The sequence below is a fragment of the Sphaeramia orbicularis genome, chromosome 19, assembly GCF_902148855.1.
Source record: "Sphaeramia orbicularis chromosome 19, fSphaOr1.1, whole genome shotgun sequence".
NCBI classification, from domain to species: Eukaryota; Metazoa; Chordata; class Actinopteri; order Kurtiformes; family Apogonidae; genus Sphaeramia; species Sphaeramia orbicularis.
In genome coordinates, this window is record NC_043975.1 from 11,359,216 (window position 1) to 11,478,754 (window position 119,539).

The window sequence follows — 119,539 nt, forward strand, 5'->3', positions numbered from 1 at the left end:
CCCCTATATTTATTGACCAATTAAACACAAACCAAATATGATATATTGCAAATAATTACACATCCTTTTACATAAGTATAGAGTAATCAGATCAGCATTTATTAATGGTTATGATCCTTTTTTGTTGTTTTTGTCATAATAAAATCACAAAATAACATTTTTCATTCATTTTCACTTTCAAATACCACAGATAGACAAGGAGTACCAACCAAAAGAACTTATTTTCTGAAAGATCATCACATATGCTTACAAAATGGAAAATTTTATGATGATTCCAGGACTCACGAAAAAAAAAAAATTCATGATAGTTCTAGGACTCACGAAAAAAAAAAAAAAAATTCATGGTGGTTCTAGGACTCACAATGGTTCTAGGTTGGAGTCCTAGAACCATCATGAAATTTTACATTTACATACATACACACAACTATTTTTCGCTCTAAAACATGGAGAAAAATTTGGAGTTGACATTATTTACAGGGTGGGGAAGCAAAATTTACAATATTTTGAGGCAGGGATTGAAAGACAGTGTTTGACCAATTAGTTTATTGAAAGTCATGAGAATTTATTTGCCGCAAGAAAATTGACATAATAGAAAATGTTTTTATTCTATGTGTCCTCCTTCTTTCTCAATAACTGCCTTCACACGCTTCCTGAAACTTACGCAAGTGTTCCTCAAATATTCAGGTGACAACTTCTCCCATTCTTCTTTAATAGTATCTTTAAGAAAGTGGACATTGCTGTGTGATGTTCTATTGGTAGCATGTTCTAAAATGCCCCAAATAACAGAATCCAGAGGGTTTAGATCTGGGCTAGAAGGCGGCCATAAACATGATTCCCAAAAATTGCTAAAGTTGGATTTGTTGCTGTTGTCAAGAAGTGTTTTGGTGTTCTTGTGTAAGATTTTAACTTCAAATCATATTTTACTGCATTTCTAACGGTCTTGTTGTCTACCTCAAGTTCAATTGCCATTTTTCTCATGGATTTGGTTGGATCCTTTAGGATTTTGGATTTGAGAGCTTTAATAAAAGCTTTGGTACGTTTTTTGTTGCTTCCTCCACTTCCAGACTTTCTCGTAATAGTTTTGCTCATAGTCATTCTCTTCTTTCCATTATAAACAGTCTTTATGGACACTCCAACTATTTTTGAAATCTCCTTTGGTGTGACGAGTGCATTCAGCAAATCACACACTCTTTGACGTTTGCTTTCCTGATTACTCATATGGGCAAAAGTTTCTGAAAAGGTATGGATAATAGTGTTAGGTATGATTATGACATCATCAGTATATGTTTGGTTTCAAAACAATTGATGTAGTGCCTGCTGAGAAAAAACAACTAAATGTTCATTGTAAATTTTGCTTCCTCACCCTGTGTGTATATATATATATATATATATATATATATATATTTATATCTATCTATCTATCTATCTATATATATATATATATATTACAAACAAAAAGTTAAGGATATTTCTTTTTTTGTTTGTTTTTGGTCTTCTTTTTGGTCATTTTTGTCATTTGTAAATAAAACTGTGTCTGGTCATTTAAAAATGTGTTTGAATTCAGGCACAACAGTTGTTCTTTTTTTCTATTATTTGATTTTTTTATTTGTGTATTGTTTATTATTATTATTTTGTTCTTCCATATGTTTGGTATTATGTCTGTGTCTAAAATAAACTAAACTAAAATGTAAAAAAAAAAAAAAAAAAATGTAAAATTCACACACAAAAAAGTAAAAAGTATTGTGCAAGAACCCAACTGAAAAAAAAGCGCAAAAATTAAAAATATCCTTAACTTTTTCTTTGTAGTGTAAATCCAAAAATCTCATTTTACAACTTGAACACATGTACAGTTTCCATTTCCAACAGTAGATGGCGCTGCTTACGTTAACTCTCCTCCTTTACTCAACTCAGACATCTGAACTCTCTCTTCTTTTCTCCGTGCGCTTTTACACAACAGCACCTGGCGCGTCCCCGCTGCGCGCCCCGTACTTCCACGCGCTCTGACCACTTTAACGACCTGCTGGACCCTTTACGGTACAACAAGTGCTGGCAGCTGCCCTCGGGAGATCCCCGCTGCGGGTTTGGCACAGGTGATCCGGCCTCTGCTGGTCTCGGAGGATCTCGGAGCCGAGCCCTGATTGGCCGTCAGGAGTCAGACGCTGTGGTGCGCGTGGCGTGGGGTGGGGGGTTTTCGGGGAGTTGAACTGTAGTAACCTCGTATAGTCTGGGGTGATGTGATGTGATGTGATGTGTAACTTTACCGTACATCACACCAGGAGGAGCTCTGCGTCATGCGCACCGTGGAACGCTGAATCAGGTTTTAATAAAACTGGTATGTGCCGGAAATAAAAGTGGCACACCAGTGGAGATGACTGGACACGGAGAAGAAGACAAGTGGGAGAAGTACTCAGATGATTAGTCCAGTAAAAAGTACCAAATACACCATTAAAAGGCAAAGTAGTACCATTACGCATTAATATTTAGTTACCCAAAGGTGGAAAAACAGCTAGAACTTTTTGGGGAAATTTTGCGTCATTTGAATATTTACTCATATTCTGAATTAAAATAGTACAATAGTTTGCACTGGAAAAGTTTAGAAGTAAGTACTGATATGTGATGTAAAAAAAAAAAACAATATAAAAGATGTAAGAAGATAACAAAACTGAATAACAGAGTAGCAGAGGTGGAAGAAATACTCAGATCCAGATACTCAGATCAAGTAAAAGTACAAAAAGTCAAAGTATTGTTACTATGCATCAGTGTTTAGTCCAGTAAAAAGTACCAAATACACCATTAAAAGGCAAAGTAGTACTATTACGCATTCATGTTTACTTACCATAAGGTGGAAAAACAGCTAGAACTTTTTGGGGAAATTTTGCGTCATTTGAATATTTACTCATATTCTGACTTAAAATAGTACAATAGTTTGTTCTGGAAGAGTTTAGAAGTGAGTACCAATATGTGATGTAACAAGAAAACCAATATAAAAGATGTAAGAAAACAAAAAACTGAGTACAATGAGTAGCAGAGGTGGAAGAAATACTCAAATCCAGATACTAAGATCAAGTAAAAGTATAACATACACCATCAAAAGTCAAAGTATTATTATTACGAATCAATGTTTAGTTTTCCAAAGATGGAAAAACATAGCTCTGAGGCACAAATCTCTTGACTTTTTGGTGAAATGTTGCATCATTTTAATTTTTACTCATATTTTGGATTCAAATGGTACAATAGTTTACTCTGAAAGAGTTTAGAAGTGCTTACCGATATGTGATGTAACAAGAAAAAAACAATATAAAGTATGTAAGAAGACAAAAAACTAAGTACATAGAGTAGCAGAGGTGGAAGAAATACTCAGATTCAGATACTCAGATCAAGTAAAAGTACAAAAAGTCAAAGTATTGTTACTACGCATCAATGTTTAGTTCAGCTCTGATGCACAAATCTCTTGACTTTTTAGTGAAACTCAGATACTCAGATCAAGTAAAAATACAGAATAACCCATAAAAAGTCAAAGTATTATCAGTATGCATCAATGTTTAGTTACTCAAAGTTGGAAAAATAGCAATAATTCACAAATCTCTTGACTTATTGGTGAAACATCGTGTCATTTTAATATTTACTCATATTCTGGATTCTAATGGTACAATAGTTTGCTCTGGAAAAGTTTAGAAGTGAGTACAGATATGTGATGTAACAAGAAAAAACAATATAAAAGATGTAAGAAGACATAAAATATGTACATAGAGTAGCAAAGGTGGAAGAAATACTCAGATTCAGATACTAAGATCAAGTAAAAGTACAAAATAACCCATAAAAAGTCAAAATATTATTATTATTACACATCAGCTCCGATACACAAATTTCTTAACTTTTCAGTGAAACGTTGCATCATTTTAATTAAAGAAAACAAAATCGCTATTTACTGACTTTTCTCTGTTACTGACGCAGATATCCGGAATAAAAGCCTGATCTTGCACACAAATTAATTTTCTGGATTAAAATAGTTCAATAATGTCCTCAGGAAGAGCTCATACGTGCGTACTGATATGTGAAATGCAGAAGTAGGACACAGAAGAAGTACCAGATCCTTTTTTATTTATAAGGATTCACAACTGCACAAAAAACTGCACTTGAACTGTACAGAAGCTGAAACTGTGCCTTTATATGTATAGAGTTTATGTTTATACAGTTAGTTCTTGTCTTAGTTTGCTTTTCCTACAACTTTATTACACCCCCCCCACCCCCCACCCCCAGAGAGGCAAGGCAAGGGGTATTGTTTTTGGTTCGGTTTATATGTTTGTTGGTTAACACTCTAGCAGCAAAACTATTGGTTGAATTCATACCAAATTGGGTTCATAGATTGCCAGTGACCCAGAATAGATGTGATTACATTTTGGGAAAAGTAGGTTAAAGCTTCAATTTTTTATGAATTTTTAAAATCTTTTTTTTTTTTTCTCCCATTTACTTATAATGGGCGAAATTTCAAATGTCTGTAGTAGCAAAACTATTGGTTGAATTCATACTAAATTTGGTTTATATATTGCTAGAGAACCAAAATAGATGTGATTACATTTTGGGAAAAATAAGTCAAAGTTCAAATTTTTCATTAATTTTTAAAAATCTTTTTTTCCCCATTTACTTATAATGGGTGAAATTTCAAATGTCTGTAGCAGCAAAACTATTGGTTGAATTCATACTAAATTTGGTTTATATATTGCTAGAGCAGGGATTAAAGCAAAAATTTTTCATCTGACTGAAAATTTTCTTCTGGTCAAAATCATTGGCCACTATTAAAAACTAGAAGCACTCGGAGAGCGCAGACCTCCGCCAAGGCTGATCAGTGGCCCCACCCGTGGGCACCCCCACCCCCACCCCCGATCACCACCAAAATTTAATCATTTCTTCCTTATCCCATTTCCAACAAACCCTGAAAATTTCATCAAAATCTGTCCATAACTTTTTGAGTTATGTTGCACACTAACGGACAGACAAACAAACAAACAGACAAACAAACAAACAAACCCTGGCAAAAACATAACCTCCTTGGCGGAGGTAATGATGCAATACAATACTACTATAGCATACAAGTTTATATAGTTAAATTTGGCAATACTGTAAAACACACTGAATGGGAGAGTGTACAGGTGTAGAAGATTAGTAACATGGAGAGAAAAAATGTCATGAGTGGTATTGGTGGGGGGTCTGGGGGTCCTCCCCCAGAAAATTTTTAAAGCTTCAGGTCAATTTTGGTGCTCTGTGGTTAATTTTAAAGGGTATGAAAACCTTTGAAGCAAGTGAAAATAATAACTAGAAGAAAACCTTACTGCAAACTAGAAGCACTCGGAGAGCGCAGACCTCCGCCAAGGCTGATCAGTGGCCCCCCCCGTGGGCCCCCCCACCCCCGATCACCACCAAAATTTAATCATTTCTTCCTTATCCCATTTCCAACAAACCCTGAAAATTTCATCCAAATCTGTCCATAACTTTTTGAGTTATGTTGCACACTAATGGACAGACAAACAAACAAACAAACCCTGGCAAAAACATAACCTCCTTGGCGGAGGTAAAAATGAGTGAAAAACTTTTTATTTAACAATTTAGGAACTCCTAAAACTTAACTCCAACTCCAACAGCACATGAATTTTGGGGGAAATGTCTGTGTAAATGTAACCCTAACCAACTAATCTTCTATTTTTTCTGCTTTTTTGGTACTGAAACCAAAAGTTTCAAGCTTGGTCATCCCGGATGTACGCTTCTGTTTTTTTCCAGAGACACATGGCACATTGGTCGAACTTTTCACTTTTGTTGTTGTCACTGCGGTGCCGGGTAAACGCCATGTGTGCTGCAGAGACCTCACAGCAGCCTTATGTGAAGCTTCAAACTGATGGCGGATCAGGACTTTTTTACCATTGGAACCATACAGAATTTTCTTGTAGCAAACTCCGCACATGCGCGCACCAGGCTGCTTCATTTTTTTGCACCATGATCTAATTGCAGTTCCATCGTCTCCCTTCTCATCAAGCCACGCCCACCTCCATCTATTTTTCACGCATCTCTCAATAGTTCCCACTTCAGCACCTTCCTCTACAAACGTGTCCATGATGTCTTATATGCTAGCCCAAATAATCCGTACGTCGTCAAACCTTCATCCACGCCCCCCCCCCCCAATATCATGTTCTCTTCTGATTGGAAGAAATTACGTCAACTGAAACAGAAATTCTATTCCGTTCCAGATACTCTCTGAGGGTATTTAAAATACAGTGGCTTTGTAAATACCAAGGGTGTTCCTCATTCATTCAGTTTTCTCTTCGTACTGTACCACACAGATAGAAAGAAGATGCTAAACGGGTCCAAATAAAACACTGATGCAGTCGGGCGCGTAACCGCGTAAGGCCGCGGCGCGCACAGCCGCACGCACGGGAAGGGCACACACACACACACACACACACACACACACACACACACACACACACACTAGTCATATACCGGCAAGAGGAGAAAAGCTATGAACCCAAACATGAAGGTCCATGTAGATCAGTTGTCTTCTTCCCTTTTCGCTGTGGTTCTTTCAGAATGAAAGCTCCTTGTTCGCACTAAACTAAAGTTAGTCTGGAGGCTGAACTTCGGTAAAGCTGAACTGGTCCATGTGTTTCTGAGGCACAGAATGAGCAGCGTTTCCTTCCAAAGAGAAATAGTCATCAGTCTGTCCTCCCGACATAAAAATAAAGAAGTCATCTTATTATCACAGTTAAACCTGTCAGCCCCCTGTACCTGGGTTCAACACCTGCAGACCCGGGACCCCGGACCCGGGACCCGGGACTCTGCCAAACACGTGGGGAAGTGACTTCAATATGACTTTTCCCCCTCTATTTTTCCATTTGACGGAAATCCTTCGTGGTGACGGAGAACTTTCATCCCTGTGCTAGAGACCCAGAATAGATGTGATTACATTTTGGGAAAAATAAGTCAAAGTTCAAATTTTTCATGAATTTTTAAAATCTTTTTTCCCCATTTACTTATAATGGGTGAAATTTCAAATGTCTGTAGCGGCAAAACTAAAAGTTGAATTCATACCAAATTTGGTTAATAAATTGCCAGTGACCCAGAATACATCTCATAAAATTTTGGGAAAAGTAGGTCAAAGTTTAAATTTTTTATGAATTTTTGAATCTTTTTTTTTCTCCCATTTACTTATAATGGGCGAAATTTCACATGTCTATAAAAACATCCATTTTGTTTCAATTTACTTCAAACTTGGCACATATATAGACATAATTAAACTTCATCCTACCATGACAGTTTACATACAAAACTTACCAAGTGGGGTCTTTTATGACCCCAGTCTTATTTTGGATGCAATTCAGTATGAATTGAAAAAAATTGTCATGATATGTCACTTAGTCAAATAGTTAGTATGCAGCAATGTAACCAAAGTATAAAAATACATTTTGTACTGATGTTTATTGTAAAATGGTCAATGGAACAATCAACAAACAACTAATCTGACAAATGCTTGTGCAGCAGTATATCGAGCAGGTCTACCTCTCAAAGCCATATTTCACTGTAAAGGAAAAGAATATCATGTTACAGATAGATTATTACAGGTAAGTATGTTAGAAAACATATGTGTCATCAGACACATACTGCCAATTTGGGAAAAAAATGTTGGGGTCATCCATGACCCCGGACACTCAGTCCATCATAACAAGTTCAGTTGATGTGATGATCCAAAACTTTTTACAATACAAACACCAGATGACACCAAGGAACAAACTCCTGAAACCATGAATAAATGTTTCAGTTTAACACACAATGACACACATGAAACAACGTCTGGGGTCATAAATGACCCCGCTTGGTAGGACGAAGGTTAATATGGTGACATCAGCACATGCATAGACATGATGACATCAGCTGGATCGATGACAAAATAAGATATAACATGTGTGAGGGGCGGAGTTTGTTGTGCCTGGAACCACGTTATATCCTTTGTTTTTAGTTTTTTTTTAATCAATGTATTTTTATTCAGCTGTACAAACATACAAAAAGTAAGACAAATATTGAGACATATAACAGTGTCATAAGACGCAAAAAAAAAAAAATATATATATATATATATATATATATATATATATATATATATATATTTTTTTTTTTTTTTTTTTTTTTTTTTTTTTTTTTAAATTTGTCACCATTTATTGCTCTGCATTTTACATTTTTACTGATGATGGTGATGTTCATAAAAGTTTGGTGTAAAATGAACCCATATAGACCCAGTGCTACTTTTGTGGCAGTTTGCAAATGAATTTTTCTCTATTTCTACATTTCTTAACTGATTTATCATTAGCTTTTCTTACAATATTATCCTCTGTATTTCAAATTTTTTGGTGTAAATCATGCATATACTATATTTAATTCACAGATCATGGAGATGTTCATGGAAACTCAGAGTAAATTCAAAGTTAATTATATCAAAACAGAGATAAAATAAGAAAAAGTTACTTTTTCAGCAAAGCTATGGCTAACTGAATGTAAAAACATGCATTTCCATCCACTGTCATTGATCCAACTTCATGGGTTTTACTGGTGAATCAATGTTGTAGAAGATGACGGTGTTTCCACATTCTCTACGGAGTCTCTGAACGTCCAAATGACTCATATCTGATGACCATGAAAAGATGACAAGCTGTATTTGACTTGAATTATTTACATGTATTGACTGGATGAGTAAACCAGGGCCCGTATTCCTAAAGATTCTGACAATCCTCTCACAGAGCTCTAAACTTCACCTAAAAATTCCTAGCAAGGAGTCTTAGCTTAGGAGTGATTCCAGAACACTGTCAGAGAACTGTTGAGCAAGGACTGGACAGAAATTCTTATCTTAGTGAGGAGGTGTGGTTGACCACGTTGCTAGGTATGAGTCATCATTTCAAAAGCTGTGACTGGTTGATCATAAAAGCTGGAAAAAACTATACTTTTGGTGATAATGGGCAAGGGATGGACCTTCAAATCGATCAACTTAATCGTAGAATCTAATCTTATGAAGACTGTGTAATTGTAAATAATATTTCACATAAAAGAAAATATCTGTTCAATAAATAGTAAGCTATACTTTAAAATTATCCGACAAAATGTGTGTAAAAACTCAGGCCCACTGGCACAGTATTCACATAGTGATAGTTATATTTATTTGCTCATATTAATAAGCACAGTGTAAAAAAAAAAAATCTGTAATTTAAAAGAATTTTTGCTGCTTATTTTACAGATTTTTCCTGTATTTTTAAGATTCTGGAAAATATCTATGAAATGACAAAAATAGACTGTGATTTTACATGTCAAATGTAAAACAACAAAAAAAACTGTAACTGTGAATAACCATAAAATTTTCATTTTTTAAAAGATTTTTTTTTTTTCTCCACAGAAAAATACAGTTAAAATACATTTGCAAATGTATCATAATTTCACAAATATTTATTTTCTATTCATGAGATTAAACTGTTAATTTAAAGTTTAATACTGTAAAAAAAAAAATAATAAAATGAGATAAAATTACTGATAATTAAGCGTGAAAGAAGTATTTGTTCTGTAAGTTTAACAAGACTTGTTGTTAATTGACAAATATCTTGTGTAATTACGGGAGGTTTCACAACAAAAATGTTGAATAAATGTGTTTTTGTGAATGTATAACATGTATAAGCACTGATAAACTGTCCAAATACAGTTTTTATCAGTGGATTGTACAACTTAGTCTCATTGAAAATTATTTATATATATATATATATATATATATATATATATATATATATATATATATATATATATATATATATATATATATATATATATATATTTATAAGTAATTTGATTGTTTTAATACATGTAAATATTCTTTATTAAACATTAAAAAGTCAAAAAAATATGCAAAATCTCATGTAAAGTTAGGGCAAAAAACTGTATTTTAATTCTGGAAAATTACTGTATTTTTATGAGATGGTTATTTTCCGTTATTTAACAGTATTTTTTCGGCACCCCTGCTGCCAGAATAATAAAATTTTTTTACGTTTTTTGTTTTGTTTTGTTTTTTTACAGTGCAGTCTGTAGCGTTTAATTAATTCACTGTCATCCAGTGTTTGGAGAATATCCCTCCTGCCTCTTCCGTCGGCCATTTTGTCTTCTGCTTAAGGAACTCCTCTTCCCCTTAAGTCCTCTTCCCTGCTCTGAACAGATCTCACCTCACTCACTTAAGGGCTAAGATTCTTTAGGAATAGCTTTTATTTTTACAAGGATCTACTCTTCATTTTTAGGGGAAATTCTAAAAAAAAAAAACCATCAGGATTCTAAGAATTTTCTTAGAATTTGGCCACTAGGAGCAACTCTTTGCACTAAGAATCTTTAGGAATACGGGCCCAGAACTTATCACACATTTCAGCTCAGTAGATGCTGTTGCATGAATGTAGTCACGTTCCACTAAAGCAGCGCATGGACTCAGGATCTTTCCAAATACTGCTGGTCGGTGTCAGAAGGAGGAGTGACTGCAAATAGTTCAGGGCGGTGCAGTTACACAACCCTGAGGAGCTTTATGAGAGTAGTTCTACTTTATACAACTGTAAACTTCACTACAGTTCAGTCAGTGTTTCTGGGACCTGCACATGCATATATGTGGCTGAAAAAGTCACTTTTACTAATACTGTCTACATGTTACATTCATGCAACCTGTCGAATATGACATGAACATCTCACAATCAATTATTTATTTCGGTATTAACCCTTTCATGCACACTGGTCACTCCAGTGGTCAGCTATTCTACAGCTGTTCTCTTGTATATTCATGGATTTTGTTGTTCTTTTCATTGTTGTTTTTTTTACACATATCTTTATTAAAGTTTTAAGACACGACATATTTTTTTCTGGCATGAATTAGTAACATTATGTAGATCTGTCCTGAGCATAAAGCCCCAGAATCACAAGCCCTCCCCATAGTTTTCACACAGTTTATCAGTAAATACATATTTCTGTGTGTCAAAAATTAAACGTGTGGTGTCCAGCTGAGTGGACATTTATGCAACTTCATGAAAAATAGGTTCATAAGATTTTTTTTTTTTTTTCATTATTATTTTTTTAATGTATTTTTTAATTTATTTTTTTTAAATTATTATTGTTATTTTTTAAATTATTATTAATTATTTTTTTGAAGAAAATTTTTAATCGCATTGGTTTTTTTTTTCATGCCTAAAGAGGAATAAAAACACTCAGGAAAAAAAAAAAATTTGATTAAGGTTCTCATAATTCGTGCATGAAAGGGTTACAAAAAAAAAAAAAAAAAATTAAAGGGTTCCACTATGTAATGACCTAATCCAGTGTTTTTCAACCTTGGGGTCGGGACTCCACATGGGGTCACCTGGAATTCAAATGGGGTCGCCTGAAATTTCTAGTAATTGATGTAAAAAAAAAAAAAAAAAATTACTAATAAAAAATATGTTGTAATGATTCAATATTTATGTCATTATAATTAAAACGCTGCACACTTTTCCTTATAATTTTTTTAATATATATATATTATATTATATATATAATATTAATATAATATTATATTATATATATATATATATATATATATATATATATATATTATATACAATATATACATATATATCATATTATATATATAATATATATTTAAATATTTTTTTATGTATTTTTAATTTTTTAAAAATTATTATTGATATGTATATATATATATATATATATATATATATATATTTTTTTTTTTTTTTTTTTTTTTTAATTTACTTTTCAGAAGAAAATTTTTAATCGTGTTGTTTTTTTCATGCCTAAAGAGGAATAAAAACACTCAGGAAAAAATTTTGATTAAGGTTCTCATAACTTGTGCATGAAAGGGTTAAACCCAAAAACAATAGTAATCTGTCCTAAAGTTAGTTAGTTACTATAGTTCCTATAGTTAGTTAGTTCCATAGCTATTAGAACAGCCATAAGAGGTCATGATGGTCATTACGTCATGGACATTAAACTTATATACACATTTATTTTGCAATTGAATCCGTCGCAACCTGTCGCTGAACATCATGTCCTCAAACTAAAAAAAAAGAAGAAGCCTGATGACCAACACACAGGTCCTACATTCCACCGTGTGCTGTGTAAACTCTGTAACACACGTTCATTCATCTGCAGGAGGAGCTCCAACCTGCAGGAAAGTGGTGCCGTCACACTCTGCAGGATTATGCAAAAACTGCTGCAAGTATTTTTATGAAACAAGGTGGAAAAGGAACAGCTGCAACTGATCCACGTAGAAGAAGCGATCAGACAAAATGAAACATAAAAGTAGAAATGTTAATTTAGCTGCAGTAAAAGAGGAAGAAGTCCAAGCTGTGAAATTCACTCAAACAATACACTGTAAAAAAAAAAAAAAAATTTGTAATTTAACAGAATTTTCACTGTTTATTTTACAGATGTTTCCTGTATTTTTAAGATACAGGAAAACATCTATGAAATGACAAAAATAGACAGATTTTACATGTCAAATGCAAAATAACATGAAAAAACTGAAACTGTGATAATCCAAAAAATTTCAATTTTTTAAAAGAAATTTTTTCTTTTTTCACAGAAAAATACAGTTAAAATACATTTGCAAATGTATCGTAATTTCACAAATATTTATTTTCTATTTATGAGATTAAACTATTACGGTAATTTAAAATTTAATACTGTAAAAAAAATCAATAAATGAAATGAGATAAAATTACTGACAATTAACCATAAAAGAAGTATTTGTTCTGTAAGTTTAACAAGACTTGTTTGTTAATTGACAAAAATCTTGTGTAATTACGGGAGGTTTCACAACAAAAATGTTGAATACATGTATTTTTGTGAATGTATAATAAGTATAAGCACTGATAAACCGTCCAAATACAGTTTTTATCAGTGGATTGTACAACTGAGTCTATTTGAAAATTATTGATATATATATTTATAGGGAATTTGATTGTTTTAATACATGCAAATATTCTCTATTAAACATTAAAAAGTTAAAAAAAAAAAAAAAAAAAAAAAAAAGCAAAATCTCATGTAAAGTCAGGGCAAAAAAAATGTATTTTACTTATGAAAGATTACCGTATTTTTATGAGATGGTTATTTTCCGTTATTTAACAGTATTATTTTGGCACCCCAGCTGTTGGAATATTATCATTTTTTCACGGGATTTTTTTTACAGTGTACAGAAAGTATAATCATTTCCATACGATTAAAGTATTCTAACCACAAGTAAAATAAAACCTGAAAATAAAGGATCTTTGCTACAAAATGCAAATCAGTCGTCCATGTCACAAACGTTCAGCCTGAAGAATATGTTAGTGAGTAAAATGTTATTAAAAACAGAATATAATCATGCTTAATATAAAGTTAGAACAAAATTAGGTAGTAGTAGTAATTTATTTGTCCATTTAACAGAACACGATATGTACTGTATATACATACAGTTTGGATTTCTATATTAAACATGGACGAAAAGGCGTAGGCAGAAGCAGCAGCCTATTTATGCCGACCCTATTTATAAAAAGGAAAGAAACAAACAAGATAAGAAGATGGCACAGTTTTAAACAATAATATAAATAAAAGAAATAATATAATCAAAGCAAAATTTGAGACTTATACTGATAATTGGCTTACTTTATCCTAATATTTTTATATTTATTGAATACCTTAGTTTTAAACATCCTTTTAAATGTAGTGACTGATGTGCATGTTTTTAATTCTTTATCAAGGTTATTCCATAGTTTTACTCTAATTACAGATATACACCCTGAATAACTCTGTCAGCAAATTTAACAAAATATGGGAGCTTCTTTTACACTATGTCACAGGTATCAAACATGCGGCCCGGGGGTCAAATCTGGCCCACCAAAGGGTCCAATCTGGCCCACAGGATGAAATTGTGAAATGCAAAAAATTACACTGAAGGAATTATCAATCAATGGTGTAAAAATCATTTTATTTCAAGTTCCACGTACAGACTAATAAGATGTCAGTTGGGTCAGACCGGTAAAATATTATCACAATAATTTATAAATAATGACAACTGCAGATTTTATCTATGTTTTAATGTAAAAAATATGTGTGCTATTATTTTATGTAGGTATTTTAAAGTTTAATTTTAGACGTATATTTTACTGATTTTAAATTAGCCTTAGTTTTAGTCGTTTTTAATGTATTCATTTATTTATTAGTTATTTATTTTATTCATATGGCAAATACGGGTCCTCAGAAACCAGTTTCGTTCTTTTCTTTGTGATGGAATGACAAATAAAACTCCTTTGAATCCTTTGAAAAAGTAAAATTACATGAAAATGTTTAGATTAACAAACTATCCTTTTTCAAAAAAAAAAAAAAAGTGAATAACCTGAATATGAACATCCTGAAATATCTTGAGTGAAGTAAATGCAATTTTACCAAGATTCCTGTTACTAAATGTTTTGTGTATTTGTAATTCTCATGTAAGTTGTAATGCACATGTGTAAATTATTAATTGATAAACCGAGGCAGAATATTAATCAAATTGCACTTGTTCTTCTTAAGACATTTCAAGTTGTCCATGTTATTCAGACTTTTAAGGAAACGTTGTAGATGTAAACATTATCATAATGTAATTTTACTTTTTTCATTGTTCTTATTTTACTGTTCCGGCCCACTAAATGAGTCTGACACCCCTGCACAATGTGAATATGTTACCTGGCCTGGAACTGTAAATATATTTTAGTTGTTTTCATTGTTACTGACCTGCTTTATTTACTTATTTTCTTTCCTTAACCCTTAATAGGTAACCATGGTGCCCCCCACAGCTACAGGTAACCTGGGGTCCAGCTAGACCCCAGGTTACCTACGGTGATAAAAACATCTAAAAATGTTATTTTTTAGTCAGTTACAATACTTTATTGCTTATAGTATGAAAGGATAGCAACGAAACGAAAAAAATATAACAAAATTGTGCTTTATTTTCCAAATAAATTCTCCTTTACTGCGTGAAGTATTTCCTTCACTAAAGTTAACAGAAAATTTCAAAAAAGTTTCACATGTTACAAATAAACACATTACATTGCTATAACACATTTGCAATACAGTTTCAATAAAGTTTCTCTAAAAACTAAACTATAACAAAAAACTAAACTAACTACACAATTGGGTAGTATGAATAGGTGCTCACAAACAGTCTTCACAGAAGGAAAGCTGACGTCATAAACACTATCAATCGATAAATGGTCATCATCTGATTCAGATTCTACTTCTAAATCTGCAAGCTCTATCCTAATATCTTCATCACTTAGAGTTTTCCTCTTAGCCATGGCCTCACACGATGTTAAAATTACTCAAAAAAGATTAAAGCACTGAAGGTTAGCGTTATTAGAAATTTATAATATCAATTATTGATCATATTCTGAAATACCTGAAATGGAAAAATAATAAATCAATATACATTAAAGGTAACCTGGGGTCACGGGCGACCCCAAAATGTCTGTATTGCCTATGTTATTCTACAAGTTAATTTTTTGGTTCCATTTTACTTTTCAGATCCCTATACTAGGAGGGTAAATGAAGTAACACGCACGAGCTTCAAATAAAAACATAGAAAACATAAAAAATTAAAAACGTGGGGTCTGCTGAGACCCCAGGTTACCTATTAAGGGTTAAATGTACCAGAATGCACTGTCTTGACTGTCTTGTTATGCGTGTTTTCTTTGTATTGCCTTTTTTTTCTCTCTCTCTAGGGTTATGTTCGTTTATCATGTCTGATGTCAATCTTTGTATTATTAGCACATTACTTGAAATTCTAAATGTCGTATTTGTTGAATGTTGAAAAGTTCTATAAATGTTGACAAGTAAAAAAAAAAAAAAAACCTGAATATGAGCTGTGATTTTTTTTAATTTTTTTTTTTTATAAACCACACTGTAATCACAAGAGAAGAAAAGATTCCCCACTCCACCAAAATCTACCAATATTTAACCCATAAAGACCCGGTGCTATTTTGTGGCAGTTCCCAAATTCATTTTTCTCTAGATTAAACCTTTTTTTAAGCAATTTATCACCATTTGTCATGATATTACCCTCTGTATTTTGCGTATTTTTCAGTGAAAATCATGCATTTTCCTATATTTAATTTACTGATAATGTAGATGTTCATTAAAGCTCAGATTAAAGTTGAGGGTTATTATATTAAAAACAGAGCATGTGCAGTGACGTCTATTATGTTGTAAAGGTACATCTGAAATAAAATGAGCAGTCAAGTTCTGTAACTATATGGAATGTTTTTGTTTTTTCCTTTTGGACATTTAATGTGGTCTGATAATACAATCACGGCAAGTGACGTGTTTTTTTTTTTCCAGGTAATTACACAACAAACAGCTATTATCTGGAAAATTGCAGCTGAGCAGTTCTGAGGTTGAAAGCATGCGTCATAGTAGCTTTCATCTATATTATTTTGACTGTAGGAAGAACTGAGTCACAGATATTTACAGTAAATATCCATTTTACCTGTAATGTTTCTAAATATAATATAAATATTTCTAAGATTAGCACAGTCGACACTATGTTGAAGTTCATTTTCTAACAGAAATACTGCTGTGGAAGTCTCATAACCTATCTACTAGTAAAAATACACTTTGATAAGGAAAGATACTTTTATGGATGTTGAAAATGCCATAATTATGGAAGAGGATTAGGGCCACTGGAAAAAAAACTTAAGGTCCACTACATTTTTTAAAAATTATTCTGAGAAGAAAGTCAGAATGCTGTCTTTAATCTCAGAATTCTGACTTTTTTCTCAGAATTCCGACTGTTTAAAAAATAAAAATAATTGTTCTGAGATTAAAGTCAGAATGTCAGAATTCTAAATTTTTTTTTCTCAGAATTCTGACTTTAATCTCGGAATTCTGACTTTAATCTCAGAATTCAGATTTTTTTTTTCTTCTCAGAATTCTGACTGTAATCTCAGAATTCTGAATTTAATCTCAGAATTCAGATTTTTTTTCTTCTCAGAATTCTGACTGTAATCTCAGAATTCTGAATTTAATCTCAGAATTCAGATTTTTTTTTCTCAGAATTCTGATTTTAATCTCAAAATTCTGATTTTTTCTTAGAATTCTGATTTTTTTTTCTCAGAATTGACTTTTTTCTCAGAATTTTGACTTTATTTTCTCAGATTTCCGACTTTAATCTCAGAAGTCCGACTTTTTTCTCAGAATTCTGACTTTAATCTCAGAACATTAATTTAAAAATATAAATATTTAAAACATTCAAAATTCTGAGAAAAAGTCAGAATTCTGCGATTAAAGTCAGAATTCTGACTTTTTTCTCAGAATAATAATAAAAAAATATATTGGACCTTAATTTTTTTTTTTTTCCAGTGGCCCTAATCGTCTTCCATAGTTAAGGCATTTTCAACATCCATAAAAGTATCTCCCATCAAAAGTCACTTCAATCTCATTTTTTCTCAGAATAATAATTTAAAAACATATAACGAACCTTAATTTTTTTTTTTTCCAGTGGCCCTAATCCACTTCCATACTTCACAGATGATAAAGTGCTTTGATTAAATGATTTTGTATCTGACTCACACTCTGTAATAAACTGAATGATCCTAAAAAAAAAAAAAAAAAAGATGTGTCTTCAGAACAAAATCCAACGGAATAAAGTTGCACAACAGTGAATGGAATTACCAGTGTATTGAAAATATTGGGAACTTTATTTTGTAATAGAATACAGTTCAGATTTGACATACAAGTAATCATTCAGACTGACAACCTTTTGATCCACCTCGTCTTTGTGAAATGCAGATTTTGGCGCTCTGATCTGAACAGCTGCAGTTATTTGCATGGCTTGTGATGTTGTTGCGTTGGGTACAGTAGGTGCTCGGACCATGTTCTAACATTCTTTACAACAGCTAGAAGCACCTCTGTTGGACGTTTTCATACCGAGATGCCGCGAAACAGCTTTGAAATAATTGGCGCATCCGTCCGGACAGGCCCAGAGGTTGCTAGTTAAAATCTCTCTGGATAAAACATTGGACGTAAATCTCTAGTACAGTACTCTGATGTTGTCTTGCTACCGTTTGCTTGCCTTGTACGGATAAAAACACCTGCCGCTTCAGCCTGTAAGCATCACATTTGAGTTGTGGTACCTTTTTTTTTTTTTTGTCTGACAGGATGTGAAGAAGATCAGAAATGGATGCAGGTCATAAGGCATTAGGTAGTATCCTGACTTCTGGGAAATAATAAACAGGTGCTTGATTTCAATACATTTTGAGACCTGCCAAATCTGAGATCTGCAGAAAACTTGTTCTGGCTTGAGCAAATTTTTTTTTTTTTTTTTTTTTTTCAGCAAAAAAGAAAAACAAGACATAAATAATAGAATATAGGCATTCCACACACCAGAATTGATGTACATAATAAACACCAATGCACCTGAAGGTTTTTTTTCTTCGTAGGAGGGCAAAGGGAAACCAGACTCCATCTCAAAAATCACCACGGCAGCAGTTGCGTTGATCAAAAGCTGCCTCGCACACAGTACATTTTTACAAAAATAGATGCAGTTCTGCCATCGGACAAACATCTCACTACAACACCTACAGTACATCATCATGCATGGATGACATGTTGCTGCGTTAAAAACCACAACTGTCACACGACTGGCTGCTACATCCACCTGTTCTCTGGCGCAAAAGGTTTTCGGGATGGAAGGAGATGGAATGTGAAGCAAAGCACTATGTTTAAAAAAAAAAAAAAAAATAGAAACAATCATGAAAAGGTAAAACTGACTGGCTGTGCTGCAGTCTGTAAAGATGGTTCAAAGGTGACATCTTGGCACGATGATGCAAATATTAAAGCACAGCAAAGTCAGGTTTTTTGTCATTTTTCTATTGTCTGCTGTTAACTTTCAGTGGCAGTATTGTCTTAAATATGCTGTCCTGAGAAGGCCTTATGCAGGATTTACCCGGGCCAAGTATCAACCCTGGTACTGAATCATCAATAGTCAATAAATATTCAATAAATAGTCAGAAAAGATGGTAAACTATGACTACGACTAACTAATGTTTTCAATTTATCTCCCAATCATTATGTTGATTGATAATTTCTGCTGCGATTAAGAAAGAATCTTTTATATATATATATATATATACTTTTTTTTTATTTGACCGACAACAATGATTTTGACACATATAAATATAAATAAATATATAGAGCATCATTATTGTAATGATACTTGATTCCCGGGTGAATATTTTCGCAACAAGCTAAAACTATTTTAGTGTTTCCTGTTTAACTACTTACTGATTCAGCTTTTTTCCCTTAAAAGAGGCAGTTTATTTTGCAATTAAAATAATATTTTCTTGCCACTGTTAGCCTTTAATATTTAGTCGACAGCTTTTTTTTTTTTTTTTAGAAATGCCGCGCCTTTTATAAAACAATAAACCTCGAAGTGATGAAATGTAACCCAAGTATTTTCATGAAACTAGCGTCTATATTTTTTCCAACCGTGATTATTACACAGACTAGATAAACGATGCGTCCATTTCGTACAGTCGATCTAAATCATACACACCGAAACACACTTAAACCAGGTTTCTGTGCATTTTTGGCTCACTGGTCGTCTGGACAGTCATGGGAAGAAGGTCTGGGGTTAGCCTTTTCTTTTACATCATGTGCCATATTTCTTAAAAGCCAGCATGAAAATGACTGATATCGCTCACCCCTTTTCTATTAAATCTAAAAAACACTCCAAATGTATTTTTACCAGAACTATATAAGAATTCACCGTAAACTGTGACAATGTCAAAGGCAACAGTCTCCAATCGGTCACTCTAAATCGCAGTTCCTCGCTCTGTGACATATTTGATTAATAATTGAGTAATACTTACAGAAAAATGGTTGGCTACACGACTGACTTTGCATGAAAAATGCACACCAAAATAGCAAAACAGCGGAAAATGAAATCGACTTTTAAATTAATCTACTTCAAATCTAAAACATCTTGTATCATTGCAAGACCTTGGCCTGGTCTGAGTAATCGGAAACAAAGGCCAAGGGCTTAGCAACACGTCAATTTTTTATTTTTTTTTTAATCCATCTTGAACAATTTCTTTAGTTACAGCTACAAAAACCACAAAAACAAGCAAAATGTGGTCAAGGCCCTAGTGAAGTTGACTCTTATCCATAGGGCATGAGAAATGTATCGCTGTCAAAGGACTGTGAGGCTTCTTCTTTTGTCTTGGAGTCCGACAGTCTCAGCCACTTCGGTGGCTGCCGTCTCCCGTGCGTTGTTTCCGGGCCAGGACCTGCTCTCGGGACACTCTTTTGCAGTCCTTGGCCAGGCCCAAGAAACACATGAAGTCGATGAACGCGGTGGTGAGGTTCAACTTGCAGCCAAACTCGCTGGTTGCATAGTCGTACGGGAAAGTGTGGTGGTAGTTGTGAAATCCTTCACCTGTGAGGCAGAGAAAACACTGATCAGACATTTTTGAACTGTACTGCAGTTTTTCCACTGATGCACTTCGAAGTTAAAGGGGTCATATTTTGCTAAACCCACTTTTATTAGTCTTTGGTTCATTTATTTGTGTATTTGGACCCTTATAGTTCATAAAGTTTGAATTTGAACCCTCCAGGTGCTGCAAAGCTATCTTTATATTCATTTTGACAAAAATTGAGTGGATTTCTACAACAGTGATGAAAGTGAGGAAAGAAAAAAAAAAACTGAACTTTTCTGAATGACTTCAGTGAGTAACAAACCTGGTTTACTTGTCTTCCAGACGTACTGCGACAGAAAATTGCCATTTCTATCAGTTTCCTTGAGCCAGGACCACTTGAACTTATTTTTAATTCCTGCCTCACACTTCAGTTGGTCCCCACGCTGAAGGACAGGGGTGTCAAACTCAGATCCTCAAGGGCCGGTATCCTGCATGTTTTAGATGTTTCCCTCTTCCAACACACCTGATTCAAATGATAAGCCTATCATCCAACTCTGCAGAAGCCTGATAACGACCGTCAGGTGTGCTGGAAAGGGGAAACATCTAAAACATGCAGGATACCGGCCCTCAAGGACCGGAGTTTGACACCTGTGCTGAAGGACAATGAATTCCAACATGATTTCACAGAATATTTAGACAAAATACATTGGTGGTAAAATACTCAAAGAGAATCCGCCATCTTATCTCCAGAGATGCGAAACAGACCACATGCCTTCAACAGACCAATCAGAGCCGTCGATACAAGTTCTGCGTTGTAAACGAGCATCTCATTGGTTGAGACGAATGGAGAAGAAAGCAATATGGCCGCGCCCATGAGACAGACCCAAATAAACATAATTTACACTTTCCGGAGCAATTTATGCGTAATTTTCTGGCTGAAATGTTGCCAAACCAGACAGAAATGATCCAGACACATTTAATTTACCGGAACATATGCTAAGTTTTCGGAAAAAAACAGATGTCTGGCAAAAACCGGAACACTTTCATCACTGTACAACCTGTTTCAATTCCTGCTTTATTTGTTATGATTTATAACTAGTTATGTCACGACATTTGCACATATAAGGTCAAGACTTCCGATGAACATTTCTCTGAGTACGCCACAACAGTTGATCAGCAGCAGCGGTTGTAGTAAAAACTGAAAATATGTCCAAACTTTGAGCTGATTACAGAAAATCTTCAGTTGTTGGTTGTATTAACAAACATAAGTGGTTGAACAGGACAGAAAGCACAGTTGACAACCTGGAGGGGATGTGGCATGAATTGGCTCATGTGCATTTAAAGGGCCAGTGCTCAAAACAACCTTTCTGGTGTCATTACTCAGAAACAGGGTTGAAGATGAACCTGTCGAGTTGAATTAATGAAGAATTCAGACCCAAGCATAGCATTTACAGTTTATGTAGACCACAAGGAAATGTCTGAAAATGCATAATTCTATTTAAAAAAGCAAAATATCACTCCTTTAAGTTTGTGCTTATTGTTGAGGTTAACTCGCTTTATTATCCCTGTAGGGAAATTCAGTCTCTGCATGTTAGCCATCTGAATACACACAAACAAAGCCTGCCATTAGCATTAGTAATTAGCATTAGCACATAGCATATTAGGAGTAATGAGCTGCCACTGAAGAACCTAAGAGACCAACTCCAGATCTTCCAGTACCACAATCAAGGACAAAAACAGGGGAATTAACCAACAAATGCCTGTTTTTAATGGAGAGGGAACTATAGGAAATCTCAACAAATTGCTATTACATTGACATCAACCTGTTTTCTTTTTTCTCACATTCCCATAAAGACCTGTACAGTAATATAATGACACACTCTATTGTGGCTCTTTATCCGGTGGAAAGACCAGAAACACCAGTTTTTAAAAGGCCCGCAAGTTGCAAAAAACTCTGAATCAGCACTAGCAGTGAAAATAAGGGAAAATAAATGCAGGATTGCTGGTAGAAATGCTGAACCTCCAACAAAACAGTGCAGCATCATCTTGGATACACTGCACTGGCTGAGCAAATGCATTTCCTCCTTATCCTTCCTTCTGAATTACTTTGAAAAAGCTGTTGTACTGAGTGCAGATCTGTCGTTTTTGAGTATTTCTGACACCAAAATTCTTCAAATATATTGTCTTCAAAACCTGTTAACATCCATAAAGGTACTAGTGACCCATTTTGGCTTCAGTTTAGGTTATATTCCATTTCATATAAAGTCTGACATCATCTTTGTGTTCTAAAACTAATCCTAATCCTACTTTCTTGAATTTTCATTTAGGATTACAGTTCCATGAAAAGGGTGGATGTTAAAAAGGTTAAAGATTAAACTAAGATGTAAGAATACAGATTTACTTGACACACTTTCAACTCTGTTTTGTTAATTCAAAGCTATACTATTATGTAACTGGACAGGTTAAGACTCATCATGTTCCTTTGTATAAAAAAGTCAGTTCTTGCAGAACTGCAGAATGTGACTTCATTTAACCTGGGCCATTTGTTTCTAGTAGGAATCATTTCAAAGTAACACAAAACAATGGATTAGCTGATAGAAGTTTCTGTCATATAAAAGCAAGTTGTGATCAGAAAACAGCAAAGGTGAGAACAAAATTCATAATCATCACAACATAAGGCAACCTTTGTTTTTTACTGTTTTTTGGTTTGTTCAGTGAGTTTTAGTGGAAGAGAAATTATACTTCTGCTGGATCTGCTTAGTTTTAGCTTAGCACTGCAAAGTTTGTTGAATTGGTCTGTTTTATTAAATTATTCATGACATACGCTAATCTCAGACTGTTAGCTGTAGCTTAGCAAACTGTAGCTTGTATTAGATATTTGCACATTTAACCCTTTCATGCACAGTGGTCACCACAGTGGACAGCTGTTCAAAGGTGTTCTCTTATGGATTTTGTTGTTTTAGTTCCATATCAGCCAACACATTGGATGCTTATGCATCATCCCATACACTGTAATTCATAGCATCACTGTAACTTTAATGTTCTAGATAAACCTGATCTGCAGTTACATGTTTGAGTGTAAAAAATTAGTAATTCTTATTAGATTGTAAAAGTTTTATTTATTTATTTATTTATTTATTTATTTTGCATATTATTTCTATGCAGGTATGTTAAAATGTGAGAAGACATCAGATTAGCAGCATTAAACATGTTTTTATTTCATAGTTTTTGTGCAGTATATCAGTAAATACATGTTTCTTTGCTTATAAAATTAAAGGCATTGTATCCAGCCTAGTGGACATTTTTGTAACTTCATGAAAAATAGGTTCATACAAATATTTTCTTTTTTTTTTCATGCCTAAAAAGGGATAAAAATACTCAGGAAAAAAAAATCTTATTAAGGTTCTCATAATTCATGCATGAAAGGGTTAAGTGTTTGTAGTTTGAATTGTGTTTTGTTTTCTGAAGACGGTTTTTGTTGAGCTTTTAGCTAACGTTCTTCTGGAAATGTTGATGTATAGCATGTGTATATAGTTACAAGCATCGTGTAGCATTACCATGGCAACACAGACAGAACAGCTTAAGAGGCTTCAGCAGTAATGATCTGTCACAGAAGGTGTTGTGCTCACTGTGATTATGATTTTGATGTTTTATTTATAGTTTGTTTTAATTAGAGACGTCTTTTCTTACCTATTGCACTGAACGTGACGAACCTATTCTCTCTGGGGCTGATGTTCTTGTCATAGGGTCTGTTCCCCCACATGTGAGCGGCGCTGTTGACCAGCCAGGTAGCGTTAAGCACCAAGGTGTACCTCAGCACAGCCGGGATGAAGTAGCCCACCCACAGGGATTCCCCCCACAGGTACCAAGGCACAGACATGGGTATGAAGAAGCACATGAGCAGCACAGATAGCTTATAATACCTGTGACAGAGAGGGAAGGAATGTTTTCTCAGTTTGAGAGATATAAAAAGCTCAAAAGGCAGGGGTGTGTTCTCAGTTTCTAGCACATGACACAGTTCTCACAGAACCACCAGTCTGTGTTAACATAAGGTAGGGCCTGGCCAAGTGAAAGTGAACATCAGGATCAATTTCTTTTTTCTCTAAATCAATATTTTTGATTGCTCAGCATTAAAGACTTATATCTCTAGTTTCTAAAAATGTGTTTATTTAATTTGTACCTGAATTACAACCCGATATATACACGAAAATATATGAGAATAGAGTGTAAATTAAGAACAGTGAAGGTTGTAAATTAATGTATACAGCATAAATTCAGAATGTAAATAGCAATGTGTAAATAAATATGTTCAAAATATATGCATGTGTCTAGTATTATATTTCATAATAATAAAATACTGTAATGATTTTGTATGTTATTTATTATTAAAAAAAAAAAAACAGCAGAAAGATGTGCAATAAATATAGTAAGGGAACCTAAGACCAAAGACTGATCATTTTATCAGTATCTTAATAAAATCTTCAATTATCATTATGGTGCATCTCACTGAACAAATCCCTCACTCCATTACTTTTTTGGATTCTCACTCTGTTTCCATGAATTAATGTCTTTTAAAATTAAAATAACAAAGATATCAGTTTCATTTTTGGATATAATGTACTCTCATATATTAAGAAAAGTGTGGTATACTAAATATTTTCACTTTCCTTGACTTTTTGGCAATTTTTCCAAACTTTGAATAACTGCTGTATATTTTTCCTCACTCCGTTATTTTGTCAATGATGATAAATTGATGTTTTTAGTAAATATTTTGTTATTATTCCTTAAGGGCATGTTCACGTACTTGCTTAGACCTACAATTTGAGCTATTATGGTTGCTGCTCAATAAATTTTTAAAAACATATATGGAATGATTAGTATTGCTGCACAGTGCTTTCCCACTCCGTTACTTGCTTGGCCAAGCCCAGTACATGCATGACACCTTTGCAGAACCAGACCGACAAATCCAGCCTTCATACAGTGCAGGTTTTGCAGCAAAGGTGGATTATCCTATTTTTTTTTTTTTTTTTTTGATCAGTTATCCTAAATTCTTGCACGTAAGCAAAACCTTCTTTAAGCATTAAAAATTCCCTGGCTATTATTAATCTGTGTCATGTGCAGATTAACTGAAGCTACTTACTTCCTTTGAAACATCACAACTTTGTCAGCCATCAGGTCTTTCAGCTCCAGCTTCCGTCCTTTTGTGATGACATCAGGGTGTTTGCGCACCAGGAGCCACCCGATGTGAGCAAAAAAGAACCCCCGCACGGCGTTGTGAGGGTCAGCGTCTGTCTCTGAATATTTGTGGTGAACCCTGTGATCTCTAGCCCATTCAAAGATATCATTCTGCGGGATTAAGTAAACACTGAGATTACACACAGCGCGCGCCTAACGTGATACTTAACGCAGGAATGAAAACTATTATCATGCACCCAGCTGTAAGTCTGTTAGGTACCTGGAATGCCATGGAGTTAGCGATACAGAGAAAGATCCTCAGAGGTAACGAAGCCTTGTAGGATCTGTGACTCCACAGACGATGAGCTCCTGCAGTGATTCCTAAAGCACTTAGCACAAAACAAAATAGAGCTGTGGGGAGAGAAATGCATCAGCAAATTAGTATGAGCACATCCACTGTATATATCAGTCACAAACACTTTATTGCTCTAATTCTGGAGTCTACAAAATCCAATGAGTGTAGTAATGTCCTGTCCTCAGTGACTATAGGTTCCTACAGACTGAGAAGTTTATTGCAGGACACACTGACAATGAAAGCCAAATGACAACAGTGCAAGTTGTTTATCTGTGCCGCTGCAGTTGTAAACAATAACGCTAAGCTAACAATCACACCGTCACACAACAAAAGTATGTTTATGGAAGTAATTTAAGTTGGACCTGGAGGAGGACTTACAGACAGAACATAGTACTTTTAAGTTCAATCTCAAGTTTATTTGTATTCCTTCTATTTATACCTGTGAGTACATATACAGCAGAGAGAAATAGCATTTTCTAAAGAGTAAAACTGCGCCCCTCGCATGTATCGTAGCTTATTTTTGCATCGATCCAGCTGATGTCATCATGTCTGTGCGTGTGCTGATGTCAGCATATCAGTTGCCCCTATATATGTGTCAAGTTTGAAGTAAACTGATGTTTTCATAGACATGTGAAATCTCGGCCATTATAAGTAAATGGAAGAAGAAAAAATATGTAAAAAAATTCATTAAAAATTTGAACTTTGACCTACTTTTCCCAAAATGTAATGGGATCTATTGTGGGTCACTGACAAACTATCAACCAAATTTGGGATGAATTCAACCAATAGTTTTCCTGCTACAGACATTTGAAATTTCACCCATTATAAGTAAAAGGGGGGAGGGGGTATTTGAAAAATTCATAAAAAATTTTAACTTTGACCTACTGTTCCCAAAATGTAATGAGATCTATTCTGGGTCACTGGCAATATATAAACCAAATTTGATATGAATTCAACCAATAGTTTTGCTGCTAGAGAGTTAACAAACAAACAAACAAACAAACAAACAAAACAAAACAAAAATCAATACCCCTTGCCTCCCCTTTGGGGAGCAGGGTAATAAAAATTAAGATTTGATAAAAATAACTGAATACTGATAATAAAATCACAGTTTTATGGGACTGACAAATCAAACATAGGCAACAAAATGGGCAAAATAATTTATGTTTTGTCGCACTGATAAATGTCTAATTCCATGCTTATGCTCTAGTGGTTGTTTAGTGGGTGTAGGTTTTAGCAGCAGTCACATTGTGAAATGATCATCCTACATTTCTAACACTGTCAGAAATTTGTCAAACAACCTCCATAGTGCCATCTAAGACCAAAACTATTGCTACATTTTCTCATTTGTTGTCTGTAGCAGCCAAAAATCTAGAGGTGATGTGAAAAAACTGCATCTCAGCTCTTTTTTTCTCTACTGTTAAACCTACGCTCCTCATCTAGTCTAGTCTAGTCACTGTGAGCCATCTTTGAGTCTAAACCAACAAATTAAAGGTTTTGCTAGTTATCTCCCACCATATAAACTGTTTAGTCTGATCCTGTTTCCACCATCTGAGAAGCATTGCTCATTTCAGGACCATGTGTCTATTAATGACTCATGAATCACACTTCATTGTTATTGCAACATGGACTGAACAGCAATGCAATGATAAAAACTAATCAATTTGTCTATACATGCCAAAAAAATGTACACATCTGACCAATCAGATGAAGCCCTGTCAGGTACATTTAGAATAATCGGTGTCACTTTGGTGGATACAAGGTAAGACAGCAAACCTAATGTGGCTGATGAAGCTTTTGTGGTGATAAATAACAACAGACTGAGACACATTCATCCTCATATAAGACTCACTCACACAAAATTAGCTCATAAATACCAGTGACTGAGGAGAACTTGTCGGATTTATTTTCATTTGTTGGAGGCATGAAAATCAACAATAGGCTCAGACTTGTAGGAAACATGTATAACTAGTTGGCTATGTTTTTCACCAGATGACTATATAACATCACCCTACATATCTGACAGCCTTTAAGGTGTGACACAGGAAGTGGCATTTTTCATGTTAATGTAGGTCATGTACACAATTTATGAAGTTATGAGTGTTGAATGTGGCTTGACAGCCCATCACACCTTGAGTGAAGCCCAGTATTACAGTACTATGTAAACCTCCAGAGAAAACCCATCTAACAATACCTTTAACATAACGACACAACGCAAACAACTCTGAACCAGCCAAACCACAAATGCCAAGTACGTTCAAACATCGGCACATACAGTATGTTAGTAGACATTTTAAAGAAGAGAATTGCAAGTTACGATATTATTTAACAATGTTATCCTAAATTCTTAATGTGTGCTGAAAGGAGATTGTTATACATATCCCATACTGCCTGTATATATCCTTATATGTTGTATATATTACTTTTATCTGCAGTATACAGTTGGCTTTTTGAATATTTTAGTATTTATTGGTAATTTTTTGTATATTGTCAATACTTTTCAGTATATATTTTCAGGATAATTTTGTGTGATATTTTCATACAGTCTCTTTGCACTTTAAGTATTCATAAGGCTATGTTCAGACAGCAGGTCTTAATGCACAATTTGGATTTTTTGTGAAATGTGATTTTTTTTTTTTGTGTGCTCATTCATAATACACATTAAATGCAACTTCAATCAGTTTTGAGTATGAACTGAATGCGATCCTGAAGTGACCCACATGCTCAAAAGAGGTCCTGATGTAATACGTAACCACGCAAGGACACACTGTGTTTACGGAAGTAACACACTTGGGATGCAGAATTGTGACGTTTGTCGCATTTCAATAACGTAAAGGTCGGATTAATGCGACCTGGCCATTCAGACTGAAGTTGCATTGCAAAATATCAGATACGTATCAGATTTAGGACCACATATGAAAGTGGCCTGGGTCTTTTGTAAAAAAATTGGATTTGTGCTGTTCAAACTGTTTTTAACAGATCACATACAGGTCAGATATGGACAAAAAAATTGGATTAGGGCCACATTTGCCTGCAGTCTGAATGCAGCCTAAGACACAGAGCTGCTCAACTGATTTTCATTGTTCCAATAACAGTACCAATAATGATCTATTCTATTCTATTATATTATAAAAGTGGCCCAAAATGTTACCTAGCTTCTGATTAAGTTCTCCAAAAGGTTTTGTATGACAATAACCTCGGAGTGTTTTGCAGGATCAGACTCCTTCCTAGGTTAAAGAGAAACCTGAGGACTTCTAATGAGGGTTTGTCAGGTCTGCGCTTCAGAATTAAGACAAAATGACACTGTGCTTTTGAGATTGTGGCTCATAAACACCCTCGATCATTTACCAAGAAGCTTTAGGGTCATGTGTTTAGTTTCATCTGCAGTCTGTACTTACTGTCTTTTATTTACTTTTTTATTTTATCTGTGACCTTTGCTTGAGAATGGTGCCTCATAAATAAACTCAATCATTCATGTATTATGGACCAGTCATGTGTTATGCACCATGATTCCTTTTAACTAAAAGGTACAACCAAAGCATTTATTCACTCTGGTACAATACCGACACTGTTTTCAATTTTATTACATTTGTTACGCAGCGTTGTTTACAATTCAAGTAAATACATTTTCCTGTCTTTTCCACACATTATTGCCAAAGGCACGGACCTGAACATGATGACGAGTTTCCTTTGACTGATCGTGTTTTGCACTAGCCTACTTGTCTTGCAGTATGAGAAATTACATTACCACAGAAGAAACAGGGCACGCTGCTTTGAACTGTGACACCGACTGGATAATGAAATTACGTCACAGTTGATGATGATTGGATGGGAAAAACAATTTGATGATTGCTTGTATGTCAGGAGGCACAGGAACATAAAATTCTATTAAGAACTGCTATTTTTGTTGCTGCGTGAAGCACTTGGACCGTTGAAAAGATTATGTATTTGATTAGTCTACTGACAAAAAATGGATGACAACAGAACCTCTGAACTGCAGTTTTAATATCTTTTATATTTCACTATAACGCCACTTTTCCACTACACAGCAGTGGAATACAATCTTTATATCTGCCTCTTCTCTTTTTCTATCAATTCTGCAACAACTTACACTAAAAAACCTGTATAACTCTGGATATAGGATATATCACATTCACACTCGTGCACATACTTTGAAACATCCATGTTTTTTAAGATATGTCTATATTTTGTGCAGCCTCTGTATATGTTTACATCTACGTCGAGTGAATGTGCTTAAGTATGTGTATTATTTATCTGTTTTTGCTGACTGAAACGCTGCTAAATAAATTGTTGCTGCTCACCACTTCGGTGTTTCCTCACACATATACTTGGGTGGGCTGACCAGGTACATTAACAGCCACTAAAAGGATATTTACAGAGCAATTTTACATGTTTAAGTTGGAATAGTGACAGGTGTGGAGTATAACTGAGGTGTTTAGAGGCTACCTCTCAAACTGTGGCATCCTTAGATGAGCTCATAATGGATAAATCAGTCTTGTGACGCCAAATGACACCGGAGCATCGCAGTCTGTGCATCTCAATTATTTAATTTTTCATTAACTGATAGCACTGTGTGTGACATTCACTTTTAAGTACTGAAAAATGTCTTCCTGTCTCTGTTATTGTTAGTTAAATGTCATTGTGGTTGAAATCATGACTGGAAAACAAGTCCATGGATTTATTCGTCAAAACAATTAAGACAAAGAGGTAGGAAGAGTTGAAGTCAAATTTTCATAATTTGCTGATAGTGTGACTCCCTTGAGACAAAGGCTTAGCCTAGCACCCAGAGGGAAAATCTAATTCCATGGGAAACACTAACAATAAAGACGTATTCTGTCCTCTTATTCAATTTTCTTAATAGAGTTGCTGAGATGTGAGGTTGTTTTTTTGCTGCTTTTTTTCTTCCACAATCTGATTATCTCTTTGTTTGTGACAGAAAGATACTAAAAGGGTAGTTAAAACTGCAGAGGGAGAAAATTAGGTGAAAAAAATACATCTCTGCATATGAAGATAGATGGTATGACGTGGTTTCATGGTGCTGTAGATGTTATCACCATTACAGCAACCGCCATGTTGTTTTGGGTTTTTTTTCTAGTTATCTTAAATCACAAAAACAAAAATGAAAATTGACAATAATAACATAATTCACTAAATATCTTCTCTATTGCTGAATGAGAAGTGAAACTCTTTAAATGAACTCGCCTGCTAGTTTGACTTATCGGAGTCCATACATAACATACGGTCCTGATATTATAATGCAGTGAATGCAATACAAATGCCTTGTATTCACCTTCGTAGGTGTATTTTTTCCTTATCAGTCACACAGATAAAGTGATGATCAAGTTGAAGAACTGCCACATTATGACATCATGAATCTGAGCAAAGGGTCATGAGTCGATGACTGACTAGCACCCCTGACAGATTAATGGAAAAAACATCACATTAAATTTAAAGATAGAACTGATCTCAGTATTTGAGCTGCACTGTTAAATTAGTTGTCCCATATTCAATAAATCTGCAAAATTCTCTTGATCCAGTTGATGAAATGTGAATATTTTCTTTTTTCTTCATTCCTCTATTGCACTGGTCTACAATTTTTTAGAAATGATTTGCTTCAGAGATTAAATGTGCTAAATGTTATGCATTTTAAGATTAATTGGAAAATAAATGACAAAAGTGCTGGTTTGCTGATGTTTTCAAGGTATATGATTAAGTGTTATTACACATACATATTGGTTTATGTACATTTATATAACAGTTTTATAAATCTTCCACTAAATAGAACCTGCAAAGTGAATGTATTCTAATGCGCAGACAGTGTTTTGAAGTAGATCTTGTAGCTCTGAAATATTCCTAATATTCAATACTCAAATATTCCTTTTGAGTCAAACCCATTTTCTCGTTAATTCTTGAATTTCACATTTTGACCCAAGGCTGTATCTTGGAAAGTTCAGCCAACCAGCATTTTTGACTTGATTTTTCTTTATCAGTGACTCTCATGTGGTAAAGTTTCATTACTTTTATTCTGGAAGCATTTTCCTTGTAGACCAGTGTTAGTGAGTATCACTGCAGATGTTTAAGTATGTCATTTTAGGCTTATATTTCCTCCTTTTCTGACATTTTGTAACCAAACAACTACTCTATTACAAAATAAATCCACACATATTAGTCACAAGTCTTCATTTTTTGCTTTTCTGCTAGTCTCAGTGCTTCTTTCCTATTGTCATAGAGCAAAACGTGCAGTATTTCCCTGCCACACATGAGCTTTGTGACATTAAATCTCTGTACATATAGACCTATTCCCTAATCTATAAATCCCCATTCATGTTAACTACTGGAAGGGATCAAGTTCCAGTTGTGGGATCAGCTGTCTGATATACCAGCTGTGATTTGGGTGAAATATCTATTTTAATAACACATAAGACTAGCTGAGGGGCAAAGAACAGGTTGCCATGATAATATTGTTTTACTTACACCAAAGCAAGGTCAAAGGAGATGCTGTGGGGATGAGGAAGATGCCGTACGCTGCACCTATATGCAACAGAAGCATCAGGAAGACGTTTCTCCATACGATGATCCTGGGAGGTTTAGGGCCTTCTTTCTCTTTGTATGAGGAATCAAACGCATCTTCTCTGGTGGCCTCTGGAGGAACATTGCTGCCGTTGCTGGACTTGTGCTCCTTCTCCACCGTCTCCGCCTCCGTCATGGTGACTGGCTGCTGTTTGGTGATGCTCTAAGCGGCAAAACAGGACATAAATCCCCGTCTTTTTAACACCAAATACCAAATTATGACACCTTCAGAATACGTAGATGTCTTTTTTTATGCAATAGCTAGCTTACAATGCTAGCTAATGAGGAAAAGGTAACAGATGATGCTGACTTCTGGCTGACATAACACGTCTACGTTGCGTAACATGTAACACGTTACATGCTACGGTGAAAATAATGAAAACATAACTCACCTAATTGAGCAGAAATTGAAAGGATTGGGGTTAAACAGCGACGAAGCACGAAAAAAAACTACAGGCGCAAACGCAAAAAGGCAGAGTGATAGTCCGCTCCGACTGCAGCGAACGCATCAATGAGAGCAGGAGCTCGAGGCGCTTCGGTGGTATCCGACCAATCAGCGTGCAGGAGTCGGCTGTACTCGGCCTCTGATTGGCTGCCTGCTCATCTGCTGTTCACCTTTTATTCATTCTCCTGCCAGATGTATATTTTTATTTACCTCCCCCGGAGAGACGCTGCAGCCGTCTAGACACGTATAGATCGGGTTAAAAGACAAGACGTCCTAAAATGGGGTTAAATTAAACAATAAATCTAAAAATTAGTTATACTGTTTTCAAAATCCAACGGCAGGTTAAGAAATACCCCGCCCACACTAGAATAAAAAGCACAACCTGCTACATAACATCTGCATTTCTTTAAAATTCTCTGTGTATTTAGAAACTGAACAGTTATTGGAGCAAATAAAAATGTATATAAGTTTCATCTTTCATTCACTTCCACACAAATTGTGTCATAAGCAATAGAATTATAGGTAAAGCAAGTTTATTTGTATTGCATAATTCATAGACATGGTAATTCAAAGATAAGATTATAGATACATAGAGAAGAATAAAGATTAAAAACTTGAACATTCTCTAGCAATCAAAAACATCTATTGATCTAAAATGATGAAACCTGCTATATAACATCTGCATTTCTTTAAAGTTCTCTATACATTTAGTCAATGAACAGCTATTGGAGCAAATGAAAATGTATATAAGTTTCATCTTTCATTCACTTCCACACAAATTGTGTCATAAGCAATAGAATTATAGGTAAAGCAAGTTTATTTGTATTGCATAATTCATAGACATGGTAATTCAAAGATAAGATTATAGATACATAGAGAAGAATAAAGATTAAAAACTTAAACATTGTCTAGCAATCAATAAAATCTATTGATCTAAAATGATGAAACCTGCTGTAAAACATCTGCATTTCTTTAAATTCTCTATGCATTTAGACACTGAACAGCTATTGGAGTAAATAAAATGTATATAAGTTTCATCTTTCATTCACTTCTACACAAATTGTGTCATAAGCAATAGAATTATAGACAAAGAAAGTTTATTTGTATAGTACAATTCATACACATGGTAATTCAAAGATAAGATTATAGATACATAGAGAAGAATAATGATTAAAAACTTAAACATTCTCTAGCAATCAATAACATCTATTGATCTAAAATGATGAAACCTGCTATAAAACATCTGCATTTCTTTAAATTCACTATGCATGTAGACACTGAACAGTTATTGGAGTAAATAAAATGTATATAAGTTTCATCTTTCATTCACTTCTACACAAACTGTGTCATAAGCAATAGAATTATTGGTAAAGCAAGTTTATTTGTATTGCATAAATCATAGACATGGTAATTCAAAGATAAGATTATAGATACATAGAGAAGAATAAAGATTAAAAACTTGAACATTCTCTAGCAATCAAAAACATCTATTGATCTAAAATGATGAAACCTGCTGTAAAACATCTGCATTTCTTTAAAGTTCTCTATGCATTTAGTCAATGAACAGCTATTGGAGCAAATGAAAATGTATATAAGTTTCATCTTTCATTCACTTCTACACAAACTGTGTCATAACCAGCAGAATTTTAGACAAAGCAAGTTTATTTGTATAGCACAATACATACACATGTAAATTCAAAGATAAGATTATGGATACATACTGTAGAAAAGAATAAAGATTAAAACTTAAACATTCTCCAGCAATCAAAAACATCTATTGATCTAAAATGATGATACCTGCTATAAAACATCTGCATTTCTTTAAATTCACTATGCATGTAGACACTGAACAGTTATTGGAGTAAATAAAATGTATATAAGTTTCATCTTTCATTCACTTCTACACAAATTGTGTCATAAGCAATAGAATTATAGGTAAAGAAAGTTTATTTGTATTGCATAATTCATACACATGTAATTCAAAGATAAGATTATGGATACATAGAAAAGAATAAAGATTAAAAACTTAGCCCTTTCATGCATAGTGGTCACTCCAGTGGACAGCTATTCTCCAGCTGTTTTCTTGTATATTCCTGGGTTTTGTTGTTCTAGTTCCATATCAGCCGACACAGCACCATCCCATACACTGCAGTTGATACCATTATTGTAACTTTGCTGTTCTTGATAAACCTGATCTGCAGTAACATGTTTAAGTGTAAATCAATTGCTAATTGTTTTTAGACTGTAATTAACAGTTTTCTTTAAAAAAAAAAGTTGTTTTTTTTTTTTTTTTTTTTTTTTGCATATGATCTCCATGAACTGAGTGATAACTAGTATTAGAGTATGATAAAAGATGAGAAAACATCAGATTAGTGGCATTAAAAATGTTTTTATTCCATAGTTTTCACACAGTATGTCACTTTCGGATATTACAATTTAAATACGTTTCTGTGCTTCAACAATTAAACGCATGGTGTCCAAATGAGTGGACATATTTGTAACTCCACAAAAAATAGGTCTATTAAAAGATATTCAATCACATTCTTTTTTTCATGCCTAAAGAGGAATAAAAACACTCAGGAAAAAAAATCTTGACTAAGGTTCTTATAATTCATGCATGCAAGGGTTAAACATCCCCCAGCAATCAAAAATATCTATTGATCTGTAATTATAAATAATTGTTGAACCACTAATCCTATTAATACATTTGACTTATTCAGGTAAACTTCAATTTTCCCATTTTTTCCTGTTAAAACCCATATAGTGTGACAAATATCAGTGGTTGTACATGCCTGTTATTAGGCCCCCTATGAATATCTACATGATCAATAAATTAAATATAGGAACATTCCCTGAAAAATGTAACATGCTGAATAACGTTGTAATGAGTGTTGATGAAAAGTTAAGGTTAGATGTAGAGAAAATTCATGTGGAAGTCACCACAAAAATAGCTCTAGGTCTATATGGGAGCACCACTGTGATCAAAAAGTGCATTTGTAAATGTCTCAAGAGGAAGGAAGTTTTACAAATAGTTCCCAAAGTTTACAGAAAACTTTTCAAGACTAATTTTATAGAGCTGACCAAGGAGAAAACACTAACAATGATTCCTCCATAAGTAAAATATTATCTTCTAGGACTCCACAAGAAACGTCTCCTTGCGGTTCAGTTAACTTTTAACCTTCTGCACAGTCAAGGAGCATTCCCTAAAGGCTCCTTACCGGTTTTTCAAAAATAATCCTCTGGGAAACAATACAAACTGCTCCTTAAAGGTACCGTGCAGGTTTTGCAGCAGCACCTTCATTTCAGTGAGTTTATTCGCAAATAAGTCAAACGTAGTGATGTAAGATAAAAAAGAAGATTTGTAAATGGAACAACCTCAAAAGTCATCTATAGAGCATGAAACTAGGGGCTCAGATGACAAATAAATAACATTATAATATGTAGATACGAACATATTTGAATAATAATGGCATTTTCAACCCGCAAGGCATCCAAGGCAAAGCAACCATCTTAAAATTAAAGGTAAACACTATTCTAAATTAAACTTAAAACCTTAAATTACTAAGTAATCCTGAAACATTTGATTCATTTGTCAAACCACCAGGAAAGACACAGCAGACCCATATGATAAATAGGGGAATATTAATACCTATGAAACTTCTATGATAGCTAATTGAAGGTTTCATAAAAATAACTGTCTGCTAACACTTCTCCTTTTTTATGATTTTTTTTGTGTGTGTGTGTGTGTGTGTCTAAAGAATGTAAGAGACATCTAAAAATGTAGATTTACGGGGAACAGTAAACATTAAATATTAGCTTAATGGGTGAAATGTAAAGATCTGGCATCATATTGGCAGTTTTGTTAAATGATCAAATACAAAAGTGTACAAAGAAAGTCTTCAATTGACAACAAATAAGCCTGACTTAAAGGTTCAGACTGTAGTGTAGTGACATCTAGTGGTGAAGTTTCATATTGCAACTCTTATTATTAGTTTGGTGTCATTTAAGCCAAAGATGAGTCACAATCAGGGGGGAAACAAAATAATTGGAAAATATAATGCATAAAATAAAATAAAATAAACAGAAATATAAATCGACCTGATGCCACTTCAAGAGACAGAAGCTTCTGTGGTGCATCAGTGATCAGCTGTCAATCACATAGTTAACCTGCTGAAACATCTTTCACCTGTGATTAAAACTTCCCCTCAACTCAGCTCAAAACAGAGTCTAAAGAAGGGTGTAAAAATAACCAAAAAACCTCTGTATTTACTTGCTGTAGATTTGGGGACGGGGTCTCACTAAATAGTAACTTCAGTTTTTGTTGTGTGTGTCTAAGGCTGTGCACATTATTTACTGAATTTTTGTTGTGTTTTGCAGTCTCCTCTTTTTGTGTGTTTTTTTTTTTGGTAAATTTTCCATGAATATTTGATGATGTACAGAAGCTGATAAAGGTTTCCTGAAGGGAAAGAAAGATGATGATAGGAAAACAAAACTGTGCTGTGAATGAGTGTACTTTTTGTTGGTAAGGCAAGGCAAGGCAGGTTTATTTTTATAGCACATTTCATGTACAAGACAATTCAAAGTGCTTTACATAAAACATTAAAAGCATTACCGCAGAAGCAATAAAAAATATAGGCATAAGAAAAACAAACAAGCAAATCAAAACAAAATTAGGTAAATAGATAAAACAGATAAAACAGATAAAAACTTTAAGCTTAAAAGATTACAAACTCTACTCAAAAGCAGCTGAGAACAGGTGGGTCTTTAACCTGGATTTAAACAAAACCTTAAGAGATTGAATGATTGTTGACTGCCTTTAAAGGGCATTTTAGAGGTAAACCATTAATTATTAAAACAACAACAATAATACATACATACATACACACATATATATATATATATACATATACACACACATACACATATATGCATATATACATACATACATACATACACACACACATACACAGATATACACACATACATACATACACACACACACACGCATACATACACACACACACACACACACACACACACACACATACATACATACATACATACATACATACATACATACATACATACATACATACATACATACATACATGTATGTTACCACACCAGTAAAAGTGTTAAATCAGATTTTCCAAGTCTCTTAAAACACAGGATTTGTCTCCATCTAGTGTTCGGATCAGATAGCGCAGATCTCATCCCTTATCCATTTGAGCAGTGTGAGCAGGCCTTCACACTGCTTCTGACAGCTCCCCACACACCAAAATCTGTTTTCACACCCTGATACATCCTGTCATCACCTGACATCTGTCACTCATGTCGTTTGCAGCATTCCTGTGACGTCATCACCCTGCGCCTGTATTTACTTCAGGTCCAGTTATCCGCCGCTGCAGCTGCAGTAATGGAAGTAAACAGGGACGAAGCGGAGCGCTGCATTGACATTGCGACCGAGGCGTTGACCAACGACCAGCCCGAGAAGGCGCAGAGGTTCCTGGATAAGGCGCAGAGACTTTTCCCGACAGAAAAAGCGAAAGGTAAGAGGAGATAACCGAGAGGCGTAGCATCACCTGCAGCAGCATCACCTGCATCTGGATGAGGTCTGCAGGACGGGGCCTCTGGTAGCACAGCAGATACCCGGCCCAGATGAACTTCACATGGACTAGGACCATGATCTGTCTGCTCAATATCAAATATTATTATAAAACATGTTAAATGTCTGCTATAGTATGTTTCTGTGTAATTTCACTGGCTATATTAGTCCCTGTTATGTAACTGCAGTCAACACTGTGGAACTATATTTACAACATCTCATGCTCCATCTGAGTATTTTTTATACTTTATTACAATGCAACTGATTTTATCTATCTATCTATCTATCTATCTATCTATCTATCTATCTATCTATCTATCTATCTATCTATCTATCTATTTCATGTTGTTCATATTTGTTCAGGTTATTCACATGTTTTGTCAAAGGTTTATTTATTTATTTTATTTGCACAAAATAAAAACAGCAATAGAAAAAACAACAACATTTAAACAAGTAACAAAATTGTGCAGGAGAGGTTAGAAGCCAAAAAGAAGGCTTATATGAATACCTCCCCCAAAAAGAACAATACACACACAAAAAAAAAAGAATTAAAAAATACAATATAACTGAAATAATAAACTACAGTAAAAACAATAAAAAATGTAATCCACATTACAAATCATCAAATACAAATCAAGTAATACACAGCCTTACATTTTTTCATGAATTACAGTCCTTTTCAGATGCTTTTTAAACAATGATAAAGTAGATGTTGACTGAAGTTCAGGTTGTAGATTATTCCACAGATTTGGTCCACGATATTTCAGAGAATACTGACAGACTGAAGTTCGGCAGTACGTAAGATAAAATTTGCTTGAAAATCGTGTCGGAAAGTTGTGAATAACAGAAGACAACATAAAGAAATTGTGAAAAACTTTAGGAAGAATATGAGTTAAGTGAACATATTTGTACATGGAGACACAGGTCTGGTAAACGTTCACATCCAAAACTGAGAGAAGATTGAATTTTTTGAAAAGAGGAGCAGATGAGTCGAGTCTCTTAGAAAAACTGATCATTCTTAAAAATTTCTTTTGAATTAAGAGAATCTTATTGAGATATGTGGGACAGGTTGCCGCCCAAACAGTATTGCAATAAATAATGTAAGGACTCATATACATATTAGGTTATTTTATACATATAAATATTTTCATAATGAAATCTTATTTATCTGCAATAGTTTGGGATCAATAAAGTCTATCTGTTAGGGATGTCTGATAATATCGGCCAACCAATATTATCGGCTCGATATTGGCATAAAAATGTAATATCGGTGAATATCGTTATCGGTTTTTTTGCCTATCATTAAAACTGATAAAATAATGCCTTGATTTCACCAGCATTAACCGACACGTAAATGAAGCATTGTTTGTAGCTGAAAGAAATGTGCAGTTTTCAAAATTGTACAGTAGAGTTGCCACACTGTAATAGACTCATGGAGGGAGGAGAGGAAATAAATAAATATGACATTTTTTCCACAACTTAAGTTGAAGTATGTATTCTTTGTACAGACAGTGTTTACATTTTGAAAGCCTTGTTGCATTTGAGAATGCATCCAGTGGGCCATCACAATAAAATTAGGCATGATGTGTTAATTCAGGAGATATGTGATGTTACCTAAAATTAGTTTAATATCCCACATATATCGGCAGCAGTATTGGTAGATATCGAAATCGGAAATTAAGCGTTGCGCAATATCGGCATATCGGTTTTTGGCCAAAAAAAAGCCAATATCGGACATCCCTACTGTCTATCTGTCTGTCTGTCTGTCTGTCTGTCTGTGTCTGTCTAGTCCAATTCTACACCTGTTTTGCAGAATCAAACTATGAATTTTCACACTATATTTGTACAAATCTGAGGTTCTTGTACTTTATCAAAAATATTACTATTTAAAGCATCTTTACACTTCTAATGCACTGTATATCAAAAGGGAAATATAGTACACATTACTCCATTACATTTGTCTGTCATATTTAGTTAGTGTCCAGATTAGAGGTTTTATTCCTCTACCTCTTCATCCAAAACCAAGAATCTTTAAATACAAAAATAAAAAAATACAAAAATAAAAAATATAAATAAAAAAAACTGCAAATGCATTTTTGTTTTTAATACTATTAACATATTTTTGCTGTATATTCCAGTTATACATATATTACTGCAAAGACTGAGGAATACATACAAGCATTTCAGAAAAAATCTAAATATTGTAGGAGCTACAGTTGCAGAAAAAATTATTAGACCACCCTTGTGTTCTTCAGTTTCTTGTTAATTTTAATGCATGGTACAACTAAAGGTACATTTGTTTGGACAAATATCATGATAACAACAAAAATAGCTCATAGAAGTTTAATTTCAGAGCTGATATCTATCCATTTTCCATGGTTTTCTTGATAATAACCAAAATCACTTCAGTTCTTACATCAATATCTATGGCATTGTACTGACAAAAACAGTGCTTTTAGGCATTCCATGTTTTCTTTTCTGTCTGTTTTAGTCACATGATACACACAGGAGTTAGTACTTGAATGCATAACCATTGTTTTTGATGACTTTTGATGGTCTAATAATTTTTTTCACAACTGTATGTTGATTTTGACTGTTGGTCATAAACTGAAGGATGAAATGTTCTGTTATTGGTTGGCTCGACTCTTCAAAGATGGGAGAGGACACTACAATCAATCATCTTATAGATTATGATTCATTGCTGTAGATGAAACTATCAAAACTATACACCAGACTGACGCAACCATGAATGTGTACAATGGTAAAATTCAACATACACATGAATGCAGCAATGATATATATGGAAGTTTTGCTCTTAGTTTCTAAGAAAAGCATCTGAATGCTTCCTCTAACACCATCTAAATACTGCTTCAAAACCTGTTTTTCATTGTCACTAATGAATTACAAATGGATAGATAGTAATACTCTGAGAATAGTAGCTAATGGATGAATATTTTTTGCAGTCTACAGTCGTGGAAAAAGGATTAGAGCAGGGGTATCAAACATGCGGCCCACGGGCCAAATGCGACCCGCCAAAGGGTCTAGTTCGGCCCCTGGGATGTTTTTGCCAAGTGCAAAAATTCCACAGTCTTGAATTGAATTAAGCAAAAAATTTAGCTTGAATTAAGGAAAAAATCTTGAATTAAGCAAAAAAAAAAATCTTCAATTAAGTAAATAAAATCTTCAATTAAACCAAAAAAAATTTTCAGTTAAGTAAAAAATCTTCAATTAAGCCAAAAAAAATCTCAAATTTAGCAAAAAATCTTCAATTAAGCCAAAAAAAATCTTCAATTAAGTAAAAAATCTTGAATTAAGCCAAAAAAAATCTTCAATTAGTAAAAAAATCTTGAATTAAGCAAAAAAAATCTTCAATTAAGCCAAAAAAATCTCAAATTTAGCAAAAAAATCTTGAATTAACCAAAAAAAAAAAATCTTCAATTAAGTAAAAAAATCATGAATTAAGCCAAAAAAATCTAGAATTAACAACTTAATTTTTTCTTTGTTTTAGTGTAAAAAATAACATTAAATTATGAAAATATTTACATTTACAAACTATCCTGTAACACTAAAATGTGAATAACCTTAATAAATATGAAGAACCTAAAATGTCTAAGAAAATTCAGCCCAATTTTAACAGTTTTTCTGCCTGTTCCTCAGTGTTTAGTGTCTTTGTAGATCTGATCCATAATGCACATGTAGAAATGATAAGTTGAGGAATAATATTGTTAAAATTGCACAAAATTTTCTTATGTTTTTTTTAATTAAATTTCAGTTTTTTCAGGGTTTTTTTTGGACAGTTTATAAAAGTAAGTATTTTCATAATTTAATGGGGGTTTTTTTACACTAAAACAAAGACAAAAATTTGGAGTTGTCATTATTTACAGGTTATTATATTATTTTTCTGGTCCGGCCCACTTCAGATCAAATTTAGCTGAATATGGCCCCTGAACTAAAATGAGTTTGACACCCCTGGATTAGCGCATCAAAAGTCATCAAAAACAATGGTTATACAATCAAGTACTAACTCCTGTGTGTATCATGTGACTAAAACAGACAGAAAAGAAAACATGGAATGCCTAAAGGCGCTGTTTTTGGCAGTACAATGCCATCGCTATTTATGTAAGAACTTAAGTGTTTCCACATGACTGCATTGTGATGTCGAATTGACAAAAAGCCACTTATGAGCTATTTTATACATGCTATTGAAAATACACAGTACAGTGCAAATAGGTTTGTTGCTTTTGCAGGATTGAAATGAAAAAAATTTATTTATTTCTCATTCTTTTTTCCTCAGATACATAAAAAATACAGGAATTACAGTCGCGGAAAAAATGATTAGACCATCAAAAGTCATCAACATCAACAACATCAACAATGGTTATGCAATCCAGTACTAACCTCTGTGTGTATCATGTGACTAAAACAGACAGAAAAGAAAACATGGAATGCTTAAAAGCACTGTTTTTGTCAGTACAATGCCATAGATATTAAAGTAAGAACTGAGGTGATTTTGGTTATTATCAAGAAAACTGTGGAAAATGGATAGATATCAGCTCTGAAATTGAACTTATATGGGCTATTTTTGTTGTTATCATGATATTTGTCCAAACAAATGTACCTTTAGTTTTACCAGGCATTAAAATGAACAAGAAATTGAAGAAAACAAGGGTGGTCTAATCATATTTTCTGCGACTATATGTGGAAGTTTTCACAGTATGCTCTTTATTTTTAAGAAAAGCATCTGAATATTTCCTCTAACACTGTCTAAATACTGCTTCAAAACTTACTTTTCATTGTCACTAATGAATTACAAATGTATAAATAGTGATATTCTGAGATTAGTATCTAATGGAAGAATATTTTTTCATTGTATTAGTTAATCACTTAGTCTTAGGCTTGTCAGAAAATACAAAAACAGCTCTCACAAGTGCTGAACCACAACAGAACCACTGTTGTTGTCTCTGGAATGGTTTAAGTCTACTTATTAAATATTTAGTTGTGATGCACAGCTAAGTAGAGGCCCGTGATTGTAAGTCAAGGTTAATGTAGTTGTGATTGTTTGTCGGACACTGCATTCACAACAGTGTTATTTTTCTTTTCATAGCGCTGCAGGATCTGATAGCAAGAAATGGCTTCAAACCCAGACATGGCGGCCACTCACATTTCAACGGGACACCGGGGCCGAGGCAGCGGCAGACCACCTGTCAAGAAACCAGACATGAAGAAAAGCCATCAGAAAACCTCAAACCCTACACTGCAGATCAACTGGAGGCTGTGCAGAGGTGGGTTAGACTGATGGATGCCGTGGTAAGGAAGTAAGCCTACTTAATAGAGGGTTTGTAGATTTTTTCCCTTTCAGAATTGCATACTTTCTCAGACTTCACAGTACATTTTTCAGTCAGACATAGAACAAATGAAGACCCTGTTGCTAAAAGTTCTGAAGTCAATTCAAACTGAACATATAAACATGTTGTATATATACATGTTGTTTAGATAAGTCCATCCTATACATATTTTTAACAGAAGTTTTGTGACCTCAGTACTTTTAGCACCAGGGTCTTCAAATAGTCAGATATCTATTACACTGGGTTACAAAAAAATGTTTTTTGCAAGTTGTCTAGGTTTTTTCAACTGAATTAGGACCATTTTGCACCGCTAAATCCAAAAATGACATCTGTTTTTCTCAGGTCAGATTTTTTTTTGCTAGTTTGATTTTGAAAAACTTGATCTTCTCACAAAATTGATTACATTTTTGTGACTTTATCAGTTGATTTTTTATATAGTTCTCACCCAAAATAGGTTTTAAGAGAAAAAAAATCATTTTCTAACAGGATTCCTGTTAGGTACAATGGTGTATTCACCGCAGATGTAGCAGAATACGTCAGGCTTATTTTTGCAAGATCTTCTAGTCGAAGCCATTTCATTCACCTGTAATATTAAAAAAACATTAATCATAAATTGGCAAAAGTAAAACCTTCAGAACTCATTTATTGCAAGAAATATGAAATAATTTTGTGTCATATGATGTGAAAATGCCCATAAATGTAAGCAAAAATGTTAAAAAGCCAATATGTATTATAGTTGAGAAAGTTGACCTGATTGAGCAAAATTAATGTGATTTTTGGATTCAGCACACCAAAATTATCCTAAATCAGCTCAAAAAACTAAAGCAATAAATTTGTTGTTGACCAGTGTTATTAAAGTGAATTCTTATAAATCAGACATTTCTGATCATTTAATGAGTCTTATTGGATGAAACACATGTTGACTTTGGATGCAGAGGACAGTTTGACAAGTGCACATGTTAGAGGTGTTAAAATTTAGCTTTTACTTCTTATTTGGAATCTTTAGTGGATTCAACACCATTAACACTTTTATTATGCACTTTATTCTGCTCAGCTGCTATGGAATGTCTTTTAAATGATCAATGGTAAATGCACTGCACTTACATAGCGCATTTTATACACCTTCATGGTTTACAAGGCCTCACATTCACCCATTCACACTCACCCATAGGCCATGCAAGGCGCTGCCAAGGACACTGACATATGGACAGTCGGAGACAGGATTCGAATCGCCGACCCTTTGGTCATTGGGCTCTACCAACTGAGCCACAGTTTAGCCTGATGTTTTATGGGCTTGTGTTATTGTCTGTTTCCCTGTTTTTATCCTGGTGTATGTATTAGGGCTGAACGATATGGACAAAATTTCAAATCTCGATAGTCATGCCAGATATCTCGATATCAATACGATATGATATGACTACGGGTTCGGTGAAAACCAAGCATTTTTCAGAAAAATACAAACATGATAATACAAAAGAATCTGGAAAGTGCAGTTTTATTTAGAAGAACTCACTGCCAGTCATCAACATTAACATAAAGTATGAATAAATGAAATTTGTTGTGACTTCCAGAGCTGTACATGCAGGGCAAGCGCGGCGGAAATCTATATCGTTCATATCGTTGCTTTTTCGATATTAATATCTTGAATGTTCATATCTAGATATCGATATGATAACGATATATCTTTCAGCCCTAGTATGTATGACATTTTATTACCTCCGCCAAGGAGGTTATGTTTTCATCGGGGTTTGTCTGTTCATCGGTTTGTTTTTTCTTTGTTTGTCTGTTAACAAGATAACTCAAAAAGTTATTGACGGATTTTGATGAAATTTTCAGGAAATGTTGATACTGACACAAGGAACAAATGATTAAATTTTGGTGGTGATCGGGGGGGGGGTAGATCTGCCTTGGCGGTGGTCTGCGCTCTCCGAGTGCTTTTCTAGTTTATTTTATTTTAACCTTTTATTAACATTTTATTCTAAACTGTAAATCACTTTGGGATTTTATCTGTGAAAAGTGCTATATAAAGAAAATTTACTTACTTACTAAATTGGGGCGGCAATAATAGATAGTGATTAATTCCTTTCAGTCAGGAAAATTCATGTGGAAGATACCACATAAATAACTGTAGGTCTTTAAGGGGTCATTTTCTTCCTGCTGTAAAAATTAAGTATCATAAAAATGTATTTAAGGTTATTGTTTGCACATGTTTTGCATCATACTTTAATACTGAGTCTGGTGTCGATTTAAGCTGAAAAATTGCACTAGTAATACCCATTTATTTCCACAAATAACAGTTGTAGATGTTAAAATAATGATATATTTAGCTTCAGTTTTCTCTGTTTTGATGAAATTACCTTTGAATTAACAAATGACTTTTATGAATATCTACATAAAGAGTAAATTCAATATAAGAAAATACTTGATTTCCACTGAAAAAAGCGAAATGCAGAGGATAATAGTAAGTCACTAAAGAAATGTTATTGCAGAGGGAAAATTCATACAGGAGTCACCACAGAAATAGTTCTAGGTCTTTAAGGGTTAAAACCAACATACCTGTCCATTCTGTAAATCACACTAGTTCATACTTTCTACACTATGTAGGAACTCTAACAATAGCAGCTAATATTAAGATGATGCTTTGTTTGTGCAGGATAAAACAGTGTAAAGACTTCTATGAAATCCTCGGGGTCCAGAAAGACGCCCCTGAAGATGAGCTTAAAAGATCATACAGAAAACTCGCTTTGAAGTTCCATCCAGACAAGAATCACGCTCCAGGTGCAACAGAAGCTTTCAAAGGTAAATTTACCAGCACTTCACTAATGTGTTGTGTTTAAATGAATGTGTATCTTTAAAGTTTATGATGTGTATTTCATGATCTGTGTGTGTTTTGTGCAGCCATTGGAAATGCATATGCTGTCCTGAGTAACGCCAACAAAAGAAGACAATACGATCAGTGTGGCGAGGAGAGGAGACATCCTTCGAGACAAGGCCAGGACGATGGAAACTTCGAGGCTGACATCTCACCTGAAGACCTTTTTAATATGTTCTTTGGAGGCGGATATCCAGCAAGTTAGCATCCAGATTTTTGGATTTTTATATCAGGATTCATGTCGCTTTTCTATTTCATTCATTGTGGTTCTGATGTGTGTGTTAATCTAGGTAATGGTCATGCATACACCAATGGGAGGATGCGATACCAAAGAGCAGAAAGAAGAGAGCAACAGCGAGACGTAAGCTTGACAACACATGGTTATTATTAGAGCTACTGCACATTATAGGTCTACCTGCAGGGGGAGACATTTAGTCATTTTTAATCCCATTTATGAGGGGATGTTGAGGGGTTTATACACAACTCATTTTGTCTGGTGGAGGAATACGGCTTTTGTTACTCTATATCGATGCCAAAAAAACAGAAAATGACCAAAATTAACAATGTACAGTACTGTGCAAGAGTTTAGGTAGGCGTTATCTTTGTTGTTTTTTCAGGATTATGATGGGTACATGTCCTTATTTCTAAAAAAAAAAGTGCAAATGCATTTTTGTTTTTAATATTATTAACATATTTGCTGTATATTCCACTTGTACATATATTACTGCAAAGACTGAGAAATGCATATGTGTCATCAAGCATTTCAGAAAAAAATCTAAATATTGTAGGAACTACAGTCACAGAAAAAAATATTAGACCACCCTTGTTTTCTTCAATTTCTTGTTCTTTTTAATGCCTGGTACAACTAAAGGTACATTTGTTTGGACAAATATAATGATAACAATAAAAATAGCTCACAATAGTTTAATTTCCGAGCTGATATCTATCCATTTTCCATGGTTTTCTTGATAATAACCAAAATCAATTTATCTGTGTTCACATGACCAAAGCAGCTGCGGGCTTTTCATTATAACATTTAAGATGCGTTACAAACGTCATAGCTCGGCGAATGAAAACCAGTTTGTTTTTGACGGCTGATGAAACTGTTGTAACATGTTGGCTTCTGTTTGGTCTCCATCGCTTTGATGAAAAACTCTGACATGAACTCCTCGTGTGGATTCAGTTCGGTTGCACGGTGTTGTGCGAGGTTTTCTCCTCCACCTTTTCAAAATGACTAATTGTGGATTATTTTGATTATTTTTGTTAATAATTAGGATCAGCAGCTTTTAATATCTAAAGCCAGAAAAACAAAATATCTGTGTGGAGCTACAAGATATTATACTTTAGCCCTTTAAATGCAGCAACTATATAACATAGGCCTACAGTTGCAGAAAAAATTACGAGATCACCTTTGTTTTCTTAAGTTTCTTGTTCATTTTAATGCCTGGTACAACTAAAGGTACATTTGTTTGGACAAATATAATGATAACAACAGAAATAGCTCATAACAGTTTAATTTTAGAGCTGATATCTATCCATTTTCCATGGTTTTCTTGATAATCAACATCACTTCAGTTCTTACATCAATATCTACGGCATTGTACTGACAAAAACAGTGCTTTTAGGCATTCCATGTTTTCTTTTCTGTCTGTTTTAGTCACATGATACACACAGGAGTTAGTACTTGATTGCATAACTATTGTTTTTGATAACTTGTGATGGTCTAATAATTTTTTCCGTGGCTGTATATGGGATCATATGAACAGAGAAGAGGATAAAAGACCATGAAAGCCTTTAGGTCATTCTGAATGTGTGTAATGTAACACAAGATTACACTGGTCTACAAGTAAAATGTTTCCAGAATAAAAACAGTTAGATTTTTAGCTATTTTTAGTCACTAATAAAGAAAAATTAAGTCAAAAGTACCAGTTGGTTGTAGTTTCTAAGGTAGTCTTGGGTGAAAAAGTGAAATTCTGAGAATTAACCCTTTCATGCATTGTGGACACTAGAGTGGACAGTTATTCTCCAGCTGTTCTCTTGTATATTCATAGGTTTTGTTGTTTTAATTCCATATGAGCCAACACAGTGGACACTTATGCAGCATCCCATAATACACTGTAATTCCTACCATTACTATAACTTTGCTGTTCTTGATAAACCTGATCTGCAGTAACATGTTTAAGTGTAAATCAGTTGTTATTTGTTAGACAAAAAGAGTTGTTTTTTGCATATTATATGAGGTAATAACTAGCATTAGAGTATGGTAAAATGTGAGAAAACATCAAATCAGCAGCCTTAAAAATGTTTTTATTTCATTGTTTTCATTTTACTTTCTGATATTAGGTTTTAAATACATATTTCTTTACTTAACAAATTAAATGCATGGACATTTTTGTAACTCCGTGAAAAAAAAAAAACTCGATCGCAACTTCTTTTTTTTTATGCCTAAGGAGGTATAAAAACACTCCAGAAAAAAAAATCTTGACTAAGGTTCTCATAATTCATGCATGAAAGGGTTAATAAAAGAATGGGTTTTATTCCAAAAGAATATTTGTCTCAGAACAAGATCTACTTCAAAACAGTGTCTGCACATTAAAATACATTCACTGTTTCCATATTCACTACAGAGCCTCTGAATATCCAAATGGGTCATATCTGATGATCATGAAAAGATGACAAACTGTATTTTAAACCAAATATTTAAATGTACTGATAGAATTAATGGATCAACAGGTATTAAACATTTACTGGTAGATTTTTGGGTCTTTATGGGTTAAGTAAAATAAAACACACATGAATACAATGCTGCAAATAGTGAAAACCCTAGAAATTATACGATTAAAAAACTATTAAACAATACACCGTCTTTAACTTACAACAGACGGACAAATTTTAAAACCCTTAGATGCAGAGGAAACTCGTTCCAGTGTTTGTTGGCCATACGAGTGTATAAAAACGTGATCGTGCCCGTGCTTTAACCTTAGCTCTCAGAACAAACAGTCAGTTGACCAGACGGATCTCAATGAAATGAGTGGGTTTAAAAGGTCACAGAGATAGGCTGGAGGGTGTCCATGGAATGATTTATAGGCAAACGATAAAGTCATCACATGAATCCTGAAACGTGTAGGGAGCCAGTGGAGGGAGGTCAGTGTCTGCGAAACAGGCTCTTGCTTGTATTTTGCCGTTAAAAGACGAGTTTCAGATGTCTGGACCAACGTCAAAAGGGCAGTAGTCAGTCAGGTGGGGATAAAAGTCTGGAAAAATCAGCAAAATGACAAGAAAGACTTGACCTTAGATAAAAAGTCAGCTGAAAAAAGCCTGATTTGATCACTTAGTTTATGTTTGACTCTTATTAATAATAATAATAATAATAATAATTTTATTTATATAGCATCTTTAAAAACTGATTTTACAAAGTGCTTTGATAAAGCAGGATGTCCAGGAGTCAAAATAACAACGGACAGCCAAAAAGGAGGACAGAATGAAATAAAACAAGACACAAGCAAAGACTAAAACACAACACAGTAAAAGTGGTAAGAACAGCAAACTAGAAAAACATGACACTCTGAATAAATTGAAATATATTAGATTAAGTAGAGAGGGCAGAGATTACAGAGACATAACATGATGCTGTCGAATCAGTATAAAAATGAAGGCGTGGAATAAGACAACATCATGTATGTCAATATAAGTGAATATCCAAAAAAGGGTCAAATTAAATATTAAATATTCAGACATTAAGAAGAGACAATATCACATAAAGGCAAGTCTATAAAAACGTATTTTAAGAAGTGAGTTAAAAGATGTCACTGATTCTGCAAGCCTTGTGTCCTCTTATATCAAAATACAGTGAGTTTTAACTGCTTTAGTCCCTCTATCTAATTATGAATAGAATAGAATAGAATAGAATAGAATAGAATAGAATAGAATAGAATAGAATAGAATAGAATAGAATAGAACAGCTTTTATTGTCATTTTGTGTACGATGAAATGAGTGCTACTCCACTCAGTGCAACAATATAAATAAAAAATCAAAAAATAAGAGTAGAGTGAATAGAAATTACACAATCTAAAAATAAGATAAGAAAATAGAATTTTAAAAAATTACGAAAGTACAATAAGAATAGAGCTAAAGTAGAATAAAAATAAAAAATAGACAAAATATGAATAGACACAATATCTATGAAAACGGCATGTATATCTATGAACGCAAGTCTATATAATAATAGTGCATTTATTTTTTTGAGAAAATATTGAATAAATATTGCCTTGTTGCACGAACAGATGATTATTGCACGACTTATTGCACATAATTCACATTGTACAGGGTTATTGCATATTATTGATAAGATAAGATAATATCCGATAAAATATACTTTATTGTCCCTGGGGGGAAATTCCTCGTGGGCAATAGTGCAAGGGGGCTGCAACACCACACAGAAAACACAGTATAAACAAGAAGACATCTCAGCGCACACACATAACTATAAATAACACTGGAGACACATGACAGCAGTAAATAACACCAACCATATACTATGACATGGCATATTGATGCATGGGACAGTAAACAGCACCAGTAGATAAATAAATAAATAAAACTATTGCACAACCCTAAATCCATACCAAAATATATAACTACATCACAAGAATTAAAAGCCAATGTGATTAAAAATATTATCCATAAAAGATGAGACACCACTGTCAATAAATAGGGATAAAATGGAGGTACAACCAAGGTTTTTATCGTTAACGAAAACTAACGAAATGACGAAAACTAGAATTGTAAAAACATTTTCGGTAACTGAAATAAATAAAAACTACAATTAAAAGAAAAAAATGATAATTAACTGAAACTGTATTGTGTGTTTACAAAACTAACTAAAACGTATAAAAATTCTGGATAAAATTCCCTTTGTTTTCGTCTTTGTCAACGTCGGACTGATATAAAATTTATTTCCCTCAAGCAATATTTGCTGCTGGCACCATATGATATTTAACGGTCCATCACTTCTTGTCACTTGTGGTTTCCAGTCATCTTCTGGTCCCCACTCTACCATGAAACATGTAGATTAAAGTTGGGAGAAAGCAGCAGAGTCTTGTATGGGATTTATTTGAATTTGACAGTGAAGAAGATAAAAAAATATAAAGAAACTAAAACTAAGCATTTAGAAAATAGCGAAAACTAATAAAAACTAGCAAACCTGCTCTAAAAACTAATTAAAACTAACAGAATTAGAGAAAAAAAAGTCAAAACTAAATAAAACTAAACTATAATGAAAAATCCAAAACCATTATAACCTTGGGTATAACACATAAGAAAATAAGAAAAACTGAAAAAGAAACCAAATCCTGTTGTTCCAGTGTTGTCTTTGCTCTTTTTCAGGGAGGCCTGGCCCTCTTCGTACAGGTCATGCCCATCCTCATCCTGGTCATCGTGTCGGCGCTCAGTCAGATCATGGTGAATAGCCCCGCCTACAGCCTCAGCTTCAGGCCGTGAGTGTGATTCCTAACGTTAAATAACACCAAAAACCTGCACTTCTGCCAGTGTGTGGGAAGCAGCAACAAAAGGATTACCTTCACATTACATAAGTAGCAGTATAATCCAGCCCCGTGTTGATTCAACAATCAGTGCATTGTTACATTTCATAGCCATGTTGTTGCATGCTTCATAGATTTTCATTACTGTTAATTATTTACTAAGTTAAGAGGGTTGGATCACAGTCTGTTTCCCTCTGGCCCCTGTACCTGTCCAGACTCCAGCGGAATTGTGTAATGTGGTGAAATTCAGTCTGAAAATCTTAGGATTTAGCTTTTGGGAAAAACAAGTTAGTACCATAATGTTTAATACCACAAACAGATAGGGATGTAACAATATGAAAATTTCATATCATGGTTATTGTGACCAAAATTATTGTATTATTACAGTTATCAATATTATCGCGGTATTGTTGAAATTATGCTCAAAATGTTCAAAAAGTACTAATACAAAAAAAATTACAAATCAAACAGGAGAAGGATTACAATTTGATTCCTATAGTTCAGGATGCATATATAAAAAAAAAGACAATAAAAAGTTGGTCTCAAGGATATATGGAAGTATACAGGGTGGGGAAGCAAAATTTACAATGAACATTTAGTTGTTTTTTCTCAGCAGGCACTACGTCAATTGTTTTGAAACCAAACATATATTGATGTCATAATCATACCTAACACTATTATCCATACCTTGTCAGAAACTTTTGCCCATATGAGTAATCAGGAAAGCAAACGTCAAAGAGTGTGTGATTTGCTGAATGCACTCGTCACACCAAAGGAGATTTCAAAAATAGTTGGAGTGTCCATAAAGACTGTTTATAATGTTGATATATACAGCATATACAGATTCACTGCCTCTTGTTGACAATCAGGGCTTCTACAGGCAGGTTCTGTTGATCAGGTGTGAGTGGATCCACCTGTGTTCCCACCACAGCTGAGGGTTATTGTCCTGAGTGGAATTGGATATAAGGAGGCTCAAACTCAGTGTTCTGTTTGGTTGTGACCTCTGAGGAGTCAACAGTTCTACTGTGATCTCCTCATATTGCCCTTAAAAGGAAAGCTCAGCATTGCATTTTGGATTCACCCCCCCCTCCCCCCATTCATTTGATTTCCACTTAAGTTAGTTGTTGGTTTTGTGGGTGTAAGGACTTTTTTTTTTTTTTGTCTGTCATTTTGATAGATTTAGTGGGTGGGGAGGGTCTCTACACAAACTACCTTTTAGAACCCTTTTTGGCCCATATTTGAATAGTGTTTTTGTTTCCTGTAGTTCTACCCCAAGCCTTCACTTAAGCTACATTCAGACTCCAGGCAAATGTGGCCCAAATCTGATTTTTTTTTTTTTTTGCCCATATGTGACCTGTATCTGATCTGTTAAAGACAGTTTGAACAGCACTAATCTATTTTTTTTTTCAAATCCAACTCAGGCCACTTTCATATGTAGTCCTAAATCCGACACATATCTGTTATTTTGCAATGCGCTTTCAGTCTGAACAGCCAGGTCGCATTTATCTGACCTTTACGTCAGTGAAATGCGACAAAAGTCACAATTCTGCATCCCAGGAGGAGGCAAAACAGCAGGAAAAACATACTTCCGTAAACACAGTGCGCGTCTGCATGGTCACGTATTATGTCAGGACCTCTTTTGCACATGCGGGTCACTTCAGGGTCGCATTCAGTTCATACTCAAATCTGTCTCTGTCTGTTTGTGCACTTTTTAAATTTTTTTTTTACAAATTTTTTAAAAATGTTTCAAAATATTGAAAGTTAATACTCAAACCTAATCTCTTGGTACTCAATGTATCAGTGAGCAGGAGGAGCTAAGTGTGATGCGACTGGGTGGGAGTATTAGTAAGCTCCGCCTACTTTTTCATTTGTTTTTCAGATTTTTGTCGACAGTCAGGGTCGCATTCAGTTCATACTGAAATCTGTCTGTCTCTTTTTGCACTTTTTTAAATTTTTTACAAATTTTTCAAAAGTTTTTCAAAATATTGAAAGTTGATGCTCAAACCTAATCTCTAGGTAGACAATGTATCAGTGAGCAGGAGGAGCTAAGTGTAATGCGACTGGGTGGGGGTATTAGTAAGCTCCGCCTACTTTTTCATTTGTTTTTCAGATTTTTGTCAACAGTGGTATTTTAAGTAGTTCAGTCTGTACCTGAGTTTCATGTTGACAAATGTAGTAATAATTTTCCTGTTTCTCTGTTCCTCCAAAATATTTTTCCCCTGATGTTTGATTAATCAGTAAGAAAAATAATATTTCCATTGCAGCCCTAGTATTTTCGGGCATGCTGTTCAGTAGATTGGACTCACTCTGTCGACTCTGTGGTTTATTGTTGGATTAAAAACCATTTTCTGCCTCTGTACTCGGTTCCAGATAATCACAGAGCTCTGTGCTGGCTCCATGTGTCTGGCCTCTCTCCACGTTTGAGACTCACTTCAGTAGTTACTGGTTTGACTCGCAGCCATATCTAGTCCTGAGTCATGTTAACAGTGCCAGACCCGTCATCCGTGAGTCGGGTTCGTCCATGTGACATCTCTCCCACGCTTTGTCCTATCTCCGTGCAGGTCAGCGGGTTATACTCAGAAGAGGCTGACGGAGAACCTGAAGGTGCCATATTATGTGGGGGAGCAGTTCTCCAGGGAATTCACCGGAGTCAATCTGAAGAATCTGGAGAGGACTGTGGAGGACGACTACATTTCCAACCTTCGCAACAACTGCTGGAAGGAGAAACAGCAAAGTATGTGCCAGTAGAAAAGAAAACAAATTAACAAACTATGCTTTTACCGTTGCCATCAAATGACAAGCAGTTCCCACATTTTGCTTTCTTTCCAAAAGTCAGATGGAAAAAAGAAACCATCTATTCTGACTAACATTTAATAGGACGAAACAATGAATTGATGGCATTTTTTATCCAAAATGTCAGAGTTCAACTCCTGCGACAGCATAATGTCCTGCAGAATCATTTCACTGCCCATTACTCAACACCATAACGCAGGAACAGAAGGGAGACTGTGACCATACGCAGCATTTGTTCAGATACACAATTCGTGACTAATCATGGGTGCCCACCTTTAAACTGAGCTGACGGAATAGATCTGATTCAAAGTGTGTGAAGCATCTGTGTTTTATACCTGAAATATTGTGTTTTGAGTATTTTGTCTCGTCATTTTTTGTCCTAAAACGCCAAATGGGTGTCTCTAAAGTACATCCTGTCACACCTGGAATTACAATCCATCTCCAAATGTGTCTCACTTCCCCACTATACATGTAAACAATCAAGATCATCTAAAGCCTTAATCCTGTAACACCAAACGTATCATATTTGATACATGAGTTTTGAAGCCCTCTACATGATCAGTGTGATATTTTTTTTCTTGAAAAACCTGATGTATACAATTAGATATTTATTATTTTTTATTTAATCTTTTATTTAACCTGGAAAAAGATCCCATTGAGATTAAGAACCTCTTTTCCAAGGGAGTCCTGGCCAAGAGACAGCATGAAACACAACACATAATTACAACATACAGTTACATGATATAGTTACAACATACAATAATTTACAGGACAAGTCAACTTATGAAAAATACATGCAAGTCATTGAGTTATTCTCTAGCACTTTGACTTTGGATTTAAAAGCATTCAGGGAAATCAGTTGTCAGTTTCCAGATACATGCAATACACAGATAATCTACCAGGGGGGAGGAATTTGTTCACCAGAGGCCTTTCCAGTGACACTACAAGATTATTAATGAGGAAGGAGGGAGAACTTTGCCAATTTTGAAAAGGAATTGCCAATTTGTTAGGCATGTTTGTGTTATATTATGATTTTGTTTGTTCAAAAATAATAATAATTGAGCATTGAGACCTGACGTATCAAATACAATACAAATTGAAACTCATACATGGAGATTGGTATTTGAAAAAAAAAAAAAAAAAAAATTCAGAGGGACCAATAAAGGCTCCAGTTTCAAAGAACTGGAATTTTCTGTCAATGATTTAATGGTTCAGGCTTTACAGGGTTAAGACACAAGCTTCATTTAATGTTTAAATGTGTTCTATGTAGTACAAATATTCCAAACTCTCACCAGTAGGAGGAAATCGTGTACCAGAACTTACTCATGACTACCAAAACCACCAACAAATCAACACTACGTATCCACAGACTATCACTCACTGAATAAAGTATAAACCTCATTGTTTATTATGGTATCATCAAGTTTTCTTCTTCAAACTAAAAGTCATAGTCACTTATTTTAACAGTCACTTATTTTGATGTGCTGCATCAGCTGATAGTTTACATTATAGCTCTGTTAGCTTAGCTGTGTTTTTAGATAGAAAACATGGTTATGATTTGTGTTGTCAATAGCCGAACTAAAGATCTGTTTGGAATCGACAGCTTGGCAAAGATAATAACATCCCACAATAACTTTATACCTTCATAAGCCTCATAATCAAACTCAGCTGTGTACAAGAAATGCTGCCATTTCTGTATCAAACTCCATTCTTTTCATTTAGAGCTGTTTCCAGTGGTGAAAACAACAACAGCAGTTCTGGCTTTTATTATTTAAAAGTTGTTTCTTAGGTTTTTTTCCATCCCATCTGGTCACTTTCTGATGCTTTGGTCAAAGACCCCATGGCGCAGGTGTCAAACATGCAGCCCGGGGGCCAAATCTGGCCCGCCAAAGGTTCTATTCTGGTCCACGGGATGAAAGAGTAAAAATTAACCTGAACAGTCCAGGTTGTCCAAATCATTTTGGTTCAGGTTCCAAATACAGACCAGTGTGATCTACAGTAAAAATAACAACATAATAACCCATAAATAATGACAACTACAAATTTTCTTTGTGGAAAATTAAGTGGGAAAAATTGAAGTGAAAAAAATAACATTACACTTTGAAAATATTAACATTTACAAAACTATTCTTTCACAATAAAATGCAAATAAATATATAAATAAAAACAAAGATGAACAACCCGAAATGTGCAATTTGAACAATATTCTGCCTGTTACTAAATGTTTTGTGCATTTATGGATCCACTGTGATCTGTAGTTGTGTTAATAATAAGAGATGTAATATTGTAGAAATTGTTCAAATTTCAGTTCCAAACTCCAAAATTTTAACAATATTCTGCCTGTTACCAAATGTTTATGTAACATTGTGTGTAATGTAAGTGTATAAATAATAAGTTGAGGCATAATATTGTTAAAATTGCAGTAATTTTTCAAATGAAATTTCAGTTTTTTCAGGTTATTCACATCTTTTTTGTAAAATGTAAATATTTTCATAATTTAATTGGGGTTTTTTGTACTAAAACAAAATTAAAAACTTGGATTTGTCATTATTTACAGGTTATTAAGTCATTATTTTACTGGACTGGCCCACTTGAGATCAAATTGGGCTAAATATGGCCCTTGAACCAAAATGAGTTTGACACCCCTGCCCCATGGTGTTAGTTTTCCTCACCATGGGAGACCTGCAGAGTGACTCACTACTCCCTCTAGTGGTCACGTAAATCCCTCGACCCATCACTGTAAATAACTCAGTTCATATCTCTATAATACAATACACTGACATCTTTGACAAAACTCTTTATTCAAAACACTCTAATGATACTATTAGGTCATTTTTGGATATTTTAGAGTAGAACTACTACAGCTCCTTTAGCCATTGTAGAATAAACACATGTCGAAATGCAAGGAAGGAAATGAAAGATTGTCATCTCAAAAGAAGGAAGTGAAAGTACAATATTTGCTTAAAGATGTAGTGTAAGTAGCACCTTATCTATGTGGCACATTTCCAAGCAAAATTGCAAAGTGCTTAAAAAAATTTTCAAAAACCCACAATACACCACATAATAATTAATTCATGCCTAATCACATTGTGAAATGAACAGCAAGGGTTTGATTTTATAAAGTTAGAAATGCATGAAACATAGTCAAACCATTTTTAAAACCTGCACAAAATGGGAATACTATAGTACAGTGTCTGATTAGAAAGGAATTTACCTAAAAAGTGAAGGCCCTTCTTAAACTTATATAGATTTAGTGTAAATAGCACCTTATCTATATGGCACAATTCCAAGCAAAATTGCGAAATGCTTAAAAAAAAAACCACAATACACCACATTAGAAGTATAATTAATTCATACATAATTATATCATGAAATGAACAGCAAGAGTTAGATTTTATAAAGTTAGAAATTCAAGAAATGCATGAATACAAAATTCAATTCCATTACATGAAACAGTTAAACCATTCTTAAAAACCTGCATAAAATGGAACTACTACAGTGCAGTATTTGACCAAAAAAAGAGACTATGTTTTTTGGACAGATACCTCAGAAATGGCTGAAAAGAGATAAACATTTAATGAATATTTTGCTGATGGCCTGTAAAAAGACTATCAACAGGAAATGCCTATTGCAGGAGAGCCCAACTTTAAATGGATGGATGGAAATCACAGTGGACATTAGTAAAAAGGAAAAGATAACGGGATTTGTTAATCACAAATTGGAGAACTGAGTCAACTATGTCACACCCTATAGCACAGGTGTCAAACATGCGGCCCAGGGGCCAAGTCTGGCCCACCAGAGGGTCCAGTCTGGCCCTTGGGAGGAATTTATGAAATGCAAAAATTACACTAAGAAATTAACAATCCTTTTAGTTCAGGTTCCACATTCAGACCAATTAAGTCTTAAGTGGGCAGGATTCAGTAAAATACTACCATAATACCATAAAAATAATGACAATTCCAAATTTTTGTCTTTGTAAATGTTTTCAGGTATTTACACTAAAACAAAGCATAATTTTGCAAAAAAAATGCGAGTAACCTGAACAAATATGAACAACCTGAAATGTCTTGAGAAGTAAGTGTGATTTTAACAATATTCTGCCTGTTATTAAATGTTTTGTGTGTTATAATGCGCATGTGTAAATGATAAACTGTAAAAATTACACTTATTTTTTCAGTTTGTTCATGTTATTCACATCTTTTGAAAGGATAGTTTGTAGATGTAAACCTTTTTATAATGTAAATTTGCTTTTTTTGCTCTAAAATAGAGAGAAGTTTGGAGTTGGCAGTATTTATATATTATTATGTAATTATTTTACTGGTTCGGCCCACTGCAGATCAAATTTAGCTGAATCGGCCCCTGAAGTAAAATGAGTTTGACACCCCTGCCGTATAGGCCTGATTGTGTTTTCACAAATCAGTGATTGTGTTGTATGGAAAAGATCGCTCCCTACTTGTACATAGTTTTTTCTCTTTTTCCTCCTTTATTTGGTTATCTGACATAAAACAAAAATATTATTCTGGTGTTTGGAGCAGACGACAGATGTATGATATATACATACGATGTACCAAATACAAATGTCTGATACTGAATGTCAGTAAAAAAAAATAAATCTAAAAAAAAGTGAATTTCCCCAAAAAGTGAAGGCCCTTCTTAAATTCTGTTTCCTGTTTCCTGCAGAAGAAGGCATGTTATACAGAGCTCGCTATTTTGGAGACACTGACCTGTACCAACGTGCTCAAAGGGCTCGAACACCAAGCTGCGCCAAACTCTCCGAGATTACAGCTTCTGCACACGGCTGAGGCTGCTGCCATATTAAGAAGTAAGCCCCTAAACTCACCATACTCCTGCTATTCAGAAATATTTGTGGCTGCATGTTCCTTACATATTTTTTTTTAAATTTTCCCCCATTTTAGATTTCCAGGATCCACACGAACAAATACTGGCTGTAAATAAATGAGCTTTAACAATGAAGACGACCCGACAGGCAACACAAACAAACCAGCACCAATGAAAATCTGGGAAAGCAAGACTCAAATCAACCACATGAAGCCCCTCCCCTTGTGGAATATTAGTATGTTGAATTAATATATTGTGTTAATATCACGTTTTCAGATTGGAAAAAGCCACTTAAAATAGCTCCCGCCAAGACATGTGTTGGATTTACTTCCCATTTTGGCTCTAATGAACGGCAGAGTTCACTTTTTTTTTCTTTTTTTTTTTTTTGCAAGAACGCAGTATGAAACCAGAACGTAGCATACTTAGATACAATCATACAGATGTAGTTTATGTAGCAGCTGATTAGACACCACTCCGAATGCTTCCTCTTTGTTTTTATGCAGTCAACAAAAAAAAAAAAAAAAAAAAATCAGAGGAGGAAGTGAGTTTGGCCATGACTCCTGATGCACATTTTTAACTTCTGAAACTATGCAGAAATAATGTGAAACCTCTGAATACCCACTCATGTTTGTCAGACACCATTAGCATCTGAGATTAGTCTTTGTTGCTCTGTATGTGTGTGAAATAAGTAAGAAACTTCCTTAAACTTTTGCCTCCTTGAATTGTATTATTATACACTAGCTTCACAATAAAAGCCAATGGAATAAGAGACGTGCCTACCCACACTGTGGGACATTAACAAGTTGTAGTTGTGAGTGTAATGTCTCTATTAACATCATCTGTCAAAGCAATCTACCATGTCACATCCTGTATATTATAGTATGCTATTTATTGTTAAATTATTTCTATTTATTTATTTAAAAAAAAACTCGACTATGACACTGGAGAAACAATAAAGATCTCGCTCACTTTTTTCCACCACGTTTTTACTCCTGGAAGAAAATAAAAACGAATGCTCAAACTGCTGTTGTGTGTGACTCATCACTCAGTGCAGAAAAAATCTCATCAGCACATTCAGTGTGTAAAAATGTTGGCGACCAGCTGACTGAGGTTGGAAACATGGCTCTGCGCACGTTCACAGCGAAGGGGACGTGCAGAATGTGAAGTGCAGACTCACATTATTTCAGGATGACTTTACTCAGCTGTTTTTGGGGAATAGTGACACTGTTCTTTCAGGTTTCAATCTGCCACACAGACCATGTTTTACTTTTGGGATTTCTGTCTTTGTCTTTTATACTTCTGAGAACTAAAATGTGCATTGAAGTCGTGAAATCTGAGTCTGGAAAAGTGTAAAAACCCTGAGAATAATGAGCATCTCTACTGAAAATCGACTAATGATTTAACTTTTGACTTTGAAATGTGCTGGTTTTTTACATTTTCTGCTTTTTCTTCTCTCTTTTTTTATCTTTAAAAGAGTCAATGCTCTCAATCTGCCTCATGGACTTAATTTGTATTATACTTTTCAGAGCAAAAATCTGCAAAAAAGCTAGACATTTAAGTCTGGGAGAGTGGTAAAAATGTCTAACCCTGAGAATAAGCATCTCTACTGAAAATCAACTAATTTAACTTTTGACTTTGAAATGGGCTGGTTTTTTAAATTTTCTGCTTTTTCTTTTCTTTTTTTATCTTTTAGAAAGTCAATGCTCTCAATCTGCCACATAGACTTCATCTGTTTTATACTTTTCAGAGCAAAAATCAGCAAAAAGGCTAGACATTTGAGTCTGGAAAATTATTGAAAATGTCTAACCCTGAGAATAATAAGCATATCTTCTGAAAATCGCCGAATGATTTAACTTCTGAATTTGTAATGTGCCACTTTGTTAAATTTCCCACTTTTTTTTTTTTTAATCTCCTAGAGTGAGTGCTCTCAATCTGCCATATAGACAACTATTTACTTTGGGGACTTCTTTATTACTTCATCTGTTTTATACTTTTCACAGCAAAAATGTTACCAAAAAGGCTAGATATTTGAGTCTGGAAAAATGCTGAAAATGTCTGAGAACCCTGAGAATAATAAGGATTTCTTCTAAAAAATTAATGACTTGAGTTTGTTTTTCACATGTGCAAGTTTGTTGAACTTTACACCTTTTTTTAATATCTGAATCTGTCTCATAGACGACATTTTACTTTTGGGATTTCTGTCTTTGTCTTTTATACGTCTGAGAACAAAAATGCATATTGAAGACTTGAAATCTGAGTCTGGAAAAGTCTAAAAATGTGTAGAAACCCTGAGAATAATCAGCATCTCCTCTGAAAATTAATGATTTAACTTTTGTCTTTCTAATGTGCTAGTTTTTTAAACTTGCCACCTTTTTTTTTTTTTTTTAATCTCCTGGACACAGTGCTCTCAATCTGCCATATAGACAACTATTTACTTTGGGGATTTTCTTTATTACTTCATCTGTTTTAAACTTATCAGAGCAAAAATGTACAAAAAAAAAGCCTAGACATTTGAGTCTGGAAAAGTGTTGAAAATGTCTAAGAACCCTGAGAATAATAAGGATGTCTCCTAAAAATATATTAAAAACTTGAGTTTGTTTTCCCTACTGCATCCTTGCAGACTAGAACTACATCTGCAAATGGACGTCCAGCAGTCCTGGTGCATCTCTAGCCTGTCCGTCCATGGGAGTGGATCTCTCCTTCACTGTGGTTCTCCCCGAGGTTTCTCCCTTTTCCCACTGGGTTTTGAGTTTTTCCTTGCCGAGAAGGAGGGTCTAAGGACAGGGGATGCCCAGGACGCTACTCATCTTCTTGCTATTTATTTGACTGTTGTTTACATCCAACTGACTCTGTAAAGCCCTTTGAGATAACCTTGTTGTGATATTGGGCTACACAAATAAAATTGAATTGAAAATTGAATTTCACATGTGCAAGTTTGTCAAACTTTACACCTTTTTTTAATACCTGAATCTGCCACATAGACAATCTTTTTTTTTTTTTTTTTTTTTTTTTTGATGCTCTATTTTTTTAGACTTTCAAAAACAAAAATGTATCTTGAAGTCTGGAAATTAGAGTCTGGGAAAATGTGTAGGAATCCTGAAAATAACTAAGATTTCTTCTAAAATTTGATTAATTGTTTGAGTTTGAGTTTCTTATGAGCCAGTTTGTCAAAATTTTTCACCCTTTTTTGTCTTTTAGTGAGTCAGTTCTTTCAATCTGCCACAGATATTTTACTTTTGGAAAAGTTATGCCTGCAGAACAGTTTACTTCTTCAAAATAATCAGCATTTCTTCTAAAAATCAGTTAATTGTTTGAGTTTGCTTTATAAATTCAAGTGTGCCTCATTTGCTACCATTTTATTTATCTTCCAGAGAGTAATTGCAACTGTCCACTTATGTAAATTTTGTATTATTTCTTGCTCTTTTTTCTTTTAAACTTTACCTCCCTCACTTTCAATTTATCTTTAAGAAAGACCAACACTTTTAAGGATTAAAATAGCCTGTCTCCTTTATTACTTGTGTTTACCTCTAGATAATACAATTTTAATATTTTTATTAATGTTTTTGCTGAAACAAATGTTGTTTTCACTAGTATTGCTGCTTCAGTTATTTTAGATTTTTTTCCCCACATTTCTGAAGTACATTGAAGAACAGTTATAAGCATTTTATAAGGTTCAGACAATTTTAGTGGGAAATGAATCAACTTGTGTCACTGCCAAAACCTTCAAGCGCAAATGAACACTACTTTTTGCAGTGAAATACTGTCAAAATAATGATTTAACTAGTCTTTTGATGCCATTTTTATGCAAATGCAGGATTTAATCAATAAAACTTGGAACTGTAGGAGCAGATGTTTATCACTTGTGGACATTTTGGCTTGTCTCAGCAGGAAAAACACAGGTAATCCTTCTATCATTAATAATGTAACCGTTTCATGTCAGCGTCCTGGAAAGTCAAACCAGTTCGACAGTATACACAAGCCAAAATCCTGTAACTGACACGACCGCAGCCACTTGGAGTTAAACTAATTGTGCTTGTGAATGTTCTGCCGTAAGGAAATGAAATGATGTGATAGCTTCATTTCCTTCCATCACTGCAGCAAAACTGAGTTACAACATTAGTTGTTCCGCTTTTTTTTTTTTTGTAACTCTCACATTCTTGGTAACTTAAACTTTTTTTAACCTCTGGCAGTTTACCTTTGTTCCATTCCAGGTCACTCACTGGCTTAAACTGCTTAAATTTCAACAAAACTGGCAAAATAGGAGTGTCATATGTCTTTTGGCCAGTAGTACTGTGGAGAAAGCGTCTTAAAATCTTTAAAATATGGTGAATTTGGGAACTTTTGGACTGATAAAGTTGTCATATCATGTCCCATTATGTATTTATACTGCTTAATATGCACCTTATTCTTCATTTGTTACTATTACATTATATATAATTTACTATCATAAGGTTCAGCCTGCAGAAATAGGCCTCAACACATTATTTGTCACTGGTTTAATTTGTAATACTGTATTTTCACACCTTTTTTTCTATGGAGGTGTATCTGTCCCCCACCAAAGTTTTAACCACATGCTCTTTACGTGACTAAGATGACAAACAGAAGTAGTATATATATATATATATATATATATAACTGCGTGGTAACTGCATACAAGTTCCTGTTGTGTTTTTTAGATACTGAATGACCTATACTTCCTATTTTGTGATTGATTTATGTGTAGCAGATTTGTACAGAAGCCGTAGACTTCATTATAAAGTAAAGAACGATCATTTAGTTCTGTTTCACTGATAGGGAAAAAAAAAAAACACACATTAGAGGTTCAACTGATTAAAAAAATAATTTATTTGCAATCATGAAAGTACAAAAAGTGCAATGTTATGAGTATTTGAATATCAAATAAATAAATACAGGACAGATCTACACAGATACAGAATAAAGTTACGTTTGACTTGAAGCCTGCAGCTTGCACAAACACTGGATGATGCAAGCAGCGGTCGGCATTTGCTCTTAATTTCAAGCCGTCACTAAGGTCCCTAATGGTTCAACGGGTGTACAATTCAATTAATTGCTTGAGTAAAAGAAAATGATTTGTAATGACTGTTACAATATAGCTAGCTGCCATTGTATGGTTTCCATAGAAACTGAGGTACGTACTTTTCTTTCCAAATGCCTATTTAACAAACATACCATCCTCGTACCTTAAACTGCTCCATTACACCTGGAACAAACAGGATATATCATGTCTAAGTCTATCCTTACACTTCAGAAGGCATCATACGTACACATATGATAAAAAAAAACAATAATGGTAATATCATAAGGCCCTTTTGTGAGCTTAATTGGACACTTTAAAACAGATAATAAGTATTATTGGTCCATTAATGCAAGTGCGTTTGCATATCTTAACATTCTTCAATGAGCAAATCTTCAGAACAGTACAGTTTTTTCTTGATAACACGAAAGCCAGTGCTCAGTTTAATTGCTTGCCTCACTACGGGAGTGGAAGCAGATTTAGTGCTAAAAAGTCCTTGGATTTTAGGCCAAAGCCCACTGGACTCCAGCCTCAACACCAGTGTCAGCTGAAAGGTAGGTACAAGGTAGGGGTCCACAGAGAGCTCGGCCATGCTCTCACAGACGTCCCCCTGCTCCACGCAGAGGTCGATCAGAGCCCCACGTAACCCGCAGGGTTCACTAGCTGCCAGGTGAAGGAGCTCTTGGCCGATGTGCTCCAGAAGTTTCTCGGGGATGAGCAGTTTGGTGCATCTTAAGGCGCAGTCTGAGTCTTTCGCTTCCCTCAGGCTTCGTGCGATGAGGTCGACTACTTCTTTCAGTATGGTCTCCTCCATTGGATCATAAAACAGGTCCTCGTTGAAGGCCAACAGGTCACTAGAGACGTCAGATCCTGTTGGAAACACATCAGTTAAATATATGCAACAATGCATAAGGAGAAGCAAAATCCAATTTAGCAGAATTTAGGGTTAAAACCTTTGCTATTGTTTACCTGAGTCTGACAGATCACTCCTGCTGCCACTATTGGAGTCCATACTACTGCTGAAATCTGCCAGTCTTTGCACCAGTTTGCCCCAGGACAGCCTCCTGGGACTGCTGTCCACTGGAGAAGCAGGCAAGCTGGCAATATCAGTGTGTGCAGACAAAGTAGGCATGGCTGTACTCTTGCAATAATCAGTCTATCAGCTGCTTCTGTGGACAACTGTTAATGAGGAAACAAGAAGATAAGCAACCTCGGACAAACTTAAGACCTATCAACATCTACAATAATCAACATTTAGACAAGAAACAAGCATCTGACAAAAAAAAAAAATTAAAGGATGAATAAAAATATGAAGTTGCAAACAGAAAATATCAGCTGCATAAGTCAATTCTTTTATCTTAGCTAGCTAGTAGCTCTTCAACTGCTCATTTTCAGTATAAAACAAGAAAATTTACGAAGAATAAAGGAGTACTTACATGTTTTTTCTATTAAGCGTGGATGTTCACGTTCTTCATGGGTGTTTAAGGTAGTTGTTTTGTTGGTTATTGTCTCCAAAAACGACTATCTACTGAACTTGACCCCCCTTTACTTCCTCCTCTAGTCAACAGCTGAACAGCTCTGCGGTTTGTCTCGCAACAATGTTTATATAGGCCCCACGGAAGCCACGCCTCCGCCCCTCTAGGCAGCCAATCAAAAAGAGAGGCACGCCATCTGCGCTGTATTTTGCCTGGTAACATGCCAGCAGAGAAGAAAGACAAACAGGAGGAGGAAAAGGGGGGCTGGGGAAGTGATGAATAGCAGACCCCAGGGTTATAGAAATGTACAGGGGCTAGTCTAGGCATGCATGGGTCAAACTGTGCACCTTTGTCATACACTTTCATAAGCATAAATATATGTTTTTCTGTTACTGTATGTCCCTTTAAAGTGTAAAGATCTCTGCAGGCTCAGCCTCAGCTGGGCCAGTGTTGCAGTGAAACATTACGTCACCTGTTTTCTTCAAGCATTACATCAGAATTTTTCATCTGCCACACAGCCATGCAAACAACACTGCATTACACTACTCTGGATGCATTATAAAACACAAGCATACATTATGACTGGAAATATGTGGGATTCCTGCACTGACTGTCTAATGGTGCAAAATTAAACAATCAGAGAACAAAAGAGCAGAGAATAATCAGGTTTGGCAGTTCACCTGATGTGTCAATCTTAATGCAGCATGTTTTTCTGAATGAAAAACATACTGAAAATACTCTGTTATGCATTCAAACCTATTCAATGTATGTTTGTAAGGATAATCAGCAAAAATCTGCACTTAAAGTATTATGCAGTACAATGGCTCTTGAGAGCATTAAGATATTGTGCATTATATTAATACCTGACAATGTCGACTCAGACAATGAAAACAGCTCGGTTCAACTGTGCATATAACAACTGAAAGGGTTCTATCTGCACTCTTCTCTTTTACTTTGTTTTAATTAATTAATTTATGTTTTATTGATTACATTTTACTTGTAATTGTGTGATTTTAACCCGTCTCTTTTCCATTTTTGTAAAGCACTGTGAATTGTGCTGTGTATGAATTGTGCTATACAAATAAATCTGCCTTGCCTTGCCTTGTTTTTACTCATGCACTAATGCTAAACTGGGATTTTGCAGTTATATACTAGTCAACATTTGCTAGGGATCAGTTTTATATTTGCACAATAATTGATGTTGTATGATATTTTGGGTGACTTCATATATTATGTGTGTACTTTGGCTAGTCATGTAAAGAAAAATGGACCAAAAGGTAAAGAAACATACATTTTTATTGCACTTTCAGGCAAGAGGGTGATACAACCCTAGAAATTAGAGTTCACAACAATTACTCTTCCAATTTTGTTTTCACTGAAACCACTCAGAATGTTCTGAAACACATACGGTGTGATGTCAATAATGTGTGTGGCCACCATCCGCATCCGCAGGCTGTACTCCACTGGGAAAATAAACTGTCAAGTTTGCAGAATTACACCTCCGAATATAGCAAAGTTATAGTCCTGATCCCTAGCAAATGTTGACTAGTGTAGTTGCATGAGGTGCATCTCATTAACTATTTTGTATTGGACTGCAACTAAATTATGCTCTCTATAGATTATTCTTCAGACTTTTTTGACTGTTGAAATTCTGAAAACAGTCACAAATGAGCACAAAATTACCCATAGAACCTTCAGAGTGTTTATCTAAACCTCAAAATGAGAATCAACACAATAAAATTATTGATTTCACAGGATTTTTCTGAGGCTGAAACTCTGAAATGGTCTGCAGATTAATTTTCCTGTCAATAAACTGATTGCTCTAGCGAAAGCTGTATAAACAGCTTGGTTTAAATGAGTCATTTTACGCCAAAGCAACATATTTTATCAAATGTTAATATGCTTTGTGTGATAATCTTGATTTGCAAAGTAATACCTAAAGCTGCCAGATAAACATGCTGCAAGAAAAAGTGCAATAACAACATCTGAAATGTAGTAAACACTCAAACTTTTAGATACTCCTTTTTACATTTCTAGCAAATTTCAGATGTGGATTTGAGGCTGTTCTTGAGACCGTGAAATCAGTTACATCATGTACACAATTTGAAGATAAGCAGGACGGATATTTACTTTCAGTAGAACGTGATATCTGCAGATTCACTATTCAGTTATTTAATGGTGCAGGAAAAAGGAATAACCTGCTCTGAAATACGGTAAATAGTCAAGTTAAGTCCCTCAAACTTCTAGAAACAACAACAGTTTAGTTCTTTGTAACTGTTTCTCCTCTGACATGACTCTGCTGTGTGTGATACTCTCATGTTTTGCTCTGAGAGAAGCTCTGGAAGGAAGCCAGATATACGCTGAGTTTCTACACGTGAGAGACGTGGGTGGGACTGTACTTTTATGGCAGGGAGGAACTGGTAAACACGTGTAGGCGCAGAACTGTATGTACTCAGTGGGATGCTGCGAATTAAAGAGCCATCATCTCAAGGTTTTTGGTTTTGGACAAAACAAACAAGCGCTCAGAAAAGCTTCTCATGTACAATGAATGAAGCAAACTTTAAAACTTTTAAGAGGTGGAAATGACTTGTAAACAAGGTTCCTAGAAAGTTGTTGTGGAGTAAAGTTCACTTATGAACTCTGAAATAAAAGTATAACTCTGGCTAGAGGCGTGTCCTCCACTGTCCAGGCAGGGACGTCCTTAGACATTTACTATCAGAACAGTACATTCTGTTCAAGATCCCACCCTCATTTGTTTGAAAACACTGAATCAGAGAGCTAAACGTTCAGGATCTGGACGTTTTGTTACAGTACACAAAAGCAGAAAGATAGCACTGCAGAGTACAAAACCTTAAACCTCAGCTTCTCTAAAACTACCTAATTGAGACGCAGCAAAACAATAGCACAAAGAATTGTCTGTCTGTCCACGCTATTACATAAATTATTGAGGGCACGACAAAGAAACAAATAGCAACTGACCCGAGAAATGTCCTAGAATGACTTTATTTACAACCTTGCTTTGTTTTTGCACCAAGAACTGCAAAAGAGGAGTAGTGAGGATCTTAAGAAAGAGGACGGATTGAACAAGCTGCAAGAAAAACAGCTCGTTTCAGAGGATTTATTACCAGAGTGAGGCAGTTTGGGCTGAAAAAACACCCACTCATAATAACCTATTAACATTTTAATAGAGATTTTAGTTAAGAGGGTTTCTTTTAGTACGTTAGAACAAATGTAACAAACCAGTGCCACATGCATACAATAGTAAAAGCAATAAAACAATATACCACACATTCAAGATAGTATTTCACAATTTACATAAAACAGTAAAAGATACTTTTATGCACTTCCTTTCTTTCTCTTTGGCAGATTTATTAACCAAAGGCAACGGCATCTTTTTATTTAAGACGGTGTGAATCCCAGTAGCTGTTCGATAGGTTTGTAACGCCACTCATCAGCCTCCAGTTCTTCCACCAAGCTTGCAAGTTTCTCCATCCGAGACACTTGTTGATCTGAAAGAACGTACAACAGTTGGTCAGGGTACATGCTCTTTCATTGCATCATTACATATTTTGCATATGCAGTGGCCGTCTTACCATGTTTAACCTGTTTCAGCGTCGAGGCAACTTGGTAACTGAATACAGACTCACATAAAAATCTGTCCGAGCCATCTAAACGGAAAGAAAACAAAATGTTGTTATGGATTATATAACAAGGTTAGGTTTAGTCAACAACTGGAAATAGAGCCCCTTCAACGTACGTGCAAACAGTTTCAAGTTACATATTACGCAATTTCTGTCTTAGGTCAGTAGGCCACTCAAGGTGTTGAAATGGTCTGACTACAACATGAAAAACAAGACAGGAAAACAACGTGCTCTTGAGAGAGAAACAAAATCTCTGCAGTAAATTCCCCACAGCTACTTGGTTTTAACCTTGTACTTTTGTTCCCAGACTTTGGGGAGTTGTGAACTAGATGTGATTAAAGTAGAACTGAAGTTTCTTTTTGGAGGAGCTTAGAGATATTCAGTTAAGACTCATATCAGCATTATGTATTTTTTGTGTAGTTACTGACTGAAAAAATTAATAAATCTGGCACATGAAGGAAAGGAATGATTTTTTTTATTTAGTGCTAGACAAACATTGTGACAAGGGCAAAAAAAAACAAACAAACAAAAAATACAAGACAAAACATTTGCCAAATAGGGGTGTGTATTGGTAAGAATCTGGTGATATGATACAAATCACAATACTACGATCACAATACGATATATATCATGATATATCATGATACTAGGGAAAAAAAGGCAAATTTTTGTTTGTTTCTTTTTTTTTTTTTAAAGATAATTTCCTGGAAGAATTGAATTACACCAGAAATACGAACAAATACGAAACACGTTTTTATTTGATAAGAACAGGATCTTATGCTATATCACTAAATTTTTCTAATTATCCTAGTTTCCAAAGGAACCATCATCTGCCACTCTCAGACAGTAAAAAGTGCTTTTAGGATGCTTCAAATAATTATTTAACAAAACAGTGAAAAAATAATAAATAAGATATAAACAATAAAGAAAACCAATAAACAAAAATGAACCTCCACCATATCTGCATTTGAATAAAGACCTAAAAAATATCGATACAGTACTTTTTAATATTGATACAGTATTGTGAAATGAAATATCGTGATATATTGCAGAACTGATATTTTCTAACACCCCTACTGCCATACTAACTCATAGACTTCAAGGGATACAAGTTCATAGACACCAGACAAGACAGAATAGTTCATAGACATTAAGCAAAACAAGGACGGGTGCAAACACTATTTATAGGTTAGTTTGTATGCATGTGTGTGTGTATATTATTATTTATGATTATTTTGTGCATGTTAGGCATATTCAGGTGGAGACAGAAGAGGGAATGAAAACAAAATTGACAGTCTAATAAATAAAAGGGTCACAGGATGTGAGTATACAAAAATGAAAAATTAGTAAAGGGTTTAAAATAATAGTATAGAAAGAAGATTAAGGGAAAAAAGAAAGGAAAGGAAAAAGAAAACAAGAAAAAAACAAAATCAGCAAAAACAATAATACCAAATACAATAATAGTGACAGCCTTTTTTCAGATATTCCTTTTGATTAACATTAATATTCTCCTTTCTTTTAATTATTGCTCTGGATGCTTATAAATAATATCACTAACTTTATACTCTATTCTTATATTCTGTTTTCAGGGTGACTGTTACATCTAGGATATCTTTTGCTGAATCTGGTTTGTTAATAAGCATTATCTCCTGCTAAATAAACTAATATTAATTGAATAAAAATACATGTTTCATTTTCATTTTATTTAGCTTCTGTTTTTAATCTCAGTTAGTAAAACCACACTTCAATATACCCTCACCGGCCACTTTATTAGGTACACCTGTTCAACTATTCATTAATTGGTATAACTAATAGTCCAAACACATCTGCTGAAGAGAAAACTGAGCATCAGAACTTGGAAACTAGTTGATTTAAGTGGCTTTAAATGTGGCAGGGTTTGGTCCAGAGTATTTAAGGAAACGCTGATCTACTGAGATTTTCATATAAAACCGTCTCGAGAAGCAGTTCTCTCTGGGTGAAAATGTCTTGTTGATGCTCGAGGTCAGAGAATGGCCAGACTGTTTTAAGCTGATAGGAAGACAACAGTAAGTCCGATAACCACTGGTTACAACTGAGGTCTGCAGAACAGCATCTCTTGAACGCTTAACACATCAAATCTTGAATCGAAAGGGGCTACGGCAGCAGAATACCACACCAGCCGCCACCTCTGTCAGCTAAGAACGGGAAACTGAAGCTACACTTCATATGGACTCATCAAAACTGGACGAGAGAAGATTAAAAAACATGTCTGATCCGATGAATCTTGATTTCCACTCATCTGGTAGTGTCAAAATTGAGTGTAAACCTGCCTTGTATCTACAGTTCAGGCTGGTGGTGGTGTGATAATATATTGATGTTTTTGGTGGTGTGATGATATATTGATGTTTTTATTGAGTTGCACTGACGAGAGAGTTGCACTTCAATTTTATTGCACAATGACAATAAAGATCTATTCTATTCTATGTTGTGGGGGATTTTTTTTTGGTAAGTTTGAGAGTCTTAGTACCACTTGAGTGTTCCTTAAGTATCATATTTATTCACATTCTAATCTACTTTAATGTATTTTATTCAGTGTAACTTATTTGAGTCCTTTTAATTATTAATTAATGAGTCATTTGCTTCTCTTTTATGTCCTGATTAGTGGCGCCTAGAGTACTTTTATCATGTTTTATTATGAATGAATACTTTCCTGCATGTTACATCATTTTGTTATTTGTCTGTTAAAGTGGCTGTCGCCGGTTTGCTTCTAAACAAATCTACCGACTGGTACAAATGAATCAACTTGAACAGTCTGGGTGATGAGTATTGTCACTGGCCCTGTCCATCCCATCTCATCGCCATCTTCTGCCTTCTAGCAGCAAATTGTACCTAATAAAGTGGCCAATGAGTGTATTGTGTTAGATGTCAGTTCTTTATTACTAGCCAAGATTGCTATTTCTTATCAAATGTTCAGAAGTTACTGCATGCTGATGTAGAAGTGATACAATTAACTGAAGGTTACTGATTGATGCAGTTCCTGCACAAGTTTTGTGGAAAGCAGGTATGACTTGACAATCCTTGTACTTTTTCCATTTTTTTTTTAACAAAGTAGTTTGAACTACTTTTCCTATGCAGGTTTTGTTAACCAAACTAGATTTCTCCCTAGAGTAGCTTTGCTCTAGTTCACTTTCTTCAAGTGTGTGAGGCAGTTTGTGACTTGCAACGCTACGTTTTCAAAGTAGCTTCCCTGACATTGTTTGTTCCTCAGTCAAACAATGATATTGCTTTGTGTATTTTACAGAGGCTAAGTAGGAATGAACTCTCTGTGTCTCAAACAAATCTCACATGTGGTGGCAAGGTATGTATGCAGCAATATAGAGCCACAGAATCAGCCAAAAGGAACAAATTACTGAAATAGATCTTGTGATTTTAACGACTGAATGACATTGAACGAAAGAGAGTTCAATGATGTTTATGTGCAGTGTATGTTTTTCATGTATGAACTGTGCTGTGACTTAAGGCATCTGTTTTTGCATAGAACAAAAACAAACTGAACAGAACATGCTAATTTCTCCTCCAAGATGACTGTGCTGTACATGTGATAAGTTTGCTCTGAGAAAAGTTTTGGTAGGATGCCAGACATATGCGAGCTTGATATGTGAGTGGGCGACACTTGTCCGATGATTTAAGTCATCTGTCTTCACAAAGAATAAAAACAAGCAAACTCTTAACAATATTGGCAACTCTTTTCAAATAGTTGCTGTTGTTTTCAAGGCATACCCAGCCTCCTCCGACTATCTGGAATGAAAAAAAATTTGTTTGCTTTATAAGAATGTTTTTCACTTGTTTCTCAACGTGCAATTGTTGGATCACGTTGGAAAAAGAGACACATTTTATGCAAATGTTTCTTAACTCTAGAAAAGTTTTAAAGCATTGCTATATGAAAATATAAACAGAAAAAAAAAACTGCCAACTGTTTTAAGTGTCCATTAAAAGACAGATTACTTACATCATCTGGCTATCAATGTAAAAGTAAACACAAGTTTTGGTTGATAGAACAGTATATATCATGTGATGGTAGAAATGTGTCTATAGCTTAGGATTTTACATTACCATTTCTACCTGTGATTGTGATCTAGCTGCTTCACATGTAAATATAATATGGGCAGAGAACTTTAAAACACTAGTGTCATTTCTATAGAAAGTGAATTTATGAGATTACCTGACAAGTCGCATACTGCAGGTTATTTTTATGGTGACATAGTTCTTATGCAGAACTTAAAACCCTTCCTTTTGAGTCATTAGTTGTGCTGTTTAGTCTTTCATTTTAACTCAAGTGTTGTCTCATGGGGGGAAAAATAGTCAAATATGATTAAGTACAGTATGTTCATTTAAAATAAATTCATAGTGAAATTACACAACAGTTACTGTACTTTAATGTATACTGGTACGACAACACAAAATCACTCTCAGGACTCTTATTATTATTACTCTTTTTTTATAATACTCTATTTTACAAATGTGTATTTGAGCTGTATGTACAATAAGTGTTTTTTGTATGTTTTAGCTGTGTTCATGTTTTGTATCTGTCTGTTTTTGTCATATCTTTACTTTTTCTTCAAGCTCCTTTTCTGACTCAGGGAAACGCACAAGAATTTCAAAGTGCCTATACTGCTATGTATCTGTGCAAATGGCAAATAAAGTCTATTCATATTCATTCATTCTAATACTGTGACAGAAGATTTCCGTCCTATAACCCACTGCTGGAGTATTATGTAAAAGCTATAAAAGCTGTGTAAAAATGCAACGGTTCACATTTAGATTAGTGAATGTATTCAGTAATTGACACATCAAATGGATAAGATTACAATTTAATGTACAGACAGAAAGATGCTTGTCAACGTGGCACTGGGGACAGCCGGTTTTCTTAATCATAAGCTTCTATGAGTGTGGAGGAATCTGTTGTTTTTTTGTCAACTTTGAGAAAGCTTTGAGAAAACTTTCCCACTGCTGTAAAAATGAATCAATAAGTGGTTTATTAGATAAAGCTTAAATTGGCTCAAGGAGCAATTCTCAAACAAGTCCTACCTGTTATTCAGTCATGTGTACTGGAACTTTATCAACAACTAATCTGTTTACATTTTTTAGCCTTTTGTCATAACAGCTGTGTGTTTTGGAGCTGTGGGAAAAAAATGCATCAGGCGTGTCTTAAAACTCACCTTCCATCATTTCACCTGCTCCTTTTGGGTATGTGTACAGGACTTTCCGGGGGGGAATGAGCTCGGAGGCGCTGAACCCAGATCCAGTCACCGAACTGCCGCTTACTCCGCCCGCAGAAGAGGACGACGAAGACGCTGCCATGGCTGTAGAAAACATTAACACACACAACGACACGATCTATTATTACCACTAAGTTATAGACAGTTAGGTGAAGTTCACTAATCATCCAACCAACTAGCTATCAGGACAACCATTCAAGCATTAGCATTAGCATGTTAGCTTTTCCTGTATTTTCTTATTGCGAACTGCCAAAGTGGGTGGCTAGCTAGCAAGCTAACAACCCATCTCCGAGCAAAGTATGTGACAAACACGCGTTAATAGTGTTAGTATCGACAACACGCGATCATCTGAACTATTTTCTACCAACTTAACTCACCGTCAGTGCCCCAAAAATATATGTAACGACTTTAAATCCACGCACTGGATACTGTTGTTTGTTTGAATGTGGTAACAACTACTTCACGACACAGACAGCGCTTTACAGTAGAAGCGACAGTAGATTTGAAAGACATTGGGATTATTAACGTATGACGTCTTTCACAAAGCGGATGTGCCGTATCATTTGTAGATCTGATAACACGGTACGGGCCACAACCATGTGTCGTAAAGTGGGAGATTTGACGTATAGACGTTTGTATGTGCAACTAAGCTAGCTTGCTAAAGAAGTTGTAACTGAAGAGATAAAATTACTTATTTAGCCACGTATTTTATACAAGATAGCTACATTTCCAACGAGCTATCTGGACATTCGCTAAAGTTGTTGTGTGAGTTTACTGTCATTACATTATGGAAGTTTTACGTCCATCTCTTATAAATATAAATGGAAGAATATATCGACGAAATCTCGTTAAAGAAGAACAGTATGAGGAAGAAGAGGATTTCTCCTACATGGGGCCACCAGGTAAGTTATGAACTGTCAGAGTTGAGTGACTTTGAATTAATATCTCAATTAAGAGGAAATATTTTCCAGAGAATGTAATATTCATGTATACCAAATCCATATGAAGACAATAGAATATCATAATTATTGATTTGAAAAGTTGAATCTATGGAAAGTGAAAGAAAAAAATCCTTCACAAGCTAGCTATTTCATGTCGAGACCTATTTTTGGTTATGTAGGGGGAAAAAAATAAATCTTTTTTTTAGATTAGTGACAAAATAATCTTAAATTCCAATGGAGCCATGCTTAAGCAGAGGGTTAAATGCTTTCTTTCAGAAATTTCCATTGGTTTAGCTCATTTGATTAATGAGTAATTAAAAAAAAAACATGTTTTTTGAGAAAAGTGAAATTCCCTACATAACCGGCACCATCTGATATTAAAATGCTTAAAAAAGCAATTCACACCAATTTTTCAGACAGAATGATTTTTATAATGATAAAAGGGTGTATAAAAGGTCATAAATCTATATTGAAAACAGAAATATATGATTGAGATTTCAAATTATAGCAGTGATAAGTTGTGTTATTATTCATTCTTAGAGAACTTTCCAAGGGACTGAATTTAGTTTGTATAAAAAGTTCCATAATTTTCTTGAAAATCCTTTTTTGGCAAAAATTTTAATGGATTTAGAAACTTAAGATGTTATACTATTGAACTACAAAAAGTTTGAAATCATTACCTCAATTCTAATTTTTTGATTCAAAGTCAACAGGCGTGTGACTTGACCCATTACTAGGTTATCATGCACTGAAGTGTGTCATCTGAACCAAAAAAATCACATTCCAGATGTCACACAAAAGCTAAATATTAAATGCCCTATCATGGTCTGACCATGTGGTATATCACAGATTAAAAAAAAAAAAATCAATATTTATTACTATCTGACAGCTTATGTATTCAGGTGAAGTTTCACAAACTGAGAAATATTACAAACCATTGCCCATTAAAAGGAAAATAAATTTTGGGACATAAAATAGTTAATAATTTCAGTAGTTAACATCACAAAAACTTATTTATGTCTCACTTTGTCATTATGTGAAAATTGAAACTGAAAATGGCGGTTAGTATAATTAATTGTCACCCGTATCATAGTGAAAACAGAACAGCATTTGACATTTCACCAATGTATTGTTTCTTCAGGACTAACACTTATTTCACTTTTGATTTTATGGTTTACCATCTATAATGCTTCCATTTCATTTCCAAGCATCCTGTGTTTGAAATCACATTATTATATTTTATTTATTTATTTTATTTTACCTTTATTTAACCAGGAAGTCCTGTTGAGATTAGGAATTTCTTTTGCAGGGGAGAGCTGGTCAAGGTAGAAGCCATACAAAGTCCTAACAACATAAAATACATACATGATACACAATTGACAATAAAACACTAACAACTATTCAACCATAATGGCATCAAGAAAAACTGTACATTTTTCCATCACTGCATTCACCATGATACTTTTAAAATCATTAAAAGAAATGAATGTATGTAGTTTTAATTGTTTTAAGCTATTAGTAGTCTTTAATTTCCCTGGCCCAAGTTTTTCCTGAAAGTGTTTCAGGCCTGAGCACCAGGAATAGATGTAAAAACATGAAATATATTGTATTCATACTGTTTATAATAACTGTTTCTGTGGTTGTATGTTTAGAGAGTGAAGATCTGGCAGAAGATGAAATCTGCGACACTCACTGCATTGAACAAACCGAGAAAGGATTTCGCTGTGCCATCGATGTCCCAAGTGTTCTTTACAAGTATGTTTTTATCAAAAACTTATGCTTCTATCCTATAGTTGATTTTTTTGTTGCTAACATGTGCACCTATGTGACAGATACATCATTGGGAAAAAGGGGGAAACACGCAAACGGTTGGAGGCTGAAACAAAGACATCTATCATCATCCCAAAACAAGGAGTGGAAGGACAGATAGGTGAGGATTAAATTTGCACACACATTTTAGATGCACACACATTTGCACACACATTTTAGATGCACACACATTTTAGAGAAAACTGTTCATCTCAAATTTTCTTCTTTTCACTTGCAGTCATTACAGGCCCCAATAAATCGGCTGTTTCATCAGCAATCACACGCATTGAAGTCCTCATTGAGAGTTTCCGAAGAAAACAGCCTTTCACGCATTTTCTGTCATTCCCTCTGAATGATCCTAAAATTCAAGAAGGGTTCCTGAGATTTAAGGATGAGGTTCTGCAACAGTGTTCACAGGTACAGCAAAACTATATAAATCAGCACATTATTTCTTTTTCAACACTTCATGCACAAATTGGTCGACATTGTAGGATCACGGAGTGGAGGGGAGCATTTTTCAGAACCCTTCAAAGCTACATCTGACAGTCGGCACTTTGGCTTTGTTAAATGAAATGGAAGTGAGAAAAGCCTGTGAACACCTCCAGGAGTGTCAGAGCGTCATCAGGTAAGGGCAAATGACCAAACAAGGTTATTATTTTACACTTGTATGTAATTTAAAGCCATGGCTGACACTTTACCCCTGTAAAAGTCTAAAGGAAATGGTAATAAAGATGTTGAATTTCCGTGCGTAAACCCAGACAGTGAGTGTTACATCAGCTGTGTCATAGTGACCTGCTTTGTGTTTTTTGTCATCAGGGATATCACAGAAGGAAAACCAATCCCGCTGGAGGTGACAGGTATAGAGTACATGAATGACGACCCGGGCATGGTGGACGTTTTGTACGCCAAAGTCAGTGTGAAAGATGGGTCTGACACGTAAGCTGGGTTTTTAATTTCAATCTAAATCCATGATGTCATTGTCCATCTGTCTGCGCAGTTTTGAAATATTGAGGACAGATAGACTAGAAACAACTGATGGATTTCTGTATGACATAATGTTACGTTAAAGATGGAGGTCAACTGAGTAAATTTTTAAAGGCAAATATATTAATGTTAATTTGGAGCAGGACAAAGTTGATATTTGATTAATCAGCTGTTATGTAAAAAAATAAAAATAAAACTCTGAGGATATAAAGGCTTTGACTAAATTAGAAACTGGAAAACTGCTTCATCAAACATTTACTTGAATAATCACTGGACCTCAAAGAGATTAATCTATGAATCTGAAACTGAATATTAGACTAACTGTAAAAAATATGTGATTCTAGGTGCACTTTTTACATTTCTGAACTCATTCTCACTCTTATTTTCCCTCAAAATTAGTAATTCCAGTTGTTAAATGTCAGATATTAGCTATCAGTCTTACCAGATCAAATTCTGCCAATACAGATAATTTTAAAACAATCTATTGCCACCAACTGAATGGTCAAACCAAGTCATTGGTCTATCTCTGATTAAGTACTCTACCATTTTCACTACAGTTCCCAGTATAAAAATAATGATTAATACTTGGGTTTGTGAGATGATCAAAATAAAAAGTTTTGTTTTAAATAAAAAGTTAATAAGTGGAGAGGAGGATGCTAAAAATCCAGCATGGACAATGATGAGCACCTGCTCCTCCACACACAGAGCAGACAATGGAGCACCTTCTCAAAAAGACTGTTGAGCTCCATTGTGAAACAGACAGATGCAGGAAATCTTACCTGCCGCATCCCATTACACTCTATAACTAGAAAAGCACTCGGAGAGCATTTGTTCCTTGTGCTAGTATTAACATTTCCTGAAAATTTCATCAAAATCATTCCATAACTTTTTGAGTTATCTTGCTAACAGACAGACAAACAAACAAAAAATCAGCCCCCCACCCCGATCACCAGAATTTAATCATTTGTTCCTTCTGCCAGTATTAACATTTCCCAAAAATTTCATCCAAATCTGCCTCCCCCATCACCACCAAAATTTAATAATTTGTTCCTTGTTCCAGTGTCAACATTTCCTGAAAATTTAATCAAAATCCGGTTTCTTTCATCTTTCTATGTAACTAAGTGGGGGTGTGTTTTAGGTTGCAGGTGATTGCTGATCGGCTTGTGGAACACTTCGTCTCTGCAGGACTGATGGTTAGAGAGTGGGACCGGGTCAAGCTGCACGGGACCGTGATGAACACACTGTTCAGAAAGGACTCCACAGGTAAGTACACCGTTGACACTGAGCTGACTAATCTCTGAACGCAGCCTGTGTAAAAGCAAAGTGAGAACATTACTCGCTGCTGTCCTGAACCTCTTTACCAATGTCCCCTTGTTATGTGTTGGCTCAGACCGGAGCTGCGGTGACGACAAAGCTCGATCTCGAACAATCACAACAACAAATTCCAAAAGAGAGGCATCAGGCAGGGCACTCAGTGTTTGGCCACAGTCCTGTTTACGTGCACCCAACTGTGTGTTTTCTAAGTACTCTCACAATGGCTTCATTCAGTTTGGCCATGGATCAAGTCCAGTCCCAGTTCTCAGATTTGGACCAGGCTGACCAACAACAGAGCACAAGTTAGGGGTAGTGTTGCTGCTGACGATGTTTATCAGAACATGGACAAGCACAATTAGGATCTATTAAAAAGCATTTTTATTTTTATCCCTAGGTCATTTAGTGTTCTCTCTCTATCAAAAGCTCAATGACCTTTCACTATGCTATTCTTTACAGTTTCACAGAGTAAACATGTTTACTATTAGAGGATAACTTTATCAGTAATGTAATTTGTTGAGTGTTATATTTGCTCAGATTTGTTTGGTGTACTTGCAGTTGAAGAGTCGGGCGGTCCAGGAAGACAAACCACGAGTGAAAGAGAATCCTTTGATGCCAGGAACATACTAAAGGTTTGCTCCTTCAGATTCTGCAAAATTGTAAACAGACACAGGCACTGATATCTGTGATACTCAAAGCATAAAAACATTTCAAGCCTGAAAATGGTCATTGGTGTAGGTTTATTAAATGCACTAACTTTTCATCTTTTTGGAATATAAACTTTTAACATACAGAAGCTGGTGAACTTAATTTGTCAGCCATAAAAGAAACAAGAAGCAATGAGTTAGTATGAATGAATCCAATTTCTTTAAAGTACATGAGGTTTACAGGATGGGGAAGCAAAATTTACAATATTTTGAGGCAGGGATTGAAAGACAGTGTATGACCAATTAGTTTATTGAAAGTCGTGAGAATTTATTTGCCACAAGAAAATTGACATAATAGAAAATGTTTTTATTCTATGTGTCCTCCTTCTTTCTCAATAACTGCCTTCACACGCTTCCTGAAACTTGCGCAAGTGTTCCTCAAATATTCAGGTGACAACTTCTCCCATTCTTCTTTAATAGTATCTTCCAGACTTTCTCCTAATAGTTTTGCTCATAGTCATTCTCTTCTTTACATTATAAACAGTCTTTATGGACACTCCAACTATTTTTGAAATCTCCTTTGGTGTGACGAGTGCATTCAGCAAATCACACACTCTTTGACGTTTGCTTTCCTGATTACTCATATGGGCAAAAGTTTCTGAAAAGGTATGGATAATAGTGTTAGGTATGATTATGGCACGAACATATGTTTGGTTTCAAAACAATTGACGTAGTGCCTGCTGAGAAAAAACAACTAAATGTTCATTGTAAATTTTGCTTCCCCACCCTGTATATATAGTACATATTCAAGTTTTTATATTTACTGTCAGTTAATCCAGTTTCAGAATCATGTTCTTACTCATTTTAGTTATGTTTGACTGTAAGATATGCATCACATTATGGCTGCAATGCTAAGTTTAGTTTTTTAGCATCACTGCCCCCAAGCCCCCATAATTATCTGTCACCACATTGTAATTCTACAGGTCTTAGAACATATGACGCTTAAGCATCTGTTACCTGCTTGTGTTTACAGGCTGTAGAAAATCTACCGCACTATGTCCCAATTTGGGGGGTTGAATGTATGGCTGGGGACTTGATCAGATTCTGTTAAATATGGAATATGCCATGAAACAAGGTCGGGTGTGTCTATATTTATGTTTAGTCTTTTGATTTGGACTGAGAGGAGAGAGCCGCTCTAAGTTTGTGTTGGTTTAAACCAGGGGTGGGCAATCCTGGTCCTCGAGGGCCGGTATCCTGGATGTTTTAGATGTTTCCCTCTTCCAACACACCTGGTTCACATGATAATCCTATCATCAAGCTCTGCAGAAGCCTGATAATGACCTTCAGGTGTGCTGGAAGAGGGAACCATCTAAAACATGCAGGATACCGGCCCTCGAGGACCAGGATTGCCCACCCCTGGTTTAAACTGACAGTAACAAGGACCTTAGCTCCAAAATGAAGCCAGTGAGGAAGTATCTTAAAGTTGTAATACTGCTGATGACCACTGGTGTTGCCGATGGATTCTGTGACTTACACTGAACTTATCTCTAAAATTACCAAGTCAGTAATTTTTCCCAGGACTCTTCCAGTCTTATTAGGAACCACTAACACATGATCTGGACTACCTTCACATTTTTGCTCTGTTAATTAAATCACAGGTCAAATAGAAACTTAGATGTGTACTTTGATTAACTGATCTGTATATATTTCTTGACTGAGTCTGGCTTTCAGGCTTTTCACATTTTTCCTGACAGAGAGCTCCACTATCGTTGTGGATTATAGGTTTCACTAACAACAAATACAATAATAGTAATAAAATTAATTTGTGACGTCGTGCTTAACCCTTTATAGGTCAGTCATTGAAATACTCTCAAATTCAAAATTTCAACCTTTGTATGTTATTGGACATCATCATCTCCCTCTTCTTGCCGTAAAACGTCTGAGCACTTGCTAAAAAACAAAGACATGCAATAAAGCAAATGTTATAAGGTCAGTAACTGACAAAAATCAGTCATATTCACCATTTACAGCTTCAAAATGTCTGTAAAATCTCTCTGAATCACTGTATATTGTTATAAAAAAACCAAAAAAACAACATGCTTCTTGACATCACTGAGGCACGGGATTGGCTCCATATAATGTTTGTGGAAATGACCAAAAATAGTCACTTGCCTGATAAAAGGTTAATGAAATTTACAGCTGAGTCAGTAAGCTACCAGTTAGCATTAGCTTGGACCCTTTGGACTCCTATAGCTCTATCCCTTTTGTCCAAATATAGTTACTTTCAACATTGGCAACTTCCATATCCTAAACTATTGGCAGAAACCAGAAGGCAAAGTCATGGTTCCTGTGTTTTCTCGAACGTAAAGTCTATAGTTAAAACTTTGTTATTCAGACTGATGGAAATTTTATACAATTAATAAATCCATTAATTTCAACTGTAGGCCTAAATATTCTCTAGTATATGCTGGGTAAATGAAAAAAAAAGGAGTTTTGTTTTATAGAACTCCAGTTTAAAGTTTAGTTGTCTCGCTGCGTTTAAAACATATTCGGAAAATAGCATATAAATGCAAAAAAAAAAAAAAAGGAAAATCTAATAAGAATCTGAGTTGATAGGGTTTTTTTTTTACTGTTGTATTCAGGTGTGTATGTGTTCCAACTGTGCCTGATGTTTACTCTGCTCTTAAGGACTATTTGGATTTAAGAGGTTGCCAATTAGCAGATCATTATCACAATTAGAGTAAAGATTAGGTCCTGGGGTAAGAACACCATGGTACCACTCAAACGTGTACTGTGAGATAATCAGGTCAACTCTGGGCTTAAGTTAACCTCACCACAGATGACTAAAACGTCCTGATTTTAGGCTGGCATTTAATGATAAGGTCCAGATTTGCTGCAGTGTGAACCGTGTAATTGGATGTTAACGCATTCCGGTTGTGGTTGCCCCCTGAATGAAACCCAGAAATGTGAAGGGAGGGAAATGATTGTGTCTGATTGATTGGGAATTTTTGTGACACATATAATGCTTTTGCTGAAATACCTGCGCTGTGTGGAAATACGTGTGCCATTAGATGTCATTATTGGGCGTGACAGTTGTTAAACAGCTCTCATGATTTAGCAGCTGAAACAAAAGCCAAGCTGTCGTTACGACAAGGAATGAAAGAGGAAAGTGGTTAATTAAGGTGATTGTTGAACAGGAAATATGTCACCACCAAATATTTTTTATTACTCTTTCAAAAACCTAAACAGCCACCGGCACCCAAAAGCATCCACTGATTCTATCAATACATGTAAACAATTAATAATAAATGTATGTGGAGAACATGGAAATAACATAATTTGTTGCAAAACTGATTTACCAATAAAACCCATGTAGTTTGACAAACAGCAGCAATAGTTAATGCTTGTTTTTATGTTCAATTAAGCCGATATTTAGCTTTTTTATGTAATTTTCTGTGTTTTGATGTAATACCCTTAGAATTTACTCCTCACCTTGATCAGTAAATTAAAGATTTGATAGCTAATACCAGGTTTTCACTGAAAAAAGCTGGGGATAAAAGAAATGGTGATAAGTTAAATAATAGTTAAAGTTAAATAAATAAATAAATACATAAGTTACTAAGGAAATGTTAAATGAAGAAGAAAAATTAATTTGGATGTTGCCACAAAATAACCCGAGGTCTTTAAGGGTTAAAACATGTAGACAATTATGATGTGTTTAAATTGTGCTCATTTTCTAACTTTTATTTTGTTAGTAAATTAATCACTTAATCTTTTTTAATCAATCAGCAATATAGAAGACATACATAAGAGGTATTCAGTTTACTGTTTGATATGACAGCAAAAGTTTCAGATTCTTTACTTTTGAAAAGCTGCATCTGGATGAAGTTAAGCATTTTTGCTTGACATTTTACTAAAACCACTAACCTTATCAATACATGTAAATAATTCTGTTAAAATGCAGTTTTTCCAGCTTTTCATTGACATCAGATATGACCCATTTGGACATTTAGAGGCTCCACAGTGATCATGGAAACACAGTCATCTTCTGCAACATTGATTCACCAGTAAAACTATCGAATTTTCCTTTAAGTTAAGTAAATTTAGCATTTATTGCCCATAAATTGAAGATAAAAATTAATAAATTAATAGATTTTTAAATATCACACTTTCTCACACAGTCTAATAGTCTTTTCTCATTTCTATTCTCAGACTGTTACAACCCAAAATGTTAAAATAAACTATAACCTCATGGGGAATTTTCATTAAAAACAGTGCAGTGTTCAGGTTGAATTCATACCAAATTGGGTTTATATATTGCCAGTAACTCAGAATACATTTGATTACATTTTGGGAAAAGTAGGTCAAAGTACAAATTTTTATACATTTTTTTTTAAATCTTTTTTTTCCCCCCATTTCTTTATAATGGGCGAAATTTCACATGTCTGTAGCAGGAAAACAATTGATTGAATTCAGGCCAAATTGGATTTACAGACTGCCAGTGACCCAGAACAGATGTGGTTACATTTTGGGAACAGTAGGTCAAAGTTACAATTTTTTATGAATTTTTAAATCTTTTTTTCTTCTCCCATTTACTTATAATGGGGGGGAATTTCAGATGTCTATAAAAACATCAGTTTTGTTTCAATGTACTTCAAACTTGGCACATATATAGAGGCAACTGATATGCTGACATCGGCACGTGCATAGACAGGATAAGATCAGCTGGATTGATGACAAAATAAACTTCAATAAATACGAGGGGTGGGGTTTGTTGTACCTGGCAGCACTTGTTGGTTCTTGAAATGGAGACAAATACACCTGTTCAACATGTGCCTTTGGATTGATTTTTGTTTAGAAAAGGTACAGAACACCCTTTCCCCTTTTTCAGTCTTATGTGAAACACAACAAACTGACAAAACATCCCACTAAATTTCTGGTTGCAGATTACTTAATGTTATTCTATAACCATAAAAAACATCAGAACAGTGTATTTTGTTTCCTCATAGCTGCATGCTGTATAACAGAAATGGTTGAATTTTTAATCACAATACTGACTTTTTTCTTTTTCTTTTTTTTTTTTTTTTTACAATGTTCAGTACAGCAAGGCAAATTTATTTCTATATTTTAATGGGCTTTACATAAAAAAGGACTTTTTTCTTTTCTTTTTTTTTTTTACAATATTCAGTACATCAAGGCAAGTTTATTTCTATATTTTAATGTGCTTCACATAAATAAGGAACTTCAAGAAATAAAAATGTAAAGTGCTTAACAATAATAGAAAATAGAATTAGATGAGAATAGGGGATACATTAATTAACATTTCAATTAACATATTAACTCATAAAGACCAAAACAACCACCAGCGACCAAAAGCATCTACTGATTTAAAATGTTTAATAACTGTTGATCTACTAATCGTATCATTATATGTTAATAATTCAGGTAAAATACAGTTTCTCAGCTTTTCATCATCATCAGATATAACCCATTTGATCGTTCAGAGGCTCTGTAGTGAGCGTGAAAACACCGTCATCTTCTGCAACATTGATTCACCAGTAAAACCCATGAAGTTTGACAAATGATAGTGGTTGTAGACACTTGTTTTTATGTTTATTTAATGTTATATTTAGCTGTAAAACTCACTTTTTCTTCATTTTTCTTAGTTTTGATCTTTGAATTTCTGAGCTTTTATGAACATCTGCAAAATCAGTGGATTAAATATAGGAGAACACCTGATTTACGCTGAAAAATGCAAAATGCAAAGGATAATATTATGAAAACTTGTGATAAATCACCTAAAAAAGGTTAGATTTAGAGGAAAATTGTAAGTCGACACTAAAGTAGTTCAGGGCTTTGAAGGGTTATAATGTTATACAGCCCTGCAGACTTATTTAATAATAGGAATTAATAAGATAAATAATTAATAAGATGTACAGTGCAGTAAGAATAGATTGCAAGTCATCATAGAAGTAGGAATATGTTTTGAATATATGTGGAATATATAAGTGTAAGGTAAAATATGCAGAAAATATGGTAAAAATTTGAATTATTTTAGTTTTTGTTTGATTGTTCTGACTTTTTTCTTCTTCCTCTGTTGCAGAAATTTAGTTCATATCGCTTTGGGGAGTTTGAGCTGAATACTGTGATGATGTCCCAGAGATTTTCAACCGACTGCACAGGGTATTACACCGCTGCTGGAAGTATCACCTTCTCTTGACAGTTTTTAAAGGTAAGGACATCAGTAAATTAACTTCTAACAGGGCCGTTGTGTTCGTCCACTAGGTGGCAGCATAGGTTTTCTTTTTCCCTTAGCTGCTGATGACTTTGTGCTCCCGCAATTAAACCAAAACCCCCTGTGATCTGTCTGGAAAAATAAGACGATCAGAGCACAGAATGATTGAAGTTCAGACTAAAAAGACTATTCACCAGATCAGATATGGATGCAGGATTCATCTGAATGCTCCAGGCAGCAACATTTGTGTTTTTTTTCTTTTTAGGCACATGAGAATCAGCTCTCTGATAGAAAGCAACATCAAAGTAAACGACACAAATACACTTCCAAAGCACTGGCGATTCAAAGAAAATGAACAAAACAGGAAATACTCATGTATTTGTATCAATAAAGTCGCTATATTTGCCGTTTAAAGCAGGATTTAATGTGAAATTATGTTAAATATAAATAACTATAAATGTGGATGAGTTTGATAAGAGGTTGACTCAGTGTTTAGGGCACAGATGTATGTTATTTACAAAAGTCTTATTTACAGAAAGCTTAGATGTTTTTCTTCCCTCTTGTTAACTTTGGTATAAAATATTTGACAGACATGACAAAGTTAGACAATAAAAGTAGGAAGTATTGTGATTGTCTTGGTCAGTTAACTGTCAAAGACCTAAAGCATCTACTAATCTAAAATGTTTAATAACTTTTTAACCACTAATCCTTTCAATGCATGTAAATAATTCAGGTAAAATGCAATTTCTTAGCTTTTCATCGACATCAGATATGACCCATTTGGATGTTCAAAGGCTCCGTAGGGAACATGGAAACACCATCATCTTCTCCAACTTTAATTCACCAGTAAAACCCATGGAGTTTAACAAATGACAGTAGTTGTAGACACTTCTTTTTCTGTTTAGTTAATGACATATTTTGCTGAAAAAGTCAGTTTTGCTTCAACTTTATCTCTTTTGATATAATAAACAATTTACTCTGAGCTTTTATGAATATCTACATGATCACAAAATTAAATATAGGAATATACCTGATTTACACCGCAAAGAATAAGATAGATAGATAGATAGATAGATAGATAGATAGACTGTAATTAAATGTAGAGGAAAATTCATGTGGAGGTCACCACAGAACAACAAAAAAATGTATTTAGGTCGTAGTGTTTGCACATGTTTTGTTTCATACTTAGGCTGTTATTGATTATAGGTTAAGAATTGCATCTGCGTTGTGTTAAAACAAATTGTCAGTTCAACTTAGTACAGATGAGGTCAATAAGTAACAACAATTATCTGAATTTTAATTTACATGTATTTAACATATTAGACAAAAACTACATAAAACTGGTCATAAAGCATCTTTTTTTTTTTTTTTTTTTACCTTCGGCTCTTTACTTTTGAGCACTGACATACTTGAGCTTTACCTTAGTATTTCCATTTTATACAGTTTTATACCTCAGAGGTCAATATTGTACTTTCTGCTCCACTAATGAAAACCTCAGTTTTTTTTTTTTTTTTGCACATTACAATTTTTCATCCCTTTTCCACTGAAAGCCATGTCTTGTTCATTTGGAGTATTTGTGATAAACTGAAGCATAGTCCCCTGTGGTTTGAGGTTTAAATTCTCCTCCTTAAGCTGCATAAAATCTATAAAAACCCTTTTGGATTAGCTGAGAAATGCATTGTCACAGCTGAAAACAGACTTGTTTTTCTGAGCTCGTTGAAAACATGGTTCCCTCAGGACAGTAACTCCACAAACTTATGATGCATTGCCGTTAATTAAACAATTCAACAGTATATATAAAAACATAAACACGTACGATAGTAAAAATGCAAGATGCACGTTAATACAGCTGTAAAATGAATCTAAAAGAAGAAAAACACTAATAAAGATCTTCATTTTTAGCTTTATGTTTCATGCTGATAATATTAACATCCTGTAACTTAAAGTGAATGTTTTCTAGTGTGACATCTCTTATGTGTTCAGTCTAATCAAGCAGGATCTCAGTGACTTTTTCCGAGTAAATCTGAAGGCATCGTTTCCACACTTAATCACGGGCAGCTCAAATCGTCTTTACTGCAGCTCCATCTAATCCACGGTGCTCTATTTTGAGAAATTCAGACTTTAACCAACAGATGGCGGGACTAAAGATCTCACGATTTTTCTTAGTAGGAATTTAAGCAGAAAAAGCATCAACAAAGTGGTGTAGTAATACTTAGAAATACAACAGTTTCTATATTTTGTTGCAGTGTTGGGTATATTTGTAGACTGGCCTTGTTTCAGTGCAGCCATAACCAAATATTACCCGTTTCCTTTTTACTTCAGCGCCTCATGAATGTGTTAATGTGTCACTGACATGATTTATTACGACAGTCAGTTTTTTTTTTTTCTTTCTGTCTTTATTATCAGTGCCCTTCCTACACAGACCGTAACCTCGCTCCCACTCGCATCTGTCGAGTCTGACAGTGAATGCAGACGTCGGACAGAGCGTCTGGACACCAGCTCAGAACTACTTCTTCTTCTTCGTCTTCTTCTTTGTCTTCTTCTTCTTCTTCTTCTTCTTCTTCTTCTTCTTCTTCGTCTTCTTCTTCTTCTTCTCCTCCTCCTCTTCTTCTTCTTCTCCTTCTTCTTCTTCTTCTTCTCCTTCTTCTTCTCCTCCTCCTCTTCCTCTTCTTTTTCTTTTTTTTAATGCTTTTGGAGCTTTCTGCTCTCTGCTTGGCATGCTGGAGGGTGATCACAGAGTGGCCAAAAGTTACACTGATGCAGGCTGAGGGAGCTTTGTTTGTCAGCCCTGCCACCCTGTCCTGTCCACCCTCTGTTTTAGTGGTGTGATTCTGCTTTTTTTGTTTTTCTTCCCTGTGCTCTTGGAGGCTTGTCAACATCACGCCACTGGAGACGGGGAGATGCAAATTTTGTCATCAGAAAACAAGCTGCCAGCCTAGCCATCCATGCATTGACTGTGGCACTGTCTGGGCCATAAAATGCATCTTTTCAGACCCAGAAAAAGGGGCCTAATTATCCACTCCCTGTCTCCTGAGAAGCATGCTTGTTAGTGGGTCAGGAGTACACATCCTGTTTAACGCCGCACTCAGGTAACGGATTCAGTCTGGGTATTATCAATACCTCTGCTCCAAGGGACGCACGCAGAGAGAGAAAATGATTTGCAAGTTAATGAAATTTATTGAGACTCTGCATATCTTTGTGTCTTTTGGCAGGAGGATGATTAAGGATGGGGTGTGCAGATGTCCTCAATAATGACTGTGCTGAAAACACATGAGGGAACATACGTCATACGCACACAGAAAGACTCCGAACAGATTTAATTTGTCTGGAAATATTAGCGCTGAATATTATTTTTATTTTTCCACGGGATGTTTGCGATTACTTAATGTCATAGGATGGATCTCACACTACCTAACACCTAGAATGACTCACAGGAAGTTGTCTTCTGGAATAAATCACTGCCTCAGATATCAGCTTGTTATGTTTTTAGAGTCCCTCTGCCTGCATGGAACGAAGATAACAACTCCAAGCTTGCAAAGACTTAATAAGAATGTCACGTTTGGATGAAGGTTTGGATCATTTGTTGCACGTCTTTCATTTTTTTGCGCTTTCTTCCATAGAGATTTAGCCGTTGTACATCCACAGCTTTCCTCCCAAAAAGCAAAATGTGATAATTCATCACAAGTTCACAATGAATTCTAAGTTTCTGCCTCTGTTTAACCTTGACTAGAGCACAGTTTGACATGTCAACGCCTTGATCTGACATTTTCACCTAATGTCAAAAGCCATCTGTGCATGCTGTTACGGCACTCCTAATGTCTGATAAACATAAAAAGCAGGAAGAGGGAAATTACCTCCAGTTTCCTCATGAGAACAGGTTCATTCTGTCCTATTTAAAGATAAGAAAGCTTGTTGTCTCAATGCAACGGGATAAATGAACCAATTATCATGACAAAGTGAGCTTTGTTTTCTTGAGATAATGAAAAAATGAACCTATTGTCACAAGAGAAGAAGCTTTAAATGATCTCGAAATAACAAAATAATTAGCTTTAATGCTGAGATCATGGCATTAACCCTTATAGACCTAGAACTCTTTCTGTAGTGACCATCAATTGAATTAATCTAATCTTTCCTACAGGATTTATCACCACTTATTATTTTATCATCTACATTTTTCACTCAAATTCAGGTGTATTTATTTGACTAACTACATAGATGTTGATGTATGCTCAGACAAGATCCAAAGTTATTAGATCAAAACAGAGAAAACTGAGGAAAGAACTGAAGAAACCATATTTTCAGTAAACTATATCCTTACCTGAACAAAAAACCAAACATTTTTAGTCACTAGTCACTTTTCCATTGACTGTCAAATTGTGCAAATATAACTTGTGTTTAAAAACTTGCCTAATGGAAAAACAATTTCGCCAAAACTCATTTTTCGATGAAAAGTTTGAGGTGGTTTTTCGGGCTTAGCGAAATTGGTATGTCGTGCAAAACTGTAACGGAAAGATCTTTTTGCGCAACTAGAGTCACATGACCAAAAAACCTGGATGTTGATGGATGTTACGACAAGCGAAGAAGAAGAGTTTTTAAAGAAACTTGTGGACACATGCGGAAACCGAATAATTCTTTAATTTAGTACAGGATAGAAAGGTAACAGCATTCTAGATTCAAAACAACTGATATTTATGTTTGTCGCCATGTTTATGGAAGGATTTCTCGTGACCTCTTGCGATAATAAATAAACAAATCATCGCATTTGTGATTTAATGGAAAAATCGACATTACAGCACTTTTGTTTCTCCGACATTTAGTAAATATCGGTAAAGTTTTGCGCAGATGTCCAATAGAAAAGCGAATACTGTTATTTGTTAAACTACATCCATTTTTAATTTGTTTTCTTATTTTAACCCTTAAAGATGTACAAATATTTCTGTGATAACTTAATGTATTTGTCTCTACATTTAACCTTTCCAAAGTGATTTATCACAATTTACTCTGTATTATCCTCGGCACTTTGGATTTTTCAATGAGAATCAGGCATTTTCTTATATTTAATTCACTGACTATGTAGATGTTCATAAAACTGAATTGAAGGAAACAAAACTGAAGGAATAAAAGGACTTTTTAGCAAAATGTATCATGAACCGAACCTAAAAATATGTGTATCAACCTCTGTGATTGGTCAAACTTCATGGGTTTTATTGGGCAATCAATGCGAAACTGTATTTTAGCTGAATTATTTGCATGTATTGTTTGGATTAGTGGTTCAGACATTGTTAAACATGGTCGCCAGTGACTGTTTAGCTCTTTAAAGATAAAGATACGATTGCAAGAACTGTCATGTACAAAAACAGACTTTGTTATAGTAATTCAATTTAATCAGTTTAATTTCTGACAATCATTGGATTAATTGCTTCATCTTTTGCTCACCTAAACAAAATTGAAGTAAAATGAAAATAAATAAATAAAAATGTTCTATTAATTATTAGTTCCTATTTATTTTTTTATATAATCAGAATAATAAACGGTATGTTTTCTATCCATGGTTTCCTAAAAAATGAAATGACTGAAATAGTTTTGTGGGGGCTCTTCCTACATGCTGTGTGACTTACATATTTTCCTGTCCCTGCTACATCTCTCACCCTAATTAGTCAGTTCGGCGTGTTTCCCACAGTGCAGACATCCCACCTGACCCTCGAGGTTTCGAGACGTGCGTGTGTCCCTTTCAATAAGCCTGATAAATGAGACCCTACTCCTGGTTTGTGATGCCTCAGACCAATTTCCTCTGAGGATGTGCATTCCTGTTTCTTAAGATCTAACGACACACAGGAGCTACATGCTAATTAAAATGTTAAACGCTCTGATTTCCGGCAGGCGCGTGTGCTTGTCTACATGCAGTGATGAGGTGAATCGGATGCAGGAGGAAACTTTGGTCATGAAAACTCAGTTTCTAATCAGTCAGGCACTTTTTGAAATACTGTATTTATCTCTTCTGGAGCAATTCATGGCAAACAAGGGCAATAATGTCACCTTCAATGATCCGCACATGAATATACAAAAATATACTGTAAATATAAAATTTCAGGAAAGAAAAATAGCGCCACTTTACAATAATAATTTACAAATTGTTGTTTATTAGGTTATTAACGAGATTGTTAACATTTTAGACTTCATTAATAAGATGTTATTTTAACAGAATATCAATAGCAGCCTGTTATTTGTCAAATACTGAGCTCATATTACATTTACTGCTAAGCTTCAGTTCTAATTTGTCTTCTCCATCAGCTGCATTTGTACCTGTCAGCATCATCTGATATTTATTAAAACTTCATTAATATTAATGCTGATACTGTTTCATTTTTCCATTTTCATTTTCTGACCAGTACTGGCTGCTACAATGAGTAATGGAAGCGCCTCAAATCTGGATTGATGAAGAAACAGTGTTTTGGTTTTTTTGTACTGGAAGAATTAAATATGCTTGGTAGTTTAGATAGGAAAAAGGATTGAGCACATTAGTTGACAGTAGGAAGCAGGAAACAGTATTAAGCCGGCAACACTGATCCAGCAACATTTAAATTACTCTAAATGATAGGAGTGATGTTTGTGGTTTCAATACCTGAAAAGTGTTGTTGTCAGAACCATGGGTCTCAAATGTACGGCCCACTGGCCAAAGCTAGCCCACCAAAGGGTTTAGTCCGTGGGATAAATTTGTGAAATGCAAAAATTACACTGACATATGAACAAAATCATTTTAGTTCAGGGGCCACATACGGCCTAATTCAATCTCAAGTGGGTCAGACCAGTAAAATACTATCATAATAACCTATAAATAATGACAACTCCAAATTTTTCTCTTTGTTTTAGTGTAAAAAATGTAAATTACACAAAATATTTACGTATAAAGACTGTCCTTTGGCAAAAAATGTGAATAATGTGAGCAAATGTGAACAATTCAAAATAACTTCAGAGCAGTAAGTGCAATTTTAACAATATTCTGTCTGTTACTAAATGTTTTGTGTCTTTGTAGAGCCACTGTGATCTGTAAGTTTTAATGCGCATGTAAATGACAAACTGAGGAATAACTTGCACTTATGTTTTTAAAAAAGAAATTTCAGATTCATGTTATTCACCTTTTTTAGAGGATACTTTGTAGATGTAAACATTTCCGTGATGTAATTTTCCTTTTTTCACCCTAAAACATAGAGAGAAGTTTAGAGTTGGCATTATTTACAGGTTATTATGTTATTATTTTACTGGTCTGACCCAGTTTAGATCATATTGGGTTGTATGTGGCCCCTGAACTGAATTGAGTTTGACATCCCTGATCTAAACCAAGACTAGAGTGTGTAAAGACAAAGACCTAACCAGGTCAGTGAGAGGTTGGAACCAACACCAAGACAGGATGAGATCGTGCCAAGGTTGAGACCATACTGACAGAGGAGGGGGACTTAAGTAGCAATTTTTAGGTGTAAGATTTACTTGACTAACATCGATTAATGACTTGTTGCAAATTACTTGATACATAACATATTGAGCAGTCACATTTGATTTTTGACACACAATTGAGTGATATCTAATGCAATATGCGTTTATCATCATGAAACAGCCTCCAATCAGAACGGGACAGAGAAGGAATGAAGGAGGTGGAAGTCTATTTGCGGATAACTCACCGTTACAGCTCATAGGGAAGACTTGTAATTGATGTCTCAGCTATTCATGCAGCATCAGTTATCAGAAGTTTATATGACTTGACTTGTCTTTCTTGGCTTTTAGCAGAGACTGAACTTGATTTATTTTATTATCAACACATAAATTTAGAAGTTGCTTGTTGCTTGCTCATAAGACCTTCTCCCGCCTCTACAGAGCTGTAGCAATGCATTTGCAATTGTTGAATCAAGAAGTGACAAAACATTTACACTTAACCGTAAAGATCCAGTGCTACCTTTGTGGCAATTCCAAGATTTTGTTTTCTCTATTTAACTTTTCTTAAGTGATTTATCACTATTTTTTTTATAATAATATCCTCTGTATTTTGAGGTTTTTCAGTGAAAATGAGGTATTTTCCTATATCTAATTTCCTGATCACGTAGATGTTCATGAAAGCTCTAATTAAAGTTGAGGGTTATTTGATCAAAAACAGAGAAAACTCAAGAAAAACTGACTTTTCAACGACGATATCATTAACTGAACATTAAAACAAGTGTTTCCATCCACTGTCATTGATCCAACTCCATGGGTTTTACTGGTGAATCAGTGTTGTAGAAGATTACGGTGTTTCCATGGTAACTACAGAGCCTTTAAACATGCAAATGGCTCATATCTGATGGCCATAAAAAGATGACAAACTGCATTTTACACCAATTATTTCAAAGTATTGATAGGATTGGTGGTTCAGAAGTTATGAAACATTTTAGATCAGTTGATGCTTTTGGTTGCCGGTGGCTGTTTGGGTCTTTATGGGTTAAAAGAATATCTCAAAGATGTTGTTGAAGATATTTTAAAGCACCCGAACTTTAGTGACACCCCTACAGCTGTGTTCTTAACTGATCTTCAAATAAAATCCCAAGACTAAAAGAGTAAAAATATATTCCAGACCACGACGACACCGACACCTTCAAAAAGTGGTGTCAAGATCAGTCTGAACTACAACAATACCCACGATACCATCTCACATCTTCTTTTAATCACTAACCGGAATACTACTATTTCTGTTTTTCCTCATAAACGATATATCCCCAATATGTTCAAAACTGGGATAAGCCTCATAACTGAGATACTGCTGCACTTGTAAACACTATCAACAACATCTGTGTTCCCAATGAACCTTCATTTCTCATCAAGCGCAGTTCCCAGTTATAAAATTTTTATTTGCAATCATTTCTTGCCTGCATTAAAAGTGTCAAAGCTGTAATTTTGTGAGAAGAAAAAGCAAAGCAATCACTCAGTCGAACCCATTATAACTCCCAAAACTTGTATTAAACTCGTCAGTAATGAGAATTCATATCATGTTTGCTAACTCAAGTCTTGTGTTATCTCGACCAAAGCATTGTTTAGGCCTTTTCCTAATTTGCATATTTAATTTCATGCCCGTTTTGAATGTAGCCTTTTTTTTTTTTATGCAAAGGCTGTTTGAAAGAGGTCTTACTTGATCAATGTCAAACTTTTTTTTCTCGGTTTTGATATTCAGGATCACACTTTGTCATTTTTCATAGTATAATTAGAAATTAAGCTTTCATTCGGAATGGCTGGCGTTAACATCTGCTGTGGGAAATAGATGGTGTTTGACGTGACCTTTTATTACAGTAGATATGTTTGATTTGCATGCTCAGAGTGTATAACACCACACATGAAAACTGTTGAGCTACTAATTAAGTTTTAAGGTCGTGGTGGGATTTACCCGGATGTCCGATTTAAAGCAGGTTCATTTAACCGACCGATGCAAAGAATATGTTAAATCCAATTAAGTGGAAAAAATGAAAAGCTGACAGGAAGGCAGCCCTAGGATGACATTTTGGTCAAGATGCTTCATATTCCCAGTGTCATCTTACTTCTTTAATAAGCCTGAGTACAGAGATTGTTTTTAAAGGGGTTCTATGCTGTATTGATTTTCTAAACTCTCTGGTACCAGAACACACAAAAACCACCAATGAATCCACACTCTGTATCCACAGACTGTATCACTCACTGAATAAAGTATAAAGTTCATTAGCCACTTTTACACAGCACTTCTGTTATGGAAATATTGCACCTTTTTTCCGGAACGTCTGCGTAAACAAAATGGTGGTGGGTTTTTTAAAGTTATTTTCATACACTCATAAAATGAATACAGTTTAACCCGGGGGCCAAATCTGGTCTGCAAAAATTAACCTGAACAGTCAAGGTTGTCAACATCATTTTGGTTCAGGTTCCACATACAGACCAATGTGATCTACGGTAAAAATAACAACACAGTAATCCATAAATAATGACAACTACAAGTTTTCTTTGTGAAAAATTATGTGGAAAATATTTAAGTGAAAAAATAACATTACACTGTGAAAATATTTACATTTACAAAACTATTCTTTCACAATAAAATGCAAATAAATACATAAATAAAAACAAAGATGAACAACCCGAAATGTGCAATTTGAACAATATTCTGCCTGTTACTAAATGTTTTGTGCATTTATGGATCCACTGTGATCTGTAGTTGTGTTAATAATAAGAGATGTAATATTGTAGAAATTGTTCAAATTTTAGTTCCAAACTCCAAAATTTTAACCATATTCTGCCTGTTACCAAATGTTTATGGAACATTGTGTGTAATGTATATGTATCAATAATAAGTCAAAGCATAATACTCTTAAAATTGCAGTAATTTTTCAAATGAAATTTCTGTTTTTTCAGGTTATTCACATCTTTTTTGTAAAATGTAAATATTTTCATAATTTAATTGGGGTTTTTTTTGTATTAAAACAAAAAGAAAAACTTGGATTTGTCATTATTTATAGGTTATTACCTCCGCCAAAAGGTATTGTGATCACTTTGCTTTGTGTGTTTGCGTACGTGCGTGTGCTTGTTTGTTAGCAAGATAACTCAAAAAGTTAGGGATGGATTTTCATGAAATTTTCAGGAAATGTTGATACTGGCACAAGGAAGAAATGATTAAATTTTGGTGGTGATCGGGGGGGGCAGATCTGTCTTGGCAGAGGTCTGCGCTCTCCGAGTGCTTTTCCTGTTAAGTCATTATTTTACTGGTCTGGCCCGCTTGAGATCAAATTGGGCTAAATATGGCCCCTGAACCAAAATGAGTTTGACACCCCTGCCCCGGCCCATCACAGAAAATAAATTCAGTTCGTATATCTTTGTCATAAGTTCATTAGTCTTTAAACACTAATGACATATTTTTTTTAGGTCATTTTGTAATTATTTGACCGTAGAAATACTACCTGTAACTCCTTAAGGAAGGTCTATAGATAAATTAAAACCCCTTCTAAGTACAAAAGCTGATCCATCTCAACAAAGCTAATGAACCTGCTTGTCTGTCTCTATTGTTCCGTTGTCTGTCACCGCTGTTTGGATTTCACACTAATCACCTGTCACTAATGGCTATGAGAGGCCTTGATGGACAGACAAAGAGAGAGCATCTGAAACGTCTAACGAGAAGCCAGGTGATCCCTGCAGCAGCTCTTTATCATTCAGTGGGCTGAGTCTGGAGACCGCCTGCAGCTGTTCATGTCTGTTTACTGCTGGAGGCGTTCGCACAGGAGAGCAGAGTGTGTTTGAACAGCAGGCAGATGCTCTAACGCCGGAGCCGACTTAATGTATACTTTGTACAATGAAGGCTTTGGTTCAATAAAACAAACATGTCAGAAAACAGAGAAGTATGCCCAGTATTAGCTCGCAGGGCCAATTATGATATTTCTAAAAGTCTAAAACTGTTTCCCAAAGTCAGGGTCAGGACTCAAATTGGGTTGAGCTGTTTTTATTGGGTCACCAACTGAGAGAGGAAATTATATGACATTAGAATTCATTTCCTTAATTAAAACAGCGTTCCCCAAAAGACTTTGAAGTCATACTAAACACTAAAATGTGTTTTTGTAGCTGTAGATTCTTATGAAATACAACATCACTAACTGCGCTATTACAATTTATCCTTTTTTGTTTTTCTCACGGTGAAACGGCAGCATTTCTACTGGTGATAATGTGCACAACAATCAACAAATATGTAAAAATATTGTTTTTTATAGGTGAAAACAGTGAATCGCACCTATTCCTGTAGTTGTTTTAGAGGCTTACTGCTCTAAATAGAATACAATACAATGCAGTATAATACATTAGATCAGGGGTGTCAAACATGTGGCCCAGGGGCCAAATCCGGCCCGCCAAAGGATCCATTCCGGCCCGTGGGATGAATTTGTGAAATGCAAAAATTACACTGAAAATATTAATCATTTTAGTTCAGGTTCCATATTCAGACCAATTCAATCTCAAGTGGGTCAGACCAGTAAAATACGGTTATAACAACCTATAAATAATGACAACTTGAAAATTTTCTCTTTGTAAATGTAAACATTTTTATGTCATTTTACTGTATGTATACTAAAACAAACTATCGTTTCTCATAAAAAAAAAATAACCTGAACAAGTATGAACCTGAAATGTATTAAGAAGTGCAATTTTACCAATATTCCGTATGTTATTAAATGTTTTGTGTCTTTGTAGATCCACTTTGATCTGTAAGTTGTAATGTACATGTGTAAATGATAAACTGAAGCATAAAACTGTTAAAATTGCAGTTATTTTTCTTAAGAAATTTCAGTTTGTTTCTGTTATTTACTTTGTTTTAAAGGATAGTTTGTAGATATAAACATTTTTATAATGTAATTTTACATTTTTCATTCTAAAACATGGACAAAAGTTTGGAGCTGACATTGTCTGTATATTATTATGTTATTATTTTACTGGTCCGGCCCACTTCAGATCAAATTTGGCTATATGTGGCTCCTGAACTAAAATGAGTTTGACACCCCTGCATTAGATCTTGAGTGTCACTATTACTGGAACAATGAAAATCTATTTAGCAGCAAAAACTTAAAGGGGTCATATTTTGCAAAACCCACTTTTATTAGTCTTTGGTTCATTTATTTGTGTATTTGGACCCTGCTAGTTCATAAAGTTAGAATTTGAACCTTCCACTTGCTGCAAAGCTATCTTTATATTCATTCCAGCAAAAATCGAATGGATTTCTACATCCTGTTTCAATTCCTTCTTAATTTGTTACGTTTTATAACTAGTTACATCACGACATTTGCACATATAAGGTCAAGACTTCTGATGAACATTTTTCCGAGTACGACATAATTGCCAGCAGCAGCGGTTGTAGTAAAAACTGAAAATATATCCCAACTTCAAGATGACTACCTAAAATGTTCAGTTGTTGGTTGTATTAATGAACACAAGTGGTTGAACTGGACAGAGCAGCACCGTCAACAACCTGGAGGGGGTGGGGCATGAAGTGAGTCATTTGCATTTAACGGGCCAGCGCTCAAAACGAACTTTCTGGTGTCATTACTCAGAAATAGGGTTGAAGATGAACCTGTGGAGTTGAATTAATGAAGAATTCAGACCCAAGCATAGCATTTACAGTTTATGTAGACCACAGGGAAATGTTTGAAAATGCATAATTCCATTTAAAAATAGCAAAATATCACTCTGTTAAAGTGCAAAAAGTATGAAAATATCACACAAAATACTGAAAAATATTGGCAATATACAAAAACTACAAAGATAAAATGTTAAATATATAAATCCTACTAAATACCGCAATATACAAAAAGCTAACTCTATATTACAGATAAGAAATATGTACAACATATAAGGATATATACAGGTAATAAAGGATATATACAAAGTCAAATTAAAAAAAAAAAACACAGAGTTGTAGTTTTAAGTTGTTTTAGTACAACTTTGTAACATGAAAAAAATCTGTTACTGCCTCTCAGCCCACTTTTATTTCTTTATTTTTTTGTTCTGTATTTGACTAAAAATCTTCGATTAGCATCTCTTTTCAAATTTGATGTGTGGATATTGAATTGTACCCTAAAGAGGAGTTTTGTATAACTTGCTTTTCCAAATAAACAAAGAATGGAAAAAAAAAGTAATAATAAAAAAATCTGTTACTGCCTCTAATTCCAGATGTTGAGTCCACCCGTCCTTCAGGCAGATTCTGCCAAACCTCATCCATCTTCTGACTCACACGAAGGTTGTGATTTTAACTCTTAAAATTGATGTCAAGATCAGTTAGTTTGTTTGTTGGTTTCAAGTCTGAAATAACTTATTAATATACAACAGTTACCCAACAACACAGGCTGCAGAAGTGTGTTCTTTGCCGGGGGGCTTTGGTAGATACAAGAGCACTTCAGGGCCTAAGGTCAGTGTGGGAAAAGACTATTACAGCAACAAAAATTGTTAATCTAGCATACATGGAAATGGATATACTGACTTTTAGACAGGCTTCTATTAGGTGGTAAAATTAGTACAAAAACTCTTAGCCCTTTCTCAACTGCATTATCCTTAAAATTGATATTTAATCCTTAAATCTGGCAGAATTAGTCAAATATTTAATTAGTGATTATTTTAATCTAATAGAGATGGGAATGAGTAGAGCCTCCAACAGTCATTCATGGGTGGAGGCGTTCAGATATGAGATTTAGCAGCTTGAATATTAGAAGCACAAACATTAGTCATGGATAAATGGAAATGTAATGTTAGGACTGAAACATGGTGAAGACACAATAACTACGAGGCCTGTTGGACTGTTATTTATGTGAATGTAAGGTATTAAATTTGACCAAAGACGCCTTTAAAAATGTCCGAAAAACTCATAAACATCCCTGAACTACTCCTGCCTCCCATCCACAGGAGGAACAGGCACCAGTTGTAAAATATATTACAAGATAAAAATGATGTAAAAGAGGCAACAAGATTATAAAAAACCACACAGGGAAAAAAAAGACAAAAACAAAAAGAGAGGGTTAAAATGTGAATCTGTGGCAATTCTTGATATATTTTTGTAAGTTAATTTCTCTTTTTGGTCTCAAGTTGAAAAAGTTTGGGAACAATTAGTCTAAGATATTAGGATTTGTGTTTAGGGACGTGAGCACCTTTTTTCTTTTCGTGAAATGAAAGAAATTAATTTATTTGAAGAAAACTTTTCAATTATCCTCCATGGGTATTTTTTTACAACACAGAAACTAGGGGTCACTGGTTAAACACAAAATATTCAAATGACAGACAGTGGTAATTATGCTTTTTGTTTATCGTCCAGCCATGTTGTCCAGCACTTTATGAAGATATGTTCCTTGATCCGTAGGTAATAAATCAATCTTTTCATAGAGTAAATTTCCTCTATCATAGCCACTGCTCCTCACAGGATGCATCAGTTTTGAGCCAGTTCCTTGCAATGGCCTTTTTGGAAGCAGTTATAAGAATTTTAAAGAGGTATTTGTCTTCTTTCTCTACTACATCTCCAGGTAGCAGTCCCAGCAAAAAAAAAATCTTGGGGTCCTTAGGGATAACGTAAGTCATAATGCCCTCAATTTTTTCAAAAAGCCTTTCCCAGAAAAACTTCAATTTTGTACATGCCCAGAAAATATGAATGTGATTGGTACTTGCGTGCCCATCCTGTTTCCAACAATATTGTTGCTGCCTCTTTACTTTTGTAGTGATATGTGGTGTAATAAAGAATTCAGTCAGGCTTTTACACCCGAATTCCCTCCATTTTTTAGAGCTAGTATTTCATTTGACTTTTTACATCTACATACTTCTTTGCAGCCAAATGTTCCACAATAAACAGGGTCACATTTCAGTATGCAGTTACATTATATACAGTTTTCCCAGCGATAAGATAAGATAAGATAAGACTTTACTGATCCCACTGTGGTGAAATTTCTCAGTTGACAGCAGCAAAATACAAAAATAAAGTGCAGAAGGGAATCATATGAATGTATGTCACTAAACATAATGTAATTAAAACTTTAATGGGCAACTTATCGACTAAATTATTCAATTTATCAAGGTTTTAGTTTTTGAGAACTGTGAAAAATGCCTTAGTCGCAAAATCACGATTATTCCTCTGTAGAAATTTCTTGCTCAATGAAAAATTCTAAATACAGCCTGTGTGTCTGTTGTAGTTTATTCATTGTGAATGTGTTTCTCCAGTCATATGCCATGGAGATTTGTATAGAAATTGTTTTTCAATAGTTTTTTGATGATTTGTCTTCAGTGCATGTCACCAGAAAGTGAGTGATTAATATAAAAAAATCATGCCTAACATTGAAAAACAATTGTTTAATTTTTCGCCACATCACCCAGCTCTACTTTAATTTATTACCTTGTCTGTAAATGTGATTTCTGCTGATTTATTCTGAATGGAAAACCCCGAGATGCAGTAAAATAGAAAACAAAAATTCAGCTGATAAATTCTGATGTACTAGCACCTCAGCAGTATACATATATATCATATACAGTAATTAAAATGAGCTCCACAATGACCACCATCCTTTAAAGTATATTATTCTGCATTTTTAAAAGTATTTTTAATGAATTTTTTTGAGGAGTCTGTACTTTTTTCCAGCATGTTATTGAATTCAGGACTTTTTCTTGTAACAAAGGTGGTATTGTTGATTTTAATGATGTAAAATTTCTGAGTACTTCCTCCACCACTGATGGATAGATAGATGGACAGATGGATGGATGACGTTATTGATCCCATACTGGGAAATTGTAGTACAGCAGCATGACAAACAGTAAAAATAGAATATAAGAGCAAACACTATACATAATAAATTAGAAGTAGAAAAGAGAGCTGAGAGAAAATTATTGTAAAAAATATGAATGCGTTACATCATATGTACAAGACATCTTCAATAACAGACAATTTTCATGGTTAAGAAGCTCAAACCAGAGAATAAATACCACTTTTGCTTAAAGAAACATTTCCAGTTCCCGTAAACTCGCTGTTATGTGATCCTAATGTTCTTTTTTGCTCTGTGAGTTTATGAGTTTCTGACCTTCCAGTCGTCCTGTGTCGACTCTTTGTCTGTTTCCGACACATGACCAGGGTCAAGCTGTAAACGTTCCGAGCATGATGCTATTCTCAGAATGTGTAATATCTGGTGTGACAATGAGGTGTAGACGCCCGAAAATTCCCCAACCGGGACAGGAAGGTCGAGAAGGTGTTGACGAGCTGAGCTACTTCCCTGTATCTTTGCTCGTCCACCCAGACAATGTGTTGGCTGTGTTTGTGAATCTGCTCTAAATCTAAAGAAAGACACTCCAACGGTTCCTTCTTTAACAAATAATTGAAATTGCAGTTACATTTGATAGCAATAATGTCAATTTAGAGACTGATGTACATCAATCAGTTATAACATTCTGACTACTGACAGGAGAAGTGGTAATGATATTGATTATTTCATCACAATGGCACCTTTCACTGGGCAGCAACTGAATATTTAGTCCCCAAAGCTGCAAAATAACCAACATAAGGAACTAAATGACTTTTACAAGGTCCATATTGTAACAGACTGGGTCGGAGCATCTCCACAACTGCAGGTCTTATTGGGTGCTCCTGGTCTGCAGTGCTTAATACCGACCAAAAATCGACTAAGGAAGGACATCTTCATCTCAAGACCATTGAGCATCTGTGGGAGGTGTTGGATAAATAAGCCCGATCCATGGAGGTCCACCTCTCTGTTCTCTGCTACATGATTTAAAGATTGTGCAAATGCATTTACTGACTTTATTTCTGTTTTTCTCTGTGCATTTTTCTGTCTGGTATCACCTCAGTTCTGTTGCAACATGTTGATGGTTATATAAATTATGTTTTCAGCTCAAAAATGTCCAATTTCATCACAATTAATGCTATATTTTTATGTCACAAATGACCAAGTTATATTTTAACTGAATTTACCTGAAAAACAAATATTCTATTCTTTTAGATTCCCCAGTTTTTCTTACAAGATTCTATCTTACATATCACGTTTTATTTTTACAGGTTGCAATATGGAGTATAGTGCTGAGCCATCCTGCTTATGTTACACCATTACATACATGAAGAATGTCACACGTCACTTTTGAAATCAACAGTTTTCTAATAATAAGCATTTTTATAAAGAAATAACAATTCTATATTGTTATTTCCTCTTTAGTATGATGATAAACTATACAATAAATAATTCTGATCCTAGTTTTTGCACAGGGATCATTAGTGTAAACAGTGACATGGCTGCCGAGCATCAGTATGATGGGATCCGGAACAACCATGTCACATCCGTCCACTGCCACATTTTGTGTTTTTGTGTCAGCTGTTATTGTTTTAGATCCACAATACTAACATTTATGAATAAGAGGAGAATTAGCAATAGTAAGTATATAAGTTTATTCCTAATAAATTACTGGTACTGACCAGAGCATCATGGGTAATGTCACGTCCGTCCACCAGCAAAAGTTTTCACATACACGTGCTATTCCAAATCCAATATTTCTGAAAATATAGCTTCCACTGTCAAATAATATCAGTAGTCTGTGCACAAATGTATTAGCATTATTTCAACACAGTTCTATGCATTTCTTACAACTTTTTTTTTTTTTTTTTGACAAAAATGGCCTCTCATTTGACCCCCTAAGTAAATTTTAACCGATGTGTAAATGAAGTTGTTCATGTTATTCACATATTTAAGCAAACTTTGTCGACATAAACATTTTCATAATGTAACTTTTACTTATATTTTACTTTTTTCACTGTTTTTATTTTACTGGTCCGGGCCACTTGAGATTATATGGGGCTGTATGTGGTCCCTGAACTAAAATGAGTTTGACACCCCAGCTGTAACCTCTCTATATGTACGACGGATTTAACAAATCCCCCTCGCTGACTTCTATTCAGTTTTTACTCATCCACTCCAAACTATTGCAGTGTGTGAAATCCTGTCACAGTGCACTTAATGCCTCTTTTTACTGGTCAGATGTGGGAATAAACTGTCATTTCTAGCAGCTGGTAAGAGCTTAATATCGGTGACTAAAAATAAAGAGACGGAGCACGTCAAGAGCTTGAATATTCATCATTTTGTCTATTGTGGACATGTAATTGAAAAAGGTAGTGCACCGCCGTAGCTGCCTGCAGTGCAAAACAGCAGCTACTTGCTAGACTGGAGCAAAATACTGTCAGACTGCTCTCAACTAACTTTGCACTTTTAATAGCTGTGTGACCCAGTTTGAATCCAATTGAATTAAATCTATACGCATTTATAGCAGCTCCACTTACAGCTGTAAGTCACTGGGGATTACTTATTAAATGCCTCCCGATGTGGTTTATTCTCTCCGCAACTTTCAAAATAACTTCTTTGATGGCTCTCCTCTCGAGGAACTTGCTTTCAGGCTACGCGTTTTTCCACGCAACACCGATCATAACTACTTTATGGAAGCACTGCAGTAGGTTTGTGGTTGCTGGAAGTTATTCAAAAGCAAAAAAAAAAAAAAACACAGTCCAGTTTCTCAAGTAAAGAGACCTTATAGCGATATGAACCAAATCAATATAAACACTGATAACCTACACTTATATTTCCTCATATTCGTCTTACTGGCTTCATACAGGGTTCTTATGCAAGTATGGAAAAGTATGGAATTTGATTTTATACATTTCCAGTTCTGGAAAAGTATGGAAAATGGAAACAAATGTATGGAAAAATATTTACATTTACATTTATGTATTTGGCAGACGCTTTTTTCCAAAGTGAATTACAGGGGAAAACCAATCAAATTTTATTTATATAGCGCCAAATCATAACAAAAATTACCTCATAACACTTTACATATAGAGTTGGTTAAAACCAGACTAAGCCAATTTACAGAAACCCAACAGAATCCTCCAGGAGCAAACACTTGTGACTGGTGACAGTGGCGAGGTAAAAATTTCCCTTTAAAAGGCAGAAACCTCCTGGAGGATGGCCGTCTGCCTTGACCAGTTGGGGTTAAAGAGGGAGGGTAAAGGAAAAGAAAAAGAGAGCAATAGAGATAGAGACTGGGGGAGAAGGGGGGAAGTAGGGGGAGACACATGGATGCAGTTGAGGATAAGTGAGTGATGACGATGAAGGCAGGAGAGAGGCAGGACCACCGCAGCAGATCCAGAGATGATCCTGGGAAAACCTGTGATGATCCTGGGAAAACCTTATTATTATATTTAAAATGGAATGTCTGACAGTGCTAGGACAGGAGGTGCTCTCGGAAGAGCTGGGTCTTCAGGAGCTTCTTGAAGATAGGCAGGGATGTCTCTGTTCTGGTAGTGCTTGGTAGATTGTTCCACCAACATGGAACAACCCATGAAAAGAGCCTGGATTGTCTTGTACAAGGTCTGGGGACCACCAGGCAACGTTCCCCAGACGAGCGGAGTGGTCGTGGGGCAACATAAGCTTTTATCAGTGCACCTAAGTAGGTAGGAGCAGACCCATTGAGAGTTTTGTCGGCTAGGATTAATGATTTGAGTTTGATGCAGGCAGCTATGGGTAGCCAGTGTAACTCAATGAGTAAGGGGGTGACATGTGCCCTTTTAGGCTGATTGAAGACCAGATGCGCATTCTGGACCATCTGTAGTGGTTTGACAACACTAGCTGGGAGGCCCGTTAGAAGAGCATTGCAGTAGTCAAGGCGAGAGATAACCATAGTCTGCACCAGGAGCTGGGTGGCCTGTTCGGTTAGGTATGGCCTGATCTTTCTTAAGTTGAACAGAGTAAAACGACATGATCGGATGACGGAGGCAATGTGATCTGTGAAGGTCAACTGATTATCAATCATGACTCCCAAGTTTCGTGCTACATTGGTAGGAGCCAGAGATAAGGAGTCAGTTTTGATGGAGATGTCCTGCTGTATGGTTGGCTTAGCTGGGAAGACCAGCAGTTCAGTTTTGGACAGGTTCAGCTGAAGGTGATGGACTTTCATCCATGCAGATATGTCAAAGAGACAATCTGAGATTCGTGCTTCCAAGATTGTTACTACTATTCTATTTTCTAAAACATAAAATTATGAATATCTAGAAAAACAAATGGGTTAATCTGTTTTTTAAGGCGCTTGTTAGTGCAGCTAAAATGTTTGTGTGAGAGCCCATACAGTAGGCTACGCATCCCAGAAAACATTGGGCAGATTGACAAGTTGAATGCCCCGCCTTCTGCTTTCATCCTCCTCCAACCCATTTTAAGGCCCGCCCAGGTGTTGTCAAGTTTCACTGCTGCTTTGACGGACAGGTGATGTCCACACACTGTTGGTGAACGAGCTATTCAACATGCCTTGTATGATCGTTGGCAGAATTTATAATGGATAGATGTAAATTCTCTGATAACTGGCTCATAAATCCCAAATATAAAGAATGTTTGGCTGGTTGGAATTTTTTTAACCAAGACATCTGGAAATTAGGGTCTGGAAAAAGTATGGAATTTTGAAATTTCAAATGTGTAGGAATCTTGTTTATATCACTTTATTTTTTTTAGTTTTGATATAAATGTACGATGCAAATGATCTTTTGAGACTTAAACTGGAAAAAAAGCATGTAAAAGACTTAAAAAAGATTACAATAATGTGACATACACAACAAGACTAAGAGACGTAACCAAGCAAAGACAATGTTAAAAAAAAAGAATTACATTAAAAATGAAAAAAGAAATGTGTGTGTTTAGCTTTGGATAAAATGACATACACATAAGGACAAATGAGACAAATTTCAAAGTCAAACTATCAAAGGGACAAAGATTTATTACAAAAGCTGAATGAGTCTCACTAAGAGGTTTTTTTCTCTTTTTTTTTTTTTCTTTGCTGTACTAGTTTCAGAATCCTTCCATCTAACCTTGTAGATGAATAGATGAACTGTGTTAATATACAATATGTGCCTCCTCTGATATTCTAATAGTGTATGTGGCAGAAGTTTGTCTTAATAAGCAAAGTTTAACTCTGTCTAGCACAGTCTTTATTATGTGTTTAAGTATACTCTTTATGCTGTTCTCTTTGTATGTATTGTACATAATTATGTAGAAAACTCTATTAATGTTTTGTTGGAAGAAAAAAGCTAAACTAAGAGGAGAGAGTAAAAATGTAGATCCACAATGATAGTTTATAAGCTGGAAAATGATGTAAAAGACAGAACAAAGTGAAAATTACGTAATGATATAAATTTTTTAAAAGATAATGACATAAAAGACACAACAAAGCTAAAAGATTTTTAAAAAAAGTTGATAAAAAATAAAATGAGAAAAAATGTATATTTGTGGCAATTCATGATGTTTTTTGTAAGTTTTTGTCTTGAAATTGGACTTATTTAACTTGAAATGGAATGTTTTTGTATAATATTTGACTGTTTTCCTTGCAATATTTATTTATCTAAGAAAACATGCATGTTGTATATTTAAACATGAGCTTATTGATGAGAGATGCACAAGGTACTGAGTATTCTATTGCCTTTTTGTGCCGTAAAAAAGATTTTAAAAAAATAATGACAACATAGCATTGCTAAAAAAGTAGTGGAGGTATCTGACCTGATTTATCATGACCACAAATTATGGCAAAACATGCCAGAGATCATCTTATTTGACTGTTGTATTTGGCGCAGGTGTGACATGAAAATGCAAATTTTCTTTTGTTGTAGTTCCAGTTAAAGAAAAGTGATAATCGACTGCTTTTTTCATTATGTCATATTTTGGGGTTTGGTGACAAAATATGCACTTTAAACACATGCAGCCTTAGAAAAAAACTGAAGAAGTCCTTCCAAATGTCTCTATGAGAACCTGAACCCAATCGAAAACCTCTAGAACAGGGGTCTCAAACTCATTTTCTTTCAGGGGCCACATTCAGCCTGATTTGATCTCCAGTGGGCCGGACCAGTAAAATAACGGCATAATAACCTACAAATAATGACAACTCCAAATTTTTGTCTCTGTTTTAGTGCAAAAAACCCCCATTAAATTATGAAAATACTTATTTTTTATAAACTATCCAAACAAAAAAAAGGTAAATAACCTGAAAAAACTAAAATTTCTAAAGAAAAATAAGTGCAATTTTAACAATAGTCTGCCTCAACTTATCATTTCTACATGTGCATTAAGGATTGGATCTACAAAGACACTAAACACTGAGTAACAGGCAGAAAATTGTTAAAATTGTGCTTAATTTTCTTTAGACATTTCAGGTTGTTCATATTTGTTCAGGTTATTCACATTTTATTATTACAGGATAGTTTGTAAATGTAAATATTTTCATAGTTTATTTTTTGCACTAAAACAAAAAAAATTTTTGAAGTTGTCATTATTTATAGGCATAGTGTAATATAATTTTTTTTCTCATCAAACTGAGAAGAAAATATAGTCATTATTTTTCATACCTGATTTTGCTATTATTTGACTGTAGATCATATTGGTCTGTATGTGGAACCTGAACTAAAATGAGTTCGACAGCCTTGACTGTGGAATTTTTGCACTTTGCAAATTTATCCCACGGGCCGCATTGGAACCTTTCGCGGGCCTTATTTGGCCCCCGGCCCGCATGTTTGAGACCCCTGCTCTAGAATGTGATGAATCCATAAAATCCGATTGATTTATTTGCATTTTTAGCTCTGGGAATCACATAAACGATCCAACAATGCAGTGGATAGCATGAGAATGTTATTAAAAATTGGGTTTTTTTCACTAAACACTGATTTCTGAACTCTTCCTTTGTTAGAATTTTAGTATTGTGTTGTATAAAACTGAATATGACCTTCTTTTATTTGTGTTAATTGACTTTTATTTGTGGAGAAACATTGTCAGTAGTTTGTAGAATAAAGACCAATGCTAATTTTACTCAAACGTTCTAAAACCAGCACTTTGTTAATTTTCCCAGAGCAGCTGCAGGCTCTGAAAGCTGTTTTTCTTTTTAGATAATTGGAGAAAAACGTGAGCCTATTTGTCTGATTTTTGCTTTTTAGTGCAGATACTGATGTCTGATTATACTTTTCAGGTCCCTGTTGGAGATGTGGAATCTATCCAGTGACTTCCAGTCGAAGCCTTCGTTTTCCATCACCTGTTAATCACCCGCCAGAGAACTTCAGTGTCTACCCCGAGCCTACGTTCTAATCAAACCGACTCACGAGCAGGGTATATTAGGATTGTTTTCCCTCGTGTTGACCGGAGGTGCTGCGTTACAGCGTTCCGTTAAAAATCTGAAAGGAATAAATAAATGAAAGCATTCATCCTTGGCCTTGTTGCAATTAATTCCTGAAGCGATCCTTACAGAGTTGTTACAATATGTGCAGCCACGATAAGCACTTCAACTCATGTTGGGCTTTATGAGCTGAGCTGTCCCCGTTTTCCATTTGTAGAAAAGAAAAAGGATGTGTTGTGTTTACATTTGGAGACAGCAAATATTTACAGATAAGAAACCCTTCCTTTTTTTGTTTTTTGCTGTTTTTTTGCTTGTCAGATGGTGTTTAAATGAAGCCTTCCTCCCCTCATCCCCCTTTGTGTAAAGTGATTATGCTCGGTGAACAGGCTAGATAAGTTTTATCAACATCTGCCGAGAGAGAGAGAGAGGAACCGGGTTGAACTGATGGCATCAGGTAATCCTTTTACAATTAAACGCAGTCTTCCACACTGTGACTCTGACACGGAGAAAAAGATGTTTATGCTTAGATATAGGTGGAAGCTTCACAGTGTTTTTATTTCTGTCATGCACGCAGGTACGCAAGTCGAAATATAATCAGTGGCAATGTTTAAAAAAAAATGAAAGTAGGCCTATTTGTTTTCCTTTTTTGTTTTAGTCAGCACGGAAGCACAAAAAAAAAAAGCCAGTGTGCACTAAAATGATGTGTTTTGATTCTTCACTATGGCATTAATTTCCATGTTGCATTTTACTGCTGCACATTTTAATCCGTTCTGTAAGATCATCATATGAAACACATTTCTCTAAAAGGTCAACTTTTTATGAGCTCGGAAAAACAGACCTGTTTTTAGCTTCATGGTGATGCATTTTAGAGTGAATGCAAATATTTTCGAAGCATTTAAAACTAAGGTTAAGACTAATAGGTTTTCTCCAAGACATAAAAGAACTTAATCCATCGGTTTATTCCGAAAGAGGAAGGAGATCTGAACAGTAACTACATCTGTCAGACAGGATGGATGGATGGATCGATGATTGGACAGATGAATGGGTGGACGGATGGATGAATGAATGGATGGATGCTTGGATGGATGAACTGATGGATGCTTGGACATATTGACAGATGGATTGGACGGATGGATAGAATAATGGCTAGATGGATGAATAGATTGATGGAGGCTTGGACAGACGGATGGATGAATGGTTGAATGGATTGATACTTGGACGGATAGCTGGACGGATGGATGGATGCTTGGATGGATGGACAGATGGATGCTTGAATGGATGGATGGATGGACAAATGGATGGATAGCTGGGCGGATGGATGGATGGTTGGATGGATGGATGTTGGGACAGATGGGCAGGTGGATGGATGGATGGATGGATGCTTGGACGGATGGACAGATGGATACTTGAATGGATGAATGGACAGATGCTTGGATGGATGGATGGACGGATGGACAGACGGACAGATGGATGGATGATGGATGGATGCTTGGACGGATGGACAGATGGATACTTGAATGGATGAATGGACAGATGCTTGGATGGACGGACAGATGGATGGACAGACGGACAGATGGATGGATGATGGATGGATGTTTGGATGGATGCTTGGATGGATGGATGGATGGATAGACAGATGGATGGATGGATGGTTGGATGAATAGATGCTTGGACGGATGGACAGATGGATACTTGAATGGATGAATGGACAGATGCTTGGATGGACGGACAGATGGATGGACAGACGGACAGATGGATGGATGATGGATGGATGTTTGGATGGATGCTTGGATGGATGGATGGATGGATGGATGGATAGACAGATGGATGGATGGATGGATGGATGGATGGTTGGATGAATAGATGCTTGGACGGATGGACAGATGGATACTTGAATGGATGAATGGACAGATGCTTGGATGGATGGATGGACGGACGGATGGATGGATGGACCAATTAACTCCCTTCCCCATCTCCTCGTATCTCCACAGTAAACTCCAACAGAATCAGAGGTCATCTCAGTCCAGTGGAAGCTCGTACAAGTCATTAGTTTTTTATTTCTTCTTCCTAAGTTTTTCCGTCTGAAGAGGCGAACTCAGAGCCCCTCGTCAACATGTTTTGCATTTGCTGTTCATGAAGGTTTCCCTTAAGAGACTCTGTTATGTTCTGCTCCAAAGAGAGTCTTCCCAATAACATCAGACAATCTTTAAAAGCTAATGAAGCAAAGGAGAACACAGTGTTTAACTCTGGGATATTCCACTTCCTTTGCCTGGGGGAGACTTTTCCTGAATGACAGGAGGCCTGAACCCTTCTAATTAACAGTATTTATCCGATAAAATTCAAAAAAAAAAACTTTAAAAAGCCTGTCTTTCTTTGAAAAACGGGTTCTGTGGGATGTGCGTACTTGCAAGAAGTTTGTGTTTTGAGTTTGTTTTTTTTTCTTTTATTCTGTGATAGTTAGCGCCATTTCTAAGTTAATGACTAACAGTTCCCTACTTCCTGGATGAGAGCCTTTGCACTGATTTCTACAATGAAGACTTTTTTTTTAAACGTATAAATAATAATAAATAAAACTATATTATAACATTTGTCGTTATTGTTTTGTAACCGAGACCCCTGTTAGAAAAGGAACATCTGAATTCAACGTGTCCCAATACTTCTGTCCATATAGTGCGCAGGTGTCAAACATATGGCCCGTGGGCCAAAACCGGCCCCCCAAAGGGTCCAACCTGGCCCAGGGGGTGAATATGTGAAATGCAGAAAATACACTGAAGATATGAACAATCAAGGATGTTAATATTATTTTAGTTCAGGTTCCACATAGACCAATATGATCTAAAGTGGACCAGTCAGACCAGTAAAATACTGCCATAATAACCTATAGACAAGAAAAGTACTCGGAGAGCGCAGACCTCCGCCAAGACAGATCTCAAATTTATTACGTTATCGGCTGTTATTATGTTATCGGTAGTTATTACGTTATTAGCTTCTACAGGGCACAACAGCAGAATACAAGACACAAGTAAAGACACTAAAGCAGAAACAACCCAATAAAAGAGATTTAAAAAAAAAAAAAAAAAAAAAATCCATGTATTGCATGTATCTAATTGTATACATCAGGTTTTTCAAGACAAAAAATATCACACTGATCATTTAGATCAGGGGTGTCAAACTCATTTTAGTTCAGGGGCCACATGCAGCCTAATATGGCATAAAGTGGGCCGGACCAGTAAAATAATATAAATAATAGGATAATAATAACTTTTGAGTGAAAAAATTTAAATTCCGTAATGAAAATGTTTGCACCTTTGAATTGTACTCGAACAAATATGAATAACCTGTAAATTCTTAAGAAAAATAAGTGCAATATTAACAATATCACGGCTTAGTTTATCATTTATACATGTGAATCACAACTTAGAAGTCACAGTGGATCTACAAATACACAAAACATTTAATAACAGGGAGAATATGATTAAAATTCCCCATACTTCTCTTAAGAGATTTTAGATTATTCACATTTTTTGTAAAAGGCTAGTCTGTAAATGTAAATATTCTTGTGTAATGTAACTTGTTTTTACACTAAAGCAGTGGTTCTTAACCTGGGTTCGATCGAACCCTAGGGGTTCGGTGAGTCAGTCTCAGGGGTTCGGCGAAGGTCAAGACACACATACGACTCATTAGTCGGGTGTGTGTGTCAGGCTAGGTCCGTGTAGGTCCGAGAACTTTTTTTTTGACACACTACATGCAATTATCTTTTTTTTTTTTATGTCAAAATTGCATGGTTCGGAAAGTTCGGAGTTAGATGAAACGAAAACCGGGTTGACCTGTTATTGCTAAGAAAGCCCTGGAAATTTTTATACCGTTTGTTACAACATATCTTTGCGAGCAATCCTTTTCAAGGATGCTGGACATAAAAACGAAGAAAAGGAACAGACTTTGCTGTGAAAATGACATGAGAGTGGCACTTGCCAAGGTGAAGCCACACATTTCTGAACTGGCCTCTCAAAGGCAACAGCAGAAGTCACACTGATTTGCAGTAAATATTCATTATTATTGTAGCCTGATGGAAATTAGGTGATGGGTGTGTGTTAAAACGTTAAAAATGATAAATAGCATAAATACAATAAGTTCATTATTGGAATACATAAGGTTAAAAATTAAAACCATTTCAGTGTGGTAGTATTAAAAAAGGTCATGTCTTTGTGAAAAGGTATGTAATTTGTTGTGAGTTCATGCACTGTATTGGTTTTGTTCTTTGAACACAGTGATGTTAATGCACGGTTCATTTTGTGCACCGGTAAAACATATACCTGTCTTGAATTTGAAAAAAATTATATTTTATTTTTTAATAAAGAAGGGTTCGGTGAATGCACATATGAAACTGGTGGGGTTCAGTACCTCCAACAAGGTTAAGAACCACTGCACTAAAGCAAAGAGAAAAATTTACAGTTTTCATTATTTATAGGTTGTTATGGTGGTATTTTACTGGTCTGATCCACTTGAGATTGAATTGACCTAAAAAAAAAAATTGAACATCCTTGATTGTTAATATCTTCAGTGTAATTTTTGCATTTCACAAACTCATCCCAGGGGCCGGATTGGACCCTTTGGCGGGCCAGATTTGGCCCCCGGGCCGCATGTTTTAACACCTGTGATGTAGATGGCTTCAAAACTCATGTATCTAATATGACACGTTTGGCGTTATAGGGTTAAGACCTGCTCTCTGATCGTAGCCCCCAAACTAAAATGAGTTTGACCCCTGCTGATGTAGTGAATGTGGATTTGGTTTAACATGAGTGTCTGTGGGTTTAGACGCTTCCAGCTGCAGCTCATTCATCCTGATCAGAGCCTCGACCGACGACGACCTCTTGATTAACACATGTTGTCCTGCGCCTGGTGCTGCTGATGTGCACAGCTGGTAAACTCTGTGGGACGCTTCTCCCTCTGCCCTTCCCAATCCCAGAACTCTGCACAATCAGGAAAAGCCTGCATCTGCTACATCAACTATTTCTATGCCAGTGTCGGCGTGAGTTCGGCCAGCTAAGCAGCATCACTGCAATGTGATCCTGCCCCCTGGCTACTCAGCCTTGGCCAATATTGGTAACCTTAAACTCAAATGAATCTGAGCAGAGCGCTGGATTATGTTTATCTTCATGGGGATGAAATAGAGCGTGAAGGCAGGGAGAGAGTGAGGGCATGGAGAGTTTAGGGAGCGGCAGGAATAACGTGGGTTGACTTAAAATGATGTGTTGGCAACAGCAAAACTCTGTAGGTCACAGTTTGTTAAAAAAGCATCACACATTTTTAACCTCTGCGATCCCACTGCGCTTTTCCCTCATCGCAGCTTCGTGTTGTGCAGACAAGCATCTCAAAGAGAGTTAGAAATTCTGCCCATAGAATCAGGGTTCAGATAGCAAATAGCTGTATTTCACGCTGAATTATGAGAATGTCTGGGAATTCACAAGACGTGCGTTAAGACTCGCAGGATTTTTCCATTTCAGTTAGCGCCGCCGACAGAGGAAATGTATGATTAAATGTTTACTTCAGCTTATAATATCAGATATTTTATTCAAATTAGAGTGAAGACCAAAAATACTTGAACCTGCTAAGTTGATATAGCCAGAAATATGACGCTAAAATATTAGATTTCAAATGTTCCTGAAGTGGAAGATGCTGACCTTCACCTTCCACGACAATATCAGGATTCAGGAAGATATAAGGACAGTGGAATATTCTAGATTAGACTCATACAGGTAATGTCCTACTGTTAACCCTTAAAGACCCAAACATCCACCATCTACTGATATAAACTGTGTAATACCTGTTGATCCACTAATCCTATTAATATTTGTAAATAATTGGTGTAAAATACAGTTTGTCGTCTTTTCATGGTCATCAGATATGATCCATTTGGACGTTCAGAGGCTCCGTAGTTACCGTGGAAACACTGTCATCTTCTACAACATTGATTCAGCAGTAAAACCCATGGAGTTGGATCAATGACAGTGGATGGAGACACTTGATTTATGTTCAATTATTGATAGATTTACTGAGAAAGTCACTTTTTCTCCAGTTTTGTCAGTTTCTGATATAATGACCCACAACTTTAATCTGAGCTTTAATGAACATCTACATGAGCAGTGAATTAAACAACAGTGAAAACACCCAATTTTCACGGAAAAAAAAGCAAAATACAGAGGATAATATTACAATAAATATTCATCAGTCACTTAAAAGAAAAGTTAACCTTTTCATGCATGAATTATTAGAACGTTAATCAAGATTTTTTTTTTTTTTTTAATTCCTCTTTAGGCATTTAAAAAACAATGAGATTACTATTTTTTTTTTTTGTATGAAGCTGTTTTTCATGGAATTGCAAAAATGTACGTTTAATTTTTAAAGCAACAAAACGTGTATTTACTGATATATTGTGTGAAAACTATGAAATAAAAACATTAAATGCTGCTAATTTGATGTTTTCCACACATTTTAACATACACTACAAACAAAAAGTTATGGATATTTAAAATTTTTGGGGCTATTTTTTTTCAGTTGGGATTTTTTTTTGTGTGTGAATTGAATTGAAACACATTTTTTTTAATGACCAGACAGTTTTATTTACAAATGGCAAAAATGACAAAAAAAAAAAAAAAAAAAAAAGAAATATCCTTAACTTTTCGTTTGTAGTGAACTCCAGTACTAGTCACTTCATGGAGATAATATGCCAGAAAAAATAAAAAAAATTAAAAAAAAAACCTTTGTTGTTAATTATAGTCTAATAACAATAACAAGGAATTGATTTACACTCAAACATGTTAGATTTGGTTTATCAAGAACAGCCAAGTTACAGTAATGTTTTTAGTTGCAGTGTATTGTGTATTGTGTTGGCTGATATGAAACTAAAATAACAAAATCCGTGAATATACAAGAGAACAGCTGTAGAAGAACTGTCCACTGGAGTGACCACTATGCATGAAAGGGTTAATATACAGAAAAAATAAAGTACAGACAATAATATTTTAATAAATGGAGATAAATCAATTAATTAGACACTGGGTTTATGTTCAGTTAATGATAGATTTGGCTGAAAAAGTAAGTTTTTCTCCAGTTTTCTCTGTTTTGATCTAATAACCTATGAATTTACTCTGAGTAACCCGTAAAGACCCAAACTTTCACTGGTGACCAAAACCATCTACTGATCTAAACTGTTTAATATCTGTTGATCCATTAATTCTATTAATACATGTAAATAATTGGTGTAAAATAGAGTTTTTCATCTTTTCATGGTCATCAGATATGACCCATTTGGACGTTCAGAGGCTCCGTAGTTACCGTGGAAACATCATCTTCTATAACATTGATTCACCAGTAAAACCCATTGATTTGGATCAATGACAGTGGATGGAAACACTTGGTTTGTCTTCAGTTAATGATAGATTTTATTTAAAAAAGTCACTTTTTCTTAAATTTTCTGTTTTGATATAATAACCTTTGAATTCACTCTGAGTTTTCATGCACATGTAATTAAATATGGGAAATTAAATATAGGAAAATACATGATTTATAGTTAATGCAAATGCAAAATATAGAAGATAATATTCTGATAAACAATGACAAGTTCCTTAAGAAAGGTTAAATAGAGAGGAAAAATTTATTTGGGAACTGCTACCAAAGTCGCACTGGGTCTTTATGGGTTAAAAAATGCACATTATCACTAAAATAACACAAAGATGCACAAGTTTAACATGCACACAATGAATGTAATTATTGTGTTTGTTTCTTTTAATGGGAATTGGTTCTTAATCCTATCAATACATGAAAATGATTAATGTAAAATGCAGTTATTCATCTTTTCATGGTCATCAGACATGACCCATTTGGACGTTCAGAGGCTCCGTAGTTACCGTGGAAACATCATCTTCTATAACATTGATTCACCAGTAAAACCCATGGAGTTGGATCAGCAACAGTGGATGGAAACAGTTGATTTGTCTTCAGTTAATGATAAATTTTATTAAAAAAAGTCACTTTTTCTTAAATTTTCTGTTTTGATATAATAACCTTTGAATTCACTCTGAGTTTTCATGCACATCTAATTAAATATGGGAAATTAAATATAGGAAAATACATGATTTATAGTTAATGCAAATGCAAAATATAGAAGATAATATTCTAATAAACAATAACAAGTTCCTTAAGAAAGGTTAAATAGAGAGGAAAAATTTATTTGGGAACTGCTACCAAAGTCGCACTGGGTCTTTATGGGTTAAAAAATGCACATTATCACTAAAATAACACAAAGATGCACAAGTTTAACATGCACACAATGAATGTAATTATTGTGTTTGTTTCTTTTAATGGGAATTGGTTCTTAATCCTATCAATACATGAAAATGATTAATGTAAAATGCAGTTATTCATCTTTTCATGGTCATCAGATATGACCTATTTGGACTTTCAGAGGCTCCGTAGTTACCGTGGAAACATCATCTTCT

The 119,539-nt window shown here is 34.9% G+C and overlaps 5 protein-coding genes across 7 annotated transcripts; 2 read left to right on the forward strand and 3 right to left on the reverse strand.

The window, feature by feature from the left end:
- Window positions 1–17,737: 17,737 nt before the first annotated feature.
- Window positions 17,738–33,110, reverse strand: LOC115410162 (acyl-CoA desaturase-like). Its single transcript, XM_030121640.1, has 6 exons — window positions 32,988–33,110; window positions 32,500–32,758; window positions 25,930–26,060; window positions 25,615–25,820; window positions 24,165–24,397; window positions 17,738–20,494 (listed from the first exon to the last, which is right to left on the reverse strand). The coding sequence occupies exons 2-6, from the start codon at window positions 32,729–32,731 to the stop codon at window positions 20,295–20,297; spliced, it is 1,002 nt and encodes a 333-aa protein (XP_029977500.1). The 5' UTR covers window positions 32,732–32,758; window positions 32,988–33,110; the 3' UTR covers window positions 17,738–20,294.
- A 5,259-nt stretch (window positions 33,111–38,369) lies between these two features.
- LOC115410161 (dnaJ homolog subfamily B member 12-like) lies at window positions 38,370–61,056 on the forward strand. Its single transcript, XM_030121639.1, has 9 exons — window positions 38,370–38,589; window positions 43,750–43,927; window positions 46,644–46,789; window positions 46,889–47,062; window positions 47,153–47,223; window positions 52,249–52,358; window positions 54,965–55,137; window positions 59,877–60,018; window positions 60,113–61,056. Exons 1-8 carry the CDS (start codon window positions 38,457–38,459, stop codon window positions 59,996–59,998), a joined length of 1,107 nt encoding a protein of 368 aa, XP_029977499.1. The 5' UTR covers window positions 38,370–38,456; the 3' UTR covers window positions 59,999–60,018; window positions 60,113–61,056.
- A 3,804-nt stretch (window positions 61,057–64,860) lies between these two features.
- Window positions 64,861–66,666, reverse strand: LOC115439639 (DNA damage-inducible transcript 4 protein-like). The gene is made up of 3 exons (XM_030163502.1): window positions 66,507–66,666; window positions 66,040–66,249; window positions 64,861–65,940 (listed from the first exon to the last, which is right to left on the reverse strand). Exons 2-3 carry the CDS (start codon window positions 66,200–66,202, stop codon window positions 65,441–65,443), a joined length of 663 nt encoding a protein of 220 aa, XP_030019362.1. The 5' UTR covers window positions 66,203–66,249; window positions 66,507–66,666; the 3' UTR covers window positions 64,861–65,440.
- Window positions 66,667–69,532: 2,866 nt separating this feature from the next.
- On the reverse strand, window positions 69,533–75,951 carry anapc16 (anaphase promoting complex subunit 16). The gene is made up of 4 exons (XM_030163503.1): window positions 75,822–75,951; window positions 75,385–75,528; window positions 70,139–70,213; window positions 69,533–70,054 (listed from the first exon to the last, which is right to left on the reverse strand). The coding sequence occupies exons 2-4, from the start codon at window positions 75,524–75,526 to the stop codon at window positions 69,945–69,947; spliced, it is 327 nt and encodes a 108-aa protein (XP_030019363.1). The 5' UTR covers window positions 75,527–75,528; window positions 75,822–75,951; the 3' UTR covers window positions 69,533–69,944.
- Window positions 75,952–76,035: 84 nt separating this feature from the next.
- ascc1 (activating signal cointegrator 1 complex subunit 1) lies at window positions 76,036–111,131 on the forward strand. Of its 3 annotated transcripts, none has more exons than XM_030163498.1 (10): window positions 76,036–76,346; window positions 78,038–78,140; window positions 78,218–78,315; window positions 78,433–78,611; window positions 78,686–78,819; window positions 79,011–79,130; window positions 80,317–80,441; window positions 81,048–81,121; window positions 87,240–87,368; window positions 110,898–111,131. In XM_030163498.1, the coding sequence occupies exons 1-9, from the start codon at window positions 76,232–76,234 to the stop codon at window positions 87,354–87,356; spliced, it is 1,065 nt and encodes a 354-aa protein (XP_030019358.1). In that variant the 5' UTR covers window positions 76,036–76,231; the 3' UTR covers window positions 87,357–87,368; window positions 110,898–111,131. The 3 variants fall into 3 exon arrangements, with proteins under 3 accessions (XP_030019358.1, XP_030019359.1, XP_030019360.1); XM_030163499.1 differs by lacking the exon at window positions 110,898–111,131 and adding an exon at window positions 90,584–91,911; XM_030163500.1 differs by lacking the exon at window positions 110,898–111,131 and adding an exon at window positions 89,778–89,798.
- Window positions 111,132–119,539: the final 8,408 nt, after the last annotated feature.

Excerpts from the sequence above, each read along its gene's own strand:
- LOC115410162 (XM_030121640.1), bottom strand. The coding sequence starts at position 32,731 with ATGACGGAGGCGGAGACGGTGGAGAAGGAGCACAAGTCCAGCAACGGC. Across the intron at positions 26,061-32,499 it reads TCCTTTGACCTTGCTTTGGT|CTCTATTTTGTTTTGTGCTA; the intron begins GTAAGTAAAACA and ends CTCTCCCCACAG. Across the intron at positions 20,495-24,164 it reads CGTCACGTTCAGTGCAATAG|GTGAAGGATTTCACAACTAC; the intron begins GTAAGAAAAGAC and ends TCTGCCTCACAG.
- LOC115410161 (XM_030121639.1), top strand. The coding sequence starts at position 38,457 with ATGGAAGTAAACAGGGACGAAGCGGAGCGCTGCATTGACATTGCGACC. Across the intron at positions 38,590-43,749 it reads CCCGACAGAAAAAGCGAAAG|CGCTGCAGGATCTGATAGCA; the intron begins GTAAGAGGAGAT and ends TTCTTTTCATAG. Across the intron at positions 47,063-47,152 it reads TGGAGGCGGATATCCAGCAA|GTAATGGTCATGCATACACC; the intron begins GTTAGCATCCAG and ends GTGTTAATCTAG.
- LOC115439639 (XM_030163502.1), bottom strand. The coding sequence starts at position 66,202 with ATGCCTACTTTGTCTGCACACACTGATATTGCCAGCTTGCCTGCTTCT. Across the intron at positions 65,941-66,039 it reads GAGTGATCTGTCAGACTCAG|GATCTGACGTCTCTAGTGAC; the intron begins GTAAACAATAGC and ends TGTTTCCAACAG.
- anapc16 (XM_030163503.1), bottom strand. The coding sequence starts at position 75,526 with ATGGCAGCGTCTTCGTCGTCCTCTTCTGCGGGCGGAGTAAGCGGCAGT. Across the intron at positions 70,214-75,384 it reads AGCAGGTGAAATGATGGAAG|ATGGCTCGGACAGATTTTTA; the intron begins GTGAGTTTTAAG and ends CTTTCCGTTTAG. Across the intron at positions 70,055-70,138 it reads GCTGAAACAGGTTAAACATG|ATCAACAAGTGTCTCGGATG; the intron begins GTAAGACGGCCA and ends ACGTTCTTTCAG.
- ascc1 (XM_030163498.1), top strand. The coding sequence starts at position 76,232 with ATGGAAGTTTTACGTCCATCTCTTATAAATATAAATGGAAGAATATAT. Across the intron at positions 78,612-78,685 it reads TTCTGCAACAGTGTTCACAG|GATCACGGAGTGGAGGGGAG; the intron begins GTACAGCAAAAC and ends TCGACATTGTAG. Across the intron at positions 80,442-81,047 it reads GTTCAGAAAGGACTCCACAG|TTGAAGAGTCGGGCGGTCCA; the intron begins GTAAGTACACCG and ends GTGTACTTGCAG.